Genomic DNA, 144,179 nt, shown 5'->3' on the forward strand with positions numbered 1-144,179 from the left:
ACTGGCTATGAGAGAAAGAGAGAGAAAGACAGAAAGAAAATGTGTGTTTGCACCTTTTCCTCTAGCTCCGTTCGCTTCGCCCGATCACACTTTTGCGTAATGATCTCGTCACGCATTCACCAGCTTACTCCCTAAGCTAAGTGTGCGTAAAGAAGTTTTACTTCAAAAACATTTTTGGATTATTTTAGAATTCAATCAATTTCGTGTTTGAAAAATAGCATGTACCTACTACCTAGGACTTTTTCTATCGCTGTCAGTAGGCGTACAGATAAAAAACTAAGACGAATAAGAAAATTCTTTTAAATTTATTACAGAAAAACAGATAATATAATGTTACTAAAGGACGTACACATGTAAACAAAGTGGTTACGTATCAAATGTTCGATGTACGTGCTCGTACATACGAATGTGGCTTAATCCAGCGCTTTCTTTACTCAAATTTCATATTTTATTACTATGTTAGTGTATTTTTATGATAATTAACTACATTACTTAATAGAAAAGCTCATTAGATACTATAAAATAGTAAAATAAATGGAAAGAAAAGCTACAGATACGGAATACACATTTGTAATATATGTAGGTTTAATATATATAGATGTACCCACATTTTGTATTATTAACTCTATTGTTATGTATAGGTGTACTGTCTGTATTTTTTTCACTCGAATATCAAATATACAGTCATTTTTGTTGCTCGAATCACCAAAATGCACCTGTATGTTAATGTATGTACTAACATTACTTGAGAACGGCTAAACGAAATTCGATAACATATTTTGTGTTTAATGTTGTCAGGACAAGAAAGGTATAAAAGAAAATTAAGAAAAAAAATATATAAATATATATAAATAATTACTAAAAAACTGGCTTTTCAAAAAGGTTAATTTTCAAATGCTACACCACGAGTGCTTCGCATTAATGCTCCGTATTCCGTACATGAGTGTCGGAACCAACACCCCCTCATGCACACCCAAACGAGCCTTGTTAGACATCTCCCGACTGCTCATAAAGAAGTGCAAAGCTCCAATCACCCTGTTTCCTGTAGTCACTCTTCTTTCAATATCACTCTCGAACTTTCCATATCTTGTAAACTTTGAACCCAGATACACAAACTCATTCTCCTGTTCAATTTTTTCATCTCCAATCACGATATTGCTGTCTGTCAGTGCCTCATCTCTTTCAAACACCATCACTTTCGTCTTCTTTTATCCTTATTACATTCATCTTCATTTCCTTTCTTACAAAAGCTCCACTCATATCAGTTACCATCTCCTGCAACTCTTCGGGCGAGGACGCAAGTAATACTTGATCATCAGCATAAAGAAGACATTTGACGAGTAGCTCATTCATTCTCAACCCATTTTCATTCTCTTTTAAATCTGTCAAACAATTGTCCATGAACAGATTAAACAGTCACGGTGACGCTACACATCCCTGTCTAACACCTTTTTCGATATTAAATCATTCTGTGTATGCCCCATTTATCCTCACACAAGTACTAGAATCCCTATAAAGAGATTACAATGCTCGTATGAGTACACTGCTCACACCATTCACAGACAATGCTGACCACAATTCATTTCTCATCACTGTGTCATAGGCCTTTTCTAAATCCACTAGACTTTTTTGTTTTTGGCCAAACACTTTTCGGCTATGCACCGCAAAGAAACGACCTGATCCGCACATCCCATTCCCTTTCTAAATCCCGCTTGTACATCACATACTTTATCGTCTGTTTCATTTACAACCCTCTCAATCAACACTTTTGCATACAATTTACCGATGACGCTGAGGAGACTTATACCGCGGTAATTCCTGCACTCCTGCCGTGACCCTTTTCCCTTGTACAATGGGACGATTACGGCTTTGCACCAGTTTCCCGGTACTTTCCCGTTTCGCCAGCACAATATATATATATTTATATATGTATTATTTATAAGTATGTTTATTGAAAAAAAAAGTAGCTGTACCAGTCGGCTGTTACCTATAACACAAGCATTAAGTTGCTTACTTTAGGAACAGACGACCGTGTGTGTATTGTGTAGATATTTATTATTATATTTGTATATATTTATTTATTTATATTTATTTATTTAAAATATCGATCTACATTATTTTGTTTCGATAGTTAGTCGACTTAGTTTTGAATTTACTTGTATTTATATAATATTTAAGTTAATAATATGTGTGTACGTGATATGTATTAATTTGAACTTATCAAACCGGTTCGTGGACCGAATGTGTCTCGGCTTACTTTATAACACGAGTAAGTAAATTAACGAAAATAACGACTTGGTGAATGTTTGATTTTCATTATCAGTTACTGTAATATCGAGCTTCATTTAGACAAGATTGTTATTTATGTGTATTGATATTTACATTAATTAGTTGTCGGCCGCGACTCTGTCCTCATGTACGAGTAAAATTTCAATATCCCAGGTTCTGAAGCAATACAATTACGAAAACCGCATAAAATTAAATTCAGCATTTTTTGCATGATATGCAAACAATTATACAGACGAACAAAAATTGTAAAAATAATATTTTTCACTCTATGAAGACCATACATTTTTGTCTCCTTTGTACATAAACCAGAGACAGTTTTACTAAAGGTGGCAAATTGAATGTAGGCAGCATTTATAAAAATGCTGCGAATTTATTATATTAATTTATATTCCGAAGAGAAAACGTTAAAAGTATCTACGTGTGTTATAAATTATAGAAAGTTTAAGGCATATTTAATTATAACAATTAATATTTTTCGACACCTGCTTTACTGCATATGTCACGACCACAATTAAGGCTATGCCAGAAGTAAGTAAGATTACTAAAGAATAAAGAGGTATTCTTACAATCGTACTAAAAATAGGTCCAAAGTGCAATTTATCGGAATATTTGGGATAAGAGCCCAGTTAATCAAACACTTGGGGCACTTCAATACTTCAACTTATTGAAGTGTCCCAAGGTGTCGCATTTTTTTGTATTTCACTAGGGTTGCCAACAAGAATACTCTTCGCCTGATAATTTGTTTACCGTATAATTTCATAAGTGCCAGGAGTATCATAAACATGTAGCCGATCTTATCTGTTAACACAGCGCATCCTCAGGGCCTTTGAGTACCTTATTCACCACAGAAATACAATAAATTTGGAAAATCCAGAATAATCAACATCCTAACAACAAGCTAACAAGATTGTTTAGGAATTAATGATTGACCGTACAACGTTGACAAGTTCCTAGTTCCTTAGTTTCCTAACATAATGAAAAAAATACAGCTTATTTCATCATGTGGTTCTCGCGTTATTTTGCCATCCGAATATCCAAAATGTTGACTTCGATTGAAAAAAAAAACTTTAAATAAAATTTAATTTTTAGTTTGATATGTATTATTTATACAAGTATGTGTTTTGTAGCATAATAATACATTACTATAAAAATGTAGAGACTTAAGAGTAAGCACTTCTCTCATTTTTCATTTTATAACGTAGTCTCAGTAGCACAGTAAAGCACAGCCTCCTCGAGGCGTGTAATATCAGTGATTATTTTAATACTCAAAGTAAAAACATATATATATATATATAAAGAAACAGTCTTACATAAAATAAAACAAGAAAATAAGTTTCAACATTAAAAAATTCTACTTTTTCTAAAAGTTTTACTTTTTCATACATGAGTTACACGACTCCCTGAGGAAATGACATAAAGTAGTCTGTTCCACTTAGAAGTAGATAGTAGTATAGGGCTTAGCTACATAGAGAAAGAGGTCTATGCCCAGCAGTGGGATTCTAGAAGCTGAATAAATTAAAAAAAAATGAGTTTAACCCTTTAGATTATTAGTGACATTGAATTTGCTTAAATTTGTTTTTGTATTGAATTGAACTAACACGCTCGTCAAACTTTATGTCTGTTATAGGCTTAAAATACAGTCGCCTGGTGGAGATATCTATTTATCCGTAACACCGCTAATTGTACCCGTATATAGTTATAATTCATTTGTATGTTCTAATATTGTAATATCTATCTGTACCATAAAATGTACTTAAGTACCAACTATTTAAAAAAAAATTGAGTCTTTCGTCATTATTTTTCTGAAGTAAAATTTGACCACAGCATTTTTATTTATTGGTTAATAAAAATGTTATTATTTTACGACACAAGATTTATAAAATTGTAAGAGGTTAAATTCGGAATAAACTCTGCAATGTTTGTCACGGTCGAAAAATTCCCATGCTCATACTCGACATATGTAAAAATATATGAACTTCGTTGCTTTAATTTTTATTGGTCTATGTTAAAAATATATTATTTTGTGTCTAACATTTAAACACTTTCACTAATATTAGTAATGTGATCATAACGGTCCACATCATAATTAAGTACGGTCGGTCTCAGGTAAGAGGTTACCGTAGACTATAGACATTTGCGACATCACGAGCATCACAAGTGCGTTGCTAACCTTACTCTGTAATGTAATGAAGTGAAATGAATTGTAAAGAACCATCTCTAAGAACTGGCTATTTTACTAGTTACAACAGGAACACAACTCTGCTTATGAGCATTTTTTTGCTGTCGGGCTGCGCCACATTTTGACCAAGATACTTCGTCTGTGCCCTTCTTTACAATAAATAGAATATTAAAACGTACAAAAATAACGCCCTATAATATTGTAAGCAAGAGTCTCGCTAAAAATTTGAATAACAAAAAGATGGACTTTTATATGTTAGGGCGGTAAACAAGCATACGGCCCACCACTACTTAAAAAGAGTATTATTTAGCTGTGATCTTATGTAAGGTGAAGGTACTTCCTCAGACGGGTAGCTCCAGATTTTGATCGGGATATTCTTTCTATGCTCTATCCCAATAGAATAACACAAGATATTATGACTAGCACAAGCTTAACAATAATATTAATATTTTTATTCCTCTTGGAAAAACTATTTTGGTTCTCGAACTAATTTTACGATCGATTAGAAGCTTTATTTATATAGCAACTACTGTTTTGCAAGCTTAAGCTGAAAGTATGCTTAAGTGTGAACGTAAGCTCCTTGTCTGACATATATATAACGCACTCGACCAGTACGAAATGAGCTTTTTCAGGCCAGTTACAGAGGACGGTCACTACAGTGGCAAAGCTCACATTAGGGTGGTGGTGTAAATATCACGGTTAATACGTCCAACACACGCCAGGTGGGCAGAGACTGTCTCGAGAGCAAAAGTGACCGCAGTCGCTACTCGCGCACCGACCGTTCCTCGCGTATACAACGAAGCAACGCACGATAGACGTACGCACCGTTCCCGCCGCATTTCAAATTTGCGTTCGGAAGCCGACAAATAAATTTTATTAGATCGTAATAAATGTTCACTAGCGCGTAAAACGCCGAAACTTAGCGACACTTGCGCTGACAGTGCGCGGATTGCAACGCGACCGTTGACATCTTTTCGGACACAGAACGGTTTTCGAGCGTAAATTTGAAAATGACTACATTTGGCGGGTTTGTGTGACGTGTTTTTTTTTCTAAATCTAAAGTGACACAGGTGTTCTTCTATAGTGCCAGGAACGATGGTGAATTTGAAATAAATATAACAGTGATTTTATTTTGTTTTATGCTGAAGTAAAAATACTCGAACATTAATATAGGTAAGTTAGAATGCGGTTTAGATATTTTGCATAATTTTATTTATTGTAATTGTCGACTAGTCTCTAGTCGTTACTCAATAAGACTTAAAATTGTATCTTACGCTTTCTAAATAGTCGACCATGAGTGTGGCCACAGTCACGACTAAACTGATTTATTTCTGATTTAATTTTACTCCAAGATAATATTATAACAAGCTTTTAAATTTTCGCTCCTTCTCCTAAAACAAACAGACGTGACGAAATTTTTCTTCAATACTAGGCTTCATACGGTCAAATCGGTGTCTCTCATTTCACCGGTCAAATTAAAAAACAAACTTTCGTGTTTTATTGTTTTCATTCATAGATAATAAATACCATTTTAATGAAAAACGATAAATTATAATTTCAATAAAACTGACATCGAAAGTGAAACCTTTCTTTCTAAAAAGGGAAACAAGTCTCGACATAATATATCGTACACTATATAAACTCCTTTGTAACAAATCTCCTTTCACAATATACCATGTTGCTCGCATCCGGTTCCAGCTGGCTGAAAATTGACCAAACAAAAAAAAACCAATATGGTATGAGGAAAAGTTACTAAACAAACTTGATATCGGTTTGCAACTCGATTTATACGGTGCATTTGTGCTAGCGATTTCAAAAGCGCTTTCAAACCCTTATTTTAATTACAGTTACTGTAACCTTAATTGATTTGTTATTGTGCATATTTTGATAGTTGAATTTTTTAAGACCACATTTCAATACTTCTGTTATTTACGTACGTGCGTTTATAACTTTACTAGCTGCTGCCCACGACGTCGTCTGCGTGAACGCTATACAGCACCAAAAATACCTACGATTATACCTTTTAAAATAACATTCATTTACCCGTTTCTTCTTTACATTTCATATCTACAGAAAAATCTCATAGATGGCGCTGCTTTAAAATTGTCTTGTCTACTTATATTCATTTAATTATGTTTATCGGCTTAGTTACTTATATTGCGTGATTTTTATAGTGTGAAGCTAGTAATAGCATGGTTTATTAAAATAATAACAACAACATTCAAATATGCGTCGTTACACGTTGTTACAGAATGCGTTAAGGAAATAAAGGTTCACTGCTCGTTCCCTGTAGGTAATATATAGCATGATAATATGTAGCCTATATGTTGACCCGACTTCTTAATAATATTCGTGCCAAATTTGAAGTAAATCCATGCGGTACTTTTTGAGTTTGTTCCGGACATACATACAGACAAACAGACAAAAATTCTAAAAACTATATTTTTGGCTTCGGTATCGATTGTAGATCAAACCCCAAGTATTCTTTTAAAAAAATATTCAATGTACAGTTTTGACTTTCCTACCATTTTATTATATGTATAGATAGTACTGTTTGAAGTTATAATAATTATTGCATTTTTAATGCCGGTGATCTCAAATAACAAACACTTCGATGAAATAAATCTTGACAGTTTAAAATTTACGTACAATAATTAAAATTCAACTGGCAGAATGACGACAGTATTGCTTTCAACTTTTACGTATATTATGACTGTGGCCTGCGTTAAAAAAAAACTCAAAATTATGTGGAAGAAAGAGATTATTACGATAGAAATAGTATTAACATTAAAATAAAATGGAAATACAAAGATAATTTAAAATAAACGCTTCAGCCTCTAATATCCGACTATTGGGCATAGGCCTCTTTCCCCATGTAGGAGAAGGATCAGAGCTTAATCCACCACGCTGCTCCAATGCGGGTTTGCGGATATATTCCCTACTATGAGTAACGATCGCTATCAGGTGTATATGATAACAACCGGGACCGACGGCTTAACGTGCTCTCCGAGGCACGGTGGGGAGACCCACTTAAAATAAACATTTGATATTAATCTGAAAATAACTTTTTCTATGATTTCGGTTTGCTTAACTAACTAGGTCATTTTATATGCTTAAGTAATACAAAATCACTACAGATACACAGAGCGTCTACTTCTTTGTTATAAAATTGTTTACAAAATCTAAACTACTTACATTTTTAATTTATATAAATACGAAAATAAAATTATTAAATTTTAAGACATTATTACATAAATAAGTTTTTAGAAATATATTTAAGAAGTTGTATGAAACTATTATATTATATAAGAATTCAATTTAAACATTTATGAATAATTGTTGATGTTCTTGATAGAGTTAGAGCCTGTTTCACCGCTCGTGGATAAAGTTTATGCTGCAAATAACTTACGAATAACGACGACTTTAATAGTTGAAGGAAAAATCGGACAATACTGTTTCGCCTCAGTTAAAAAACTATAACCTGTAGATTTACAATTGCAAATAGACATATGCCATCAATATAGTGGAATACAATAGTATAAACGAATTCGCTTCAGTTTGTAATCTTCTATTGCTGGGCATAGGCTTCTGTCCCCATGTAGGAGAAAGAACAGAGCTTAACCCACCACGGTGCTCCAATACGGGTTTGAATATAAAATAATTATAAGTAATAAACTTTTATCCGTTGGGTATTGTCATCTGTCTAGTAGCAATAACGGTAACTGAACTAAAGAATGATATATATTTGTATGCTTGCATACACAGTTATCCTGTATGAGAATTATAACCCAAGTACCAGTGAGGAGAAAGCAATACGGCAGTCATTAAAGGTTAAGGTTAACCGGAAAAATTAAAAACTATAAATTGCAAATGATAAACAACACATTAAAAAAAAATTTAAATATCGCTAATTATTTACAATACCTTCTAGTTTTAAATTTAGCGATAAGGATAATATAACATTATTTCATTAATTTTAATAGTTTTATTTATACAAAATATTATACATATTTACAATTCACAACTTAAGGACTAAATATTTACAAATAGTTTTGGTATAAATTATGTCCGCGTGGAATTGTGCCAAGAATGCTGGCAGCATCTTCCCGTTGAATCGCTATGCCGATTCTCTGGGCAAAAAATGCACCAGCCCTCTTGTCACAGTGGAGGCAATAAGGCAAGGTGTTATCTCATTTAAAAAATTTTTAGCACTGCTACTCCAAGGTCCAAGTGTTTCGACTGCAAACGGCACAATGGTGTAATTTGGAATTAGTGACGAATATTTGTGCCGTTTAGTCGTTTCAGCTTTTTCCGCTGCGGCTCCCGATTTTAAGGCTGTTTCCCTGACATGAGACGGAGCAAGTGTGTCAACGCAGGTTGCGTCCCACTAAAGCGCCCGTCCCCTTTCCCAGGGAACCGACGTCAATCCATCAGGTCTCTTGCCATCATTGCGACTAATTCCAGTAGGCTCGATAAGAGCAGGAACATCGATGGTGGCAAGAGCTCTTTTTATGGTATCGTTTAGGGAAGCGTGGCGGGAAAACCTACCTGAACTCTTGTTACAGGAAAGACCGTGTAGTCCGAAAGAATCGACCTCTTTTCCGCACGGACATCTGTGTTCAAAGCACAGTGAAGCTCCCAACCGGAGACCACGTGCAATTCTAAAACTTTCATTGTCTAAAAGTGTCCCAAGATTTTTTGACGGCATTGCGTGTAACCAGTGACCTGACTCTTTATTTGACACAGCTAGAAGCTGGCACGATTTTTGTCACTTGTAAGATTTTGCATCAAACTTATATGAGTATTGTGAACTATTGGTATATCCCAAAGTTTTTGTTTTGTAACGATCTTCGGGATATCGCCATTAGGACACATTATCTTCCAGTTTTCTATTGCATCTGTAGCATCTGTAATTTGGACTGAATTAGATTTTAAGATGTCAGAACATAAACCCTTGATACTATGCACAGAAGCAAGAAACGCAGGAAGAGTGACACTAGAAATTTTCCTCACGCCGATGCCACCGTCTCTAATTGGTAAAGTAGCTTGGGTCCATGAATTTTCATCAAAAGATAAATTTAGAATTTTTTCTAATGAATTTTTTAAAGTGGCGTCAAGCTTTTCGGTTATTCCAGGAAATTTCCAAATTGGGCTTGCGCGTAAAATATACATTAATTTGGGGACAAATAAACAATATTTTAATATAGTGTAGGCAATATGAGAATTTAGAGTGCCCAATTTGTCACTGTTTTCAACGAATATTTTAATTTTATTATCCAAAATTGGCTGTGTGCCTTCATCAAAAAGTGGTGCACCTAGAAGACAAAGTGCACTTCTTTGAAGTATTTTTAAATTAGGAGCAATTTTATACGTACGTTTAATAATTCCGTTGCCAAATTAATTTTGGAAAGTGATAGATCTGTGAAAAAAATTTCACATTTTGAAAAATTTAATTTGAGACCAATTTTATCAAACTTGTTTTTAATTTTGATTAAGTCTTCAACGGCATCGTCTACTTTACCTCCTATGGTTCAATCATCTAGGTACCATATGTTCAATTTCGATTTTAAATTTGAGATACATTTGTGGATACCTAGACTAAAAAGAGCTGGACCTAGTGGGTCTCCTTGCTGAACGCCGACATTAGAAAAAATTGTATTTTCGCCAAAAAGTAGTTTAGATGGTGAACTGTAACATTGCCAAACATAAGGATAAATTTCAGGAAGATGTAATGAAACTTCGTTAAGCAAGGTTGCTCTGTCTAAAGAATTAAAAGCATTCTTTACATCAACTTTCAGCAGAACTTCAGCCTCATTACTTTTTAAAAAAGTAAGAGCCGCGTGAACTGCTGCTTCACAGCCTCCTTTGCTTCCAAAGCCCAATTGTATTGGTTGAAATTTTGTTTTTAGGCTGGAGACTATGTGTCTACATGCCAATTTAGACGCCAGACGGCAAAATGTGGTCCCATTGGGAATTGGACGAATACTACCGTCTTTTTTGTTAAAGGCACATAGTCTTGCACCGTAAATATGAGACAAAAAAGATGAAGATACCTTGCCAGGTAACATGAAATTACAAAGATTGGTTATGTCATTCAAGAGAGCCCTGCCAGCGTCACCGGCTGAGACACTCACAAGATCTTTAAGATGTTGTGGTGTGATGCCGTCTATGCCGCTAGCAGAGCCACTTGTGAACGACATAATTGCAGCATAGGTGTCTTCATCTTTAACCTGTTAAACATTATTGAAAATAGGTGGACTTGGGAGCAAGGACGCCGGATTCGGTAAAGGATGCTTTTCGCGTAAGGCTTCTAGCGTTTTACTATCAAAAGGTGCGAGGGTATCACTAGAGAAAAGAATGCGAGCTGCATTCTTAAGATCTCCATCCATTGCTTTATTTTCAATAATTTTACTAGAATCAGAATATAAAGGTCGTGGGTTTTTAGGAATGATAATCGGAATGTCTAACAAGCTATTCTGTTTTAATTTAGTTGATAAAGAACCATTTTTGGTTTTATCAACATGTAAAAATTTGTAGGATAACAAAAAAAGATTTTTGCCAGGCTGAATCAGTGTCCGAAATACATTTTTTAATCACAGATGATAGTGATCTAGCTAGAGACATGCTGTGGCAACGGGTAGTGTGAATTTTTAAGCCTTTGCGGCCCCTAAATAACTTTCCGTTAGTGCATTCTGGACAAGTGAAAAGTTCCGGTTGAGATACATTGGTTGTTTTAAAACTATTTGACATAATATCGCACTAAACAATGTACACTTAAATAAACACACATAAAGTCACTATTATGGCGTTGCTGCGGTGTCGGCAGCACGGAGACCCACTGCAGGGGCACCCGGCTACCTGCCTCAGGCCGCTGTCATTGCTCGGCAACGCCACGCTCAGGAAATCTGAAAAAGAAAAAACGTTAAAGCGGAATCTTGTAATTTATATATAATTCCGATATTGTCAGAATTATTTTATGCAATTTGATGTCAATTTAATAAAGAAATATGATCGAAATAATAAAATATAAAAATAAATTTTAGAGAGAATATTTTTGAAGTTGATATCAAATTGACATATTATCTGTTTAAATAATATCTGTATTTCATTAATCAATTGACATTTTTATTTATTCATTCATTTTAGATAATTGTTTCTAATAATAAAAAGAACGGACGATTTTCGCCAATGTCGCGTTGAATAAAGAAGACACGAAGGGTTACGGTTAATCGGTGCGATCGACCGTATTCAAATTGACCATTTGAAGTAATACATTAGGCATCTGATTCTATACCATTTAATTAGACAAGTGACAAAGACAAAAAAATACTATAAATTAGGTGCGTTTTTGGGTCCATATCAAAATATACAATATTAAATAAATAGATATAGAACCTGTAGTACAATAATAAATAAGAAGATCCAAAAACCTGCAGTGTGGGAATTTAACACCCAGTTGGCTTCTAGTTGTTCTAGTAGTCCAGTTGGCTTATATTACTTTTTTATTGAAAACGCACGATTACTCATAGGAGCGACTTAATAGTAACGATTTAGATTCGTTACTTTTAGTGTTAAATTTAAATAATTTGGCGAAATTCTGTTCCACATGTTTGACTTTGTTTTCTCTGTACTATTTCATCGTTTGCCTAATACGTATATCGTAGAACCAACTGATTCATTTAATGTTTTAGGAACACAAATAGTATAGTATTTAATAGACTAACTTTTACTTGTGCCGGACTTAGCGTTTTGAAACTCCTTATATTTCGACAACGTTGTAGACCATGGTCACGGCCTAACGGGTCGTACTCGACCGTTAAAGTGTTATTTGTGGCCGTGAAAGCTTAAAACTTATATTAATATATTGTTTGTTTTCCCAATTTCGTATTTGTAATTGTCTCAAAGTAAATTTAAAGTGTTTATTTAAAAGAAATTAATAGATAAAGCGTATTATTCGGGATTACATACATAATAAAGATGTGTGAACTTAGTGACGCTGTATTTCATGCAAGATATTACTGATTTTGTAATAAAACACAGTTTATATATTATTTTCAAAAGAGTAAATGCGGAGTTTTTTGTCGATTCTTCTCTAGAGAATTTACAAAAATAATTTCTTAAAAATTTAAATTTGTAAATTGACGATTCGAAATTAGTTTTGAAGCCTATTTAAATATGGTTATATATATATATATATGTTTGCGCGAAAAATCGAGTAAAATTTTCATCGACAAGTAATACAACGTGGGTATTACAAAAAATGTCAACTTAATACGCTTTATTAGAAATCCCTCAAAAGGTACTCGTCAGGTCTCGACCAAATTAAAATGTACACGACAAATATCAGCTGTCAATCTAAAAAAGAGTCATCAAAATCGGTACTTCCAGTAAACAGTGATGAGGTAAAACGCATAAGAAAAAAAATACAGTGATTTGAAAACCTTGTTCTTTTTTGAAGATGATTAAAAAAATATATGGAAAGTTAACACGTCTAGAACCATGAAAAATGCGTAGTTTATTTATAAAGTGAATATGTATCATCATCATTACAGCCTATACAGTCCACTGCTGGACATAGGCCTCCACAAGTTTACGCCAAAAATAACGTGAAATCATGTGTTTATAACGTGAATATGTATATATAAATGATTTACTAAAAGAATTCTTGGTAGCAATATGTGTAATATTATAACAATAATAATAATGTTGTGTGACAAATACATAGAATATGTATACAAATTACATGGAGGCTTTCGAAATATTACCAAGAATATTGTTTAGTGCTAATGATATCTCGAATCAGTACAATTTGATGACACCGTAAATCATTTTACTATGAGCCACCTCTACCATGATTATATAGAAAATTCAGTTCTAAATCTATTTAAAATAATCATATCCAATCCAAAACTGCCAATATTTTAATTTATTTGTACAAAAAACACGAGTGTTCTTTAGACCACTTGACTGAAGTAGAACTTATTTAACTTCATCTATCAAAATCTTCCTTTTAAATTCCGTTCGCCTCGCCCGATCACACTTTTTGTAACGATTTCGTCACGCATTCACCAGCTTACGTCCCAGGTCAAGCATACGTAAAGAAATTCTACCTCATAATAATATTTTAGATAATTACTTAATCATGTTCATAAATATTTCGAAGAAAAAATGCATTACGATGAATGTGTAGGTCGATGCGCGTTGAAGTCTTTTGAACTTAATTTGTAAATAAATTTCATTATTAACGCAATCTTTCGGCGTTGCGATAATGATAACTAAATTAAAATAATTATAATTTAATAAATATACAAAAAATCTAACCTATTTTTAATAAACAAGTTATATTAATTTTATTAATTCGTAATTGGGGAGGCCTTTATAATTTTTTATTATTTAAAGGGCTTAATTAATTTATATCTTTAAAAATCTAAGACATGTAGCAACAAAAAACGTTAAACCAAGTTTATATAGCCCTTGTTCAATCATTACTTTCCTATTGCATACCAGTATGGGGAGGAGCGTCAAAAATTAAATTCCTTGAACTAGAACGTAGTCTAAGGGCGTTGTTAAAGGTTAAGTACGGTAAATCTTACCGTACTTAACCTCTAAAAGAGTTGTACTTTATAAATAAGGTACTGAGTGTGAGAAGGATATATATATTACAGCTGATACTAAATATGCATAAAACAGCGAGGATAGATGTTACTACTAAAACAAAAAGAAGATCAAACATTGTTAATGAAACATCTATTGCTAAAACTAAATAATTGTTTGTTAACAATACGCTAAAAAATTGGCTCATGGATACAAAAAGATAAACAATTTGTTGAAAATATATTTTTTAAATTCTTACAAACTTAAAAAATCACTAACTGAATGGGTTACAAAACTAACTTATGAAGGGACTGAGGCTTATCTTGAAGTAATTACTAAAAAATATACTAAACACAACACTCACAAACACATACACATACACACACACTCATACACACACAGAAACATACATAAATAAACTTTGATTGAATTATGATAATTTTAAGTTTTAATTTTATAAGTATGAATATGGAAGAGCGAGACATCACTTACTTAAAAGGATGTCCCAACACAGTATCATGTTAAGTAAACGTTTTGCTAAATAAATTATTTTTTATTTAAAAAAAAAAATGCTTTGAGAGGCCTATGTCCAGCAGTCGACTGTGATAAGGTGAAGTGATGATGATGATGAAAGCGTTGTCTCTGACGCACATTACCTATGCTCCATGCACATTACCTATGTGACGTATCGGACTGTCAGTATTTCGTATGACACATGAGAGATCTAATAGACTTTAGTCACTCCAGACCTTTCTTATTTTTTTAAGGACAAAATATATACAATAAAGTAGTTTAGGTGTAGACAATAAACGTATTATTTGCTGCTAAAATGGTATTAACTAGCTATTTTACATTATTTATTATATTAAGAAAATACTGTAAAAAAATATGAAGTTCATATCATCATCATCATTCTGCATTCATACTACCTTCTGTCGACAGTATTTATTGCTAGACACTAATTAGATTTATTTTAAAAATCTCGAACCTTTATATATTTTGTCAATCAGAAAATAGTGAGGTCGGGGGTCTGGGATTTTGGATGGTAATGTGCTACGAAGTCATTCGACTTTCGAATATATAGTTCATAAAATTTATTATCACGTAAAAAACTAAAATAAATATAATCTATATCTGCTCAAGTAACATCATATCGTTGTGTAACTGTAACAGCATCACTATCCGGGTTCAGTTCTGCAAAATATTTACGCATCGAAGAGCAGCTTACAAACCATACGACTGATTTGATTACGTACATACATGGATGACAAAGAACTGGCAAAGCGAACATTCAATGGAGACACAGAAAGAAAAGGTAATATATTTATAGGGAGATAGCATTGAAGACTAACAATTGTCGGCCATAATTGCTATCCAAAAATAGCATACATTCCTTAAGTTCATCGCTGATTTCGCAGAAGACACATACGCTTCAGCCCGTAATATCCCACTGCTAGGCACATGCCTCTTTCCCCATGTAGGTTCAGAGTTTATTCCAACACGCTGCTCCAATGCGGGTTGTCGAATAGTCAATCAGACAGTCAGTTCAGCCTATGGCAGTCCACTGCTGGACACAGGCCTCCCCAAGTTCACGCCAGACATCCCGGCATCCGGCAATCTTACGTAGATCGCCGGTCCAACGGGCTGGAGGACGTCCCACACTGCGTTTGCCAAGACGCGATCTACATTCCAGGACCCGTCTGCTACAACGGCCATCAGTCCTGCGGTCTGTCGTTGGCGGATAGAGGACAGATATATCATTTTTACTATAAATAAATAGTTATACACATATTTAATGAAAGTGTAAGTTTTGATTACTCATATAAGTTTTCATATTTACTCAGGAGACAGCATTTTATCACTCTTGGTTAAGCGGTAAAGAAGCGTATGCTCTTGTCTTTTATAAAAAGAGGTGAAAAAGTCAATTACCAGTAGTGCGGCATTTATAAATTTTGCAGTAACGGGCACATTTATAAATGAATGAATAAAAATTACAACACATAAATTCAAAATAAAATAAGATATAAAATTTTTGTAATATTTTTTTAAAAACGATTACAAATCACGTTGGTTAAGAAACAGCTTTACTATAGTTAAATAATAAGAATGCCATTTTGCACTGTTGATACAAAGAGAAAAAAAAAGAACTAAGTCCTTGAAACAATATTTATAAAAATTTAAGAATTCACTTATTTCTCAACTTAGTCTTGGCGCACACTGATCTCATTGTACGCCGGTTGTAAAATATTTCTATTTATTTTGGAGACAATCAATGTAGCCCAGTATTTAGACGTAAATGTGGGTCAAGTGACTACTGTATTGGCAATCATTTAGAAAGTAGATCGTATAACCTGTTTTCGATCTGGATACCTGAAATATAGATATTACTAAGCAGCATTGGTTATCATTTTAATAACAAGTACAGGAAGTTTTTTATATTTGTATCATAAAAGTTTACTAAGTAATTTTTAATCCAGTATTTGCTTTAAAATATTATTACTGTTTATTAAACAAAAGAACCTTAGGAACGTTATAATTTTCTTTTAATTGTAATCCTTGTTTTTAAAACCCACTCGAAATTTTGTTTGCCTTTATTTAACTCAAACAATAAAATAGTTTTTAAACACATTGTATTATATTATATTAAATTGATTTTAGTACGGTGAACGGGCAGAAAGTTCGATGAAATACTTATAATGCTCACACACTCGTGGGTGGTTAAGAGGTGAATTAGTCAAGAGCTCTTTTATATAAATTTTATAAATTGGATGTGATTAAACACCTTTGCATCAAAATATCAAGTTGTATTTTATTGAATGTACTCTTATAACAAATTAATACGTAAATTAAATTATATGCATTTAAGTATCAACATACATACATTGGATAATGTATAGTTTAAGGATCTATAGTAAATGTGACTGTAAGAAGACATCGGTGGGAATTTTAAAATGACATGATCGACGACAGTTTGGCACATTTACAGAAACTGCCAGTTTTGTTAGAGGTCGTTGTTTATTAAAACCACGGCCGCTCGCACGTGACCAATATTTGTTTAGGTCACACAAATGTTTGTCTAGGCGTTGGTATTATGCGTGTCCAAAACTTCGATTAACGATCCCGCTCATACTAGATACTAATGATTTTGAGGCGTTTATATCGTATTGCAGAACAAATTTAAGTTAATAATTTAAATAAAATTCTCATTTGAAATGTATTTATATTCACCGAGTGGCTATTACGTTGTTATTACGAGCGAAAGTGTCATTGATATGTAAGATGAAGTAAGGCAGCTGCTTTAGAAAGTAAGTCTTGAGCGAATTCCTGTGCACTCGCTGGTATCGTGACTCATAATCTGTGCATCTTAACGCTGAACACTACTGTGTTGCGACCGAAATATAATAAATTTAGAGATTTTATCACAATATTAAGAGTTCCATTTGTCAAAAAGATTATTTCACGATTCACGTAAAATGGAAGAAACAAGACAGAAAATTTTTGGAGCGGTTGTGATAACATTCCCAGTAAATATTTGGATAAGAAAATGGGAAGTACCTATTTCAAAATTAGCCCTTAACCTAGAACAATATTACCTATAGTACATTATTTTATACAAATCCTAATCGTGATCGTCACAAATCCAAAACTTAGCACGTGTTCCGGTTTGTCAACTGTACCAACATTTACATTTCTTTGTTCGGTATTTAAAAGTGTTTAACGATCACATGGCGAGGCAAGTGGCCGTGAACGTGAAGAAGCTATGGTAATTATTATACAATACGCGTAATATATTGAGAGTCAATAGCTTCGTGTGACTTCTGAAACATATGTTTTATAGGAAGTAATGTAAAAACATAAGATATGTTATTAATTAATAGCAAGTCGAATTATTGATAAAATCTTGTTATAATATCCTGTGAACACTTTCACTTTTTTTATTATAACGTTATGTTTTTGTTATTGATATTTATTTGGTTTTTCTTTTTATTGTAATTTCTTTTTTATAATAACTAATGATTTCGATTTAGGGTATGTAAGCTGAAAAAATTATTGTATGTTATGCATGCTAACTATTGCTATATGTATTAAGGACCCAACAATATAATGTGTTTATAGCAATGTGAAAATATGTACATATATTGTTAGAATGCTTAAATAAATAAGAAATATAAAATTATTTTTAAAGTCGCCGTAATTTGTAGAAAATGAATTTTATTTTTTGTCATATATATATATATATATATATATATATATATATATATATATATATATATATATATTCACAACACATTTTATAATAAACTTTCCATTAATTACAAAAAAAAATGACAGTTAATTCAAATTGTAAATATATAATATTTGAATCTTGTATATTTTGAAAATTGTTCATTTTGATAAGATCGGAAAAGAAATTACAACTTTTGTAAAAGTAAAAGTGAAAATATATATTTAAAAGAACATTTTCGTTGGAAGACAATAGCAAATAAAACGTGTGAAAATCATCATATCGTCATTTGTATTCGAATTTATTATAACATCTAATCGACACACATCAAAACAGTAGTAAAAACGACGTACAAAAAAAAACACAATTAAAAATTACGTGTGAATAAATTTGTTTTCCTTATTAATTTTCCATACAAATATACAACAAATAAACAATAAATACTGCGCTTGAGTAGTGTTGTATTCCTGTGGTGCGTTAGGTAGCCAAGGCTCCTTAGGTTAGAAGCTACCATAGACTACAGTAACTACTTACATCAAACGGAACGCATTTTACCGCACTAGTAGTTTTTTTAACAACTAGGTCGCCAAATAAGCGTACGGATCATCTGATGGTAAGAGATTACCGTAGCTTATAGACGCCTGCACCACCAGAAGCATTGCAAGCGCGATGCCGACCCTAATATCTAAGCTTCGGTCACCTTACTCACCAACAGGAACACAAAACTGTTTGGAAACAGTAGGATCTACTGTAAGGTAGGTTAATTAGTATAAAAATACGTCTATATGCTCATATTTCAGCACCGAAGCCATGACTATAAATTCACTAGCATAATGAAAAAGAAAATGCCGATGAAAATGTCAAGTGTAAACATATAATAATTTAGAATACTTTATTATCGTACAATCATCAAAATAAAAAGAAGATATCTGATAACCCTCTTTCTCATTGCTACTATAACTAAGATATTTTAAATATATTGATTACGCTGCTTTAAAAATGTTGAAATGAAAATGTTTAAATAGAATTATTTTGTGAGCATAAACAGTTTTTTTTTATATCGCAGTAAAATATTTAAGTGTATTTTCTAATTGATCCGTTATTTAGTAATGGCAACTCGTAGAAAGTGAACGGTGAAAAATAAAATCAGTTTTATGCAAAACAGTAAAAAAAGTAAGTTAAAAGGTATAATTTACGAAGCAGCGGAAGCGTATTACCATATGAATGATCTATTATTAGCTTGAGAAATTTTAACATGATTTACTGTCGATTAATGAGAAAAAATCGATCCATCGTCAATCACTGTAAGAAGCTTCCTTTGAAATATAGACTGTCGTGCGGCTTAATAAACAATTTTTTATTTAGTTAAGTTCTTTTTTAAACGAATTCAAAAAAGGAGAGGTTTTCAATTCGATTTTATTTATTTTATATGTTTATTAACTAAGAACTTTTGATTTAGAGGACAGATTTCGATGATTTTTTTAAAATTGAAATTGATTGATGTTTTTTTTTTTTTTAAATTTATTTGAAAGGTGTACATACACATGGTCCAATTTAAATGTAATTAATCATCATCATTACAGCCTATACAGTCCACTGCTGGACATAGGCCTCCACAAGTTTACGCCAAAAATAACGTGAACTCATGTGTTTTGCCCATAGTCACCACGCTGGGCAGGCGGGTTGGTGACCGCAGGGCTGGCTTTGTCGCACCTAAGACGCTGCTGCCCGTCTTCGGCCTGTGTATTTCAAAGCCAGCAGTCGGATGGCTACCCCGCCACCGGTCGGCTTTTTAAGTTCAAAGGTGGTAGCGGAACTGTGTTATCCCTCAGTCGCCTCTTACGACACCCACGGGAAGAGAGGGGGTGGCCATATTCTTTAGTACCGTAGCCACACAGTACAATGTAATTCATATCTAATAAATATTTTTGAGTTATCGTTAATAATGCGTATTTACTTGACAAATTTTTCGTCGATCTACGTTTTATTAATACCACATAATTTTTTATTGGGTTCGACTTCGTTAATTTTTTTAGATTTTCTCTAAATTTGATTGAGATCTGACGAGTAAGTTTTGAGTAATATTTGATAACGCGTGTTTACTTGACTATTTTTTTTGTTGTCTATCCATGTAGTTATTACTTATCGATGTAATTAAAGTTGGTTTTTTTTCGTTTGCGAGCAAACAATTATTATTAATGCTTGCATTATGATTTATACAAATAGATGCAGTTTCTAAAAAGACGAAAATTATTCTTAATTCGTTAAAGTTTTAACCCTAGAATACGTCAGTAAAAACTTTTTTTTGTAGAAAAATAACTTAACAATTACATAACTATTAAAATTTTTATTAAAGCAATTACTCTTAGTTACGAAATATCAGTCATAAAAACTATTTAAATTAAGAATCTTCATAAATTTTAATATACCTATGCTCAGATGAATCCGCATAACAATGTAATACATAGGTACTATAATTGTGTGCTTGTTAATGGAATATTTACGAACACAATGTAACAGGAAGCGATTCTATTGTCAGACAATAATCGACCGTATTGACCTCAAGATTAGAATTAGCACTATTTATTGTTGAAATGAAAATACCATTCAATGTGCAAATTTATGTTAATTTTCATATAATCGATTCACTTGCAAGGCTTCGTTACATTTTTTCTAAATACAAACTTGAATTAGAATTGCATCGGTATGTTTTTGCATTAAAAATTAATAGAAAATTTTTGTGATCGTAAGACAGGTGTTTAACGCGGCTATAAACGTTTTGGAGATGTGAGGAATCACGTCGGGGTCACCAGCTTGGAGGAGCGTGAGGAACATGGTGTGAAGTTCGTCGCCCGCCGTCACAAAGGGAGGATCCTCCGACCAGACCGTTGTTGTGTCTGGCGGGCTACTGGCCCCGACGGTTGTTGTCGGCTTCAGTCTTGTATATATACTCAATCACTTTGATAACTTTGATAGCGCGATGTAGCATACGTCAGTTTTTGCTCTAATTACGTAGTTCGTAGTCGCGTGATAGATGTCGCTACAACGTAATTCTTGTAAAAGTATTTACTTTTCTGTTGAATATTTATAATTAGTACTTTCTGTGACAATACTTAATAATAAACATAAAAAATTAATTTATTTAATCTTAAACAGTTGCAGATTTTGAAATAAAACTTCTATATACACGCTTAACTTAAGAAGTAAGCTTGTGAAAGTATGACGAGAGCGATATGAAAAATGTGATCGGGCGAGGCGAACGGAAGTTGAGATAGAGATTGAAGTTAGTGCAGAAAGAAAAAGAGAGAGTTACGTTTCGTATCGGGCAAGAGATCTCTCTCTTGTAAGCACACATATTTTTTCTCTCTTTCTCTAATTTATACATACATATGGAGCAAAAGAAGTTTTACTTCAGTCGTGTGGTCTAAATCACACTCATTTTTATTTAAATATCTACTTTCACTAAATCCTTTTTGGCTATACTATGACTGTATTAGTATAATTATCACGGACTCGTATTCATAGTCAAATGATCAAAATAATCTACATTGACTATGAATACTTAAGTAAAGATTAATGAGTATTAAGAGAAATCACCCGTAAATGGATCAAGTGTATCGAGCTCAAGGTAGCGGATGTTCGAAATAACAGGCTATCACCGTTAACAACTATAGAATACCTGATAGCATACACGATAGCACTTCCTTTTTAATTTATTTAACAACTAGAGCAAAAATGTAATTAGTTTAACGACTGAGATCTAATAGAAACTGTAATGGAGTATTCTAGATTATTTTTTAAAGTACGGCGTGAAACACACCTTGTCAACTACTTTACCGCCATATAGATAATACTTACGCTTTTGTTTTAATTTCTTTTACGAATTAGATTCGTTCAAGTTATACGCTTATTTGCACGTTTAGTTATATAAAAAATTTTGTTGCTGTATTTTTAATTATATAAAATTAAGATAAATATTATTATTATACGTGAAACGAAAACTCGTTCGTATACCAACTGTCACCGTTCTCTAGAACCAGTTTTTAAGAACTTTTGCTTTCAAGACTCAGCTGGCACTAACTGTAAGCAAAATTATATTTAAAGCAAAATCGTTAATAGGCCTCGTGGTAAATCTGGGAAGGGTTGTCTTCTATGAACAAATTTCTAAATAGCCATCCATAAGTCAACCTACGTTCTACGAGTCTGTACCTATCTTCAAGCGTTGCTTACAATCTATTTGTGGCGTACAAAAAAGTAAAAACAATAATAAATAATTTTACGTTCACCTAACACAGTGGCTTACTGTGTTTAAATCCTCATTTTTCTAGATTTAAACATTTTAAAATTGTTACATAAGAATACAGTTTGATGTTACCTCTGTGTACTCGAATTCTTGTTACGATTCGAACCGATATATTTTATTGCAATCTTTTGTATTCACAAATTAATACCCTTACAAAATATTTTCTAAATATCAAAAATTTTAAATCATAGCTTTAGATTTTTTTCTCATAAACAACTAAGTAAATTACGAATGTATAACATTGTGTATTGGTTATAAATTATATTTTGTGTAACAGAAATTGGGTCCAAGGCGGCAAATATCAGTAATAATTGGGAATCATCAATTTTATTGTCAGCGTTTTCATGTCGAAGACATTCCGGCCAAGGTGTGATGTGTCTTGTGTAGGGTTGTTATACAATTAAATAAAAATATTTTCAACGGTAAAATATTTTGTACTTCAATCCTTTTACAATAATTTATAAATCGCATTGAAATACTTTTGAGAGGTTTTTTTTTTGTAATTAGAAAATCGTAAACTAAGTTTACTTTTATCTCGGACACTATTAGGTTATGCGTGTAGATATCATCCAAATTAAACCTGTTTAAAGGCATTTAGTATGGTTAAAGACTTACTAGAACACACGGTATACTAAAGGGTTAAGAACAATTAATGTATTATTAAGTACAACTTGCAACAAAGAACTGTAAGTAATAAAGAAATGCCTTTAAGCAACTGTATTTATTACTTAAAAGACATTCATTTCATTAAAGATCGTAAACAATACCGCACACGCAGAGTAGAAAAAAAAATTAAATAGCTATTTAAGCTGCCGTTTTAGAAAACCCTATAATTGTTTTGTTTTTTAACTAAATACGAGTACATCACGTTCGTAATAAACGGTACCTAAACTACACGGGATTTTAGCCTTTAAGTGATTATAAATACGGAGTATTTTTGAGTGATTGTTTTCTAATGTATAAATAAGAAAATTGCGATCATTAACATCGCAACGAACAATCGAGCTGCACGTAATTAAGTAGTTAAAATGACATATCCTAGGATAGTACGAGTCTCAGTGTTGCGTGCCGTCTGTCACGATATGGCTTCTGAATCGATTGTGTAATATTCATGGGCAATTAATGGTTATTTTTTTTATTACAAAACTTATATATTAGACGTTTGTTATGATTGTGGTACACGCAATTGAATGCTTGAAAGATTTACACAAATAGGTAATGAGGAAAAAGTCGTATTTCGATATACTATCGTGTTTTTTTTAACTCATATCCAAGTCTATACATTAGTAGTATGCTGTGTGGCTACGGCATTAAATAATATAGCGACCCCATCTCTTCCTGTGCGTGTTGTAAGAGGCGACTAAGGGATAGCACAGTTCCACTACCACCTTGGAACTTGTAAAGCCGATCGATGGCGAGATAACCATTCAACCGTTGGCTTTGAAATACACAGATGCACATGATGCACAGATTTGATAAAGCCAGCCCTGCGGTCACCAACCCGCTTGCCCAGCGTAGTGACTATGGGCAACACACATGAGCTTACGCCATTTTTGGCACGAACTTGTGGAGGCCTATGTCCAACAGTGGACTGCAATAGGCTGAAATGATGATGATGATGATCATGACATTATTAGAATTAGGACCATCTTATGCCTTTAAATATATCAATAAACAATTTGTGACTTTTGACAAAACAGGATACTGAAAAATAACAAAAATTTAATACCTAAAAATACTTTCCTTAACATATTCATTTATAAAAGACGCCTTATGAGCTTAAGAAAGTGTTTCCGATTTGGTACAGTGTGACTGTGTGAATAATTGTACCGGTGAAAGTTTTTCCCAAATTGGCTTGTGTCTTTACGCAATATAGAGCAAGTTCAAATAAGAATATTATGTATTTTGAATATTTATTTTTTCAAGGAGGAACTATTTTGTGATGTTTAAAATAGATTGAAATATTTACCCATTTTTTTTTAAATTATACATCCAAATAAAGTTAACAATAATTTCGTCATTAAAGATTTTTAATCTATTTATAATCAAAACAGTATGAAAAGTGCTAAGCGTTATTATACTTAATTCCAAAGTCGTAATACTATAAATATATTAATAACTAAATAATAAAATTAAACCATTATAATGACACAACTTTTTTGGATTTTATCGCAGTTTATTAATTTTTTTAGATGTCCGACGTTTCGGATACTTTACAGCAACCACGGTCACGGGAGTATCATAGTCCTTTCATTATAATGAAATTAACCTTAGTTCTATAATATATTTTTATAGGACCTACTTAATAGTAATTCGTTTGTAAACAATTCATACAAATTAATAAACTATTATACCGCGTAAAAGAAACAACAATGTGTTTATTGTAATTGAATTCGTTTTGGATAGTTATTTTTATTAGAAAAAAAAGTAATTAGATATATATCTCAACGAATGTAGATCTAAGATATGTAAATATTATCTAAGATATGTATAATCTAAGATATGTAAATATTATATATAAGTATTACATGTAAATATTTCGTGTTACGCTTGCTTAGAAATTCCGCGTGGATTCTCGTTTCGTAGTATTGATTGAAATATATGATCCCTGTTTTGCTCTTATAACCTGCAATTTAAAAAAGGCCTCATCGTGTTAAAATTGTTTGTCTGAACATTTAATATTTGAAAATTTCATAATACATACGATTTTGTAACGCTCCAAATAGGGAAGGGAGGAAGGTTCATGAATACAAGTTAAAGCCTAATAGAACATAAAATATGACGATAAAATTTATCCCTTAATTTAAGAAACCATGACTGGTTCGTGTGTTTTATATCAGAAGGTATTACAGTTTTATATTATTGCTTTTTACGTACGTATACCTATACCTACATATGTCTATATGTGCCTATATTTATGAAGATATAGGTATGTATGTCTATAGTTCTATATATGTCTATCCCTTTCTAAATTATTCATTACTTAAAAAAAGAAGGCGTAGATGATAACAACCGGGACCGACGGCTTAACATGCTCTCCGAGGCACGGTGGGGAGACCCACAAGGACTGCACAAACACCCAGACCACGGCAAACACCTGTATGGCCAATACAAATGTTTGTCATGTCCGAGGATCGAACCCACAACCGCCAGCGCAACAGGCACAATCTATGACTGAGACCGTTGCGCCAACGCGGCGTTACCATGCCTCGGAGAGCACGTTAAGCCGTCGGTCCCGGTTGTTATCATTTACGCCTGATAGCGATCGTTACTCATAGTAGGGAATATATCCGCCGACCCGCATTGGAGCAGCGTGGTGGATTAAGCTCTGATCCTTCCCCAATATGGGGAAAGAGGCCTATGCCCAGTAGTGGGATATTACAGGCTGAAGCGCAAAAAAAGAAGGCAATGTAAATCTTATCTCCAAAAAAATTAATAGTACACTGAGAAAAAAGTTTTGTGTAAGACAATACGATAAATTTACTACTATCTGTTACGTTATGTTATGTTTTTTTTAATCTCAACATTCGAAACTTTATGTGCATTTACTGTTCGAGAACGTTTCGTAATAGCATTGTTTAACTTTCTTTACTTTCGGCGGAGTTTACTCACATTTTTATATTGTGTTTAATTAGGTGCCACTAAAACTTATTATTCCAGTTTTTTTAGTAACTAGGGTTAACAATATAACGAACAAGACGTGTTGTGTGTGTGGTCATTCATACGATAATCTATTCCTAAGGTAGGCTTAATAGGCAAATTAAAAGCTGATACAGATATTTTTTTACAACAAATGTAAAAAACAAATAATACGTAAGTACTAGTATACGTAATAAGTAAGTAAAAAAATATTTAACACTCAAACTTAACGTGGGAATCTAACCCAAAACCTTGGAGCAGGGTTACTACCATTTGCAGTATTATGTTTGTCTTTATTAATGTACATGTAAATATTTTTAATTTATTCAGAATCTGTAAAATAACATGTGTTGAAATACATTCCTATAAATTATAATGACGTTTTATTAAATTCCTACTATTAGTTCATATTCTATGAACTGGTATATCTCTTTGAAATTTTCAGTTGCCAATATAAAACTTTATACATATACTAGCTGACTCGGCAAACGTTGTCTTGCCGCTAAACGCTCTTTAAAAACAGTGGTTGGTGGTAGAAGGGTGAAAATTTAGAGTTGTATGTATTTTTAACGCCAAATCATAATAAAATAAAAAATAAATAATTTATCTAAAAATTAAAAAAAAAATAGGGTGGACTACCCTTAACATTTAGGGGGAGGAAAAATAGATGTTGTTCGATTCTCAGACCTACCCGATATGCACACAAAATTTCATGAGAATTGGTCAAGCCGGTTTGGAGGAGTTTAACTACAAACACCGCGGCACGAGAATTTTATATATTAGATTCACCCAATGAAGCTTGCTAACGTTATTATAAAACTTATAGTGGAAGACACAATATGACTTTTTTTGTATTCCTACTTAAAGAATTCAGAGATACACAGAGCAACATTCCTTTTCACTTAAATATACTTGTATTAAACGAAAAACTCTAAAAGGAGATATCAAGTCGAATGCGTATTAAAAATAAAATATTTTCATGTGAATAATAACTGGAATTCATATTTAAAACTGATTCTTAACTAAAAAAAAAAAAAATTAAATGTAATAAGGAACTTAATAAGAAATATTTTATTGTCAAATCGGTTAAAATAAATAAACATTGTGCTGTGTGGCTACGGCACTAAAGAATTTAGCCACCCCCTCTCTTCCCGTGAGTGTCGTAAGAGGCGACTAAGGGATAACAAGGTTCCACAACCACCTTAGAACTTAAGAAGCCGACCGATGGCGGGATAACCATCCAACTGCTGGCTTTGAAATACACAGGCCGAAGACGGGCAGCAGCGTCTTCGGTGCGACAAAGCCAGTACTGCGGTCACCAACCCGCCTGCCCAGCGTGGTGACTATGGGCAAAACACATGAGTTCACGTTATTTTTGGCGTAAACTTGTGGAGGCCTATGTCCAGCAGTGGACTGTATAGGCTGTAATGATGAAATAAACATGTGTTAATTGTTTATTTACAAATGTGTATTTAATATGCATAAAATACACATACTGTTGTCTGTTGCTCAGGTCGACAATTTAACGCGTGTATTTAAGAAAACAATTGACTGATATAATTCAAATTTTGCTATAAATTCTAAATCTATAAATAAAAAACATATTGCATCCAGACTCAGATGAATGCTATCGAACCCGCAACCTCTGCACCACAGCAGGGTCATGCAAACAGCGCCAACGGGTTAGTCAAATAAGTTGATAACAAGATTCCTATGCGATCTCCTACAAGATCTTGATCTCTGATCACTGATGTAACCTTAACACTAAAATCTTGACTTACTGAGATCAGTTACTTTAAGCCTTGATTGAAATACATACATAGTATTTTATGATAATTATATTGTTTTCATACAATGTATTATTATGAGTAAATTAGACAGGGTTATTGCGTTTCAAAGCGATGTATTTTGAATGTTATGTCTGTTAATAAAGAACCTATAAAGCTTTGAAATCAGCTTATTAAGGAAGTATATGGGTAACTGCTTTAAATATTTTTTATTCAAAGCAATTTTCTTAGTTTGTAATAGCATGCATACTGGTTTTAAATACGAATATACTATATAATTATATATTAAGAATGAACTATAAAATATAAGTTACTGGAAATTGAAACGCAGGTAAAGGCGCTCAACGTGCTCAACTATTAGTGCGTTTCTTCTAACTTTTGCAGGATAAGGAAAATAAGAAAGACTTCTAACATTCAAAATATATAAATAAGTAAATAAAAATATGGTATATAATTTCTTCAAATTGATTTATGTGTCATAGATAATAAATAGATACAATTTGTACTTGTCGTTTTATTATAAGAACAAGGCGTGATGAGTAAAATTTTACAGTTATAATACTTTAAACTACTGAATGTTTATTTATTTCATATGAGTTATAACTAAAATTGACTAGCCCGCAGGCGTATTTTGTAGTTGCTCTGATTTTTGCTCCGCGGGTTGTGAGTTCGATTCTCTCCTGAGTCTGGGTGTAATACATATATATTTATTTATATTTATCGAAAAAAAAATGTAGCTATGTCAGTCGGCTATTATGTATAAGACAAGCATTAAGTTGAGAAAAGAGGATTGTGTGCGTATGTCTGAAATGCGTCATCCCAAATGTTTGTATGCATTATAAATGCCAAAATGTCACAATGCAAGTCTAAAAAATTACCGTGTGAAGAAAATTTTATCATCAAAGAGATCAGAACGTAAAACAATAAATATCTACCCGCATCAAAGCGCAACATTAAGTATGTTTCATCAAATTTTTGCAAGTATTGGCTAAGTAATTTATTATATTGCAAATATTGAAAAAAAGTGAAGGAATAAGGACGACGTTGCGTTGTTGTGAACAATGAGAGCATTACATCAACCACGTCACCGCTCTACATGATATCGGGGCTGGTCAGTGGCCAGCGAAAGTGTTGCAAGTGTAGTCACGCGTTGAGAGCGTCGCGTGAAAAATTTATCTCTTTTTTTACCTGTTCTATCAAGAATTATCGTAATTACTGTTAATGATTTTTTTATTTAACTGCATTTATTTCAATTTAACGTATTATTATTTAATGATTAGCATTCACTACTATGTACTTATTCGTAAATTTGAATGTACACTTTTAATCTTTAAAAAAAGTTACATTTTAAATAAAAAATTTAAATAAAACCTATAGGGTAAGCAGAACTTTTGAAACATAATTAACTTGTAATATGGAATTATGAAGGAAATTCGTTGTTGTGGATCTAAAAAAATTCAAAACAAAAGCATAAATACCAGACCACAACAAATATCTGTATAGGCTATACAATTATTTGGCATAACCGGAGATCGAAGCTCGATCGGTAGCGCAACAGTTAGTTACCGTGACCACTGCACCAACGTCATATTATATTTTATATATAATCTATGGTATTTCGTCAATAATTTTAACTTTCAGTAACGCTTCAGCTTGTAATATGCCAGTAAAATATTCTCTAATTACCAAATTTTAATCACCTAGTACAAGTTTTTTCATTTAGAAATTTTTTTAAACTAAAAACAATAGCTATGTATTACTTTCCTTTTCCTTAACTGAAATACTAAGCTTAAAGCTATGTTAAATTATCTAACATTATTGGTTGTAAATATTCTCATATAATGATAAATATAAATGTTTCAAAGCTTCTGTTCTATTCTTGTAACGGACGCGCAACCTTCATCACAACTTATGTTAAGAACCTGTACACAAATTAAAATATATTACAACTTAACGAAATGACGGACGTACAATAATTTCATATTATTATTTAGGCGAAATGAAAGCGGTCGTATGTATTGATAGTGAAAGTTAAATTCAACTTATGACGAGTAAAATATTTGATTTATTTGAATTTAATGCTTGAACCGGACAGTCTTTAAAGACAATTGCTAATTAATTACATACGTCGTAAACTGAAACGTTAGTGTACTCTTCACACGGTCTGTTCTGTTGTTTGGCCTGAGTTGTGAGTAAATACTTGAATTAATAATATATAATTGAATATATATGTATCGTACGCTACGCTTCAACCTGTAGCATCCCACTGGGCAAAGGCCTCGTGCTCTCCGAGACACACGAGACCCACAAGGACTGCACAAACACCCAGACACTTGAACAAATATCTGTCATGTACGGGGATCGAACCCGCAACCGCCAAAGCAACATCCAGTGCTGCAACATATGTATGTAGCATATACTTGTATATATGTATATGTAGCATACAATTTATAAGTTTTCTGCCGAACCATCTTGAAAATAGTACGAGCATAGCCTAGTTTTTTGTTCGTAATCGTAGTGGAGATCTTTGTTAAAAACAATTTTAATATAAATAGCAATTTTGTAAAGTAATAACCATTATCGGTAATAAAAATAATATGATTTAGTAAAATTTTGTACATTGTAGATATTTTTAAAATAAATAAATAATAAATGAATATTTTATAACACACACATACACACACACACACGGTCGCTTGTTCCTAAGGTAAGTAACTTAATGCTTGTGTTATATATAACAGCCGACTGTTATACCTAAGTAATTTGTTTTTGATTGTTAATTATTTATAGAAAAAATACATATATAAATATATCCAGACTCAGGCGGGAATCGAACCCGCAACCCGCAGAACAGAAAGCAGGGTCACTAAGAACTGCGGCAACGAGCTTGTCGAAACCCTTGGAATGCATTATATATAATCGAAAACAGAGCCAAATTTAACATTTTTTTCTGTCTGTATTCTGGTTTCAGATAACTATACTAATAAATTAATTTAAGTAAAACTGGGCATCATTTCACTGTACGATACTGCAGAGGTTTCAAATAGTTAAATATATTAGAAAAATTACAGTATTCATAATTAAATTAGGCTATTAAACATCACATCAGAGTACGCAGTTAATAACTATAAATGTCAAGGCATATAGAACCGTGAAATACAACATTCATATAAGGCTATATAAAATATTTTGTTTCAGTTTAACGAGGATGCGAGGTGTATGGTGGAGCGCTTTCGCGCTCCTGCTGCTGGTAGTGGCTACAAGTGCCCTTCGTACCGCCCAGGTAAGAAAACCTTGTCTAAGGCTACCTGCATCTCTGGTTTCCCTTCAAGGTTACCTGCATTAGCGCTTAATTACTTTATAAATGGATCAATACTATTGACATTTACCGATTCGCAAAAAACAGACAGACAAAAAATTATAGACATTTAATTTGTAACAGAATTATTATATATGGTACAATATATCTAGTGCATTGAAAATATTAATCTTTGCGTGAATAGCAATGTAATATTGTTTTTACATTCCTCAAAAATGAGTTAACTTTTGTTATATTACTACAATATTCTGATAAACCGGTTAATTTTCAATAAACGTTACATACATTTTCCATTAGAAAATATAAAAAAGTGATAACTGAAATACAAAACGAATAACTACTATTTTTATTATTTCTGCGATCACTGTACCAACTTATGAAAGAGAGATTTATTGAAATTTTTGCTTTTTCATTGCAATTTTATTAATTTTTGAAGTTATATTTCTTTTGGTGCATTAAGGAAAAATTATGAGAGTATATTTTTATAATGCGCGCGCACACCGTCACGAAAAAAACTGACACCTGTAGTTAGCTAGTCAATGAAGAAGAAGTTAGCAACGAGAAGTTAGCTAGCCAATGAAGTATAACTTCTTACGTGCGTAAATAAGTACACACACAATTTTTTTTACACAAACGGTCGACCGTCGGTTTCTATGATATGCATGACTATTATAGCTAAATATTTGTTTTGATAAATATACATAGAAATTATACATATATATAAATACGAACATTTCACCTTGACTCAGTCGGGAATCGAACTTGCAATCCGCGGAGTAGAAAGCAGGGCCACAACAAACTGTGCTAACGGCTGTCTATTTTATTAAAAATCAAGACTACAAAGTTTATTAAGCTTTTTTATTCTTTAATTCAAGTGATCAGAGACAAGTGATAAGGTGGCTAAAGATCGTTTATTGACATTTTCTAGTTATTATTAAACAATAACAACAAAAACTAGTTAAAACTATAGTTAGTATAGGTAAAGCTAGTGTTAAATATCACGGAAAGATTAATGTTAAAGTTAAATGTTTATTTTGCCACATAGATACAGCAAGCAACTGGACATATGAACAAAAGACTACAAAACCACAGACGTAAATGTTAACAATACACAAAATATGTATAAAACGCAACTACTTATAAATTGACGAGTTAATTCTGTAATAAGCTTATTAAAATAAATTTAACTATTATTTAATTATACATTCAGTTGTTAGTTAGGTACTAAATAGTAAAGAAGATGTGTTGAGAGTTGGTTTAATCATTTTCATTTATGCCTAACGACATGATTGTTTTGTCAATGTCACGTATACTAACAAGTGTTGTTGAAATGTTGAGATTTTCCCCTGTACAATAGAAAATTTATTATTTCACTCTAACCTTACATAATATATACAAAGTTACGGCATATTATCATAAAACAAAGCTTATACTATATTTTCATTTACTTGATTTAAAAGCGTATCATCATCATCATCATCACTTCAGCCTATTGCAGTCCACTGCTGGACATAGGCCTTTACAAGTTCGCGCCAAAAGTGGCATGAACTGCCATGAAAAGCGTATAGCTTTGTTAAATATGTATTTGTATCGTATGCCTTTATACGTACTAAACTTATTCTCCTTTCACGTCTGGACACAGAGCTACAAAACTACTGACATCATTTGAAATAATTACACACGTACACGTTAGTATCAAGAGCTTAACTCGTTAAATCGACAAGTAGACTTCAACGGTTAAAAGTGAGCGTACGAAATTGACGAAACGCGTATTTCTATGCATGTTTCACGATAACTTGTAAATAACAAGGTATTTAATTGCTTCGATGTAGATTAAAACGATAAAAATAAAAACTAAAAACAGATTATCAATTTAACCTGTTTTTATTTGTTTCAAATTACATGATTGATTTAGAATACCTACTCAAATTTTTTTATTTAAAAAAATATAGTTTTTTAAATATATAGTTTGTGTTATCGTGTACACACTTATTTATTATACATATCTATTATTTATACGTGTACATATATACATATTTTATGTATATATTACACAGAGGTACACCTGTAAAAATCTAAAAGGGTAAGCGATGCCATTCTTATATATATTTTAAATATATGAACTGTTTTACCACATCATTTAGAAAACATATGGTATAAGGAATTTTTAGGCTTTTTAATCCGACTGTCTTATCCAGTTATTATACCCACCTGATAATGATTGATACCCATAATAGGAAATATATTTTCCAACCCGTAGTGGAGCAGCGTGGTGGATAAAGATTTGATCCTTCTCCCTAACACAGAAAGAGGCCCAGCACTGAGAGGTGACAGGTTGAATCGTAAGATTATTTTTAATCAACGATCTCTTTCACTTTGTTAATAAAAGTTACCGTATAGTTCTAATTTTAATATTTATAATTTAGCTTAAAATAATATTTTCAAGTACATAATTTTATATCAAAAGTATTAATCGTATTTTACCGTTTCAAATAATCAGTATTGGTACGAATTAATTGTGTTCACTTTCTAAGCAGTCAACGTAACGCCACGTAACTGCATCTCGGATCTCAGTCATATTAGCCACGCTTCCGGCGCTACACTAATGCGTATTGACGTTTACTACTTTATTACTTCAAAGCCATTCAAATTTTAATTACATAAATAATTTCTTCATTATTTAATACGTAACTTAAATATCTTTTGATTTACAATATCATTTCATAAGTTTTATATTTAAATATTTGACTAATTTTATTTGATAATAGTAACAGCTAGGCTACATTTCTAATAGCTGATATCAACTGCTATTTCCCTATTAAAGTCTGCGTTTACGCTAATCATTATGCTGCATTGTGTCCCTTTCAAAACAAATTTAGTTGTAGGTAATATAAATGTAACCTCATTGGTTGCTATACAGATTAAAATCTATTTTAGAAGTTTTAATAAAAACAGCAGCTAACGTCAATTCTACTTATTGGCCTTTTTTAATAAATATCTGTCATTATATAATAATCGTTGCTATTTTATGATAGTTTTGTTAAGTGATTTCTTGTATAATATACTTAGTGAAGGTTTTGTATAACTCTCATTTAAGATTTATCTGACCTTGACCTTACAGAAGACCTCAGCAAAATAATACTCCTTTCAAGGAGTGTTATGATCCTACGATTAGTAAGGTAATCAGAGCTTCTGGGGGAGGGGGGATTTGGGGGTCGGGATCGCGCTTGCAATGCTTTTGGCTTTTCAGTCATCTATAGGCTACCACTGTACGCTTGTTTGCCGACCTAGTTGTATAAAACAAAATCAAAGATGACTGCTATACTTTGTATAGCCATTTTACATGTTTAATGTTTTTGTATTATATTTCCCACTGCTAGTAAACTCTACCCGAGGAAATCTAAAAGAAAAGTTACATTTTTTTATACCTTTTTACAGTTATCTTATGAAACGTAAGCAAGAATAGTGTTCTTCAAAATTACCACATCACAAATTTTTACATCGTCTCCTTTCGTCAAAAGACATTGTATCTCTACTTTTCTTTAACTGTAATACATTTATTATATACTAGCTGCCCGGATAGACTTCGTTCTATCAAAAGTTAATAGTAATTTTTTTTAATTTTTTTAGTATCAAGACCTTTTGCAGGCCTTAAAGAACACACAAAAAAAAATTTGCCGAATTGATCGAGTCATTCTCGAGTTATGTGCTTAGCAACATTCATTTTTGTTTATATAGATAACAGATTACATCTTTTATCTCTGTTTATATTTTGAAATCTCTTTTAAGCGCAGTTAAAATTTAGTTTTAATACGGATATAATTACAATTTATTTCGTAAGTAATAGAAAGTCAAATGCTTATTTAATTTCTATAAGCAGTGTGATAGGAATGTGCAGGCATATTTTAATTTGATGCATATGTAATTAGGCAGTTTAACAAGCTTCAATTTTTATATATAGAAAGTGATTTGAAATGTATGTCAGTTAAAAATATTTAGAAGCTATTTTAATTAAATAATAAATAATTGCGTAAAAAACAATCGAGACATAAAAATAAATCTTCTATTTTTTAAAGATATTCAATTTAGCAGTTTTAAGTATTATGAAACACGAAAATATATGAATAGTTTATTTCATCCATATTCACATGTACCGGTCAAATATAACATTCGCATAGCGATTTACTATAGTTAAATCAAATTTGCGACATAACTTCTTATATCATACATACATTTTGTGTGTATGTTATAGAGCGATCGTTGACCTCTTGATCACGTCAAATAAGCACACGTGCATTAAGCGCACTTTCCATAATGGCATGCTGCATATAATTCACGGGTTTCGTGATGTCGTCCAGATGCGTTTCAATTGAAAATGCACGCAATGACAAATGATTCTATCCATATTTCACCCATTGTATAATATAATTTGATATGTATTAACAATAAACAATTGAATTATATAATAATGCGTACAGATGTTAATTATGAAATGATGTTATTTGTGAATAAAAATAGTTTATTAAAAATTATACATATTTACAATTCACAACACAATTATTGTTATTTGTTGGGTATAATAGTGATTACAATAATTATAGGTACTATCTATGATTTATATTATTTGCCATTCTTAGAAATTTGGTATAATAATCTTAAAATTATAACAATACCAGTTTTAAAATTATAAAAATTTGATAGGATGTTAGTAAAGTTTTAAACATTAAAATTTTCATTCACGTTAATTTTATTTTGTATTTGATTTAATAGTGACATTATCTGTATTGATGTATCTGCAAATTACGTACAATCGTAATATCACATCTCAGTAGCATTAGATGAGATTCGCATATTTCTTACATTTATAGCTAGTAATAATATGATGCTGATAGCATCTCACACCTTGTGGTATATGAAATACGATGATTTATACTTGAATGAGATATCGAAGATTTATATTGTGTTATTACGTATTATATTTCATAGTTTATTTCTTTTATTTATGTCAAATCTTTTGTCATAGAATATGTCATATTAAGGTAATAATTGTTTATAATAATATTTGTTTTGTTGTTATTCTATATAGAAATAAAACTGAAATAAGTTGAAGTTATTTTATACTATTTCTTAAAGTTTATGGGATTTTATAATTTGATGATGAGATTAAAGAATTTTTCAAATATATTTAAAGTATTTTGTCGATGGCACTATAGGCAACACACATGAGTTTACGCCATTTTTGGCGCGAACTTGTGGAGTCCTACGTCCAGCGGTGAACTGCGATGGGCTGAAGTGAGTTAAGTGATTATGTTGATAACAACTATCTATCATTATGTGACTTTAGTACAGTAAATAAAACAATAAAAATAATCTTTCAAAAAAAAAAAAAAAAACACATAACACAAGAAATAATTGTGTTTGCTCGCAAACGAAAAAAAAACCGACTTCAATTACATCGACGAGTAATACAACGTAGATCGACGAAAAAATACTCAAGTAATTGCGCGTTATCAAAGATTACTCAAAAAGTAGTTATCAGATCTCAATGAAATTTATATGTGACCACATGACAAACATCAGCTTTCGATTAAATTAAAAATTATTAAAATCGGTACACCCATTAAAAAGTTATTGCGGATTTTCAAGAAGTTCCCTTGATTTTTCTAGGATTCCATTATCAGATCCTGGTTTCCTTATCATGGTACTAAACTAAGGATATCTTCTTTCCAACAAAAAAAGAATTATCAAAATCGGTACACCCAGTAAAAAGTTATTGCGGATTTTCAAGAATTTCCATCAATTTCTCTAGGATTCCATCATCAGATCCTGGTTTCCTTATCATGATACTAAACTAGGGATATCTCCTTTCCAACAAAAAAAGAATTATCAAAATCGGTACATCCAGTAGAAAGTTATGCGGTATAATACAACGTAGGTCGACGAAAAAAGCGTCAAGTAAAAACGCATTATTAGATATAGCTCGAAAAGCAGTTGTTAGATCTCAAATAAATTTAAATGGGACCAATTGGCACACACCACCTTTCGATTAAAAGAAAATTTGTCGAAATCGCTCCACCCAGTCAAAAGTTCTGATGTAACATACATAAAAAAAAAAAAAAAAAATTACAGTCGAATTGAGAACCTCCTCCTTTTTTGGAAGTCGGTTAAAAACTATATTAATAGTTTGTTATCTTCTATTAATAAACCGTATCCTATTGTTGAATTGTATTGTCAAATCTCATTTCCTTTTCACCATCGACCTTCGCGAGTAACCCTGAAGCCTTATTGCCCCAGTATCTGATCTAACACGAGAACAATTCTATCTTTTATCAGTTTCGAAAAAAAAATGTAGAAAGGAAACTGAAATTAATAATATTTGATCATGTTATAAGATATTATGAGGGTTCTTTTTAATCAAGCTTAGAGCGTTATAGAAACTGGCATGTTAGTGCAGTTTACAGTTTCCCCACTATTCTGATTTGGGTGTTGCGGGACCAATTTCCACCCTGAGTCTGAGTTTAATATATGTATTTATTTATATATAAATAATAGTTATATTTTTTTATGTATATTTATAGATATGTACATATATCAGTCGGGTGTTATTTATATCACAGGTATTATTAACTTATCTATCCTGGGAGCAGCCAACAGAATTTATATGTTTATGATTTTTTTTGAATGGTGGGTAACGAATGTTTAATTTAATCTTTTTGCTGTCACTAGTTAGGTGATTACACAAATGTTTTGAAATTTAAATTAGTTTACTTACTTTGTTTACTTATATTATGTTGAAAGTTTCAATTTTGTTTTTTATACAGTTAAAGCAACGCTTAAAGTTGATAGAAATAGTTTTTGTCTGTGTTCCACAAGAAGTTTTGTTTTTAAAAGATAGTCTAAAAGGAATAATTTACTTACAACTGTTTGGTAATTTATATGGCCATTGAATTGAGGGAAAACTTACTGAACTGTTGCTGAAATCATAATTTATTATTGCGTTAGATATGTGTACTAGCTGACCACGCAAACGTTGTTTTGCCATATATGTTATTAACCTCTTAATATCCCCCTCCCTTATCACTTAGTGGTATGCAAAATAGATGTTGGCCGATGCTCAGACTTACCCGATATGCATACGAAATTTCATAAAACTCGGTCAAGCCGTATCGGAGGAGTATGTTAGCTAACATTGTGACACGAGAATTTTATATATAAGATGTACTTTAAAAATCTTAGTTATAGTTAGTACATAACGTACGACGATGACGATTCAGCCTGAACATCCCACTAGTGGGTATAGGCCTCTTCTTCGATGTAGGAGCAGGTTTGGAGATTAATCTACGAGTTATGATCGTATCAGGTATTTATGATAACAACCGGGACCGACGCTTAACGTGCTCTATAATAATAATAATAATACTTTATTTCAGACTAGATTTTAAGTCCATATTGCGTTAGTAGAACAAAATGACATTTAGAATAAAAATAAAAAAAAAAACTATATAACGGCTAATCACAGAAATTAATTTATGTTTACGCTTCTGACTTTCGAACGACTGTACCCAATTGTATAAACTTTTTCTGCTATCGTTAGAAAAGATATAAGAAAAAAAACATTTTAATGAAAAATTTTTATACCGCGGTACAATTTTCAGGGTCAGCTAATCAATCAATATTAATTTCCTTATCCATAGATTATATCACATAAACTTATTCTAGATTCCATTAACTATGTCGAGTTATATCATCGACATTTTCCACAAAATCGGTTGGCACCGAATCGATTCTGTAACAACGATCGTAACGAATCCGATTGCACAGCAGTTATTATTTGCGTTTTTACTCCGAAATACTCGCTCTATTCGGTCCGAGAGTAAGCTGGTCAATGTCAAATTTACTAGATAATTGTCAGCTTCATACTTTTTGTTTGTTCATTAAGATTTTTTTAATGATTGATGGCGAAATTTACGATTGTCAAGCTCTTGAAATGTAATAATATGTTACGTTTTATGAATTTATGGTCAGCGGTGACTGGAAGAGTATTGTAGAGAGCCGGGATATTAGCATAATATGATGCAGCAATGAACTGCGATAGGCTGAACCAAGCGAAAGTTTTCAGTAAAAAATTTCAATGAAATATGTTTTAATAAAATAAAATAAAATAAAAATATGGGATCAATAACCGCTTTTGTGATTGATGAAATTATGGATTTTAGAAATGCAGCAAAATTCGTATTCGTGACCGCTAACGACTTAGTCTAGACCAGAGACCATTCTACTAAGCGTTAGTGTAATTTTTATTTCTATTTAAACGTTTTTGTAATGTTATTTAAAGAGAATGTATAATTTCATATTCATGATTTAATCTTAAATGGAAAAATTAAATAATCCAGTAATATCTCAGGAGCTAAAACCACAGGGTGTTGCGTAAAAGATTTAATTAGAAAGTAAATTACTAATGTCTGTAAGTTTTTTACCACCTTATTTATGTTCAGTTGTTATTTTTGTTTATTTAAATACTAATTATAACTTTCTTAATTATTGTTTTCTTATCATTTAATTCACTTTTTGCTTATTTATATTAAACATACCGATATTAAGTGCAAAGAAAATACTAGTAAAATTAATGCAGGTTAAATTTGCGATCTGATAATTTTTATTTGTTTTTTTTTTTAAATAATATGTGACTAAGGACTTTATTTTAAAATAATCATTGTTTTATTAAAAACGTTAAAAATAATACTGCGCGATTATTCTTTCTTTTATATCTCAAGATTGGCTAATAGATAAGGCTGTATGGCCGTCCGCCTTTTGCTCAACGCATTGTGTACTCTTGTGCAAAAAAAATGAAAAAGGCAAATATAAAAGAAGCATTAAAAAATTTGGTTATATTAATATTTTATTATAGTTTAAGTCTTTTTAAAGCGTAAATACATTAAACTTTAAGTCTATTACAGTTTTATATCACGTTAAGATAAAGATAAAATACATTTTACCCACACATCGATTTTATCAGCCTAAGTATGATTTTCTGAACTAGACTTGCAAGGCCTTTTACTATCTTTCCGCTCCGCTTACCCAAGTTATTTCTACAAGTAATTTATATACATTTGTTTCGATAAGATAAATATGACGAAAAGCGTTAGTTTAGTTATGTGGATAAATTACAGTACACAGTAATATTAAAAAAAATGTACCAATTATAATTTGGAATCTATTTTTGTCAACACTGTAGAAAAGAGTCAGTCAGTCAGTTCAGCGTATTGCAGTCTACTGCTGGATATAGGCCTCCCCAAGTTCGTGCTAGACATCCCGGTTTTCAGAAAAGAGGGTTGATTTTAAAACGAAATCAAGTCAAAGTTTATTTTGTTCTTTTCTCTTTGTGGGGCGAATACATGTATCATTCAAGTAAAGGCAATTTCTATGATTTAGGAAAAAGTTAGCTACAATGTCAAATATAATCAAGTCAATAGATCAAGCTAGAATTTTAAATGTTGCAGTAGAAATTTTAAAATAGGTAAAACGTTCATTACTTTTTTATTATTGGTTGAAAAATGTTTTCAAAATAAAATTTCTTGTCTTCAAATGAATGCGAAATACATTAAAATATAAATAACTAATAATATACGTATATAAACTTGCAAAATTTATTGTAACATTATACATATTTAATAAATAAATTTGGAATAAATAATATTTTTTTTAATCTAAATTTTTTATTAATTAAAATATATTTTTTATTATTTAACATATTAGGCGATTAGGCTAAGAGTAGTTTATACAATTATCAAACAACAAATACATACAAGATATACATACAAACAATAACAAATAAGAAAATAACATTTAATGTTTATGACCTCAAGTGCCTTTGCTAGAAATTTTGACGCCTTTTGTAAGCCGATGACAAAGGTCATTAAACTGTTCAAAAGATGTATTGGCATCTGACTTTTAAAATGAATTATGATTTATTGTTATGGATTTATTGTTATGGATATATTGCATTGTTTAGTAAGAATATATGAAATTTAAGCAAACACTAAATAATGAATAAATCAATAAAAATTTCTAAGACTTCTATGAAAAATGTCGATATAAATGTTTTGACATCTGAACAAACGTTTATGTCCATACCAACTGTTATGTACAGGTTTACCTTTAGATATCTAGAATTTGTTCTTGGAACGTTGTATTTACAGAGTTATATTGAGGTAAGTTTTGTTATTAAAAAAAAATGAAAACAAAAAGGAAGAAAAAGATAATTCAACTAGCAAAAAAATGACAATAAATTAGATATTTCAATTCAATTTCATTATTAAAGACTACAGATTAGTTATAAATATATAAATAATAGTACTTATTAACTTGTGTTCAATGTATATGACTATTTTTGTTATTAAGATATACATTGAACATTAAATAAACATTTATAGCAAGCGTGTAATAAGACGACGACCATTTTTGCAAAACGATCATTTGTTAACATATAACATTTAAATTACTAACTTTATTACTTTAATTAATACTCAATGCCTATATCTCATTTCATTTAAATTACTATTGGTTTTTTTACAAATGTAATTAATATGTAGTATATGTACATAGCTGTAGATTTTATTATTTAATAAGTTATAAAATGTTATTTATAGAAAACTGTAAGATTTTCACATTTTAACTATTTTATAAAGTATGTCTCCTTCTATTATTATCAAGATTGTTTAGAAAACTAATTATATGATGGCTGGTGCTTTACATTGATCAATTGCCTTTGTAATTTCTTCATTCAACATGACATTTGCGCAATCATACGTGCTGTATTTATGCTGTTGACAGCAACTAATCTAATTGAATGAATTAATAAAAAAAAATCAGTATTTTTTTATTTGACAGTTTTGATATAATATATACAACGTTTTGTTTAATATCATATTAAAAAATCGACCGTTCCAGCGGCGATCGAACCTGCATCTCCGACTGACCGTGTCCGAATGAAACGAATATAAAATCATCATATCGAAAATTTTGATCTAATCTGATATTAAAAATGTTTAGAATTTCCTAATGTGTGAGTAACACAAAAATAAAAATCGTACAAATATACAACGTTACCATAATATTAAGTAAGTAACAGTAACTTTCACTGCCCTTTATTTGACGTCGGTTACGGAGCGCGTTGAAGTCTTTAATATGCAGCAAGTGCTTTCATGTAATTTTGATCTTACAACCTTAATACAAGACGTTACCGGTCTAAATGTTAATGTAACATGTGCAACCGTTGGTAATAATTCACTCACAAGCTGTGATTTATTAAGTGCATAAATTTTACATTCTAAAAGTAATTAATCAAAATTATTTATTTTTTACTACACATGTAACAATATGCAATCATAATCTGTATTGTAAATGTTTCGTATTTGCTTTTTAACTGAGATGAGGGAAAGTAAGACTTTTTAGAAGTTAAATATAATGTGAAAAATTATTATCAATACAATAATAAAAAATTTGAAACCTGTAAAGTAATAATAATCTCTCTAAATCGAGGAAATGATTTATTAACTATGTTGTCTCGATCAAATCAATAGTATTAATATATTATATAAGAGGATGTTGATACTTTCATTCATTTCTATTATGTTTACTTAATTTAATTTTCAAATCATAACATATTATTGTGAAAACAAATTATCATAAAAAAGTATTTTGTGACTAAAAAAAGAAAACAATTTGCATTTAATTATATTATGAAAATTCAAAATTTCGTTATAAACACACACTAAGCCTAATGATTAATGAGAAATTATGAGCATTACAAAGTGATTAGTATACGTTTCGCGTCGCTAATTGCATTCCAGATAATACGATAATAATTGTCTCATTAATTGAGCAGTTTTCACGATTTAAGTGTTTTCTAAAATATGTCTTCTGTAAAAAAATATTAATTGGTGGCCAGTGTATTACACTAATCAATTTCATTCATAATTTTTTAAGACATTGGCAATATCATCCTTGCTGTTTTGGATCAAATGGAAGAAGATAATCTAAATTAATTAATAAATTAGTATTATTATTTAAAATATAACAGTTTTGATTAGTTTTGAAAGTAATAATAATAAATAAACAATATCTTATTAAAAAAAGTATAAAAAGCCAAGTCTTGATCAAATTGAGTGTTTGTGCAGTTCTTGTGGATTTCCCCATCGTTCATCGAAGAGCACGTTAAGCCGTCGAACCCGATTACTATCATGTACACCTGATAGCGATCGTTATTCACAGTATAGTGTAGCGTGGAGAATTAAGCTCTAATTCTTCTCTTACAAGGGGAAAGAGGCAAAAAGGGCCCAACAGTGGGATATTACAGTCTTGATCTGCAAAGTAAAAAAAAAATTATAGCCCTTAAAGAAACTTTTGTCCTGATAATGATGTAAACTAAAATATTGACTACTTACTTAAGAACTAAGTTTTATTTACTTAATTACTTTTAATTATATCGATTAAATAATTTATATTTAAGTGCCTACTTGTGGCCTCTGTTGAAAGGATAAACAATTCTAAAATTGATCTTAAGTACTATGCGAACGTTTCTTGTTATTTCTCCATTCTTCTGTGATTTATTGACTAGTGTCGTAATATGATTAGGTGTTGATACATCATAAGGTATTTTGCACTTTTGAAGCCAGACTTTGTATATGTCAGGTTCTAAGCAGTGTAAGATGAAACATACACCAATTTTACCTCTGAAAATACAACAGCAAAAACCATATCAAGTTTCATTCAGTTATAATTGCGTGATTCACAGACAAATATAAAGACTGACAAAAAAAAATCATATTTTTGGTTTCTTTTGGCCCTAAAAAGGCCTTTTACATATTTCTTTTTTCTTCTCCAAGTATCTCCAGACATAAGCGAGCTGCTATTTATTATAGGCATAAGTGGTAAACGTGTTTTAATGTTAGTTACATTTCGCCATGGTTATTGAAATAATCTAGATCACACGAAATAAGTTGCTATGTAATATGTAACGCGAAAAAGTCTACACTTAAAAAAGTGGTGTACATTCATTTGTTCTGTTTTATATTTATTATCATGTAATTATTACAAGGCCATAAATATTATGGATATAAGTAAAAATATTTGAACTATCATATGCAGAAATCTGCATTCAAATAGTATAATTTTATATTCTTAGAAATCAGTACACGATTGTAAGCAAGTTGCGACCCCAACGTTATCTTATATATTGCTCTTGTTTATTATTCATCTAGGTTACGTAACTCCAAGGTACTGGAGACATTATTATAACTTAATAATTTCAACAATAAAAACTCGAAAGTATTGAGGAAAAAGTGCAGCAAATTGTGTTTTATTTTCAAATATTTTCAGCATAAAGTCCATAAAAATATTAAAAGCTTTATTTTCATGTTAATTACTAAAAAAACATATACGACGAGTATTATTCGTTAAAAATACATCCTAAAACAATTATAATGTACTATAGATGTAATTAATTGGACTATAATGTTTAATACTCTTGTTTTAAAATAGTTAAGAAAAAAACGTGTATTATTAAAAAAAAATTGTAAACCGATTTTATTGTTGTTTTAATATTTTTATGTTATGTACACCAGATCAGGCATGAACTTATTGAAATATTTTCGAAGATGTCGACACGTTATAATAGTTTTTACAACAATGGCGTCTAAAGTTAAATTTCAGTTCTTGCTTGGCAAGTTGTTGAAAACTCTTAAAAATAAATTTAGCTAACATTAATATAATACATATATGGCAAAAATTTAATAATTGCAATGAAAGCAGTAAGACTGTTGTAGTGATCGATCACTTAAAGTAATTTTTAAATTGAAAGGAAACAATTTGTGGTGACTTATGACACAATAATTATTTTTGCAACTTTAGGAATGTTAAAATAAGATCACATTAAAATTATAAGAACGAATTCGAGAATTTCGAGTCTCTGAAAAATGTTTGTGAAGGCCATACAAATGTTTGTTGAAATCTGGTTGTGTGTTATATGTTTCCGGATGCCAGGAATGCCGGATGTCATCAAGGGTCGATGAACGTGAACCGTTTTTATATTTAATTATTATTCATACATAAAGATTTCCCCACAGTAACTTAAAAGTATAATTTTCAACATCGACTTGAATTAAAAAGTTAAGAAAGTAATAAAACGTAGGTAGATGAAAGTCAAGTAAATACGCGATATCAAAGATCACTCAAAAAGTACTCATCGGAACTTAATCCAATTTGAATGGGACCGCATGACAAGCATCAGCTTTTTATTAAAAAAAGAATCATCAAATACGCATTATTACATAGAAATCAAAAATGACTTGTCCGATCTGGAACTTAAACTTTACTGAAATTTATCGAAGTTTAAAAAAATTACTAAGCGAACTTTATGTAGTAAAGCCTATTATAACATCAATGAATATCTTAATGATGAAAAGGCATGGGATTGAATAAAGCTCGACCAGGCTATGTCTTTGATCTCAATATGTAAATAGATATAGTTAAAATATTGTGAGCACATGTGGTGGTTTCGACACACACGATTGGCTGTCTCGTGTTTGTCCTGATCATTTCATGGCCATATTGTTACTTTTTGTCTTGTCATCATCATTATCATCATTACAGCCTATCACAGTCCACTGCTGGACATAGGCCTCCACAAGTTTACGCCAAAAATAACGTGAACTCATGTGTTTTGCCCATAGTCACCACGCTGGGCAGGCGGGTTGGTGACCGCAGGGCTTGCTTTGTCGTGCCGAAGACGCTGCTGCCCGTCTTCGGCCTGTGTATTTCAAAGCCAGCAGTTGGATGGTTATCCCGCCACCGGTCGGCTTTTTAAGTTCGAAGGTGGTAGCGGAACTGTGTTATCCCTTAGTCGCCTCTTACGACACCCACGGGAAGAGAGGGGGTGGCTAAATTCTTTAGTACCGTAGCCACACAGTACACACAGTAGTACAGTTTTGTCTTGTATGACTTTAAATTTTTAAAAGAGTATCGAGAGTTTTTTCCTCTGGCTTTTTTTTTTTTCGGTCTACACTAGGGACATTAGTTTATCTTATTTACTGTAATATTTAATAAAGCCGAAGACATAATAGGAAGGTAATGTCTACCGAGACATTACAAATTTAAAGTAACTTAATATTTTAATTATTTTGACTAAGTTAAGGTTGCACATAACACTGGGTATTATATCTAAGTTTCTTATGTACCCAATGTTAAGATATAAATTTTTATTTTATTGTTTGATTTTTTCGCTACCTTAACTTTGTTTTATTATTGTCGAGTTTTTTTTAATTTATCTGTATTATTATTTTTGTAAATGACATTATTTTGATTTTAGTTAAGTGTATATATCACCTTATTATGAAATAAATGTTTTCATTTCATTTGGATTAAATTTAAAAAAAGAATCATTTCAATCGATCCACCCAGTCAAAAGTTCTAAGGTAACCCACATAAAAAAGAACAATCGAATTGCGACCCTCCTCCTTTTTTTTGAAGTCGGTTAAAACGTTATTGCCAGATGTATCTCCTATCTATGTAACTATCTTGAATCTTATTCTTTGTCAGTTAGCAAAGCATATTAATTTTGTTGCCAATTTTTTTATTTCCATTTTCTATACTTTCCATGTACTAGGCGGTCTTAGCTTTTTAATCATTTAAACACAATATATTTTTAGAAAATAGAGAAATTTAAATGGAAACTTTCAACATTCCAAATGTAATATGTAACAAAAATAAACTCATAAAACGCGTATTGACACAGATATCGCGAATTCGGTTAAATATGAATGTATTGAAGTGCATTCACTCGATATTACCTAACTCATTAACTTATAGAGGTACTTATCAATCTTATTAATTAAAAAAAGATATATATATATATGTATAAGTTAGTAGCCCCCTTCACCACCCCCCCCCCATTAATTTTAAAGTAAGGAATTTAATTTAACATAAATCGAAAAGCTATATTCAACTTACATTAAACGATTTTAATTGTATTTTGCAACAAAGAAACACATAAAAAGTTTCGTGTAAGATATATTCCATTTTTAGGCTTTAAAACTAGTCCTTAAAATACCAAGCATCGTACTCATCTATACGTGTCGTAATTATTTTGCCGTGGCTTACCATTGAAAAAAAAATCCATAAGTTTAATAATATATATTGCTATTGGAAAAAAAATCAGTAAATTTGCATTCCTGTTAGGAATATAGACCGTTGTAAATAATCGCAAAAAAATTGACAGGCACTCAATTTCTATTATATATCAATTTCAATAAATTTGTTTAAATGACTTGTATAAAAGCAAACGCTTCAAAGCTAAAAAACGGTTAAATACTGTTTAACGAAAGTGTTAAAATTGCACTCATTATACAAATTGTCTATTGAAGTTTAGGTCGATTAATATGCAAGTCATATCATTAAGCCTTCTTACAAATTTTTGTTAGATTTTTTTTAAATACTTATCGGCCAGTAGGATTTGTTACTATTTCGGGGGTTGCACACACAAAAATAATATGTCTTGATACGATTACTGCAAATATTTGTACGCTTTATTTGGTTGTGAAAAACTAATTTATTGATTTGATGCAAATTAAAGAAAAATAAGGTACTTTATTCTTATTAATTAACTATTGTTTGTCCTGGATTAAAACATAGAATAAAATAAATTACTACATTATATAAATCTTTATTTGGCATATTTTAATTAAAAATAGCTTCTGCTTAGAAATAAATTCACTAAAATATAAAACAGAGAAATAGCAAAGTATACAGTTACGGACGAAATTCAACATTAAAAAAAAAATTACACGTATATGGGAAAAAAGAATTTCTGTCTGAATTTTCGTTTATTATTTAGTTATAGGTCAAAACCAAGTCAAGGTTTTTTTTTGACATTATTTATTTGTCTTAATATATTGTATATGTTTAGGTAAAACTGTCACCTAAACTATTTACATAAATACCATTTACTCTATTCTACGTGACATTGGCGAAATCATCTGTACTCATTTGGCACTATTGAAAGCCATTTTAAGAAGAAGAAGAAGAAGACCATTTACTCTACCCAAAGGTTGCCTGGAAGAGATTGCTCATTAGCGATAAGGCCGCCTTTTGTACTTAACTCCTGTTTTTATTTTTGTAATTTTGCTCACTGTTGGTGTACAATAAAGAGTTTTTATTATTAGTATAAAACCATCACGTCGTGATATTACGAAACAGATAAGGCTTCAGTGGTGCGGTCATGGGTCGCAGCGAGTCTAATCGTCTTTAGTAGCGCTAATTAGTACTTTTTTTACACTGACTTATGCACGCGGGTCGCCATATTGGAGATGACGTCATTAATTCGACTTTTGACCTTCGCTGGGTTTCGTTGTTTTTATCAGTTGAGTTCTTTAATAACTTTTTAGCTGTCTAGCTGCCTTGTTAAAATTAAGAATTTTATGTCATCGTTTTTTTTATACACAATTAATTGTTGTTTATTAAATAAATTTTGATAATGTATTCTATTATTTCTAGGCGTATTTAAAATAATGTAGCGGGTCCGATTAGAATAGGTGTATATTTCAGAAAATTGGTGTAATTTGGTAGCTACTTCTCTAGCTTTCTGTTGTAATTTAAGAGATTTGGTACTCAATTGTTTTTCATATTCCCTGTAATGCATTCCTGTGTCTTCTTTAGTTCTTTAGGGAGCAATATATCTGTAACCATTGTGGTTCTAGAAATATTTGAAGGCAACAGTAATCTTCGAATATCTAATGATCGTTTGCTCGTTGATTGTCTATTAAAACACATATATAATTGTATGGTACAGTATATGGTTGAGTGAGAGATGACATGCGAGGGAAGGTTATGAGGAAAACCAAACCCAATAAAAGTCGATCTAACACTAAATTTATTAAGATTATTTTGAGTGACGTCATTCGTAGCAAACAAATAAGTTTCATTAGAAGTCTGCATCGTCAAATATCAATTTCGTAATAAATCAGCTAAATTAAACAGGTTATTAATTTGCAAGACAATCATACTGTTCAATGTGCGTTAACCCGTACAATAATAATATTTATTTATTTATTTATTTATTTATTTATGCATAGAAAACTTAAAACTAACATAACAGTAACCCAATGCGTTAGTTTAGTTGATCACAAAGTCTACCTCTATCTATAGATTTTTGTAAACAAATAACATTAAATTTAACAAATAATTTATACAATCACACTTAAAAAAATTCATAAAATTCATAAAAACATACATTCAATAATAATAACACAAATTAGTACATTTATATGAATAAAAAAATTAAAATTATATTCAATATTAAATTTAATAATTAATTAAAACAAGTCAAGAAAATAAATTAAAAAAATAATAATTTTACGTCTAATTAATCAATAATCTAATTAAAAAAAAAACATAAAAACAAACATTCAATAATAATAACACAAATTAGTACATCTACACATGAAAACACGTATAAAATAATAATATTTACCCTACTCTACTACCAAACGAGTGCCTTTGATTTTAATTCGAATTTTGAAACATCATAGAAATAAAAATTCGTAAAGTGACATCAATCAGTTAGTTAGTCAGTTCAGCCTATTGAAGTACATTGCTGGACTTATGCCTCTCGAAGTTCGCGCCAGACATCCCGGTTTTCCGCAATCCTCAGCCAGCCACCGGTAATCTTTCATAGTACATTGTTGAAGACGAAGTGTAAAATGTGATCAAAGTGACGTAGTACATTTTATATACGGGTACAATTTTTATAAAAATATAAATCTATTTAAATAACGCCACAGTTAAATTTACTAAAAAATAAACCAAATACCTTGAAATATGTAAGATTAGTTTCGTTCCGTCTTTCTCGTTACAAAAGCGTCTCCTTCAACAGTTTCCACTTTTTGTACTATCCTAGTTTTGCTTTTGAATGTCTAATACGGTTGAAATAAAAGTATTGCAAATATTGAAAACTTAAACAAATAAATTTGAACAAATAAAATAAATTGCAAGTAATTTTTACACTCGTAAATATAAAATTATGCAATAATATGATAAAATACGCGTTGGCGTAACGGTCACAGCACTGGTTTGTGGCTGTTGCGCAGACGGTTGCAGGTTCGACCTCCGCACATGACAAGCATTTGTAACGGCCATACAGATGTTTGCCGTGGCCTGGGTATTTGTGCAGTTCTTATGGGTGTCTCCACCGTGCCTCGAAGAGCACGTTAAGCCGTCGGTCCCGGTTGTTATCGTGTACACCTGATAGCGATCGTTACTCATAGTAGGGAATATCTCCGCCAACCCGCATTGATGCAGCGTGGTGGATTAAGTTCTGATCCTTCTCCTACACGGGGAAAGAGGCATAATATGCCCTGAAGTGGGATATTACAGGCTGAAGCTTTATGTAAAATAATATAATACTAACTTGATGTAACTAGTTTTAGAGGAATAATGTCTTCCAGTCTTATAATTGCCAGCATGTTACATGATTAAATGTATGTTACATATTGTAAGTTAGAACTAATTAGAAGTGTCTTAATACAATAAGGTAATTAGTAGATACTATTCTAAGCTGTCTTATAATTAGGTGAACATTTTATAAATATACATATGCACATCTGTCTAACAAAAAAAAAAAAAAACTTCCGCTAACATTTTTAAATTATAATAATTATTTATACTTCATTTTATTTAAAACGATCTATTAATAATTAGGTAATCTATACTTTGTAATCTAAATACTGAGTATGTATTACACGTAATTAGTAGAGAACAAATCCCTTCATCTGTAAAAACCCCGCTTATGACAGACATTAGCGTCAACCTGTCAGACCTTGAACAGAAATGGACCGGGCCAGACAACGTTCACAATGTGACGCACTTATATCATTATTGCACTGGCTTTGCGCAAAGTGTACTAAAGCTTTAAGGATTAAGCATACGTCGGTGATCGAGCTAAGCGAGAGCTACGCGCCATAGCACCCTCACACATACACATATACACACGATATAGCTGTAGGTCTAATTTTTGTATCTCATGTAATAAAATTGATTCAATGTATAAATATAATTAAATTTAATATATGAAATACAAAAATCGTAATAAATCATTTTTAGAATTACAGACACATTTATATATACATTTTTTATTTTTCAATTGCCATTTCATTATGCTTAAATTTTGAAAAAATGCTATATTATAAATAGTTAAAACTTATGGGATATGCTGTGTTACCAGCGGGGGCAGGCGTGTAATGGCGGATAGACTTCTACAGGCTACGGTAACCGCATTTCATTAGATGTTTGCCAATTTATTGTATTTACAAAATAAAGTTTTATTTTGAGATTATCGTTTAATTTTCCAAATAACCTGAATTATAGATATTTAATAAATAGCTCTTGTAGAAACATACAAGTATCAGTAATTATTACAGTATGTACTTTGAAGCAGAAATACATTTCTCAAGTACATTTAATTACTACAAACAGGATTTAATAGAACCTTTTATCTGGGGGCACGGTAGTGCCCCCGCCAAGACGAACCAAAAAAAAAAAAAAAAACGAAAAGCACTACCTATCTTTTCTCGAAGTGCTTCGTCGTTTTTTTGGACCCTCATAACTTGGGTTTGAATTATACCAGATAAACAAAATTCTCAGGATATGATGTCAATAGTAGACTTATTAATCATATAAAGTTTCAATTGCATAGCTCTTATACTTTAGATTTTATTGATATCTAAAAAACCCCGATTTCGTCACTCACTGATGATCATCAAAATTCTTAGAGTACTTCCTAAAGTCCCAGAAAGCTGAAATTTGGTATGTAAGCTAGTATTAGTACACAAACAACAAAAAAATTCTAAAACTTGGAACTTTTACCCCCTAACCCCTTAAAATAGGGGATGGAAGTTTGTATGAGACTTCCGCAAATTTTGATGCTAGAAGTCTGAAAATTGATATAGGGATTCCTTGTTACTTCTTGTTATAAATAATAATAATAAAAAATACATAAAAAATAAAAATCGACAAATATTTTTGACATTTCATCTTAAAAATTTATTTATAGATTTAGAGTGAAAGCTTAATTACAATAGTTTTTGGCTCTTTTGGTGTGAATATTTGGTGATTTATAAAAGATAATATAGAGTCAGTGTATTTAAGGAGATAAACCAGTTGGTTTTTTCTATATTTTTATTTCTTCGTTTGACATAGTTATTAAGTTCTCTTATAGTGGTTTTTTTTTCAAGACAGCAAAGTAATTTTCTGATATATTTATTGCTGTGGATTTCGTGTTATTTAACGTTCTTCTATAATTATATGTATAAACTATTAAGTTTTCGTCCACTTTGCAGTTTTCTTACGTTTCGTATTTGTTCGGTTTTATTATACACATATTACTTTTATTGAGAGTATTGTCCGTATTCGTCGTTTGCGGTCAATTTAGTGTTATTAATGTTCTTTATCTGGGGGCACAGTAGTGCCCCCGCCTAGAAGAGCTAAAAAAAAAAACGAAAAGCACTACCTATCTTTTCTCGATGCGCTTTGTCGTTTTTTTGAACCCTCATAACTTGGGTTCGCATTATACTAGATAAACAAAATTCTCGGGATATGATGTCAATAGTAGACTTATTAATCATATAAAGTTTCAATTGCATAGCTCTTATAATTTAGATTTTATTGATATCTAAAAAAGCCCGATTTCGTCACTCACTGATGATCATCGAAATTCTTAGAGTACTTGCTGAAGTCTCAGAAATCTAAAATTTGGTATGTAAGCTAGTATTAGTACATAAACAATAAAAACCTCCTAAAACTTGAAACTTTTGCCCCCCAACCCCTTAAACTAGGGGATGGAAGTTTGTATGAGACTTCCGCAAATTTTGATGCTGAGGTCTGAAAATTGATATAGGGACTCCTTGTTGCTCCTTGTTATAAATAATAATAATAATTAATAAAAAACAAAAATCGGTTATTAGATAAATATTGACTTTAGTAGTATTAAAGCACAACAGGCAGCTATAGTCGAATATAATCGCCTAAAAGCCAAGTATCGCCTTGATTTATCGCTTATTACAAATAGTAAACCAACAAAGAAAAAAGGCAAAGATAGAGAGTGATCTATGAAAAAAGGCACCTCTGATTTGCAAGAAATACACCCCAAAACAAAGAAAGAAAAAATTAAAAAAATACCAAAATATTGTCATAAGCAACTTACAAAAAGAAGTGAAATCCCAACAAAAACATTTTCATGTAAAATGTTGCCAAGACGAGATCATATGGCTCACACTGTCAAAAAGTTATCAGATCTCATGTAGAGCCAAGCTTCTAACTCTACACGCCCTAACTCTACAAGCCCTAACTTCACAAACTCTACACTTTAGTCAAAATATGTGGCTTGGCCGTTTCGCTACCGCCACGTGGGCGTAAGGTGAAAAATTTATTCACTGTTTATTACTTTTCTGTTGTACAATAGTTCTATTAAAGAAAAAATAAAAAGAAGAATAATAATTGATATATAATACAAATAAAAATAAAAAGAGAATATATATATATTCCCGCGACGGGGCCAAAATGAAGAGGCAGGGGGCAGCATCGCCAGCAGCAGTAGTCCACCTCACCAGCAGTCGTCATCAACAACATCGGCAGCCGGTAGTAACGAAACGGCCAAGCCACATATTTTGACTAAAGTGTAGAGTTTGTGAAGTTAGGGCTTGTAGAGTTAGGGCGTGTAGAGTTAGAAGCTTGGCTCTACATGAGATCTGATAACTTTTTGACAGTGTGAGCCATATGATCTCGTCTTGGCAACATTTTACATGAAAATGTTTTTGTTGGGATTTACTTTACAATTATTGTTTCATTTAATAAATGCTTAGTATTAACTCAAAGGTCGATTACTTACGATAAGAGTTTATTATATTATTTTGAGGCTGTTATAAAGTAAATTGGATTTCATTGTCGAGAGTACCTTTGTTTCGTAACGAAGTAAATAATTTAAAGTAATTACGTAGTGCTACGTGCTTTACTCACATGACTAAAATATAATAATGCACCATTAATATTGTATTTAAATATGTGTATGTTGCTATGATTTGATTTATGTGTATTGTATAAATTTATTAAGCTATAAATTCCAGAAAAAAATGTCTTGTAAACAAATATATATATGCTACTTTTTTTATTATATTCTCTGAAGGTTATTTGAAAGAGAGATTTAGAGATAAAATCACCTGACATATAAGTTTATGCTTTTTTCATATTTTTACACCCTTTTAAAAAAAAATTATAAGCGCTTCACACTCAACCCCCCCCCCCCTAGAATTTTCTCCTATCTCGGGGGTCCGGAAACACACACAATACACAAGCACAATGCCCAGACCACGACAAACATCTATATGGCCGATACAAATGTCGATCGTGAGCGGGAACCGAACCCGCGACCGCCAGCGCAACAGCCAGTGCTATGACCGCTGCGCCAACGCGTCATCAATAATTTTTCTTATCTTAATAATAATTGGAAGCTATTTCTCGGATAGAATAATAATAATTTTGAATAACTTACTTATATACAAGTAGAAATAAATCATTATGTGCTTAACATATTTCTGTCAGTGGACTGCAGAAATGTTTTGTGTATTTTCAAACGGTTACTATTGTTATTGAAGACAATTCTGTAGACTAAAATATTTTTAATGAAATGCAAAACACATACAGTCCATTATTTGTATAATTTTTGAAGTGAAACTTCTTTATTTGAATTCGTTTGTTCTTCATGAAGAACAGTTCTTCCGTGACCATGGCGCATGCAACTGCGCCGAAATATCGGAGCCTCAAAGATAAAAAGGTACATGGTATAAATCCCGATAAAACGAATTCAAATAATGTTAAGAACCATGGAAATTTAAAACAATATATTGAAACTTCTTTAGTCGCATGAGGGTAAAAATTTTACGGATGAAACGCAATAATAATAATATTAGCGTCACGTAGATGTGCAACGTTTTTGTCGAACAACAGAGCCATCTAGCGTGTACTATAGAAACTACAAAGGTTGTTACATTAATACCAATAGCATTACATTGCCAAACTAATTAGATGGTGCTGGAATGGAAATCTAGAATAAGATTTATGTAAATATAAAACATACTTAAAAATTGGTTTGCCAAAGAAGTTTGATCTGATACACTTCACACACGCACGCACTTTTTAAATAGTTCTAGTTCTTGTTAAACATAATGTGCCTAGGCATTTTAAATTTCAGTGTTTTTATATAGCCCCCTAAAGCCCAAAAATAAAAGTTAAAAATTTATTTCGATGAAATTCGAATTCATTTGTAGAGGACTGCAAAATTTTACATTAAAAAATATATGTGAAAACGTGCGAGGCACGTTTTAAACGTTCAACATTTAAAACGAGCTTCATAGTCTATAGCCGTTAAAAGAACACTTAAATCAAATGTAAGCCATTAGCGAAATAATGGGCTTCAATTGAAAACGGAAAGGCGATTAGCACTTGATAATTCTGTTTTATTGTTGTCTAATAATGCCGTACTTAAGAATCACTTGCCAATAACGACTTTGAAACAAACTTTTGTAGGATTATTTTAAAGTCGAAATTCGACCATAATTAAAAAATTAAATTAAAGAAAATCTAAAACATTTGAAAATAAAGAACCTTTATTTTAAATTTATCAATTTGACTACAGACTGGCAATTAACAAAAAAGAAATGCGTGTGTGTGTCAAATACATGTTAGTGTGTGTAATGTTTTTTTTTTATTAATTTAACTAGCTGTGCCTGCAACTTTGTCCACGTGTAATTGAAAATAAAGTTATTTTTCAGTTTACAGAGTTATAAAATATATAAATTTCTAAAATAAAACTAGCCTAGTTATTCCTTATTACATCAGCTATCTGCCCGTGAAAGTTCCACTAAAATCGGCCCATCTGTTTTAGAGATTAGACGGAACAAAAAGACAGACAGACAGGCAGACAAAAATTGTAAAAAATGTTATTTCGGTATATGTACCGTATACATCCATAGGCATTTAGTGAAAAGCAGTTATTATTATATTACAAACAGACACTCCAATTTTTATTATTTGTGTAGATGTATACTTTATGTATAATTAAAAAAAAATAGCATTCTGCACTCCTTCTCTATATAAACTATAAGCGTACAAAATTTCATACCTCTCCGTCCGCACAATTTCCGTAAAAAGGGGTACAAAGTTTTTGCTTCACGTATTAATATATAGCTACATTATTCTTCATCAAAAAATGATTAAAACATTTAGGTTTGATATAAAATTGCTGATCAGAAAAGATTAGTTAACGAAAATTACATTAATAACTGGACGGGTGAAAGGAATATAAAAAAAATTACCGTCTCTGATACAAGATTGAGCTAAATAATAGATTACGAAACTGTTAGTCTAGTATTACTGGAGATTACCAAAGCTCTAAATAATAATTTGTTGATAAATTTATTTATTAATAATGATAATATTGTGATAGTGGAATCGAAGTGCTATGTTGATAAATAGGAATGTGTAAATGTAAGTATATGTAGTGTATGTATGATTTATTATAAGTAAATTTTATTCGTACTGTGTGGCTACGGTACTAAAGAATATAGTCACCTCCTTTCTTCCCGTGGGTGTCGTAAGAGGCGACTAAGGGATAACACAGTTCCACTACCACCTTGGAACTTATAAAGTCGACCCATGGCGGGATAACCATCCAACTGCTGGCTTTGAAATACACAGGCCGATGACAGGCAGCAGCATCTTCGGTGCGACAAAGCCAGCTCTGCGGTCACCAACCCGCCTGCCCAGCGTGGTGACTATGGGCAACACACATGAGTTCGCGCTATTTTCGGCGCGAACTTGTAGAGGCCTATGTCCAGCAGTGGACTGCAATAGGCTGAAATGATGATGATGGTGATGAACAAATTTATTTATTAATAATGATAATATTGTGATAGTGGAATCGAAATGCTATGTTGATAAATAGGAATTTGTTAATGTAAGTATGTATTGCTTTATTATAAGTAAATTTAAAAGGAATAATACCCTTTATCATTAGTATTCCTATTAGTATTCTATACAGAACGGTTGTTTCAAGAAACGCATTCATTAAACTACATAAGAAATAAGCATAACTTTAGAACTGATACATATTTCAGTTTATTTCCACTCTTGCAATAGTCGATTAGTAATACTTAGTAAAATTTGAATTGCTCTATAAATTATCGAATCTGATTAGGTACGGTTCATTAGTAACGGTAAAATAGAATCACAGATACATAAACTAATTTCATGATATCGTATATTATTAGTTACAATAACAAATGACTTAACTCATATTTAAATATTAAACGAGTAATAGTAAAACAACCTTTTTATAATCTAGAACACAATAGTTATATTTTAAAAATCCAAAGATTAATACCAAGATTAATACCTCTAGGCCTTAGTGTGACCGTTACATTAATCACGCTTCAATAATTGTTATTAATTACTTTATAGATACCAGTTTTTGTTTCAATATTCCTTATTGCGGAAATAAGAAAGATATATGATTTTCGATAAAATAACATTGATTAAAAACATTTGATCTTTGATAAAATGTGAAATGTCATTTATATTTAGCTAATATATACATATATTTTATTTATTTATTCAAAAGCCTTCGTAATACACCGAGAATACATTTTTTAACTTAAAACTATTGTCAATATAAAAGTGTTACAAAATATATCACAATTACGGGTAAACTTAACATGCAAGTTGTACCTATATACAATACTAAATTTAATACATTTAATACATTTGTTGTTGTTGTTCAAAAAAAATAAAAAAATAAGAACAAAAAACTAAATCAATTACTCTGTTTAACTTAACAAATCGACTTTGAAAAATGTAATTAATAAACCTAAATAATTATTGAATATATTAAAAATAAAAACAAATGCAATTGAAATATTATGTGCTCATATTTATCATATTTATTTTTGTAATATTATGATAAATAAATTTGTTAATCTGTAGAAAAGAACTTAAGATAAAAAACGTGTTAGACACATAGGTAAATAAAAACTTGATTACACATACTTGGAAATTGCATTTTTTTGCTCAAAAATACGTTAAAATAGTTATATGTATTAATGCGTATAAATAAATATCAAATACTAGCTTTCCACCCGCGGTGTCGCCCGCGTGGATTAAATGATTTTGGCTAGTCCACTTTTAGATGTAGCCTATTACGTCATTCAGTGATAACGTTGTAGTCACCTAATAAAAGGATTTAAAAAAAGTCTAGTCTTTTAAGATTATTGATTACAAACAAATGAAAAATCAAGTCTTTTTTTCTTTATAATATTAGTTTAGATGATGAATTATGTAAGTCTTATAAATCTAATACTATCCTTTAAAATTTTACAATCCAAAAATTTAATATTCAATGTTGCGCTAAAACCGCAATAAATATTTATAGACGCGGTTATCGAAATGGAAACACAATAATTATGAAGCCATATTGTCTTTACTTTCGTAAAAATGCCTTCGTTAAATAAGAATTCGCATAATCATCGACGCGTGACATGAGAGAGTGCTCCGATGATTGTTATTGCATAATAATTATATTAAACAGACATATTTTAAGATACGTACTTGAAATAATAATTAAAAATACACAAAAAAACTTAGAAAAAATTAATCAGACCCAATTACAAATGCTGAAAACGTGTAGTAGGAGATACGAACTAGTGGCAAATTTCACCCACCTGCTTAATGGATAAACATAACCTAATTATTTTATTTAGTATGTTAAGGATAAATCAAGAAAAAGTTGGCTGGAAAAATCGTGACTAGGTTATATTGTATTCGGCAACCGCTATTCAAACCAGACTTTTAGCAGGCAACCCTAAGTCATCATATTCGCGTCTAGTTCGGATCTTAGACTACGTTTTTCTTTTTTTTAAATCGAAAGCTAGTGAAGAACAAGAAGAACAAATATACTTTATTGTGAATATTACAAGCTAACATACATAGGTATCTTTAAAAATAAAACTTACAAAAGAATATTATGTACAAAGGCGGTATTTTTGCTAGGTAAGCGACTTCTTACAGACAACCTTGGGGTAGAGGAGATTTTAAAACAAAACAGAGTAGGTCTGTAGAGTATACATTACAGTAATGTATACTCTAAGAGTCAGTAGGGTCTAGTGCTTGTCTGTAGTTCCATTCAAATTTGATCGAGATTAGCCAAGTAATTTTTCAGTTCTTTAATAGTGCGTAATTTCTTGGCAATTTTTTGCTCTACTTACGTTGTATAACTTGTCAATTTAATTGAATTCGTTTTTTTTTTTCGCAAACACAATTAGTTCGCGAAATAAATAATATAAAGAAATATTTTTCAGTTTAATTTAAAATTATTGCTGGTATATACCGTTATCCATCTTCGAACACATGATAATTTATTTTGGTAAAACTTATAAATGAATTCTTTTAACCTGTTTTTTATTTGTTTTACGTGACATTGGCGAAATCATCTGTGGTCATTTGGCACTACTGAAAGCCATTTTAACCTGAAGAAAAAGAAGTATGATGTACACTGTAATAAGAATGAATAATGTGCACCTTTCAAATTGTTACACACATAAACTTTCTTATATTGTATCATTCAATTTGTGAACCTAATGCAACAAAAAAAAAAGAAAAGAAAATAAGTAAACTGTGTTTTTTTTTTGTTACGTCGGTTATAAAATATTATTATTTATACATAAATAAAAGTTAAAATTATTGCCTACTTACGTAACAGCTTTTTGTTCATAATAAATCACAATATCCGTTACATTTTCTTAAAGCAACATTTTTACTGTGTGATAATTATAGCCAATTAAAATAAGCATGTTACCATTGTCTTGTTTGCCTTGTTCTTTTACGGCGATACTGCTTTACAATAGTAAAAATGGTTTTAACTACGTCAGTGTAAACAAAACATTATTTTACTATTAATAATAGTTCATATTCTTTGACAGGAGAAGTTTATCGTTTCATTTTCTTTATAAAATTTTACATTTGTATATAATATTTATTTTTTTTTGGATAAAGATATATGAAGATGTTGGTAAATAAAAACTAATGTTTATATATTTTTTATTTCAGGTAATTACTATCTCAAGTAACATTTGTCTGGAGCAGTAAGTTTTTGCAGTAGTGAGGTGTTTATTAATTTATTATTTATTATTATTAATAATATGTGTGGTGTTTATTAACTTATTATTTAATATTAATGATGATGAATAATAAATTAATAAACACCTCGCACACATTATTAACAATTGTTACATTTGAACATAGTAGACACAATTGAACTAAAATTTTAAACTTTTTGTTTTTGTTTTTACATCCGTACATATATTTCGAATATGAACCTTTAAATTATAAATCAATTTCAGGTGAATATAAAATGTATGTTAATATTACTATATCATTTTTGTTAGAATTCAATTAATTTACAGTCGTACAATGTACATTAGTTATAGAAAAAGCAAGTAAATTATCAAGTCATAAGTAAAGAGTAATATAAAATAAGTACGTGTAGCCATTTATTAAGCTGTATATCGATACTTCGAGTAGTATGGATAACCTTCACACAGTACTACAAAACTTATGACCGTAAAGTCGCCAAAATTCGCAAATAATTATTCAAATAATAATTAATAGGTATTAATTAGCTGAAGTGCGAATTACCTTGCAGTATAGCATTTTGCATAAAAATCCTATTTATCGATCGCGTTCCATCGCAATGAAAACCTTGATTCTACCAAACATTTCAATAGGGAAATGTCAGTACTGCTCTAATTACTATGTACTGTCGATTTTTTATATGATAAATGCCAGTGAGACTTCAAAAATATGCGTTAGACGGCTTTTTAATGAAAGATCCGCAATTAATGTTTTAAATGTCATTAAAAATAATTTTAATTACATTGCGCGTGTAACAGATATATACAAATAAATTGACCATTAACAATCTACTATGTAATCGAATCTTTATCTAATCTCGATTTTTATATGTTGTTAATGAAAAAAATATAAAACTACTGAATCCACCGATTTAAAAAATTCTTTACATCAACAGCATGCATGTTATCACTGAGTGACATGGACTAAATTTTAACGAGAAAAAAAAAACGAAACTGTCAAATGTGATGTGTCAAATGTCAAAAGCAGTGGACGCCGCTGCGGTAGGCTAGTCTATACTAATTATATTTTATTAATAAGTGACTTTTGATGCTGTTCAAAATGTGAATCTTATTAAACAAAAAAGTTTTATTGATATAATATAGTTAATAGGACAGGAGCTCTGAAGGTATACTTGTAATTTTCCGTTACGAAAGCTTGGTTAGTCCACCTTTACGTAAAATCCTTGTTTTATTATTGCTGTATATATTTATGTTTCAACTATTTTTGCGAAACGCTTGCACGGGTAAATCCGTTATTGCTACTTTTGAGTAATATAGGTCTCTAACTAAACTAGTAATTAATCTTAATAAGGGTTATGATATGTTATATTAGACAAAATGGCGGGTACTAGCCGCTTTAGTAACTTCTCTTCAGCGACTTTGAAGCATTCTAAATCAAAAATGTTTTTTAAAATTGAAATTCTAGATTTTTATAAATTCTTAATTTTGATTAAAAAAATTGAGTGAGACTTAGACCACACGTCTGAAGTAAAACTCCTGCACAATAGGCTTGCACTGTATCTTAGATATACGAAACGTAACTGGCTATCAGAGAAAGAGAGAAAGAAAATGTGTGCTCGCACCTCTATCTCTTGCTCTGTTCGCCTCGCTCGATCACACTTTTCGTAACGCTCTTGTCACGCATTCACCAGCTTACTCCCCAAGTCAAGCGTGCGTAAAGAAGTTTTACTTCAAAAAGTTTTTCTTATTAAACTTAGTTATCGATACATACATACAAACAATTTTTTTTTCATCAAATGGTGGTGTGATACTTTTTCGCCCGGAACTAGACCAATATCGTTGTGGGTAGGTTAAATGTAACGTACACAGTACTCGTAGAATGAGGAAGCGTGTTTCTCGGCCCGGTAACGAACAAAATGTTACAATTATGGATAATTGTTTGAGGGCGAATGAGTGTCGTAAAGAGTTTACACTGACTATATATATATATATAGTCAGTGTAAATGTATATATATATATATATCTTTTGTACGTGTGTTTGTAACTAAACTGCTCTTAACCAACTCGACCGATTTGGTTACAAATTTGTAGCTGTCTGTTAGCATTTAAATTTGGTATCTGTATTCCGGGTAGGACAACGTCTGCCCGGCCCGCTAGTTATACATATATATTAAAATACGTGTATAAAAAAATGTTAATATTATCCGCATGGAGTTGCGATTTCTTATTAGAAGTTAGGTTTCGGGCTAGTGACATAGACAATTAACAGTACTACTAATTACTACTACGTGACCTTCTGTTTAATAATTCTATTTAGAAATCTTCTAGTTCACATTTTGTTTTGCTTCAACTCTGTCTCCTACTTTGTATTTTTATATGGACATCTCACACGCTACAAAAAAAATTGTACAAAAAAAATCCAATTCACTATAATATTTTTCTTTCATATGGTTGCGAAACTTACTCCGACATATTTAGTACTTTTAAATGTCCCTTACTTTTTAACCGACTTCCAAAAAAGGAGGAGGTTCTCAATTCGACTGTATTTTTTTTTTTTAATGTATGTTACATCAGAACTTTTGACCGGGTGGACCGATTTCGACAAATTTTGTTTTAATCGAAAGGTGGTGTGTGCCAATTGGTCCCATTTAAATTTATTTGAGATCTAACAACTACTTTTCGAGTTATATCTAATAGTGCGTTTTTACTTGACGCTTTTTTCGTCGACCTACGTTGTATTATACCGCATAACTTTCTACTAGATGTACCGATTTTGATAATTCTTTTTTTGTTGGAAAGAGGATATCCCTAGTTTGGTACCATGATAAGGAAACCAGGATCTGACGATGGGATCCCAGAGAAATCGAGGGAAACTCTCGAAAATCCGCAATAACTTTTTACTGGGTATACCGATTTTGATAATTTTGGTTTAATCGAAAGCTGATGTTTATCATGTGGTCACATATAAATTTTATCGAGATCTGATAACTACTTTTTGAGTAATCTTTGATAACGCGTAGTTACTTGACTATTTTTTCGTCGACCTACGTTGTATTACTCGTCGATGTAATTGAAGTAGGTTTTTTTTTCGTTTGCGAGCAAACACAATTATGTCTGCAGAAATTATAATTGAAGAAACGTTTGTATCGCAAATGATTATACGACAAGTTGTTATATTACACGTGCTATTATTTTAATGCAATAACGTTGAGTTACTAATTTTACGATCGTGTATTAAATAAGTTACAAGTTTATATAAGTGAAGTCGTGAAGTTGTTAAATTAGAATTGAATTAAAGCTATAAATTGAAAATAATTTAATCTTTATCGTTATAATTTTCAATACTTTTGTTACCTTGACACATCAAAAATCTTTAAGCGTTAAGTCTAAAATTCTTTACTATTTATACTAATATAGTATCCACCAACCCACGATAGAGCAGTGTTGTGGATTAAGCTCTGATCTTGCTCCTACATGGAGTAAGAAGCTTATGCCCAGCACTGGGATCTTACAGTCTGAATGCTATGCATGAATTATAAAGAAGAAATATTTGGTATTTTGGTATTTATTAAAGTTTGTAATGGATAAAGTCAAAAATACAGGACCGATTTTAAAAATTTTGTCATGAAGACGCAAGATGCTAGGTATCACTAAATCCCATATTCTGTATTTTAAGGAGAAAGCAGTAATGCTAAAATCGTGTAATCAACACTGGTAAACTGGTACTGGTAAAGCCGTGAGCGGGAATCTAGTAATATGTGTTCCTATTTTTTTTAAATATTCGTTTTTCTGTGTCTGTATTTAGTTTTATATATGTATATGTCTACTGTCTATTACGAAGCGGCCTATAAAACCTACCAATTTATTTTGTTTGGTCATCTTATCATAAAAGTAATACATCAATACATATACATAAAGATCATGGCCGAGGATAGCAAGCCATAATATTTATTTTTTTATGTTTATTTTGCAATAAAATTTTAAAATATTCAAATTATACAAGAAAATTAGATATATAATAATTTAGAGATTGATTGACTAAATTTTTGGGTTAATAGTTTTATAGATATCAGATGATAGTTATGGGATTATTTCGCCAATGTCACGTAACCAGACCGAGTAAATGTCATACTTTGACATATGAAATACCGTTTAACAATGTACTAGTATGTATATGTCGGGCTGAAACGTCTTATTTTTCCTGTTACTTTAAAAAGTGGTCCAAGGCGATGTATTCAATATTGTGAAACGTGAATCATGAACAACATTCTGTATTGTCAAAAGTAAACTGAAATATGTTGTTGAATTTGTTAAATTGCCTACTATATTTAAATTAATTTAGAAAACGTTATATGAGAAAATCGTATCTAATATTACATATACGTAGCACATACACTCTCAAAGAAAGCTCAGAGCTATGCTCTACGTACATGACAGTATGTAGCTGATTTTCATAATTGAATTTTAGCTGAAACATACACCAGTTAGAATACGCTGCAATTTTGAATTTTGCTTTATTTGAATCGCTGGTTTGATAGCAGATATATAATTACACTCCGAAATAGTAAGGATTATATATTACTTGGTGTTAGGTGAGTTAACAATTTGTCACATATTAAATAGAATATACTATTTATAATGATTTTATTACTCAGCTGCCTGGACAGACTTTTGTTTTGTCAAAAGTTAATAGTAAAAATTAAATATAAAAAAATGTTTGGTATTAAAACCTTCCGTGGGCCTTAAGGAACATACAAAAATATAAATTAACCGAATCAGTCGAGCCATTTTCGAGTTATGTGCTTAGCAATATTCATTTTTATTTTTATTTATATATATAATTTGAATTTTATAAATAATATTCAAAGTTTATTTAACTATGAAAATGCGTGAACATTTTATAGAGTGGTTTCAACCGTGCAGTAGTCGTGTGTAAATTTGTATTAATGTCAAATTGACCGCTTAACATTTGAAAGCCTAGTTTTATCTGATCTAGTTTATTTTCATCGGATTACATTCCCTTGACATTTGAATAATGGTCGTATTCCTTACAGGCGTTTATATTTAAATGACAGTGAGTTTTAATTCAATTGTGTTGTGATAAAAATATATCTTTGTGGTTATGATCTTTGTTTATCATCCTTTAAGATCTGTTTCTTAGTAAATAAATAAAATAAAAATATGTAAATGCTGTCTACGTCATTTATAAATAAAATGTCAACAGTAATTATTAAACTAAATTAAAAATAAGTGTGGTTTTATCTATTTCATTTATCTTGTACCGTTAAATGTTTTTAACAAAATAATATAAAAAATAGTAATAATTTTGACAAGGAATTTGTTTCTTTATTGACTGCGACGATGTTAATATATGCCACTCTGTATAAAACACTTTAGAATATCAATAGAAAGACCTATTTATTCAGGTAGATGTATAGCTTGCAATATTCTATAAAACATTGTTATACTTAATGTATCGGGGCTATAAATATTTAGTCAGTATCAAAAAATCGGATGGATTTCGATCGCAATAGACGTCTTTTTAAATAAAACTTTAATACAATCAAAGCTTTAATATTTAACCGTCCATAATAGGCAAAAAAATCCTATGTCAGCGATCTAGAAGACGTTCGCGCATTGACGGGAAGAGATCAAATCAACGATTGCTAGTGCAACTGACAATTATTGTGACCGTTGACCCATTGTCATTTATATTATAACTGTGTTTGTAATATCAATAATAGATATAAACATTTCAATTGATTTGAAAGTCACGTATACTGTATAAACGGACGTTATGTTATTTGGGTTATAGCCCTAGGAGCCAGTTTGAGAGTTATTCACAAAGTTCTCATGTTAGTTACGTTCATATGTGATTGTAATTTAATATTATACTAGATTTCAGTTACTCTAGATAAGGCAACAATGTTGTCCTAATGTAAAATTGACTAAATCAATTTAATAATTAAAAAATTATTTATTAATATTGATGGAAAGAGGGCGTGTAAATGGTTTCATTTGTTGAAATAAAAATTATATCCAATATACATGCTGGGCATAGGTCTATTTCTAGATGTAGGAGAGGGATTGGAGCTTAATCCACCACGCTCCTTCAATGCGGGTTGGCGGCTATATTTCCTACTATGAGTAACGATCACTATCAACTTGACGTACTCTCCGAGGAACGGTGGAGGGATACGGGGGATACAAGGGTTTGTCACGTGCGGGGATGAACCTGCCACCCCCAGCACAACAGCCAATGTATTGTCAATTTTAAAATATTTTGTGTCTAATAATAAATAATTTAAAAATATATCACTTAATTACAGGTTTATGAAATTCAGTAAATAGTTTGTTTCTTTAAGAATGTTTTAAGCAAAAAAAAACATTGATTTGCGACTAGTGTACGTTGAGCAGAAGCCATAAAACATTTATCTCATAACACATAAATATTTAATCTTAAATATATCATTCGGCACGTTCTAGAATAATTAACTTTAATAAACTATAAAATCAGAGCAGGGAAGTACAGATCAAGTGCTCTTTGCGCGAGGACAACAACTCTTCTTTTTGTGACGACCGTCACCACCTTCTCCGTAATGTTGATTAATAACGATCTCAATTTGAGCATGATCTAGCATTGACTTCCTTAAAACAAGGTTACATAACACGTCTCGTTCCTATGTTACATATGTTTGTTGCTAGTTGAAAAATATTCCAACTGAAGCTATTTATAATACTAGCGAGGTATTTATCGTTATTACAACTATTAATTACGCCACAAATATATTTGTTGATCGATAAGAGCATGCGCTAAAGATTTTATGTAAGTATTAATCTAATAGATATACAAATATCATATTTAAATTTGGAATTTGAATCAATCCATCATTTCTGAAGAAAAAAGGAGGATTACTGCCAACGAGTCAACCATCTATTTTGATGTTGAAATTGTATTCTTTATTATATCAAAATATAGAATGTCTACCTGGGGCTTTTCTTTTACATTCATTATTTTGAAGTATTGTAATTGCTTATAAATTGTTTAGGATTTTTACTCAAAATAAATTAGCGGTATTCTAAAATAAAGTCACAGATAATAAACATGCAAAGAATCGAGAAAATTATAAAGACCGCTTATTGTATTAAACGTTTCGTTGTTTCTAATTATTTCAGAACTTAAACTAAAATTCCTCAATTCATTTCGAACCGCAACGTCTATGTAATAAACTTAAACAACGTTCATGGACTAAATTGATCGTCGAACGTCATAATTATTATCTGCTAAATGGTTTTATTAATAATTATAACAGAACATGCCTCTTAAGCTTGGGTATTTTAAATATTATACTTAAGCTACGGGCTTCTCTATCCAACAAGCTTATGTGTTAATATTTCGAGAATTTCTTTTTCATTTTTCAAATGTGAAACAAATACGGAAACTAAAAAAAGGTTAATCTTTTATGTAGAATAGTCGCCGCGTTGGTGCAACGGTTACAGCCATGGATTGTACTTCTTGCGCTGGCGGTTGCGGGTTCGATCCCCGCATATGACAAACATTTGTATTGGCCATACATGTGTTTGCCGTGGTCTGGGTGTTTGTGTAGTCCTTGTGGGTCTCCCCGCCGTGCCTCAGAGAGCACGTTAAGCCGTCGGTCCCGGTTGTTATCATGTACACCTGACAGCGATCGTTACTCATAGTAGGGAATATATCCGCCAACCCGCATTGGAGCAGCGTGGTGGATTAAGCTCCGATCCTTCTCCTACATGGGGAAAGAGGCCTATGCACAGTAGTGGGATATTACAGGCTGAAGCGAAGCGAAGTTATTTATTAACCAACTTCAAAAAAGGAGGAGGTTACTCAAATCGACCGTATATATTCGAACGGAGATATCCCAAGGGTGGTACCGTGATAAAGAAACCAGGGTCTGATGAAGGAATTTTAGAGATATCGAGGGTTAGCCCTCGAAAATCGTGGTGACGACTAGTGCACTTGTTAATTTTTTTCGTCTACTTATGTTGTCGATGTAATTGAAGTCGTTTTTTTTTTCGTTTGCTAGCAAACACATGTGTTTCAGCAATTTTTAATTTTTTTCAATCTTCTCAAATATTTTTTGTGTAGAAATAAATAGTTCTAAATTGAAATTTATTTCGCCTTTGAAAATAGTTAACATTACAAATAAATACATTAAAGGAACAAGAAATTAGAAATTAAAAAAAAAGAATTAACAGATAAAATTTTGAATATGTTTCTTTTACAAAATACATCTAAATTTTTCCTTTTTCTATTTTATTATCCTAATTTCTATTCGGAACATTAGGTAATTTATTGAATTCAAAAAGGTCTTAAGGTCTTAAAGGTGTGCATCTTTTGCCTCAAACTGATAAAAGCTTTTCAGTAACTTATGTTTTAGATAAATTTCATCAGCAACGGTTAAAATAGCTTACTTACGCTAACTTAAGCTGTTGGATATTAAAAATGCACTTTACTTACTTCATTAATGTGAACAATTTAATGAAGGACTCTGTTGTCGCGTGGTTATTTTAATATGTGTATGCAAAGTTGCGGTCAGTATTGTGTTACATACGTCGTACAAACACAACCTTATGGATAATTTATTTTAATTAAGACAAGAGCATAAACTGTAATTAATAACTTATTATATAGTTACCTTAGCGGTTACTGGTGGAAGAAGATACGCTATTGTGGGTTGACCTCTTACTGCGATACAATGATAAATAGATAATTAATTAAGTTTGACATATTTTTATTTTTTATTATAGATATTTTTAAAGGAATTTTATGTAGTAGATTATGTGCGAAGTGTTTTTTATTTTTTATATTTATATAGTAGACTTTAAGATGGATGATAACTTACCAAACTAAATATTGCATTACACCTATTTAAGAGGTACCATTACTTGTTAAAAATAAATAAAAAAAGAAAGCTAAAAATATATTGAAAATAATAATTACATTTAAGAAACAAAAATATCCGAGCGAGTTACCAAAATAAATTTTTTTTGCTTAAAAAAATTTTGCTTAAAAAGTTTGCTTAAAAATTCTAATTTTACGATTAAATGGGTCGATTAAAAATAAACATATTTACATTAGAAAATGCTTTAAAAGGACCCCCGAATAAATTCAAAGGATTCAAAAAATCAATTCGAAGGATCTTACAAATTAAAATTTTAACTTCGTTTTATAATTTTTAGTATAAAAGTGAAGCTACTACAAATTTGGTAACACAGTTAAAACCCTCAATTAAGCTGACAAAACATAAAATGTAACGCGTACCAAATGCGCCTGTATAATTAATATACCTTTTATTGTCTTGATGTAACTCTCATATTATTTCGACCTTATGTACATTTTAAAGGTTCAACAAGTGAACTTTAAATACAAATCTGGACGGTTCACGATTGACGAAGAACGAGTTTTTTTTTGTCACTTTTAAATGGTAGTTGACCATATTCATATGTCATTACGTAATTATAAAAAGAGGTATATGGTATTTAATTAAAAAAAAAAATTGTATTTAAATGGCAATTTTGATGTTACTGGGTATATATTAAAAAATAGTATTACACTTAAATTTCTTGAATTACTTTGACTTAAAGAGGGTAGCTGATAGTGACTGAATACCAAAGTGGGAGATCGGGGCTTGTGGCTGACCCTCGGGTAGGCTTATGTCCAGCAGTGGACTGTGATTGGCTGATAATAATCATATAGATCTGTAGCTAAGGAAAAGTAAAAGAGGTAAGAAGAAGGGCTAAGAAGGTTTTTCCATGTCTTGAAATTCATCGCAAAACAATTGTTTTATTGTACTTCCACAATTATTCGCTTTAAACATTTTAAATAATTTTTTTGTCTTAGTAACATAAAAGTAATCATCGAAAAATTATTAATTATTTTTCCGCACGTTAACTATAATCTTCTTTTCAACCGACTTAATAAAAAGGAAGAGTTTCTGAATTCGACAATTTTTTAGTGTGTTACTTCATAACTATTGACTGGGTGTACAGTTTTTGACAATTATTTTTTAATCAAAATCTGGTGCTTGTCGTGTGTTCCTCTTTGAATTTGATCGAGGTCTATCAATTACTTTTTGAGTTATCTCTAATTACGCGTATTTAATTGACAATTATTAAGACTATAAATAAATAGTAAATATTAATTTAATATTTATTTATTTATTTATAAAAAATTATTAAGTCTACCTACCTGCATTGTATTACATGTCGATGTAAATTGTCAGTGAAATACAATTATCCTGTGTCTGAAATAACGGTAATACTTTAGACGATTACCAGAATACAATTTTATTGCTAAATCTGCACTATACCGTAATATATCGACCCTGAGACGGCACCCGTCCAGTCTGAAAGTCTTACTAATTGCATACAATTATTTTTAAACTAGGCGGAAATATTTAAACCGTAACAGTATGCCATTGGTAACGTTAAGCTAATTATGTATTAACGTTAGTAAATACTTTATTATTCTTTATTATTTACTATTGCATAATATTTTATTTTTGTTTTTGAGACAAAGATAAATTTATAAATTATTATTATCCTTGTAATATATTACATATTATTATGCTACTCGTATAACGTTTTTTTTTTGTAATTGTACGTCTATCTTCTCTAATTATTGTGTGTAATTGTTACTTTTTGACTGGTCTCAATACTTCTGTTTTATATCATCTTTTATGATACTGTACATTCCATAAATTGTTAAGTAAGTAAATAAACGAAAAAATGGATTAGTTGTTATAGAATGATAATGGGAAACGATGTCATAAATATAGCTTCGTATACGAATAAGTCATGATATGAAGCTTTCAAGTCTTAGATAGCTGCATGCTTCATTAGCTGGGTTAAAAAAGTGGAAGTATAAGTACTTAATATCCAATTATCACACACGTAACTTCAATAAAAGGTACCATAAGTTACATAAAACCTTTATAACAAACGAAAACCTTATTATGCAACACGTACGGCTATTTACCGGTGTGTGGATAATCATGGATTTTTGTCACATCGTTGACTGCTAATGTTCATAGTTAAGATTCTTTGTATTTTAAATAAATAAATAAAATAAATTTGGTAGGGTAAATAAACTCTTATAACCTTTGTATTTTGCGTTTTTCAAACGGTAAAGGTACACCTTAAGGAAGCGGTTGTCGGCCTAATCAATTTTCTTTAACTCAGTTACTTGATTGTGATTTTCCGTTTAGATACATATATGAGGAAGGAAAATGTTTACGAGTTACGTGCGTAATAATGGACAAGAGATTTCTTTTGTTATTGGAATATTTTTATTAATTGTAGTTACTTTTTCTGAGTTAATTTTTAATTAAATTCTTTTATAACTAACCCAATTACTTCTAAAATCTATTTTATATTTTCGTTTATCGCAAAGTTAAAGATATTTTTATAAAATGACTTAAGAAATGTCAACGCGTTTCCATGACGGTCATAGCACTTGCTTATGGCTGTTGCGCTGCGGTTACGGGTTCGATACCTAAACTTGGCGTACGTTTGTATTGGCCATACAGATGTTTGCTGTAGACTTGGCGTTTGAGTTTTGTATGTGTTTCCAAACTCTAAGACAGGGCAGCTAGTCTGAATTAAAAGCAACGCCTTTTATTACGATTTAGATAGTTACACTTAACATTGTCGGCTTTAAAAAATAACACAGTTTATAATGAATCTAATTAATCTTATACTAAAAATTTTCGTGTCTCAATGCTAGTTACCATACTCCTCTGAAACGGCTGGACCGATTTTTATGAAATTTTCTGTGCATATTGGATAGGTCTGAGAATCTGCTAACATCTACTTTTCATACCCATAAGTTTTAAGGGGGGGTTATGGGAGTTAATAACATATATGGCAAACAACGTTTGCGGGGTCAGCCAGTGAACTATAAAAATGTTTATGTAAATACGACGTACGTATAATATTTTGATTAGATTTTGCAACAATCAATAATTACGATAATATCTATTCATTTAAAAAAATTAATGTTGGTATAATTACAATTTCCAGCTAATTATATTTATATTAGAATATAACCTCGAAAATTGACAATTCGTTCGTGATGTTTTTAAAGTGCATCTTGTCTCGAAAGATAGTTCTGGAATGTTTCTCACGCATCCGTTAGTCCTCGTTCTGTTTTCTTGATGACCATCTCCTTTCTATCGTCCGAGGTCGAGTAGCTTCAGGCATTTTGTTAATTAAAGTCGTTTAGCAGTGATCGTGACCGCGCTGTCTTCTATTAGAAGCGCGATACTGATGGAAAATAGACGTTTTGATGAAAAGCGTGTAATTTGATTCAATAAACGAATGTAATGTTTGTTCAAATTATTGTTTGTTCGAAAATTTAATTGACGAAACAATGTTTCATGTTATGTGTTGTTATAAAAAATAACGTAATCTATTTTACAAAATAAATTAAAAAAAAATATATGAAAAACCACTACAACACTAAATTCTTATTTAGGGAAGATAAAAAAATGACAGTTATTAATAATTATATTTTAAATTATATTACAGATGAGGAAATCTAATCCTTAAAATAATTAATTATATTAGAAATTAATATTTAGAAATCGCAGATAAAATTCCTACACTCTCTTCCTCGGTACAGTGATAAAGGGGAGTAGAAAAACAAAAGAAATATGGCTTCAAAATGCAGCCACTGTAGCCGATTATATAAGTTATCTACTACAATCTTTGATCATAATTACGATACGCTAACATACAAAACTACACACCTATTTAAATTCAATAATCTAAACATCTTGTAATTAAAAAATTAAGAACAAAATATAAAAGATAAGATCAATTAAAATAGATTCTGAAATGAGTATTTCGAGATGTAAAAAACGTAACGAATAGATCACGACCGTTATTAAAAACACATTCGCTTAGATAAATGGAATACGATTATTATTTTTAATAATTCATATACCGTTTGCTTCATGTTTCTGCTGCTTATATTTTCTTTTATTGATTGTACGGACGTTATATAATACTCGCAATTTTATTCAACACTTGATTGTATTGAAATTTTAACTTAAGATTGAAAATTAATGACTACAGTTTTTTCTTAAAAATTTAAGAAGTTTGTAGTCTCGACCTATTCCTTAAATCTCCTTCGTGTATTTTCAATAATAGATGATATTGGCAAAATTATCTGTGCCACATATCTTTGCACGGTTTAAAGCTGTCAAACGAAAATTAATAAATGTATTCATATTATTACCTGTTTTTTGTTTCTATTTTTAATATATTGCTAAATAAATGCAAAAGCATGTTAAAAATAACACAGAACGTTACTTTACTACTATTAAACTTAATTCATATTTTCCTGTACAAATATCTAAGTAGTAATTTAGATTCGGATTAGAGAATGTTACGCTAATCTTAATGTTCCATACGAAATTACTTATAAATATATTATATACTCGTGACTCGTAAGTTCATATATTTTTAATTACATTTTCAATTATGTTTTTACCCGTTTTCAATTATACCCCATATGTTTTTACCCCATATTCAACTCAACCGAGTGAGTAATTTACATCAGTTTAAAAGAGTCTTCCTGTATTAAACAAAATTAAATATTAAACCTCCTTAAACTTTTACTTTTAAAATATTTATTAGATTTCCTAATATTAATGACTACGCGTACTTTTTACTCTTTCAGGATTTCATTTTAATAATGAATTGTCAATATTTTTCCTCATTCCATTTTCTAATTATTTATCTGTGCGTGTAGTATTTTATATATAGGCTGGATGAGGATTGCGGAAAACAGGAATATCGGGCGCAAATTTGGGGAGTGCACTGCAGTAGGCTGAACTTACTGACTGACTGAATTGAATTGACTTATATATGGCCGAAGTGAGGGAGTGATATAAGGAGGAAAGGTTTAAGTTTTTTTTATTTAATTATAATAGATAAACTACAAAACGAACTGGCCAATTAAAAAAAACTCTTTCAACGTTAGAATTCTACGTTATTATTGATAAAGGCTATAGATTCAAGATAGAAAACGCAAGAGCAAAGTGTAGGTGAAGTCGCAAGCAGAAAGCTAGTGCATATTGATATGACTGATTATATATAACAGTAATAATATTTCCTATATTAATATGATACTAATTCTATTACGATGCTATTTAATATGTTTTACGTACTCACGTAATAACTTAAAGCGATTATGACTAACAAGTGAATGTACATAAAGGTCATAATTGTTTGTGTGGCATGCAGTTACTTTCAAAATATTTTTAGGTTCTTGCACTGGTCTTCAGACGATCCTATCACCCGATAATATTAGAAGGGATTGCGTAATGATTATCTTAATCGGGCCAGTTCAGGTCGTCGTTTCCTTAAGAGATTTGAAAGGTTCATTCAACGTTGTATTATCGACGTAAAAGTAGGATTGCTTTGAGTGTAGCCTCATTAGTTATTTGGCTTAGTAGCTAAATTGTTTATGCAATCTTTTGAAATATATATAACCTTATCTACGTGGATTTTGATATTCGGAGATAATTCGAGATCTACTCTTAACAAATAGCTATAATAGATATCATTATGTGTTTTTTAATGCCAATAGCTACGATTAAAAAAAAAAATATAAGCTTGTTTATTTTACAATAGCCAATACTTGATTGTTAATGAATATTATAGTATGTTGAAATGTTGCCTTTGATTTGATATATTTATTTACGACGTCTGAAATTACACGAATAGTATTATTATTTAGTGTTAACTTTTAAAGTGAATTTGAATATAAAAAATATCAATTAAAGTTGAAGGTGAGCTAAGTCTTAAAAATTAATATATAACACACTGAATCAAATAATTTTAAAAGCAGTTCTCAATCATTGCAGATTGACGGTAATATTTAGATGCTAAAAGTAATTAATGTTTTATGATATAATTTTAAACGGTTATTTATAATAATTTATTTTCGATTAACTAAAAAATATTCTTTATGTAATAATAGAAATTATGTCAGTAGAGTATAGGAAGCACCTTGAATAATTTATACGAAGTCTTGATTTTTTAGAATACCATTTTTACATTTACAAGTTTGAAGTTATTAATTTTTTTCTAGCATTTTATTTGCTGTTTTATTACTCATTTATTCATGATATTAAAACACTACTGGTTCGTTCCGCTATTTATGAAACACTTATCAAATACATACTTGTGAATGTTAATTTGCGGAAAGGAATAAGTGACTCTACATATTGCGGAAATTTAAATGAACATCAAATACACGTGAAATAAAAATAGTTTAAAGAATAAAAGTATGCCTTCATTTATATTTATCTTTCAGATATTTGAATTAAGATATTCCATGAAAAAAAGTTTTCATCTTGAGATATTAGTAATTACAGATGCAATAATTGTGTGTGCAGGCAAACGAAAAAAAACCGACTTCAATTATATCGACAAGTAATACAACGTAGGTAGACGAAAAAATAGTCAAGTAAATACAAATTATCAAAGATTACTCCAAAGTTGTAATCAGATCTCAATGAAATTTAAATGTGACCACGTGATAAACATTCGATAGGCTTTCGATTAAATTAAAAATCATCAAAATCGGTACATTCAGTAAAAAGTTATGCGGATTTTCGAGAGTTTCCCTCGATTTCTCTGGGATCCTATCATCAGATCCTGGTGTCCTTATCATGGTACCATACCACGGATATCTCCCTTCCAACAAAAAATATATTTTAAAATGGGTTCATAAACGACGAAGTTATCCCCGAACATACATTAAAAAAAATATACACGGTCGAATTGAGTAACCTCCTCCTTTTTTGAAGTCGGTTAAAAAACTAAAGTCATCGTCACTTAAAAGTTAGTCAAGCATAAACCGTCTTCTTATATGCAAATTTATTGATCATTTCAAAATGCAAAGCTGTTTATTTTCATTTATGTACAAGTATTTATCTTTTTTGAATATATTTTGAATATATAGTTATTTGTAATGTGTAATAACATAATTATATAAACAGTCTTTTAGATAGCGTGCGTATTGACGTAAAAATATGTTTAGTATAATCTTTTTTTATCCGTTGCCAATTGTGATAAACTATATCAAAGCATGTCTATTATGAAATAACACGATTTTCGCAAAAGATTTAAAAATAAAATAAAATGGAGAACAAAATAAAAAGGCCCGTAGATATATAGCAAATAATTGGCGTTTTACATCACAAAGACTAAAATATATGATTATATTCTATATTTTCAAACAGATAAACACGAGGAAAAGCGTTATAATTATAAAACTAATTACATCTTTAACCCCGTCAGGTAATAGATGACTTTAACTTTTAGAAGCTATTAAGAAATAATGCCTTTATATAGCTATTGCACAAGGAGAACGGATCAAGAAAAATATATATTAGTGCAGTGAACTAACTCTTTTTATATCATTACCATCATTACAGCCTATACAGTCCACTGCTGGACATAGGCCTCCACAAGTTTACGCCAAAAATGACGTGAACTCATGTGTGTTGCCCATAGTCACCACGCTGGGCAAGCGGGTTGGTGACCGCAGGGCTGGCTTTGTCGCACCGAAGACGCTGCTGGCCGTCTTCGGCCTGTGTATTTCAAAGCCAGCAGTCGGATGGCTATCCCGCCACCGGTCGGCTTTTTAAGTTCCAAGGTGGTAGCGGAACCGTGTTATCCCTCAGTCGCCTCTTACGACACCCACGAGAAGAGAGGGGGTGGCTATATTCTTAAGTACCGTAGCCACACAGTACAGTATTTTTATATAGAACAACATAATAAAAATTATAGGTCGGCAAACTCAACCTAAGCTTATGCAGCCTGCAACACCAGAAGCATCGTTGCCGGCTTTACCTACAATCCTCCCAGGAGCGAACCTTACTCACCAGGAAAACAATACTTCTTTAAAAGCGGTTATTTAGTTGTAATCATCTGTATGGTCGAGGTACTTCATCAGCTGCTCCAGATTTTGAGCAAGATATTTCTTCCTGTGTCCTACCCCAGTTAAGCTGAACCACCGAATATAGTATTGCATTTTTTTTCGTGACCTCATTCTTTTTTTAAATTTTCTTGTATTCAAACCTTCTATTGAATAACGAACTCAAAAAGAATTGTCTAATTTGTACTGAGTTCAGTGATTCTTTTTCATTTCTATTGGTACATAGGTTTCGTTACATTAAATCTATAAATACGCTTTGAAATGTAATGTCAAACATTTCCATAGTCTGAGGTCAAATTGAAAATACAATTTTATTGAAATATGTAATGATGATAATTTTATACTAATAACCAAATACTAATATGTACTTAATTTCAAAGTTAATGTCTCATCTCGGTATATTTTTTGAATGTTTTTATGGTTTGAAGGCTATAATTACCCTAAAGCCTATTTTGATTCTGCCGTGGGTGGTTATGAGTAAGCTGTTTATATATATTCAAAAGCAAGAAGTTATATTAATTTTGGGGTCAGATCTTCTATGTTGCTGCAGATATGGTACATCGTGGGGGAACATGTTTCAAATAGGAAGGTTGAAGGTCGTTGGGTTGAAATGTTAAGTTATCAAAAAGGCAAATTAAAATATTTCAAAGTTTTAATTCTCCTAGTCTTTGAACATATATATATACTGATATGTGTGTGTGTGTGTGTGTGTGTTTTTGTGTATTTTTATTTATTCTCTAATGAAGTAATGAAGATGAAGTTAACTGAGGACAATAGAATAGTTACGAAAACTATATGTGTGTCTATTTCTTTCGAAGCTTTTATAATTCGATGGAAATAATTCTGGCACTTGTTTTTTTTAAATATATTTACTTATTTAACATGCGCTAAATTTATTTTTAGTTAAAACTTTAATCCATTTGTAGATATAATATATAAAGTTCAAACATGTAAATATATTATGATTAGCCGTTGATGCAGTTTGTTGTGCTTTATGTTCCGCAGGTTACGGGTTTAATTCCTGTCCAACTCTGGGTGTAAAATGTATATTCATATATGTATTATTTCAATGCACATTCATCAAAAAAAGCTTAGCTATAACAGTCGGCTGTTACCTGTAACACAAGCATTAAGTTGCTTACCGTAACACACGACCGCTATGTTATAAGATATATTTAGATATTTATGTAATAATTAAACCATTAAATATAGTATAGAAAAACCGAAGATAAACAAACATATATATAACTTTAAATATTTGTAGCCTTAAATGTCTATAAAAGAATGTGTTAATAAAGTTGACCATTAATAACATAATTATGACTGATGAAAATAAACGTCAAAACATTAATTAAGGCTGTATGCTCATCTAAGATGTTCGTTAGGTCACCTTTTGTATATAAGTGAACGTAGTTATTACATAAGAATTATGTATTGAGCTAGTAATATCATTGATATGTCCTAACGTCGACGCTAGACCGGCCACGATGATCTGGATTATTTTTGATTATGTAAATTATAAAATGTGCTCAATAGGCTTCCAGTATTACATATCTGTTACGTACGACGTTATATCTGTTATACTATTTGTGATATTTAAGCTTTTTTTTTTTAAATCAACTGTTTATTAGGTATTTTTAGCTGCATCTTTATCATTAAGTTCGTTAAATCTATCTATGTATATCTATGTATTTAAAAGAAAATTATCGCTTATAAATATAGACGCATAAATTGTTTTCTTCATTATAGGGTAGGAAAATGAGAAAAGAATGACATATTTATGTTCAAACAATTGAAAATTGATTGAAAAATTCATTTTCTGTTGCATAGTCTATTTCCCGAGGACGGCTGGATATATGTATAACATTTAAGTACCTTTTTTAACCGACTTCAAAAAAGGAAGAGGTTACTCAATTTGAACGTGTATATGTATATATATATTTAATGTATGTTTGGGAGTAACTTCGTCGTTTATGAACCGATTGTGATAATTCTTTTTTTGCGGAAAAGGAGATATCCCTGGTGTGGTACCATGATAAGGAAACCAGAATCTGATGATGGGATCCTAGATAAATTTTTAATTTAATCGAAAGCCGATGTTTATCATGTGGTTACATTTAAATTTCATCGAGATCTGATTACAACTTTTGGAGTAATCTTTGATAATGTGTATTTACTTGACTAATTTTTCGTCTACCTACGTTGTATTACTTGTCGATATAATTGAAGTCGGTTTTTTTTCGTTTGCCTGCAAACACAATTATCTCAGGTTAAAGTGGGTGAAACCACAGGGCACATTATGTATATAAATAATTTAGTATTGATGTTTCTATCACCGTAATTGTACGATAAAGATAAGTGTGATCATAATCACTAAAAATAAATAACGAATTTATTAAGAATTGATCAAATAGTTTAGCAGCTATAGTTTCAGCAGCGTCTTTGGTGCGACAAAGCCAGTACTGCGGTCACCAACCCGCCTGCCCAGCGTGGTGACTATGGGCAAAACACATGAGTTCACGTTATTTTTGACGTAAACTTGTGGAGGCCTATGTCCAGCAGTGGACTGTATAGGCTGTAATGATGATCAAATAGTTTAAATTGATTAAACTGTTAAGCAACATCTTTATGTAAAATTTTGTTGAATATTTTGTTTTTATATTCTTCGTAAATGTAAAGTGGATAAATTAGAATAATTTATAGTATTAGTCTTAAGTATTCGCTATAAAGAGAGCCGTTAAATTTATTACAATTTAATTTGATGCGCCCGCGCATGTATTAACCTACATGAACTATAAAAAGACCTGCTTTATTGAGTGTGGCACGGTTGCAACATGATTTAGATACGCTAGAATGGTTATAGATTAGAATACTAATTTAGAACAGTGTCGAATTAATCTGAAAGCCTTACATACTTTGACTAATTGGTCTTATAGGTTATTTCAAATAACTATTTGGTGTTCAAGATATTTGATACTAGCTGATCCGTGCCCACATCGTTGGGCGTTTGTGATGCAATAGTGAAGTTTAAATCTCGCTCGCATATTTCCCCGACTTGATTTACATATACTATTATTTATTACTGAATTTTTCGTTTAATAACAATAAAATATAGCCTCAGTACTGAACAGTGTAGCTTTCTGCTAGTGAAAGAATTTCCATGACCGAATCAGTATTTCCGAAGATTATCTCCTACGAACAAACAAAGTTGGAAACTTTACCTCTTTATAATACTAGTATAGATAGTATAGATGAAAAGTTCTATTCTCATTTTAATTTGCCTCGAAATGGATTTACTGCAGTATAATGTAAGTAGTAGGAAAAATGCTGGGTATAAATCTATTTCGATATCTGTCTATTTTGATAGACGAGGCACTTTGAAGAATACCAGCTGTCAAATCTGGGTTGGTGGATGGATTTCTTTTTCTCCAAATTTGTCTACATAATAATAACAATGTTGTCCTTCACCACTAAAAAGAAATTAATTTAAAACATATTAACCATTAAAAACTATCTTTTAGTAAGCTTGGATAATATAATTCTTTAGTCGAAATTACGTATCACGAAATGGCATTACGAAATTCAAGTTGATGCCGTGCATCTGTATCTCTACTTAGATTCTCAATAGAACATTTAGTGTTATTCTCTATTCAAGTCTGGAACAATAACTTAGCGGAATTGCGTATTGATGATACCGAAAGAATACTAAACCACAATACTATTACTCCACATGTATTGTAAAATTAACAAAGGACGCTCTGACCCAGTTTCGTTTGGCAAGTTTCGAAGCAAATAGATAGAAAAAAATGTTCTAGACAGGTGTCAGGCAGACTACGTGTCTCGAATTTTTACTTGTTACTAGACAAGTTGGTTTTTATTTAGAAGACTAGCTGACCCGGCGAACTTCGTATCGCCTAACAGTGACTTTTAAGTATTATCACAAATCTTTTGTATGGGAGTATAGAAAAGTGTTGTTTTTAGACTTTTTCCGGAAATTTAAATTTTTTTTTTTAAATTTTTCTCTCCGTAAGAACCATCTTCGTACTTCAAGGAATATTTAAAAAAAAAGAATTAGCGAAATCGGTCCAACCGTTCTCGAGTTTTGCGCTTAGCAACACATTCAGCGACTCATTTTTATATTATAGATTGCGTCATTACTTATCGTTTGAAGTTAATATTTTACTGAAAAATAGAACTTGATTGCACATCCACACATGTACCTAATACACACAATTTTTGGTTTTTGCCACGCTGCCGCTGTTGATAAGCGGTTGGTGGATATGCGTCTGAATTTTTCCTGAATCGTGCAACTTTCGTCATTATATTTTCAACCGCATTCGAAAAAGGAGGAGTTTCTCAGTTCGACTGTATTTTTTTAAGGTGATTACGATTTTGATGATTTTTTAAATTGAAAGCTGTTACTAGTAATGTGGGGTAAACTATTTAAATTTTATCAAAATCTAACGAATATTTTTTGAGTTTTTTTTTTATGTCACTAGGTCGGCAAACAAGCGTACGGCTTGCCTGATGGTAAGCGATTACCGTAGCTTATAGACACCTGCAACACCAGAAGAATCGCAAGCGCGTTGCCAACCCAATCCCCAATCCCCCCAGGAGCTCTGGTCACCTTACTCACCAACAGGAACACAATACTGCTTGAAAACAGTATTATGTGAGATCGAGGTACTACCCCAGTCGGGCTGCGCCATATTTTGAGCAGGAAATTTCTGCTGTACCCTACCTCAGTTATTATTAGGTATCTCTAATAATGCGTATTTACATGACTATTTTCTCATCTATCTGCGTCATATTACTTGTCGACGTAATTGAAGTTGGTTTTTATCGTTTGCGAGCAAACACAATCATCACAATAACGAACGATTATTGCGAAAATCATGAGTTATAAATAACATTGTAGCCTAAAACATGCTGGATCTATCATTATTTCAGCCTATTGCAGTTCACTGCTGGATAGGCCTTCACAAGATCGCGCCAAAAATAGCGTGAACTCCCACGTGAACCCCCCGCCTGCCCAGCGTGTTGCCCATAGTCACCACGCTGGGCAGGCGGGTTGGTGACCGCAGGGCTGGCCTTTTCGATACTATCCAACATTTGTTGGGATATAAAAGCGGCACAGATTTTTACCTAATACAGTGTTAGTTGCAAATTATGTCAATCTTCCGATCTGGCTGTCGTTCAATGATTTTGTTTGCAACCAATCGTATTGTCTCAAGGAAAGTGTGATGCGGAATTTTAAGTACGTCTTCTTGTTGTTTTAAAACATTTAGAAATTGGTTTTAAACGTCTCTCTCTTCACTTTATACGATACTTATGACGTTTACACAGCGACTAAAATAATTACGATTATTCTAAATATTAAAGACATTTTTAAAGCACTTTTATTGTTTCTAAAACAACTTAAATAATTATTCTTTTAAATTTATTCATTAAAGATGTTAAATAATAGTTATTCTCTATGATACCTATCTTAAGTAGGTATACGTTTAATTTTTTTTAACTTAAGCTTCTTTTTTTAGTAGGTAAACAGTTGCTTACACTGATTCATAAATATTTAACATTTAGGAATAATATATCGTAAACAAAGCAACAACCACTTCTGTGCTAGTAAAACAATAAAGTAAATTAAAATTCTATAAAAAAAATGCATATAATTATTTTACATTGAAAATAAAAAACAATTTCAGCAATTATTAAAAAAAAAACTAATTCTATCAAAAATGATGATTTGCTCACGAACTCATTTGTTTCATAAAATATTTGTTAAAACAGAGCATCTTCGTTAGTATTTATCTCAATTCCGGATGAGAACAGTCAAATAAGATATTATCATCCAAAAGCGTGACAAATAAAGAGTTGTAGAGATGTAATCTGCGTATTCTTCAGATTTCTCCGGAGTGCTAAATACGAATTGTCACGGTCTGACTGACACGTTCTCTGTGGTATGGCTTATTTTCTCATTTAAGTAACTAAAAAGTACTAGGATAGATAAATAACGTGCCGGGGACATCAAATTAACTCGGCAAACTCTTATCACAACCTACCCTAAATCGCGTTAATTGTTTATATTTTAGTTAATTTTAATATTCTTACATAATAATACTAGAATTTTTTCTGGTGAACACCTTCATGACTTACGTCGGTCGAAATAAATAGTTACCCCGTCTCCTAATCCAAAAGAAAAATAGCATTTGTGTTCTATGGGCGCTCGTTTTGTATCTCTTCTTTTGTTTCCTCTACCTGCTATAGTCATATAATATTATGCGCTTACGCTTTAGCCTGTAATATCCCACTGCTTGGCATAGGCCTCTTTTTCCATGTAGGAGAAGGGTCAGAGCTTAATCCATCACGCTGCTCCAAAAGAGGGTTGATTATAATATTATAGTATATTGTTGGCAACAACATAAAAAATAAATTCATTATATTTTATTATGGCAATACCGCGAGCTGTCTAGTTCCTTTTTTGATTTTTGTATTATTTTTTCCTAATAAATGAAACCCAGTGAAATAGTGCGTTAAAATCTCTTTTATTTTATATTCTTCTCTTCTTCTTGCCTATCTATAATATTATTATAACTTGCTTGTTGTATAAATATTTTAAATGGCAATACATTATTTTAATGGTCGTTTGCTATTAACATTAAGGTGACGTATCTAAAGCAAGGAGTTGATAGTAATTTTACAATCCATTCTCTGATGAGTGCATGCCGTTAATGTGGCAATACTCATCAAGCATCCTTGGATCCTCAGATGAAATCAAACCTTTCACTATAAATCTTATTTTTCATTCCAATTGGATATTTTTGTTAAAAACCTCACTTGTATTATTAAAAATATTGCAAAATAACAAGGTAATATCAAAATAAAAATGTTTATTTATATTTCATTATAAAAATTAAAAAAAATACAATAGGAAAAAATATCATGTGTTGCCTTCCTATATAATAAAAAAAAAAAACTTTATTGCCCCCCATATTATTAAGCAAAAATAGTGGCAATACCGATCAGAACACATTCTTTTACTATTATTACTGAGAGTACCGTTTGCGAAAGTGTTTGAAACTAAATATTTAATCTGTGTAAAATTACATAAACGAACATATTAAGATAAGTTCGCTTTGATTAATATTTCATGCTTTTAAAGACGTAACATTCATTAGAGAGATAATATCAACATTTTTTATAACTTCATTCCACGGCTACAGATGGAATGGGGTTGTATTTTGAATAGTATTCATGTATATTTGTTACTATAAATATAACTACTACCTTTTTGTACTTGTACTTGTTTGATAGTCATATGGTGTCATTATGTTTTTCGAATTAAAACAGGTCATTATCTCATTTAATATATTTTAAGAAATTAGTACCTAAAAATATATATTACAAAGGGAACGTTTGAGGTAATTTTAAATACCTCTTTTATTTAAATATGCAGTTGTGTATCACACTGAGCACAACGTACACTTTCGTTCAAATAGCCTTCAGTGGTTCATGTGCAAAGCTTGGATTTAAGTCATGGGAATTTTTTACAGAAATTGAGGTTTAATATTATAATTTTATATTCAATAATATTCAAATTATTAAAATATTTTTTTTGTAATTTATTCCTCATTTCCAGGGCATCATTATATAGTTTTTTTTTTATTCGACACTTTAACGAATGGAATGGAAAAGAAATGTAGATTTAGTGATGCTGTATTTCATCGAAGATCTACCAATTTTGTATTAGAAACAGTTTTTTTTAAGAGTTAGAGCGAGGTTTCTTGCTTATTTTTATCTGCGGAAGCTACAATCAAAATCGGTGGTAGCTTAACTTTTACGATTTTTTTTTTAATTTGTATCATGAATCGTCATCGTCAGGTGCTTTTGAAGCCTATTTGAATAAAGTTATTTTGATTTCATAGCGTACACACATCGTCTATTCTTAAGGAAGATAACTTAATGCTGTGTAATGGGCATTTAATTTTTTAGCTCTCCGTTTTGTTCTTAACTTTTTGACTAGCATGTTGGCGCAGTTTGTAGTGACCCTGCTTTCTGCTCCGAGGATTGTCGGTTTGATTCCCACGCCGAGTCTGGGTGAAATATAAATATAAATATTTATTTATATATGTACTATTTATAAGTATGTTTATCGAAAAAAAGATATATATGTAGCTATATACCAGTCGGCTGTTACCTATAACACAAGCATTAAGTTGCTTACCTTAGGAATAGACGACCGTGTGTGTATTGTGTAGATATTTATTTATTTAACATCAAAAACCGGTTAAATTAAAATAAACTGTGATAATTCAAATCGCTTGGAATTTGTTACTCGAACCGATCCAAGTGTTACATTTAAGTTGAAAGCCAACAGGTTTAGTATGAAAGTGATATAAAACTGGCTAACTTTCGCTGACACAAGAATCCTTATAAAAAGCAACAAAAAATGACCATTATTACACGTCAATTACGTTTTTTATGACGTATGAAAATTAAGGCAAGTTTGTTAGGTTACAGTAAATGAATGATGAGATAACAGTCGAGGGTCTGGTTATGTTTTAAAAATAAAAAAATAAATAAACGTCTCACACTCAACGGCCCTACTAGAATTTTCTTTTGGTTCGAATACACACACAATACACAATCATAAATGCGCAAACCACGAAAAATACTTATATGGTTTATATAATGTTTGCCATGTACGGGGAACTATCCTGCGACCGTCAGCGTAATTAGCCAGCGTTGTGACCACTGCGCCAACGCCTCGTTTTTGTGTTATGTCCACACCCTCAATTCAGGATTCTCATTTTACTAGGAACCGATGAGTATGATGAGTTAATTCTCATTATTATCATGTACCTAATGATGTTTCTATTTCGATAATGTTCTACTTAAATCTTTTTTTATATCACTAATATTCTATTTATTATCTGTGTATCTTACTTCTTTTCGAGGTACTTACTGTGTGTGTGGGTAACATTTTAATATACATATGATCGTACTTTGATCCGAAAATTAATACAAAAGTATATTTGTAGCGTTTTTTACAACTACTGTCTTGTTTACATAGAAAATGTTGGTAAATTGTTACTATAGAGGACAGTAAAATGTGTTTTTTTTTCTTTGCAAAATTCACAAAAACAAACAGTCTACGTGATTCGACACAATTCACTGTTGGTTAGTTATGACGGAAGTCAATAACTCGTTCGATAACTTGTTTATTCATAGCGTAGTTGTGTCTTTATTAAATCAATTATTTATTTACGAAAAATTTAATAATTATTGTGTATTTTTGGGATTTCCCCCCTGGGAGATTGTTGCTTATTTTGCATTTTGTTTTTGTTATACATAAATGTCAAATGTTTTAGCCTTAAAGAGAATATCATATTTTTTTTGTTTATTGCTGTTTCTTTATTTGACTGTGTAAGAAAATTGATTTGTACTTGAAAAATGGCGTTTGCTTTGTTTGTGTTCTATAAATAAATTAATTATTAAGTAAAAAAGCGCGTGCGTACAAAGTACATAAGTCAGAAGTAAAACTGCTTTGTCAAACTAATTTTTAAGTCTCGTTTATATTTATACAAATCTAAAGCTTTAGATTTAAATGTTGCCGTTTCATAACACATTGCCGTTTCATTCGTAAACATTTTACCCTCATGCGCCTTAAGGAGTTTCACTTCAATATAACTGTTAAAAATCTCTTAATTTGCACAATAACAATGACTAATTAAATCCGAGCTGGAATGACAAGGTGATAATTTTTTTAATTGGTGACTGATGCGAGTTAATAAGGAAACTTAAACATTATTATCTGACTTCAAAAAAGGATGTTATATATTCATATCGTAACAGTGAACATATGCAATATAACTTTTTAATGATTGCTATGATAAATTGAAATTTCAAAACAAACGGCTTTAATTCATAATATTGCATGTAATCTATATCTATACATATAATAAAACTGTAGGGGTTGAATTTCTGTACGATGAAAAAAAAAATGCTAAAAACGGATGTATAAAGTGAAATAGAACTAATTTAGATTTTTTTCAAATTTTTCGTTTCTCTGTTTGTCGGTCTGTTTGTACGGACTAATCTCCGAAATGACTTGACCGATTTAAACAAAATTTTGTATGTTAGTAGCTTATATCTTTGGTCAAAATATAGGATAGGTATTTTTTATCCCGAAAAATTAAAGAGTTCCTATGGGATAGTCAAATTGAAGGAATAATAAATACCACGCGAATGAAGTCACGGGCATCAGCTAGTAATTTAATAAGGCAATGGATTTTGTCAGCTTTTTAAAAATCTGTTCTAGAGTTTATTAATCACTGGGTTACATAGTAGTGTTTATCAGGAAGAGTTGTAGGCCAATAATATGCTAAGACGAATAGAAGATGAGTCGTAAACATAAATGAGTAAGAAACTGCGTTGGTCTCTAAGAGGACAGTGAAGTGCGAGTTTTCAAGCTCTTTGTTCAAGTTAAAAACAAAATTACACAATCATTCGTTAAAGCCGCTTCACCGAACCGAACCGAACCGAAAACACATTAGTGAAAGGTTCTGTCGCTCTGTCGCGAGTGTGGCTAATTGGGGGGGCTATTGTTTCGTAGGAACATTATTTTGCTTTCGTTATTACCGAATTTGGCTGTTTGTTGATGTTCTATTCATTACTTGTATAATGACAAGTACCTCATTTTAATTATTTATGTAACGGTTTGTGACAATATAACGTTGAATTAAACGTATTTATTAATTAGTTTTTAGTAAGTTCGTGTACTGATAAGTACGTACTTTTGTTACTATAAAGCGTTATTGAAAATGTATATTGATAGATTCATATTTTAGATTCATAGTTAAAAGCTTTATTGCAGTTAATACACTTATAGTTAATAACAAGAATAAGATAATAAAAATGATAGTATGTGATCAAACTAAGACTAGGAACGTCAATGAATTCGAACTCGAAATTTTAATTTCAAAAGTAGGGTTTGTAAAAACAGTAAATAAATAATTTTATTATTATACATTTATTAATTAAATTTTTATTGACGTGAAAAAATATTAACATTTTAATATTTAATTATTAGATATTTTAATATTTTATTAAAGATTAGGGATTTGGTCGGCAACGCGCTTGCGATGCTTCTGGTGTTGCAGGCGTCTATAGGCTTCGGTAATCTCTTACCATTAGGTGAGCCGTACGCTTGTTTACCGACCTAGTGATACAAAAAAAAAAAAAAAAATGTTTTAAATATTTCTATATTTTTTTCTATATTATATGGTCTGGTTCATTTTTTTTGTATGATGACGTTAAATTTTTTAAAAGAGTACCGAGAGTTCTTTCCTTGAGCTTATTTTCTCTTTTCGCCAACCCTACATTAGGTTAAGCTATTTATTGTATTGTGAGATACTAGAGCTTAGTTTATATAATTTCTAGAGGTTAACTACTTGTGATTAATTAACTTACGGTAACTGGATAATATCGGGTACAGTACTTAAGCTTGCAACGTACCTAATGTTAAAAGTTTGCTATTTCTGTGTTGTGATTTTGCTACCACGATTTTGATTTATTTAAATGTAATTTTTTTTGACATTCGTTAAGTGTGTGTAATTAATTAACTTATGGCGAAACAAATATTTTCATTAAATTTCATTTCATAGAAATTTTTCAATAAAATATTTTTATTTTTAACAATACTTTTTGAAATCCTTTTTATGCTAACTCTATCTAACCGATTTATAAGCAACGGCTATGTCGTCAAAAGATGGCGCAAAGTCATTTCTATTCTTAATTTAATCGCATAGTAAGTGCTTAGGTAGTGACAGTAGTACTTATGTGACAAGGGGAGGTAGTGAAAACAAAGGTAGTGGTCATATAGGTATAATCAAAGTAGTATAAAACATTTAGGGCTTATTTCACCAGTTGTAGGTAACGTTTGGACGGATGACGATACAAATAGACTTTGACAGGGGGAGGTAGAATAGTAGGGTTGTTTCTCCTCAATTAATAAACTAAAACTTTAAGATTAATATATGCGAATAAAATATCTCATAAATAGAGTAGAATTCGACGAAAAAAAAAGAATTACGAATCAAAAACTTTTAATGTCGGTTACTCTCGTCCGTCAAATAGCGTTATCCACAATTTGTAAAACGGTCTCTTATAGTGTTATTAACACAGATTCTTGATAGCTATCTCAGAAGTCTAAACAGACTTACAAATTGTCTAATAAGTTACATAATGAAATATGAAATATTAAATAATAGCACATAGTTACACAACGGTGTGATCGTCAGCTCAGGCAATAGGTAACACTAGTTCTTGATTGATTTCTCAATACGTTAAATGTAGCGTGTGTCCAAAGTGCTCGAATTCAGTCACGAATTAGAGCTGCGATGTAATCTCTATACGTGTCAGTCGGTATCCACTTTTACACTTTGTTACCTTCGGATTGGTGTTCACGAATTTGTTATATATGAAGATAGAACATTTAAGATTTAATTGCGATGAAAGACGTCTGAGTTGAGGAGTCAAGTTCAATGATGATTGTATAATATGTTTGGTTGAAAACAAAAAAAATCGATTTACGTTCCTAAGTAATATAATAATTAGGGAAAATATAAAAGTACTCGTCATATCTCGTTCAATTTTAACTGAGAAACATCTTCATATATAACATCTCCGAGGCACCGGGGAGTGACCCACAAGGATTAAGAACAAGACCGGAAATAAAAATTTCTATAAACACAAATATCCATTCCGAATGGGAATCGAATTCGCGATCGTCGGTGCCTTGGCGCCGCCGAAACGACCATTCACCATTAAACCAGAGCGGTCGTCAAATATATATATCATTATTTTTATCAAATTAAAATAAAATTTTATGTGATACACACCTTGTGTATATTATATAATTTCTTGAGTTTACTTTTTAATTTTTTTTAAATAAAACTAAATAAAATATACATCTACATATCTATATATCTATATCTCTTAATGGTAATTAAATATAGCACTAAAAATGTTTCATTATCGTTTATTACAATTCAATGTGACATAATCTATAATTTTAGTTGTCTAACCTTGGATGCATTGAGTAGCTTTAGATTATTTTTAGATTTAATGACTTGTTAATCATTAAGTAATGCTATGAAACATTTAGTAAGTACTATTTTATCTCTGGCATTTGTATTAAAACTATTAAAAAACATATGATATGATTAAAGCACTTGAAAATAGTAAGTCTGTGTTTAAATTTATTGTGAGAGTCTAACTGTCAGTAAAAGTTCGTATATAGTTGGAAGGATCCGTAAAGTAAAATTCCTTAATTTCTCCAAGTCTTTTGGATCTTAAGCATTCTGGAAAAAAACAGTCAATGGGACTTATATATTTTTTCCGGTATAGTGCACGAAGTCTCATTTACCTAAAAAAAAATATTCTCTATATTAACAAGCTTGTTTCACTTTCCAAATAAATTTGAACGCATTAAAATTATTATCAATTCATAAATTTTACATAAGCTTGATTTCACGTCTCGTCGTCGTAATTATTCGAAATTACACAAAGCCTTAAAATATTATTACGTTTTCTGTGTTGATAAAACATAAAAAGTAAGCATAAAACAGTTCCTCAAATCGAATACACTTTCGAATTCAAACGGAACAAACATTTCAATACGGAAATGTCTTGTACATCGATAGTTACGTATATTTGCTTAAAAAAAAAAAAAAAAACTAAATACAACATCCTTTTCATAGCACCTTAAAATATTTAACAAATGTATAAAATAATCAGTGATCTTTTGAATCGTTATTATACAAAATAAAATGTTATTGTTGGTCCTAAATAAAAGTAATTATTAAGTAACTATCGCTTGTGTGTAGCTACCACCAATGTCCAGTACCAAGCAACTCTTGAAATTTCTCAATGGTCGTCAACATTACAGCAGGCCGGCATGGTGTGATGGCAGAATTAGTAATATAGAGGTTTAACATAGCATGTTTTACTTCATTTTTTTATTATTATGAATTATAATGTATAAAAATAATAAAGAAAAATAATTCTTGTACCGTCTTTATTTAGTACAGTAATACGTAATAAATAGTAGGACGACGGTTTGGCGCAGCGGTCATAGCACTGGCTGTTACGCTAATGGTCGCGAGTTCGATTCCCGCTCACGACAGACATTTGTATCGACCATATAGATGTTAGTGTGGTCTGGGCGTTGTGTTTGGGTATTGTGTGTTTCCGGACCCCCCGACACAGGAGAAAATCCTGCTGGGGGATCCGTTGAGTGTGAAGCGTTAGCGTATATTATTAAGTAATAAAACATTTCTTTAACAAAAATTCGTAACCCACACAATGACGATGATGTCTTAAGCCCAGTTTTTTTCTGATTAAGGAATCGGGTTTTAGTTGTAATTACGGACGTTGTAAGGAGACGTTGTTTTACAGTCTACGCTCGGGCATTTTACCGTGATGTAGTTACATTTAATGATGTGAGCAAGTTCTTGATCGACCGTAACATTGGCTGAAAATTTATCGACGAACATAAAACACTTGGTCAAATTTCAGTATTAAATTTCGCAATAAGTGATCAATCACTTGAATAATATGTAATTTGAGTCGGCAAGGACCTAATTGACTCAGCCTTTCGATATATTTACCAGTTACCTGAAGTTATATTTTTTATTAACATGTTACTCATACGATGATGAAAAATACTTCATAAATTTAGAATATGCTTTTAAAATAAATTGAATTATTGCCTTAGCAAAGCGCCAGTAATGCATTATTACTAAACTTTTTATATTTCAATTTATGCAGTTTTTTTTGCCTTTTTACATATTAAATGAAGTACAATTTTTATTATCAATATTAATGTAACTTTTTCTATATAAATTGTAATGTATGTCGAAACTTTATATTTTCTTATTAGTATGAGCAAACTGACCAATTTGGTTGTTTAAATTAATTTTCATTTATATAGAGAAATATATATAAAATACATGTATATGACATACGTATGTCCGGTTCAATTTCGTCCACTCAACGAAACAAATGTTGCCTTTGTTCTTGACTAAGGTTAATACCGTTGTCAGGGGTGAAAGGCGAGCAAGGACATGTGAGTTCTGTGACAATTATAAATAATTATTAAATTAATTTAACAAATATCAAGTGATAATTACTGGGGAATGTTCGAGAAAATTATTAGAGAAATAATTATTTGTTAAATATCTTACATTAGATCTTTAAGTCTTAATTTGATGATTAAAAGGGTAGATATTTTTTTTAAATGAAGTTGTTTTTTATAGCCTTTTGATCATATTTTGTATTTTAATTATTAAAAATTTTTTGAAAAAATTATATAAAGTCTATTATGTCAGTCTTGTTAATATTATTTCATTGTCTTCACATATTTGTTTTTAAAATTTGTCATTCTTTGCTTTTAAATTTTGTCGAAAAATAATGTCGAATTCGCAGACCCTTCAATTTCCACGAATGTTTGTGTTCAAGTTAGCAAGCATTGTTGCAGGTTAAGCCGGTGGCAAACAATTAGGCTGATATCCTTCAATACGCTTACTAATTTGTACCATAGAAAAAAATGTAGTTCTCTAATTCTCCTTCCTCTTTTTCTTTCTCCCTTTTACTCTTTTCACTCTTCTTGTATTGGATATGATAAAAATATAGAAAAGTTGAATTCCAAAGCCTTTTATGCATTATATTTAAAACTGCCACACAAATCTAAAATACTTAATAAAAACATTTCTAGGTTTAGTTAAAATGAACTACAATAGCCCTCGGCCTCTTCTAAAAATATTAAAGGCTTATGGAAGTCCATGTTAAATTTTAATACATCGATTATTATCAACTTATATTTGTATGTTGCGCTATAAAACGCTTTTAGCTGGCGGACAGTCTTAGTGTTTTAATGCAGTTCAACCCACATTTAAACACATTTTACACAGCTGCCAGGTTGATATAATTGTTAATGGTTGCCATATAACTTTAAAGTTGCACAGTAGATATATTGGCTATTCGAATATTGCCTCGTTTAGGTATATATCCTAATATACATGTTGTAAAAATATGACACGTAAAAGTTGAGTCTGGGCGTTTGTCGTTGTTTGTTGAATGTGTTTGTGGATGACACAGGATTAACAGGATGTATAACTAGTGGTCGTTGAGTGTGAGGAATTCCTTTTATTAAGTTCAGATTAATAAACATTTTTTAATCATTAAATAGTCTTGAAATAACATATATTTTTTGCAATGGAAATTCATTAAAATATGATAATAGACATTTTAGCCAAGAATAATACATCGTAAAATCCTTAAAAAAATGCGGTATTTTATATGTAGTTAAGTTCTAACCGCAGTTAGCTCGAGGCTCATTATCTGAGATTGCATTATAATTTGACCTACACTGTCGCAAATTATTGTTCAAACGAGATATTGTGACGACATATTTTTTGTTAATTAATCTAACGCTATAAATATACTAATGTGTCGTGACTGACACGTCAAAAATATTTGTGTGTACTGAACAATTACTCGTATAATGATAATGCATTTTTTTATATATAACTAGGTCGGCAAATTAGCGTATGGCACCTGATGGTAAGTGTATCGTAGTATATATATATTATAAATGTCTGCAACACCAGAAACATCGCTAGCGCGTTGCCAACCCTATCCCCGATTCCCCCCAGGAGCTCCGCTCACCTTACTTACCAACAGGGCCATAATACTGGTTGACAGTATTATTTAGCTATGATCTTCTGTAAGGTCCCAGTCGGTTTGATCCATAATTTGAGCAGTAAATTTCTTGCTCTACCTCAGTTAAGATAAATAAGTGGGAATTTTATAAGTTTTTTGATTGAGTTTAGAAAAATAAGCCAGGGCCCTGATATAACCAGGATGGTATTGTTCTCAGAAATATTGATAGCCATCTAAAATGGTGGATGTGGTTTCGCATTTTGTTAAAACACGATTTAACATTTTTACATGTTAGCTATCACTTTGAATTTTTGTCTTGATGATTACATTCATGATTTTTCAAAAAGCGTTATATTCCAGGCATCCTTAGGGCAGATTTTTTTGTGATAATGTCGAAACGAATCGTAACGGTACTTCACACATGTACACTTTTGAAAAATTGCGGTGGAAATTTTAATCATTCACATATAAACATAATCAGCAAACATATATATATAATATATTTTAGTCTATGAAACAGTTTTATTATATTTATGTAATAGATATACTTAGTGTGATTTGATAAATGAGTCTACATTCTGATGCAGGTGAGGGGTCACATAACGTTACAATTAATTGTGGCCTCGACATGAATTATGGCCTACGAATACTATCACGAATATATTATTAACAATTAATTCTCATATTTAAAAAAATGAGAAGACTTAATTATTTTTGTAGCTCTGACATAGACTTAAAGTTCCCTGACCCACCAAGGATAGATTACTGACAAAAAGTAACAATATGAAACTTGAAACCGTTTACCTTTGATCTTTTATGATTTTAAAAAGTATTTCATATAAATAAATATTCTTAAAGTTCACAGAACTTATTTATCAAGTTCTTGTTGAAGCAAGTTTAATTGACGTGAGTGGTTGCTGTACTAGATTGTTTATTTGTTGCTTAACACGGCAATTATTATTCTGAATTAATCATATTTTAATGCTGAGGTCTATTTATATTTCATACTACGTCAGAGTTTTCATATCATGATTCATGTTTACCATTACTTGCGTCCTTTTTTGTTTTTGACTTTATGAATAATTTTTATAAATATAATGTAATTTATTTTATCAGTAAATTACAAGTTAATAATTTCTTACTTAATATTTCCAACAAAGTATATGATTTGATATAATACTGATTAAAAACAGAGAATAGGATAATAGAGAGAGTCTTATTTGAATTCTTGTACGAAAATCAGCTATCAACATTCGATAAAATCATTATTATAACTATCCACATTATCATTTTCAACAGTTTTAATATCTACTTAACAAAAGTGGAGTAGTGTGGAGCGATTAGGTCTCAACCCTTTACCAATATGGATAGTAGACCTTGGCCCAGGAGTAGAACGTATGCGAGGCCACCCCACCATTATGCCGGGGCCCGGAGGCTTTGTCCGGGCCTACCGCTGAGGCGAGGTGGCGAATGCTAGCGCGACCCCATCTCGCCCCACCCAGGCGGATGACTGCTTACACGTGGTGGTTTTTAGTCAGTAGGAGTCTGACATAACCTTATGGCGCCCCCGCGCGGAGGATATCCATGATGGATTTTCCCCACGTAAAAAAAATGAGTAGAACGTATACAAGCTTTATATAATTAAATGAAAATGTTTTTGCGTTAACTTAAAAGTCAAAAATGAATTATTGAATATTTAATTTACAGAAGCTGAAACGAATATATGATTTCAATTGTAGAGTCACGTTCCAATTACACGACGAATGGCTACGTTTATTGTTAATTGATCTTTGTATGCCTTTCAGATATTTATTACATGATGTTTGTAATTCGCGAACTGATTTATTTATTGATATATGTTATTATTGAGCTATAAAACTAAATGTTAGTGATCACGCTAGCTTGCTTATATTTGTTTATATTAGAGTATATAATACAGATATTAAAAGTATTTGTTTCAAAATTGAATATATTTTGTCGCTGTTAGGTAGTAAAACATGAGTTCACGTTATTTTTGGCGTAACACATGAGTTCACGTTATTTTTGGCGTAAACTTGTGGAGGCCTATGTCCAGCAGTGGACTGTATAGGCTGTAATGATGTAATGATGAGGTAGTAAAACTTTATTTAAGTTATAAAAAGTAAGTTTAACTGTATTATTACATGAAATTTGGTAATAATAATAAATATTGATACATTATCATTTTTGATGAGTTATGAATTACCAAATGTAAGACTTGATTCGTGAGTACATAGTGCTGGTTATTATATCTACTGGCTTTAAAACAGAAGACAGTAATACAAATATTAATTACTATTTATTTTAAGACGTTGAGAGGATACTAACTCTAGTGGACAAGCAACGGTTCTAAATCATTTTTAATTGTTAGACACCAAGATTTATTACTAAAATGCCTATTATACTGCATTTTTTAAGTTATTATTAACGGCATCTACTATTTTTTTTTCTATTCAAAAATAATCAATCGAGCCCTATAAAGGAGTTTTGATATGGATTTTCACATCGGAAGATCCGCAATTTGTATTTGTGTGATACAATTATATAATCTTAACCTTTTGTCCATTTTAATATGACTCCATCGGTTAAAAAATGATTTTTAGATTTGTATTATTACCGCTTCAGCCTGTAATATCCCACTGCTCATTAGGATCAGAGCTTAATCCACCTAATGGTGGATTGAGTATGAGTAAAATTTCTATAATTTTGAGTATAGATAATTAATTTTATTGTTTTTTATAATCTGTTAAATGGCTTCGACTCTTTTTCAAAATTTTCACCGATTGTAATCTCAGCCAGCAAATTTGTAATAAAGTCCTAAATGACTTATTATAAATACTTTAATTCAAATGAAAAGTTTAAATAAGTTTATTTATATCTGAGCAATATATTTGCAGAATTCAAAAGATTTACGAGGGCATATCGTGTTTACATAAAAAAGTCTTATCTGTTTCCATTAAAACTAAAATTGACAAAAGTATAGCGTATTCTCGTATAACGTTAAGAGTTACAAATCATTTAACACACACGATCCAGGTGGTTGTATTTAAATCTAGGACATTATCTTATCTACGTTAACACTTAATATAACTGTCACAACTTTCGACCTTTGATTTGAAACGGGATAACGCACCATTCACTTTTTGCTAACCTTTAAATAACAAATCTGAAAAAACGGATTAATTGTGTGTTAGTAAATCCTGGTCCCATTTTCGCTTTTTGTAATCTTATAATAAATTTAGTTCTATTTTGATAGCAAAAAATTAGTATGAGTAAAATTTAATCTTTAATCAAACGCTTAGAACCGAATATAAAATCATCATATCAAAAATTTCGACATCGTTCCATAGCTTAATTGGCTAGAACGCCGACACGGTCAGTCGGATATACAGGTTCGATCCCCGCTGGAACGGTCGATTTTTGATATGATATTAAAAAATCTTTAGTCAAAGTTAATGTTTAATCGAATAAAAGTAATATAAATTCAAATTATTAAAAAAAATACCAATATTTTTTTTTATAATAAAAATAAAAATAAATAATTTTAAATTTTATTTACAGAAAAAAGCATTTTATTTGTCGATATAATTAAATTTACAAGAAATAATATTATTTATTTTTTCTTATTCTAAGATAAATGTATTTTTTAATTTTTTACTGTGAAACTAAAGGATATCTGTATGTAATATTTATTTTTCAAACTTGACATTTTGTCTCGACAGTTTTTGAAAAGGGTTCCGAAATGTCACGAGGTAGATCTTTTTATAATATCTTAAAAGGGCGTCTTGTTTTTATTATTATGCATGGTTCAAAAGCATTTCCTTTTTTTATATATTCAGTTTTGTTTTCGTGTTTGCTCACTATCACTGAAGAAAGTTATGAACACCAAAAAATTACTTGAAACCATTGTAGAGTCTATTATTTGCCATTATAATAGGAATACAATTACGGAGACTTGGACGACGTTCAACTCGTTCGAGAGATTGTTTGCTTGTTTACAATAATAGGAAACTATAAAACTACAACCAAAACTAATTACCGGTATTTTATATTAATTGTATGTATTTTAGGTCAAATGTTTCGTATTTAATCGTCCGTTTTCTGGTCCAAAGTATTACTTGCTCTGTTGAAACTATTGATACGGTACAATAGTTTCTACACAACACGTCATGTGTGAAATGTTTACACACGAACAACATTAGTTACTTGTTAGACACTTTAATTTAGTTTATCATACAAATAGCATATGAACCGAACTATATAAAACTATAATTAATATAATTATAAATTATTAAGTTTTTTTTTTAATATTTATATTTTGTTCACCTTGTTAGATTAGTATTTTATTCACTACAACTTAGTCGCACTTTTAAATACATAAATAAAGTTTAACTGTCAAATATATTTTTTATTTGAGATTATTTATCATATATTATCGATACCATTACTAAAAACTATGTAATTGTAATTTCAGGTAGATGGTACACCGCGTTTCAGCAGGCGACATCAGAATCCCGATGGCGGTCCTACAAGTACAAGTAAATCAGAAGATGTATCGCCCACGTCTAGATCTAGAGTATCAAGAAGACGAGAAGAGATTCAACCAAGAAACAATTCAAGAACGAGCAGAAGCAGAAGCCGTCCAACTGAAACACCTGTCTCTGTAACAGAAAAAACTCAATTCCAATCTGAACATACTGGGCGATTTGATTCCAGAAGAAGTCGAACACGCAGCAGACCTGTCGTAAATGAAGAAAGTTTCGATACAACTATTAATAATAGAAAGAATCAAGCAACAGGTAGATCGCGACAGAGCAGTAGATTCGTATCTTCATCACCAACACCGATTCCTTTACTTATTACCTCGCCGACTGTAGAAAATATACGCAAAGATTTTACGGATGTTGCACTTAACGATATAACAAAAACAATATCAAAAGACACAAGTGAACCAAACACACAAATAAGACGGAGAAGTTCAACTAGCCGAACAATTGAAACTATAACTACTCCTAGAGGTCGTGGACGTGTCAATAGACGTACGAATATTCGGGCACTGGATTTAGATGTTGCAGGAACAGCGAATGCGTTATCGACTGCTCCTAAAGAGCCGACTACTGTAAGGACTGGTGATTTAAGAAACTCAAGAAAATTAAGATACAAAACAAGACAATCTGAAATAGACACAAATTTAACCGGCGAAGGAATTACAACTTCAAACGAACTAAAATCTAGTCAAATGAGAGAAAATATTACTAGTCAATCAGATTTGAAAACGTTTACTCGGTTCACAACAGAAAAAAGTATCAGGCTGACTACTGAAACGGTTTCTTTAAAAACGAGTACTCAAAAAAACACAAAAGTTATCAAGCGTCCAGTCGGCAGAAGTAAGCCAAAGTCTTCTGTGACTGCAGAAAAATCAAAAGTATCAGATGAGATTAAAGACGATGATAACTATCCTGAAACTTTTAAAGCTTTGATCCAAGCTAAAAATGCATCGGTGAGTAGAAAAGTCTCGGTAAAGTATGGTTAATTAATTAATAATAAAATATCACTCATATTAATATCACATGTATATCATATTCAAGTTACAAATAAACAAGCACTTAAAACAGAATGTCTGTTTGTTTCATATTACTAACATTGTTCCACATACTAACAATGTATCAATCATCATGATTTAAATGTCAGATCATCATCTAAACGCCAGTACAACTCTCAAGAACTCGATATTTATACGAAAAGAATTAAAAAATAACAAAAAAAAATTTCAGACACAAGCCAGCTCTCCATCCAGCGAGAGTTTGTCAGTGAAAGCATCCCAAAAAGTTTTTAAAACTTACAACACATCTTCACAATCCATAAGCACGGCTCCTGACACAGAAAATAATTCAAGGGTAACAAAATTAAACTAGTCATTACATTTGATATAATTATTAATTTTACTCGATTAGTATTAACTTAACATTGTTTAATTGATACAAAATTAAAAATACTGTTACCAAAACTTCACTACATTTATCACAGTAAAATAAAATTTCACAAGATTATACTTACATACTATTTAAATTTTGATAAATTCATATATGAGTTTTATGATTAATGTCGTGCTAAATATTTTTATATTATAATATACACCTAACTTTCAGCTACGCAGTAAATTAAACAAGGACGCTAATAACAACGATACGGGTACTGAAGAAGAAAAAATATCAATAGAAACTACACAAAAACCTGAACAGACAAAGCCTAAATCTGCCGAATATCGTTTACGTGGATCATATAATATACCGAGAAGTAAAAAATCAAACTCATTTACATCTCCTTCAACTTTTAGTCCAAACACTGAGAGGACATATAAATTTCAAAGGAAAGTGAAATCAACAACAACGGAAACACCAAAAAATGAAACTTCCATTGATAGTAAACGTAATGAACTTAATTTATCGTTTAAAAAACCTGTAATACGTTCATCTTTGTACTTAAGAAGAAATACTTCAAAAAATTTCAACACGAGTTCGGAACCTTCCGTAAAAGATTTACTTAAAAATAAGGAAGTAAAGTCTGTTTTTAGGTCAAAACAATTGCTACCAAGGACTTCTTATTATTCGAGACTAAGAAATAATGGATTGACAACAACAACAACAACGATGGGGACTGAATCAAGTATAAATGAAATAACAGAACAAATTGCAATAGCAGCTAAAAAAGTAGAAAATACAGCGGAATTGCCTATAATTTTTACCGGTGGCACTTCTAAAGAACCAGACAATTCAAATATACAAGGCAGCAGTAATTTTATTATTACTGTGAACAGTAAAGAATCGTCAGAAAATGGCACTGAAAATGAGGTAATAAGCAAACCTGAAGAAAGTGAGATTAAACCATTTATTAGCAGCATTGCAACGACTCAAAAGTATCATGCTACTTACAAAGAAAAAAATAATGACATTTCTATAACAGATAAGGAAAAAATAACTATAACACCACCCATACGAAATATTCGAACTCGAAAATATAGTCGAAGATCATCGAAACCAAAAGAAGACACTGCTGTTGTGACACCTAAATCTAAAGAGAGGAGTTTAAGAAAATACAGTGACACTTTTTCTAAAACAACGGAGACTTCATCAAATGGCGTAAGTATAGCATATTAATATTTATATTATATGAAAACGTTTTGTAGCATGATTATACTCGTACAAACAATAATGGATTTGGTTTATGCAACATTTTCCAGATAATAGTTGGTCCTGACAAACAAAAAAACAAATTCAGTTCAAAATATCGAGCATCATACCTCGATAAACCGTTTTATAAACCCACAGTACCCACAATAACACCACCTTCTACAGTAAGTAACACAACAAATTATTCAAATACTAACAAACAACAAAATATCCAATTTTTACTCGAGTATGCTTCACACAGAAGTAAGTTTTAATTGGCATTACAAATACATTTAATATAAATATAAAAGTTGGTCATATATTGAAGTAGAAGTGTCATTTATATTTATTTTAATTTAAATTTAATGAGATATTACAGAGCAAAACATATATTAAAAACAAAGCCCCTTTATGAAATTGGTCATTCAAATCAAAGTCATTAAAAATCATCAAGTATTGCACATTTCATTTTAGCTTAATATGAGTTTTCCAATCAAAATCATTTTATGTGTTGACAATACAATTATGTGTTTTATACTATTTTATTTGTTTTAAAAACTTTATAATTAATTAAATCTGTACGTGATTATTTTTGGAAAACTTACAATGGAATACCATTACACGTAAGCGACGATAATGCTTCCAGTATTATCATAAGGAATGTTTTCATTGCTAAAGGCTTGGCTGAAATTCTTCGTGACTGACCATCTTTTGTCAAAGTCCGTAGAGGAGCCAGTGTGGTTCGACGAAGAAGACTTTTCTGATGTTACAACAGAACAGATGTCAAGACAAAACACATCGTCGTCGACATGCATGCATGAAACTGCCATTGAGCCGGTTAATGACATCATTTAGACTAATTTGCATAATTTCATAATCAATTGGTGGCATTTCATAAACTTACACTATTATAATTAAATATATGGAACTTTAAGTTATAAGAAATTTAGTTTTAGGTAGTATTTTAAATTGCATTTAAGCTTTATTAAAAGATAATACATCAAATAAAGATTACATATATAATTATATAATAAACTTTAAAGGATAGGGATCTGATTGCAATCTTAAAAATTTACTGTGCAATTGCTTACATAAAACGAAATAGCACCGTATTTTTTGCAACTTTAATAATAAAAAAATAGTGTTGTATTTATTTTTAAATAAAAATTAAATCGGTTTAATATTAAATATTGTTTCAATACTCACAATGCGTTTCACTTAGTACATTTATTTTCATAACACATAATTTTCTTCAATAACACCCAAAAGTAATAAAGAGGCTTTGGTGTCTACGCACAACTTTCTCAATTTTTTTTTCTGTTTTTTATTTTATTTCTGGTACTGTCTCACTTTGTATCTACATTGCTGTGATTTCACATTGATACTCATAACTTTTTCCTATATTTATGGGTGAGATGACTTCTTATTTCAGGTAGAGGGAGAAGAAATACAAATAGGGCCAGACGTGAACGCAATATCTTTTACTAAGTCACGAAGTCCACTAACCTCCGCTGATTTAAGACTTTCCGAAAACCTTGCGAAGTCATTACAAATCATGAATGTTGAAGCGTCACATCATTCACCCTCAGTTACTGTATCAATTTTTGATGCTTTAGCTGAAATACTTACGTCTACACCTAGACCTCATATTTCCTCAACAACAGAAGTAATGCCAAAACAAAATCCTAATAACGATGTTAAACAAACCTTTGTTGGAGTGAGTAGCAATGTTAATATAAATAGTGTCAAGGGTTTCACGAGTCAAGACACCTTTGTGTCAGTGGATAACGTAAACACTATTGCTAAATCTGTACAGACCACTGAACAACCTTCACCAAATGTATCTAACCGTACGGTAGTTGGGGAAATGACGACACAATCACACAATTATGAGATCAAGGAAACTCCTCCTTTAAATACACCTCCGATTTCCCCTACTCCTACCCTTCCTCCTTCTACACCTGTATCCGCAAGAAAACCTTTTGCTATAAAAGTATTATATGCAGATACTGAACCTACAACAGACAAAACGACTGCGGCAATGACTACATATCAGCCATCGACTGAAAGCTCTACAATGGTATATAATACACTATCAGACTTTGTTTTTTCTAATAAAAAAATAGTCTCTCCTGATTTAACGAGCATGCTTTCAAATAATATAAAAAATATTATTCAAAATATGGATGAGGATAGTAGAGCAAAACTTTCAGTAGATATGGTAAAATTAATAAAATCCCTTATTCCTAAATTAAGTAGGCCTTTAAAATTGCAAGATGACATTGACTTTGTTCCCAATACAACTCCTTACAGTTTGGAAGATATTAAAGATACTGAAAACATTGTTATAAATAACAAAAATACCATAAGCGATTCCGACTTAAATATCTTCCAAAATGCTGGGGATAATAACAATGTAAATAGTACAGAAAAAAGTATCGATTCATTAATGACAACAACAGAAATTACTACTGCTGTAAATATGACCTCTTCACCTGAAAACCAAAATGCACCTACTGTGTCTGGAACTCTAACTACATCTTCATCAGTAACAATCGACATGCCAATGTTTACATCAACTGAAAATAACTCCATAAAAACGACTAATTCACAAGTTGAGTTTTTAGCTTCCACCGAAGCAAATAATGAACTCGCTGTTAGTACTCCAGGCACAGTTTTAAATTCTATAAATAGCAATATAAATTTGATTTCACGTGTAAATATTGAATCTGCTAACAAACCTGCCACAGTTCCTTTCCTTACCGACATTGAGTTGAGTGACTTCGCAGAAAATAACTCCGAATTATCGCGTACTAATTTGTTACAATCAAGCCCTGCTCTAACAATGGCTTCTTTGCAAGAAAAAGAAGTCGAAGATATAGATAACATAGATGATCCAAGTCAATTATCAAGGCTTCAGTTATGGATTCTTTCAAAAAAAGCAAGAGTCTTAAAAATGATTGAAGAAATAATTCGTAACCATAACGAGGAAATAGCAAATGCTCCTTTGGCTGAACAGATAAACGACAATAATGCTAATAATAATTCTCTTTCTGACCGATTGACTGAGATAACTAACACAATGACTTTAACAAGCACTAGCCCTAGCGATTTAAGTAGGGAAAGTGTCTCGTTGACAACGCAGAGAACTAATATTGAAACAACTATACCTTCTTCAAATCCTTCCTTGTCTTCCTCCCAAAATAATGTGAATACAATTACGACTGAAAGTCTTTTTACAAATTCACAAACGAAAATGTCTAGTATTTCACTGACAACTACACCTATGTCACATGACACTGCTTCAACAATTTCACAAGAATTTGAAGTAACAGCTTCCCAAACTGCTAGTGACATAGCTGACGCTTTCTCTAGTACTACACCTGTAGCTGTTACTGAACCAACTATGACTGAAGGTTTGATAAAAAGCCTCGAAATTTTGGAGACAACAACGGCAAATATAGACAAAGATTTTAAAGGCAATATTGCAACAATTACTACAACTTCAAACATTGAGCCAGAAACAATCACTGATTTAATGACTGAAAGTAATGTAGAAACAACGACAGCATCAGGTACTGAATCAACAACTAAAGTTACATTATTAAATGAGACTAAAGCAAATGATCTAAATACAATTAGCAATGAAATCAACGTCGCTACTACACCATCCATTCCAAAAAAAGATTATGTCATTTTTGGAATACTTCCTAACAATACCGTGGTACGTAAAGACCCTAACGATGATCCATTGGAAACATTAACTGAAGCGAGTCCATACATCATTTACGGCGTACTGCCAAATAACACAGTAATACGAAAATTTCCTAATGGAACTAGAGTACCACGAATCATGCAAAAAATTGACATACTACCAATTAGTCCATGGAGCTTAAGAAATCCATATAGCCCCATCCATAACATTCCGGCCATTGTCAGACCGCAGTCTAACCCTATCCGAGTATCCACTAATATTGTGACATCCAACGATACCTCAAATAACGGATCAGAAAACCAATTAACTACCGACACTGTAAATAACCTACAAATTACGGTATTCATTTTATGTTGTTTAGCTTGAATGCTACGCTTCAAGCTTCTCTTTCAACGTGCAGTCTGCATTGCACAAGGCACAAAAAAACTGGTGTTGGGACTATAGTAAGCTACGCATGTATCTCGCACATTAATCCCACCCTAAAATAATATTGCAAGGCTTAACTTTCCATTTCGTAATTACAGATTTCATCGGCACTTAATATAACAGATAGCAGTTCATTGAATATAACTACCTCCATAAATAAGCCGCCTGCTGAAAAAAGCACTGCCTCGCATGTTTTAAGTTTACGCACAACTACAACGTTACCTTCTATCGATGAGATTCTGCTTAATAGCATATCTTCGGCCACTAAAGAGGAGATGGTCATATCCTCAATGACAAGTTCTACTCGTGAACCAAGAATATTAACACTGGATATCGATCCGGAGGTATAATCATTACATAAATACTGACAATACATTTTCATACTAGTAGTCCAAAGCTTAATAAAATTGACTATTAATAATTAGGTAGTGCATTATATTGACAAATATTGCCCTAATTAATCAGCCATAATTATTGCACGCGGTAAAATAAATATATAAATTGATATTTAACCGAGGTAAGTGGTGAAGGTTCTTCATATTTCTAAAATATTATTTTCCTCCTTTTTATTCATTTGAGGAATAAGGTAGGATTACATCTTCAATAATTTGTTTTAATCTTATTACAGACAAAACAAATTCGCACTGAAAGACCAGATGATGGAAACGGAAACACTGTATTTAAATTCATACCCATTGATGAAGTAACTGTATCATCACAAGAATCAAACGTTTTGAAACTAGTATCTACTAAAATGGCAAAGTTAACAAACAATGAAATTGTGCAATCTACTACATCTCAATATAATACACATACAACACGAGTTCAAAATAACATAAATGTTAATGGTCAAACGACGACTACTCAGACTGTACCAATAACGGCAACTGAGACGACAATGATGCCTCCGGAGCTATCCGTAATGATAAACAATGTACCTACAGAGATTACAACTCTTAGTCCTGAAAGTTCTCTACCGACTGCAACTATTGAAACTGTCACAAGTTCAAGTCCTATAACAAACCCTCCATTGGTTTCATCTGCTGTGGAACAACAAAGTACAACAACATCTGATCAAACGACAACAACACGTTCAACAATGACTGAAGTTTCAACAACTGGCACAACCCCTGTTAATGAAATATTTTTGTTAACAACGATAATTCCTACTACTCTTCAAACAACAAGCTTAAATCCACCGACAGTAACGGCAACAACGACACGTCCTACGACAAGTATTTTGGAAACTGCAGCGTCTAATCAGAGAGATGCTGATCTTCTTCAATCTTTGTTACAACAAATTGGACGCAATCCTAAAAAATTAAATAACTTTAGTAGTAACAATCAAGTACCAGTAAATATTCAACAGAATGATAGCGCTAAGATTCTACAAGCTATTCTTTCGGGAGGTGCATATAACTTTGGTAACATTAAAAATGCCAATGAAAATAAACTATTGACGACGACGACAACAATGCGATCAATCGAAGACGACATTCGTCAATTTGAAGAAGATACTAAATTACTTAAAGCCCTTTTACTAGCCACAGGACGTAACCCAGCGGACCTTAATTTACCGAATCTAGACAACATAAAACAAATTGTGGCATCAACGAATCTTATTCCGACAACGACACAAGTAATAACCACTACAACTCAAACAACTACTCAGCCAACTACTACGACTACTCCTACAACCACTACGACTACTCCTACAACCACTACGACTACTAGTACTACAACTACAAACGTTCCAACACCTACTACAACTACTTTGAATACTATAACAACCGATAGAACATCAACGTTGTCCTTTAGCGAGGACCTAAGAAAATTACAAGAAGATACAAGACTTTTACAAGCGTTATTGCAAGCTACTGGTAATCAAAACGTTGCCAGCTTACCAATAATATCTGGAATAACATCAAATGTTAGAGTTGCGTCAAATCCTTTAACTACATCAATACAATCAAATCCTTCAACTCCTATTAATATTCGTCCTGTATTTACAACTCAAACGTCACCAGTATTCAATAGCATTACGCCTAGAACTGTCACTGATTCTACGTTACAGCCGCAACAACAAACAACGGAAGAAATAAGAATATCAACTACGTTTCAACCTTTCACCGAAAGATCTACCACAACCAAACGAAGTGTCAATGACGCTTTTACTACAACTCAACGTACCCAAACTTCAAGATTCCGAATTACAACTGAGATCCCGAGTACGTCAACTTTTTCAGATGAAGAAGATATTCTTTTTCTGCAAAACTTGGTAAGCATTAAATTCTGGTTATTTATATGAATTAATTTGTATGAGTTAGTTTTCTACCGAAACAGTACATAAAATGTTCAGATTAATGCCAAAGTATTTTAATTCTCTGTTAACTTCATAATACTGTTATAAACTTAGAATTAAGTATATTATTTTATTATTATTTATTTTATACTTTATTGTACACCACAAATATATTACAAACAAAGCATAAAGATAGTTACAGACAGTGAAGTATAACGGGCGGACTTATGGCTAATTAGCCATTTCTTCCAGACATCCCATTTAACAACACACACATTAACAACCATTATATTTACCAAAATCATTCGTACATAATTCAGAATAGGTCCTTATAAATGTGATAACTTTTTTTTAAAATTCTATTTTAGAAATCAGTTTTGAGTACAACAAATGGTGGTGAAGATCCTGAAACAGCACTTGCAAATCGAGTAATAGCTCTTGCAGTAGAAAGGAGTTTAAATGAAATACAATCTGGAAAAACGGGTGATGCCTCAACGACAATTAGACCCACAACTTCTACAACTGCTTCAACAACGACAGCCACTTCAACACATCCAACTACAAGAGATACCACATTAAAGACACCGTCAATAGAAGAAGATATTAAGCAGTTCGAACAAGACACAAAGTTATTACAGGCATTGCTGAAAGCAACTGGTCAAGATCCATCTAAATTTAATATACCAACATTGCCTAGTACTAATGTGAGTAATGATGATTAAATGTTCCTTAAAGTATTAAAAAAACTTTATCAAAAGCTGTATAAATAAATAAAATTGGAGTGTCTGTTTGTAATATTAAAATAACCGCTTTATACTAAATGCATATGGATGTATACACGGTACATATACAAAAATACATTTTTTACAATTTTTTTCTGTCTGTCTGTTTGTCTGATTGTTCCAGCTAATCTCTGAAATGGCTGGACCGACTTTGACAGGATTTCCACTGTCAGATAGCTGATGTAGTAAGGAGTAACAGGCTACTTTTATTTTAGAAATTTATTTGTTTTATAACTCTGCGAACTGAACAAGAACTTTTTTGTTAAATTCTATGCGGATGAAGTCCCGGGCACAGCTAGGTTGTAATATTTTTAAAATCTGTTTATGATGTCAATTTACAGACACCCGGTGCCTTTACAATTGAGTCTACGACAGCCAAGCCTTACGGAGCTAAAATAGCAGTAAAAGATGAGTTAAAAAATGAAAACGACGATGCACAGTTATTACAAACTTTAATAAAATTACAAGACGCACAAGAAACAACTACGCAAAGAAGTAAATTAGCGATTACAGGTTTCGTTGATTTGTCCTTTTTTTAGTTCTGTAAAAAATCTTAGAAACGGTGATTATAATTTTTGTTTTTATGTATCTTTACAGGGCAATCGCCCGACGAAGCACTGAAAAAACTATTGAACCAAGCTCAACCTACTGGAATGGTTTCTGAAGCGACTAAATCTTCAATTTCATTAAGCACTGAATATGGAAACAGCAATGACGCTTTATTGGCTGCATTATTAAAGGAACAAGGCTTTGGACCAACAACGGCAAGTTCATTGGATGAACAACTTCGACTGGCTGTTAGTTTTAATTTTCTCACATTTGTCTAGCTGCATTATGAATATGAAATATTCCAAATTCTTAATTCTTTTATAGTAATATAACCCTCATTTTCATTTCATTTTATTGCCATTAATACAATAGCCTCTGTGCTTTTTAAAACTTCTTACAAACTCAGTAACTATTTATCACTTATAACGTTTTTCCAAACTTCACCTCTACTTAATTTTAGATTACTTAATAATAACTTATATGTACTAAATCTTAGTCCAACTGTAACGTCGTAGGCTTTACTCAACCAAGTGGTAGTGACACCGAAGGCTAGGAGAACAACAACGCCGCCACCACCGCCGCCTGCGCCACGAAGACCAATATTAGATGGTCTTGCGTGGCTCTGGCAACAGTGGCGAGAAACTGCGCCAGGTCCAGATGTAGCCAGACCAAACAGAAGGCCTGCCTCATCAGCTGGGCCATCTATAACGCCGTCTGCAGCAACAAGCTCAAGAGTCAACTGGTTTGGATCCGGGCCTTTCGTTGGTAACGCCGACGAAAGGCCAGCAGCAAATAGAGTGGGTTTCACATCTCTTTTATTAAAGTTGTGTGATTGGGGATGAGGTGGAGGATCCTATGGCCTTAGTTTAAATGAAAGGGATGAGATAATTTCACCTTAATTTTAGTTAGCTATTTATAATTTAATCTACGGCAATTTTTTATTTGTAATTTTGTACAGATTATAATTGTAAATATGTAAAAATGTATGTATATATACGAGACGTGTGCGTAAATCCAACTCTGGCTAAATTCCCAAGTTCCATCTTTGTAAATTATTTAGTTACAACCTAACTTTTTTCCATAATAACAAATGCCGGAGACGCATGTGCATCTCGTAATTCATTAGTAGTATGGCTATTTTAAAACTATTTACTAAGACTATTTTAGTATTTATTGAACAAAAAAAAAATGCTTCATTTGCTATACAAACATTTGTCTTGCAAAACCTCTATCGAGAGCAATACCATATTTAATGCGCTTCTTCAATAGATCGCTGATTTATAAAACAACAATTTTCATATTTGTGTATTGTAAATATTGTTGTATTTAGATATATAAAACAATCGATCGAAATAAATCGTGATGTACCGCTTAGATGTCTTTTTGTTACTAACAATTAACATATCATGAGTTATAGACTACACTACATAAAGTTCATTGCAGCGTACACGGTACTTTTATTTTTGAAGAGTTAGTGCACATTTTTATTTTAAATCACCACAGGAACCTTATTAAAAAAGGATAAATTTTTCCTGTTTTATTCAACATACCTAAGTTTGATAATTTTAAATAAAAAAGACACTTCATTTTCACTAGAATACGCACTAGCATAATATTTTTAATCATAGTGTTACTAAATATGTATATTGTGTGCTGTTTTGTAAATTCCGTGAGTGTTTGTGTATATATTAATGTTGGTGAGTAAATACATGTTTTGCATATAACTAACAACCATTTTTATTGTGAATTATTTGCCCGCATTCAAAGCTTTTGTTTGATTTGCTTTATGAAACTTTCAGAATTTCACCTTCTTCACTTTGTAAATAAAATTTTGGTTAAATATTGTTACTAATCATTTTAATTAAATATTGTACAGTTAATAATTTTGGTTATTAACAAGAACTAATTTGTATCGTAGTTGTGTCTTACTATTTCACCTTCAAATATCCTTGTACAAAATTTTATCTTCTGCATGCACCCTCATTTCCATCTCCAGCCTTATCTCGGTTGCTTTTAAAACCCTCATACAATTTGTATGTGTGTACTTCTATTTCAAATATAACCATAACGATTACTTATATATATTTAATTTTATATAATTTTCTGGAAATGTTTTCATTTAAATTCAAATATTTATTGTTCATTACATTCACCCCTATTTTTCGATGCTAGAAAATATACATATAACTATGGCTTTTTCACGCTGTTCTTGTCGTGTTTTAGCGTGTACTTTTTTATCTGATTTGAATTATCGTCAGATACCCCTGGAGCCCCCAAGCGTTGTGACGACAGATCAAGGTCCCGGTAGAGGGCAGCTGGTTTCAGCGGCCATCAACGTGACTCGAGCATTCTCGCAGTTCTTGGGGGCTGCAATACAGGTATAAGTTTTATTTCCAAATCAATAACAAAAACATTTTTTTTTCTAAATTTAAATTATTTCTAAATAAACAACGAATCTTAAAAAGAAGGTTTATATGTCTGATCTTATGCGATTTAAGTTGATGAATAGTATACATCTTGATATTTCAGGATTTAAGGAAGGATCATTATCTAGTAAGTTAAATTGGCAAATAATTTTGGCTTTTTTAAAAACAGATAACATCATCAGTTACTAAATTGAACTAATCAATATCTATGTTTATAATCTTAAAGATATTTTAAAACTTTTCATCTCAATCAAATAATTTTAATTCCAGTATTATATAAAAATAAATTATAGGCTCATTTATGACTTCATGATTATTATTTCTGTAAATATTACTTGTGTAATATTTTTTTCTAAATAAAACCCATTCAATTAAGGTATGTTATGATATTAAAAAATGTTTATAATAATTTTGTTTAAAAACTAGCTGACTCGGCAAACTTGGTACTACCATATTTTCTATTTTTAAACGATCGATAGTTTTTAAACTTTCTCCAAACACAACAAAAAAGGGAACGGTTTAATCACTTTGGAATTTATGCGCGTACATACATTTCATCAGTTCATTTTTATTTATATAGATGGTATTTATTTTCCAGGGAGCAGCCCAAACAGTTCAAAGTGTCATACGAGCAGGTCAGAGGGCTGCGTCGGACGTTTACACGAACGGCTCGGGGTAAAACTGCCATGGACTCGAAACTTTTCCGAAAGTGTCATAGTACGCACTATGTGTTGCGAGCGCTCAAATGTACATAGTTACTTTTAGTTAAGAGCCTCTCGTTAAGTTGTAGACAACGAAATTGTTACTGTTGACAAACCAAATTAGTTAGTTAATAATCGTTTGTTAATGAAACTGCCAAATTTTGTGGTAGATTATTTTAATATAATGTTGATGTATCATAGAGAAGTGGCTGTTTTAGTTGTGTACTATAAAAAAATGAATAATGTTGTTTAAGAGTTGTATTAAATGTTTCTTGCATTATATGACCTGGTTAATTATTATTAATTCTTCAATTTGGGTAAAAATATTTATGATTTTATTTGTTGTAGGAACTTTCTATAATCGAATTCTTTTCCGATGTTTTATAAATTCGAAACATTTATGGAAAATTTATTGATGTTCGTACTTTAGGTCTAATCGTCTTCCTTTCCTTTCAATCTGATCGAACGAATTATTACTAAAATCTCTAAAAAAATAATAATAATCTATAAATATTAATATTTAACTTTATTGTAACTTAAAAGAAAATTAGATTATTTTGCTTAATTTTTGCGTTACATTGTAGCTTAGGACAAAGGTGTATTTATATTATCATACCTAAATATTTTAATATAATGTACAGCGTTAGTATTAGTTTTAGTTAATTAATTTTATGTCTCGAATCATGTGCCATTTACGCACGTGCTTGGATAAATCGTCAATTCCTCTTGCTTTTATTTATTTTAGTGTCTATTTAGCAATAATTATAAATTTAGTGTTGCCGTTTTGTTTTTAGTTTTTTAATGTTGCACCAAAACTTGCTTAGTTTTTTAATTTACCTGCTTATATTTCGTTTTTTTTTTTTTTTTTTTAATCTAATTAATATTACCCATAGCACTCGTATTAAATAAAATATTTCTAATTTTAAATTATATATCAAATGTAAATGTAAATGTGTGTAATGTAATGTGAAATATATTAATTTTTTATAATTATTATTCTTCTAAAAACTAAAAATATCAAATAAAAATTATTTATGTACATATATTGTATTTGAAACAGTTTTCAAAATATATTTATTTATTTCGTAAAATATTAATGAATAAAGTAACTTATTATACAAACTCAAAGCTTTACCGCTTGTCACTGCCGTAGCGATAACTTTAGATGTGTAAGGATCGGGTAAATTTTAATAGTTTTTCAATGTAATTTTTTTTTAACTTATTTAAGATTCGAAATACTGAAAATCTTCGAAATTATACGTATTATGTATATAAATATAGTTTTAATATAAAAAATAAATTAACTTATGATACAATTACTTTGTTTTAATACCAGCTAATTCTACAGGCGTTTTCCTTCTTACGATTGTCATTGTTGTTTGACGTTTTAATTTTTCTGTACAATTTTCATAAATTTTCATTCTACAAGAACCGTCTACAAGGTATCAGTAAACTTTGTAAATATTCCTCCAATGTCCTTCCCGATTTTAATTAACATATTTAGCGATTAAAAATGATATCAAAGAGATTTCTAGAAATTTATTGTACTTTGGATTGTTACTGTTGAATTAAGACATTTACATATAATTTTTTTTTCAAGTACGTAACATAGTTACATCGATAAACACCTACCTCCTTCTGAAAAAGAGGAAACTGATTAACACTTACCAACATTTGCTTAGTATTTTAGGCAGGCGTTTTATGATAATAATACCTACGATGGGTTGTGGGATCGATCCCCGCCCTAAATCTTACCATCGTTACTTCAGTCTATTGCAGTCTACTGCTGAACATAGGCCTCCCCAAGTTCGCGACAAACATCCCGGTTTTCCGTAATCCTCAATCAGCCACCGGCGGCAACCTTACGTTGATCCCACACTGCATTTGCCAACACTCGATCTTTAGAGCCACCCTAAGTCTAATATATTTTTTATTAAAATTCTATTTAGACATCTATTTATCGAAAAAAATAATAATATTGTGGCTTTATATATCAGTTGGCTGGTGCCTGGTACCTATAACGAAACTACGAAGCTATTTTCAAATGTTATTCGTACATATACAGCGGATGACAGTGAGTGAGTGTGAGTGCTTTTACAAAGAAACACAAATCAAATCTCCTCTTTACAATCTTAAGTATAGAAGCATTGATAAACATTTTGACAGGACCAGTCTTGCTATAAGCAAAGAAAGAAAACGAAGAAAACTTTACTTCTAAATGCAATAATCCAAAAAAAAACTTGGATCGAATACAGAACATTCATGCAATAACTCGTTTTTAATTTAATTTTTTTGTTCGACGACCTTGACTAAGCGACTACGACTATCAAGATAAACAATATTTTTTGTCTCGTATTCGTATTTTTATTCAGTACGAATTATCGTTTATTTAAAATTCCAGTTTTCTTATTGATAACGAATCGATTATGATTAATGTTCTTTTTTTAAATCGAATCCTAATATTTGTCATGTGATCTCATTTATATCATATCATATCACAATCATATCATCGAGATATAATAGGTGCTTTTTGAGTACTCCTTGATGACTATATTATAGTATATTTACTTGACTATTTTTTAGTCTTTGTATTACTTGTCAGTGTAATTGAAGTCTTTTTTTTTTCGTTTGCGAGCAAACACAATTATTATATCTATCTTCACTTATGTAGATATTGTGTGAAGTGATCAATACACAAATTGTATTATTTGTAATATTAAACTGGAATATTTGTAATATTAATCTGGAATATTTGTAATATTAATTGTAAAAATGTATTTAACATTTTTTATTCGTATGACGGTAAAAATAGCGTATGAACATTATTAACCAGTCATTTCCTTTAATAATAATAAAATTAATCGTATTGACATTTTCGACATGCTGGTAGTTGTATGACTGTGGTTATTTTACTTCATATACACGCATTATTCTGTAATTACTTTTTATTAATGACCATAGTAATAGTAATAATACAAAATAATTCGTTTTATATAAATATCAATAACTGGTCTTTTCTTTCTTTCATTATTATATCACTGTAAATGTTTAAAATTTATTATCTGTTACGAATTAGAACTTTGCTTCAACGCGTTGCCTTTTCGGCAATTGTTGGAACGGCGGCCATTCTCCGATTAGCAAATTTTTCGTGTCCGGGCTTGTTTAAGCCGTAATATCATCATATTCAATCATGCACTTTTTTATATATTTTAGATAGCATCCGTACCTAGCTGTAAAAAAAATATTGGCTTCTGTTTTAAGTAATTAAGACTAAATTAATTTAACTTATGTTCAAAAAACCTCTGTTCTCTAATTACCGTGACGTGTCCGCACACCAACTTAATCTTAAAACTTGCTTGTAATTTTTATAGCGTATAGATTTACTTTGATCCATTCAACGTTTTAAACGATATTAAGCAGCGTGTATCGCATAACAAAATATCAACTCAATAGAACCAGTCTACAAATAATTATTATGAAGTAATCGTATGTCCAATGGAAACTTCTAATTACCGTAACATCTGCTGTTCTCGAGTATATATCCCTAAATAAAAGTATTTGGCACATCACTACCGTACGCATCGCGTCTCCCCAGTGGGTGCCGAGGTCCATCAGCAGTTGTATGACTCTTATGTTAGTGTACCACCAATGAAGCACGTGAGTATATAATTACCGTAGCCTTGGTTAAAAACTTTTCTAATTACCGTTGTTCTTATTTTAATACTAGATTTTTAAGATAGACCCAAGTTGATCATGTAAATGGAGACAGTACTTTGGCCTCCGTACGTTGTAATAAGCTAGAATTTGTATACTGCGTCGGTTTTAAACATTTTTGTGAAAATGTATCGTTTTCTAATTACCGTATACCAATTACCATATGTTTATAATTACCGTTGTATGAAAAAGTAATACTTGTTTACCGCGGTTTTCGTAGATTATTATTATCATTGTCCGTAAATATGTCTATATTATATGCTGACCATTCATCAAATTATTTAATTTATAGGATAGGAAAACCCAAAAAGACCAAAGAGGAAGTCAAAGAAAATAGAAGGCTTGCCGCGCAACAACGCCGAGAACGAATTAAAAATGCCCCTTTTTGTATTAGCAATCAAAAAAAAAAAAAGAGAAAGAAGGGTACAATAAAAAAAAATAAAAAAATACTGCCTATCTGCGAAATGTCACCAAAAGCCGGAAGAAAACTCAAAAAAGAAGTAGAGAAAATTTCAGAACTTACTATAAAAGACAAAAGGAAAAGGGAAAATTGAAAACAATCGAGGAAGAAGGGACCTTAGATATAGAGGTGCTTGATAACAATATAAGAGATCCTCTTGAAACTCTGTCACACCACATCTCAATGATTTATCATATTCGCTGCGCTAAAAAGTACCCTAAAAGAGTACAAAATTGTCCCGAAAATCCCAAATCAAAAAAAGAAGATAACTAACAAGACGAAATTTTTCGGCAGTCGACTTTTTTTGAAAAAGAATTAGTTCCCTTAACACCCAATTTAACACCCATTTTTCCTCACACCAAATTTTAAACCTTCTTTAACCACATCAACGCCGCGTCCAACTAGTGCTCTGTCATCATCTTTTACTGAAAGTATGTTATTTTATTATTAATCAATAATGAACATTTCACCGAAAATAAACGAACGAGCGTCTTCCTTGTGTTCAACACCAACTTCACCATCTTCAAAGATAACTGTCGAGAAACCGATACGTAAAAAATCTCACTCTTATTGTTATTTAGAAGGCATGTATAGAAAACAAATAAAGAAATGTCATATTTGAGACAAAACAATAGAGCTAAGAAGAGCAAAAGAAAAGTACAGGAAGCAAGCATTAAGACTGAAATATAAAACACGCTACATCCAAAACCAAAACAAAGTCATGATAAAGAAATAGAACCAAAGTATTTACATAATAATAATATAGGGACTACTGTAGAGAAAACCAAACAAGACGTCCAAATTTTTGTAGAGCAAGATGAGATCAGTCGCATTTGTCCTGGCAAGAGAAAATATATTTCAAGAAAAATGTGGCGTGAACTCATGTGTCTTGTCTTGTCTTGCCCATAGTCACCACGCTGGGCAGGCGGGTTAGAGACCGAAGGGCTGGTTATGTTGCACCTAAGACGCTGCTGCCCGTCTTCGGCCTGTGTATTTCAAAACCAGTAGTTGGATGATTATCCCGCCATCGGTCGGCACTTTTAAGTTCCAGGGTGGTAGTGGAACTGTGTAATCCCTTAGTCGCCTCTTACGATACTCACGGGAAGAGAGGGAGTGGCTATATTCTTACCGCCGTAACCACACAGCATATTTTCTAATTACCGTTACATTAAATATAAAAATTTTCTAATTACCATACCCATAAAATTTTTAAGTCTCATTATTTAGAAAACCACAATTAACTGTTACATGCCAAATTAATTATTGAATTCGTATTTTTGATTTGTTTCATATTTTAATGTGTTTAAGTCAAATCAGTGAAAAATAAAAAACGTCACGGTAATTAGGCAAAGAACGCCGAATTGGAGAATGACCGACGGACCTCTCACTGTCGGTTTGATTTAGGGCCATGGTTGACATTGAGGAAAAATGGAACGTAGTTTCCTCTTTCTGCAGATCCGTAATACTGCGGAAGGAAGCAGCGAACGATAGCGAGAATAAAATCCAAACTCACTCCCAATTGGTCGCGGAAGACGCGATCTGCGACGCAAGACCAACCGCCATAACACAGGGCCAGCGAACGAAGGATCGGTCGATCTATCGTTCGCATTGCACGGTCCCGAGGAGGGAGGCGACCTTAGTGTTCTAGGCTCACGACTCTCAGGAGTCGCTAATCGCGACGGAACCTTAGGCGGGAACGCGAAAATGTCCCCATACCCAGGTATGTCGAAGGAATACCCCACAGGCTTAAGTCATTTCGAGTCCGACGTAGCCCATGGCTCATGCCCGGGCCATGGTGTATCCATAACGGATTTCTCCTGAGTCAACAAAAAAAAGTTATAACAAAAATAATATCAAAATTATGAAAAGATGTGGAAATTGAAATATAAGGATAATATAGGAATCACGTCTGTAAAATACATTAGTTTCAGCAGAAGGAAAAATAAAAACTATAAGTATACTCAAAAGAATATATTCTAGATCTTTTTCAATTCCATACATTTCCTATTCATTTTAGCCCGAAATTACGACTTATAAATTTTTCTTATGCTCGGACTCAATCCAGGCGTAAAAGTTGTCCCACTAGTTCTCGAAATTTAAATCGAAAAATAACTTGGAATTAACTTTTTTTCGTTCAAAAATTTATTTCGTGTGTTTTATGTGCAATTATTTCATTTTAATTTACGCAGAAACATGTATATTAAGTATATTATTTTTTAAACTTTTTCTCTTTTTTCGGAATTTCACTCATTTCAGCCTATCACTGTCCACTGCTGGATTCCTTCACAACTTCGTGCCAAAAATGGCGAGAACTCATGTATTTACAAGAATGTATAAACATAGTTTTTATTTAATCGAGATTATTTTAGTAAAATTAGTCTCCAAGAGCGAAAAGAGAAAGAAAATATGTATTGACGTTAAGTAAATCCATTTATATTTTAATAAAGTTATTTATATTTATGTTTAAAAATATAACAATTTATTTGTGCAGTAATCTTTCCTGTTCACGCTTCGATCTTGACATTTCTTATAGTTTAGATTGTATCTTATACATGTGAACAGATCGTTTTATTTCGGAGAAGATGGTTGAACCTATATTCTTAAGGCCATATAGCGTTCAATTATTTAAATCGGCCTAAACCCTTAATGTAGATTTTTTTTTATTATTTTTTTATTTTTTTAAATGCTTTTACATTCATTGCAATGGAAATGTTTGTGTAAAAGAATATGGAATTCGAAAGCCTTAGCCAACTTTGGAAATAAAATAAGATAAACGTAATTAAAGCATAATTTTAGATTTAGTTTACTTTAGTTACTGTTATCGTGTGGTAGGATAAAGTGTACTTAGAGTAATTTTCTATATATCAAGTAAATAAATAAATAAAATAAATCAACCATTCACATAATTTTGTCTATAAGCTTTAAAGCATCACGCTGTGTCTAAAAGGTGCACTGTTGTATCTACAAAAGTCAAGTAAGTAAGTGTGTATAATATTTTGTAAGCAAACTTCGATATAGCGACTCCAATGATTTTTGCAGAGGGACGCAAACAGTATCTAAAGCTACGACTCTATGCCTTTCTGTATAATATATTATTGTGTACCTTGTTAGGATCTAAGTATCCGTTATGATTACAATCTCAACAAAGAGTTATGAATCAATTGACTTCACGTAAATCAATCAACTTCTATTAGTAATAGAATTCGTTTAATATTATGATTTTGTTTAGTAAAAGGATATGTACTAAGGTATTTCTTATTCACTTACTTTAGGAAATGGTTAGTTCAACTTACGTTTGCTTAGTCATGTTGAGTTACTAATATCATTATTTTTTAAGCTTTGATTTAAACGAGAGTTAAAGCGAATATCATTTTGAAATATTTTGACGACATTGCAGATGCCATGGTTGTAAATTCGTGAAATGATCGTGAATGGTTTATCACTTCTATTATTTACATGTTGGTTTATTTAAGTACATAAATCTTTTATTTCACATAACCTTGTCTGACAAATAGTGAATACAAAACGCGTCCTTTATCTTACGAATTTTCGATCAGGATCACGTGTCTTGACGCGAGTTTAACATTTTTTTACCCATTACAAATATATATATAATTTGGTACAGTCGTTTGGAAACTATAAGGGTACATACAGAAGACAAGGTTCGATATTTAATAAGACAATCCAGTACGCAATAATGCATTCCTAAGTTATTATTATTGTAAATTATATACGACCTATTCACTTTTGATAATTTAAAAGAAAAACGAATGTACTTTGACTAATTTTAATTTAATTGAACAGTAGTTTTAACATTGGATCAGCAGAAAGATTTGGTTCGTAATTCTATAGGTATATTAATACATAAATCAAAAAATTTCTACCCCCTTTTCACGAATATTGCGCGGACGGAGGAGTATGAAATTTTTCACAGTTATAGTTTATTTAGAGAGTGCAGAATGCTAATATTTTATTAAAATAATGCGGAAAAAATACATTATATAAATAAAAAAAAAAAATTACTCACACTACCATATATTTGACACACACGCGTCAATAAATTTAAGAATAGATTATAGACAATAGATTAATATTCTTTGTCTTTACTGAAATTTATATACGAGTACATACTCTTTTAATTATTATTATAGAAGTATAGTCTTTGACAACATAATCTTTAAAATGTTCAAACTTATAATTTAAATTAATTACGGGTGAATTTCGACCACCGGACGACCACTAGTCCAAATTATTTAGCATCATATTTTAAAAGCAATAATGTCGATTTTTCTATAAACATATTCAAAGTGTCTTACCATTGGTCGGTAGATTATCAACTCTATCAGAAAATAATAAAAATCATTTTTGAAGTGTAATATACTTCAACTTTTTATATGCTTCTCGTATAAAAGTATTTTATTGTTTTTAGAGTATATTAATAAATTTTATTATTGTATGCATTATGGTAATGTATCGTACAGATCATTTAGTCTTTGATTTTTATGTATTTAATTTGCATATTAGTGCATTATTTTCAGTGGGTTATTTATATAAAAAAAAAAAAAATACAGACTGCTTTATTTTTATCTATATTTATTTATATCTATAGGTATATATAACATATGCAGACTTTTTAATACATATTACGTAATAATAAATGCAAATTGCTAATTATACTCATCAATCAGATATTTAGATATGTGTTCTTGATACAATTTTTTGATCCGTAATGAGATACAATACCAATTCTGAATTTTAATTATACTTTTAAGAACACATTTAAATTAGATTTTTTACACTTAGGTATATTTTAATTATGTAAATGAATTAGTTAAGACTAAATAAAACACGATGGAAAGGTCAACATAAAAAATAATGCGAAATAAATGGTAGCTTAAAAACAAACCAAAACACATCACAAATGTTTGCTTTGTTATGCAAATACTTGTAAATGTCACTCAGAAGTTGCATTAAAGCGTTATTCTTACAATTTTTTTTTACCACAACGAAGCTCCTTATTTAACTGACTTCAAAAAAGGAGGAGGTTACTCAATTCGACTGTATATATATTTTTTTATGTACGTTCGGGGATAATTTTAGTGTTTATGAACCGATTTTGATAAAAAAAAATTTGAAAAGGAGATATCCCAAGTGTGGTACCATGATAAGGAAATCAGGATCTGATGATGAGATCCCAAAGGAACGATTGTTTGTTAATTTTTTTTGTCTATTTACGTTGTAATTGTCGATGTAATTGAAGTCGGCTTTTTTCGTTTGCTAGCAAACACAATTATTGATCCAAAAAGTGCTTTTCAGTATCGTATCTCAATAAGCTTGTTCATTTATCTATTCATAAACAAGAAAAGATGTAAGTAAAGAAAGGAAAGAAAAGAAGAAGGTAAAAAATATATGGAAAAGTGTGAGAAGAATTTTATTGAGCATATGAAGGATGATACTGGTGCTCCTTTATATCATCATTTTATTAAACATTTGTAGTGGATAAATGATCCTGTATGTAGGCTGTAATTATTTATTTATTTTTGTTGTTAGAATTTATTCTCTTTGTACAAAAATAAATGATATATACAAAATGATATTGATTATTTGTTGTAGTATTTGTATCATGGCGTTAAAATTAAGTGTCGATTATGATTTTTTTTGGGCTTATTGAAGAAAAAGTAGTTAAATCTTTACGTTCGGACAATTTTGCTAGACATATTGGCAATTAGAGTCCTGTTTCATTATTACTTCAGCCTATCGCAGTCCACTGCTGGACATAGGCCTCTACAAGTTCGCACCAAAAATGGCGTGAACTAATGTGCTCATAGTCACCACGCTGGACAGGCGGGTTGGTGACCGCAGCGCTTGCTTTGACGCACCGAAGACGCTGCTGCCCGTCTCCGGTCTGTGTATTTCAAAGCTATGTATTTTATAAGCCTGTGTATTTTATAGCCAGGATACAAAGAAAAAGTCACACATTGTAATTAGATCAGAATTTGAATACATCCAAATACCGAAATTTTCAGACGAAAATTTCAAGAAGTAACGATGTGGTTTTTCCGTATTGTAAGCGTTATCTAGTTTAGCTGACAAGGATCGAGTCACGGATGCATATAAAATTTGGGTTTCTCTAGATGTGTTGTACTTTTGGTACTCGATTTGTATATTTTTTTTTGCGTCAATAGGAAGTTGAATAAAAGAATATTGTAATGTAATTAACTGTCAAGTAAGCATAATTAATAAATATTTCTTTTGATCTATAAATACGCTACTTTGATATTCTCGAACTATATTAGTAAATTCTTATTCACTTACAGCTGTCTTTTTATCGAATTTTTGTCAATATTGAAACCGGAAACAGAGAGGCCGCCACATATAATCTTCTACATACATACCAAAAGATGGCATTGGAGAGCTTTTTCCCGACTTTCATTCAAGTTTCGGAAACATTAAGCGGGGAATCCGCTAGGCGAAGGTAGTGTCTAAGAAACAAAAATCGGTCAGCCTTTCGAGTAAAGTTCGTGGTAGTGGTTAAGTCAATGTTATCTCACGTGCCGATCGATCACAATTAAAACTCGCAAACGATACGCGTATAATACACGTTGACATTTCTTAGAATAAATTTGATAAAATATGAACACCAAATGTTCCGTGTGCGTACTAACCACCCACCGCTTCGTCGTAACATTAAAATACAGTAATGTTAAGGGCGTTGCATATAAAATTATATTATATTACACATGTCCAAGGAAGTTGATACATTCTTTGTTTAAAGTCAAATTAAATGAAAAAATTAAAAGAAAATAAATATATATTCAAAAGACACATGTGTGTACGGAACTGTGTTCCTAATTTAAGATATTTAATTCTTGATTTTTAAGTGACATCCGACTTATATACTGTATGGTAAATATTTATATATTAAAAAAAATGTACATTCATAATTAAATACCTATACTAGTAGGTAGATACTTTTTCAATAAAATTTGTGACAACAACATACGTGACAGCTCCAACGTATCAATCGCGTATGACGCTGTCGACGTCGTCGCCAAATTACGATAAAATTACGTGCCTTAGGGGCCTATTTCATCAGTTGTAGATAACGCTATTGACGGGTAATGATACACAAAGCGGGAGGTAGAATAAACCAGTAAGACCTGATTCTCCTAAAATAATAAACTACAACATTTAGTAATGACAATTCTACCTTAATCAATCCTAGTCTAAAATCAACTTAATTAAGTGTCCTTATGCGTATTGGAATATATTATCGTATGTATTATATTATGTATCGTATATGTGGTGGAATTCTCTCCCCACTACTATTCTCACTATTCATTAATTCTATTACTTCTATACTTTCCTGTCAGTACCACCTTTACGCTGATGACTTGCAGCTTTATGCACAAACTAGCATCGACCGTCTTGATGATACCATTGCTAAGCTTAATGATGATCTTTCGCGTATCTCGGTCTGGACCAAAAATTTTGGAATTAATGTCAATCCCTCTAAATGTCAGGCTATGATTGTTGGGAGTTCTCGTCAACTATCAAAAATTCAACAACCTACATCACCTCTCTTTTTCAATAACGTGGTTATCCCGTTTTCCTCTAAGGTTAAGGACTTGGGTGTGACTTTGGATTGCTCTCTCAGTTGGGCAGATCAGTTTCGTGAGATATCTCGCAGGTTTTATGCATTCTTTCATTCTATCTTGCGCTTTAAAAATTTTCTTCCCGCGAAGGCCAAGATTGATTTAGTAAACTGTTTTCTAATATGTACGATTTTTATTTTTGTGTTACCCTCACATTAGGAATTCTAAACATTTTGAATATCATATCAAAAATTGACCGCTCCAGCGGGATTCGAACCCGCGTCTCCGACTGACCGTGTCGGCGCTCTAGCCAATTAAGCTATGGAACGATGTACCCGCCAGAGCGAAATTTTTGATATGATGATTTTTATTTTCGGTTTAAGCGAACCGTGGCGCCGTCTATAGTGAGTTCTTTACAGAGACCCGTAACTATTCAAAGTTTCATATTACAATGAAAATCTTTGACAGGAGACGACACCATGCTATTTTTAATATGTACGATTTTTATTTATTTTTGTGTTACCCTCACATTAGACCTCACATTACATTCCTAATGTGAGGGTAACACAAAAATAAAAATCGTACATATTAAAAATAGCATGGTGTCGTCTCCTGTCAAAGATTTTCATTGTAATATGAAACTTTGAATAGTTACGGGTCTCTGTAAAGAACTCACTATAGACGGCGCCACGGTTCGCTTAAACCGAAAATAAAAATCATCATATCAAAAATTTCGCTCTGGCGGGTACATCGTTCCATAGCTTAATTGGCTAGAGCGCCGACACGGTCAGTCGGAGACGCGGGTTCGAATCCCGCTGGAGCGGTCAATTTTTGATATGATATTCAAAATGTTTAAACTGTTTTCTTTTACCTATTGTTACGAACACACAAAGAAACTAGCGCCATCTAGCGGTAACCATCGAAACCACACAAAGACAGCGATAACATGAAATTCTCTACTCAATACTAGATGGCGTTAGAGGTACTATTGTGGAACTATATAGAAGTATAGTCTCGAAAACCGTGTACATGCGCGAACTTTCCAGAATGGTCTGGGCCTCGTCTCGGCCGATATAAATAGCCGTAGCGAGGCGAACGAGTTCAGTTCAGTTTGAGCGATCTTCGAGGCGACTTCAAGAGTGAAAACTAGTGATCAAGAGTGGTACCAGTGAAACCTACGACATTGGCTACGACTGAGGACATAGTGAGTGCTTAGTGTTTGAACTTAGTGCTTAGTGTTTGAACCTAGTGCTTTGTGTTAAACCTAGTGCTAGTGAATAAAGTCTTGAAAAGAGTCAGCAGGTCTTTCTCTCCAAATCCTTCGAACCCTAACACGTAACACTATTATTGATTACGGCGATGCTTGCTACCCTGACTGAAGCGAGGAGCTCCTGATCAAGCTGCAAAGATTGCAAAATACTTGCATTCGCTTCATTTATGGGCTGCGCAAATACGACCATATTTCGTCCTACCGGTCTCAACTGCAATGGCTGCCGATTAAAGAAAGGCGAAAATTGAGAATTCTCTGTACCCTCTATTCTGTAATTTCCAACCCTTTTGCTCCTTCTTATTTAAAATCTAAATTTAATTTTCTCTCTAACACTTATTCTAGGGATCTTCGTTCTTCTCTTAACCTTACTCTATGCATACCTTCTCATAAATCTGGTTTTGTGTCTAATTCTTTTACAGTTAATGCCATCAGACTGTGGAATGAGTTACCGGTCAACATCAGGAACTCTCCTTCTCAACTCTCTTTTAAAACCCAGGTTATAAAATGGTACCTAAAAAAACTCTGTCAATAGCCCCTCCTTATTTATCTTTTTACTGTCCTCATCTTAGGCTTACACTAAATATAACTTCATGTCATGACATTTCTTCGTGTGTTTACTTTTGTTTGAACGTATTTTTTTTTCTCTTTTTTTATATATTTTGTTTGTAGTATGTATATATTTATATATATAAGTATATTTATGTATTTATATGCGTATGTTTATTTTGCTTGTATTGTTTTATAGTTCTACCTCAACACTTACTTTTACTATTTTTTACGCCTTAAGGTTGACTGGTAGATAAGGCTGGCCTTAAGTCCGCCTTTTGCGCAACGTGTTATCTTGATGTGTTGTTATGTTGTTTTTTTTTTGGAGTTGTGTAATAAAGTTTAAATAAATAAATAAATAAATAAATAAATAAATAAATGTGTATGCGTGTATGTATAAGTATCATATTATTTGTATCTACGTGTGAATACATTATTATGTATGTGTGCATTTATATATTGTATAATTATATATTTATTATATATTATATTTTTATTCTCAATATGTTTAGATGGTATACGCTAATTTTGCGACTGCTTTATAAGTTTCCTGTGGCAGGACTACTGGAAGAGTTTCCATCATGGTATAAGTAGTGCCTTTGTACCAGCATTGTTTATAAGAGCTATTTCCTTTTGCTATCTTAGTGTGCATAAATTGTTAAATAAATAAATAAATTTAGATTAATATATGCGAATACAAATATATCATAAATGGAGTAGAATTCGATGGCAGAAAAGAACAATGCATCAAAAACTTTTTATTGTTGCATACTATCATCTGTCAAATAGCGTTATCAAAAACTGGTGAAACAGGCCCTTACTCTCTTACATAATTATAGCATCGGTACACAAAAAACATGCCTCTTCAAGCTTTGAGTAGCATGTTAGTGAATGTCACGACATGACATAATCTGGCAGCACACAGTTTTTATGCATATGTCGCACATAGTCATTATTATTTGTACCTACACATTTATTATTAGTATTGTGTAGTAGTGAAAAAACCCATTGATTTAGTTCGTACAAAGTCGTGATTATGAAAGTTAGAAATAAGAATCGGACAGGTCCAATAAAGCTATTACATTCTTATTTCTTAATATGTGATGAATAAAATGTTAGTTCTCAAACAAATAAACAAACACATAAACCAACAAACAAACAACACAAACAAACACATAAATCAACAAACAACAAAAAACAACAAACAAAGCTAGCCCTTTGGTCACCAACCCGCCTGCCCAGCGTGGTGACTATGGGCAACACTCGTGAGTTCACGCCATTTTTGCGCGAACTTGTGGATGCCTATATCCAGCAGTGGGCTGCGATAGGCTGAAGTGATTATAATTGACTCAAACAAACAAAAAACAGCTTTTAATACACATAAATCACCAGTTTTTAAATATAAAAATAATGATCAAAATTAAAACACCCAGTTAAACGTTATCTGGTTAATCTACCACATATAAAAAACAATCGAATTGAGAACCTCTATTTATTTAACTTAGTTAAAATGATAACATATATAGGTCGAACTCATTATTCTGTTTCGACGCAGCTGCATTTGCCCTTTAAAATTAAAATCATTCGCATTCGCATACATTATTACCAAGGTGATTAAAAAAATATCGCTAATAGCACTCTGATAAGATTTTACACCACCTACGTGTTATTTATAATAATAATTTACAGTAATCATTGACGTATATCCAGATATAAATTTAGTTCTTTTTTCAAAGATTATTTTTGTACATAATCGTAATATAATGTTACTTAAAAAACAGGCAGCGAGTTTGATGATTAGTGATTGGTACAAGTTATTAGCATTTACAGCGTTTTAAGGATTAAGAAAGTTTCAATCAGTACGAAAGTTTTGATGAGGTAGGTACGCCATGGCAGGAAATATTGCAAGTCTGATGCAGTCCTCCCGTGACCATTGGTTGCTGTAAAGTATTCGACAAGTCAGGCATTTAAAAAAGTTTATTAACCGCGATAAAATAAAAATAAGTTGTGTCATTATAAAGTCTGAAGCAGACCGACTGGGAAAGTGGTATGGATCTTTCGGAAGAATATGTCTACCAATAATTTAGAAGATCTACATACTAAGAATATAAAAATTAACAAAAAATTCAAATACATTATTAACCTTATCAACTGTGAAGCAAGGAAATGTAATTAAATTTTAGCTTTACAAATAAAAAAATTTATATAATTTTTTTGAATATCTTTTTTCAAGATTCTTTTATTTCATAAAAAGACAAATGAGAGGTTTGCATTTACTGTACGGATTTTTTTTTAATTTGTATTATGTTGTTAGCAGATTAACCGTATAAGACCATTAGAAAAAAAAACTTAACAACACAGTAAGAAAACATGTGATAAAAAAAGGTGGTAAAAATATACGAATGGAGCGAATGAATTAAGCCGTCTGTATCGAATTAAAACCAAGCCGTTTTAATGTACATAGATCACTACTGGTGGAGTTTGTATTCAATTTTATTACTTTTCACAGTTTGTTTCAAACAATTTTTATATTTTACGTCTTTAGTGTATTTTCTATTTCGATTTACATTTATTGTTTTCATAAAAATTCTATTGTGTCGAGTTTTTATTTGTATTAATATGCATTTCGGTAAAATATTTATTTGATGATTGTCTGTCACAAGTTACTTTGGAAAGAATCTGACCTAGAATGAAGATGAATTGAGCAATTATTAATTAAAAGCCTCTTTTTAAGCAAATTTGTTATATCCTATTATAATATCATAATAAACAAAGTTAATGTATAATATTATGTTTTTTGGCTGAAAACTAAACATTTTCGGATGCAACGTTTCTTAATTTATTTACAAATTACTTCAATAAAAAAAAAGTAAGTCACCGCTTGCATCGTGCTAGATCTGAGCAAGATTAAGTTTGCGTTATTCCTGGTTGTACTAAGTTATACAATCACACTCGAATATTTTTGCACAACTAGAATATGAATTAGACAAACTAAAACAAAATGCGATCAGTTTCAATTCTTCAATCAATCTGTAACATTCCACTGCTGGGCTTAGGCCTCTTTCTCCATGCAGGGGAAGGATCGGAGCTCAATCCACCATGTGCCCCACTGCGAATTGGCGGATCATAATTAATTTCTTAAAGATGGAAAATACTGTTCGACTTGATAGCGATTACTCGTAAGTTTACCCTTGTTTGATGACCATATGTAGAACGGAAATACGCTAAGATGAATCATGAATCATTTGTTCTCCACTTCAATCACACTCATTGGTAACAAATGAACTTTGACCACTTTCGAAACGTTATAAATACTTTTTCATAAGGTTACGTAAGTCATTTATTGATACTGTTTTTTGACGCCTGTTGTCTCCACGATTTTGTAACAAAAACTTAACTTTTTTGCCGTTTTTTGCTATAATTTTCTATGAATTATTTCGAGTGTTAAAAATGTTTTATTGATTCTGAATGGTTTTAAAATTAAACCTTTCCGGTTATTCATTCTACTTGGAAGCATGATTTGTTGATTTTTCACAGCGGTTTTTATCTGTGCAAAACTTTTTTTATTCTCTAAACTTTTGGTATAGGGACCGACCAGATTACATCGTATAGTAAAAGGGTTCCGCATAATGTATTTCCGCTTTTTTGTCATTATGATTTCGTCTATAAAATCAGCAGAACACACACTAACTTAACTAAATACTTTTTTAAAGTATTCAAAACTTAATATAAAATTTTATACAGTGAAAATTACTTTTAAAGATAAATAAATACCCATATTTATATTGTTAAGTTTTATTTCATATAGATTTATAATCGAGTAAAATAATTTATAATAGCAAAATGAACTGTCATAATTTATTGGTATGCGAAAAGTTATGGTGAAAAGAACCCTAATAACTCGTTTATTCATCGGGTTTTTTCGAGTAATTTCTGACGGTATTTTTACTCACTGATGTTACAAATAGTAATTAACAAAGCAGATAACCGTTATGGTATAGTGGTGCAAGAAATTTCCTTAACACAGACAGTTCGAATCGAGACCTATATGTAACAAGCAAGATAATCCTCATGTCATTGTAGATATTTTTATTTTCAAAAACCTTTGTTACTAGTTAAGGCTTATAAGCCTGCGGTACATTTATCTTACTTAAAAATCACGTAAATAATCAAAGCGATTGCTATCATAGACAACTGTTCGCGATCGTTGCTTACGATAGAGAAATTGTCTTCCAACTCGCTGAGGAAGAGCATGGCCAACTATGCTCCAACCTCTCCCATAGAGATAAGGGGTTTTCCACAGCAGTGGGATGTTTATGTACAGTCTGTTTCAGTTCAGTCAGCAAAAAGTGCTCAGATATCTTACGATAGATTCGTTAAATTTCTTTAACCTTAATTAAACGACCTCGTGGTACTACCAAGGCCTTATTAAGCTATATAGAAGAGATGCATTTACGACATTAATTAGACAGTAGCTGATACTGTTTAATGTATTATTTCCTTGACAGATTGGCTGTAATTACTTTTGCTATACTTACAGTACACTGGTAAAAAATCTCTTACATACATATAATAAAGAGGCTTAATTTTATAATTTGATCATGTAAATCATATATAATACATGTAAGATTAAAGCTTTACACAGAAAATAATTTAAAAGACTTTGTTCTTCACAATAATCGCTATAATGGCTTCTGGGATATTACCAGTAATAATGGACGCTACTTAAACTGCGCAGGTCATATAACCACTATCGTAAAATTGTGATGGAAGATTTCTAATAAAATTATCAAAAATTAAAATTGAATAATTGATTGGAAAGAGAATGAGATAGAATATTCTTGATTAAATTGTAAATGTCCATTGGACACTGTAGTTGAAGGAACTTAAAAACACATAATTATGTAAGATATTTTAACTTCTAAATACTATTAATATACATATTATAAAGGATTAATAAGAATTAAAAAGAATTTAGTAGCTAAAGTGTATTATTCACTTCAAGATAATATTACTGATAAAGATTAACTGCGGAGTTTCTTGCTGATTCTTCTTGCTACAGAATCTACATTCCGAATCGAATAAATAATATAATTTTAATTTGCAAAATGTCGATTCAAAAGTGTTTTTCAAGCCTACTTGAAAAAAGTTTTTTTTTAATTTGATTTTTGATTATTTCTTAGTAACGATCCTTTTTAACCGACTTCCAAAAAAGGGGGAGGTTCTCAATTCGACTGTATTTTTTTTAATGTATGTTACTTCAGAACTTTTGACTGGGTGGACAGATTTCGACATTTTTTTTAATCGAAAGGTGGTGTGTGTCATTTGGTTCCATTTAAATTGATTTGAGATCTAACAACTACTTTTCGAGTTATATCTAATAATGCGTTTTTACTTAACGCTTTTTTCGTCGATCTACGTTGTATTACTCGTCGATATAATTGAAGTTGGTTGGTTTTTTTTCGTTTGCGAGCAAACACAATTGTTTTCCAATAGGCTAGTAAAAATAGCCATTTATTTTGATTGATATTTTTATGAGGTTTAGGATCACTTACTGAGTATAAGTGTTAAGTGTTAGTAACTTACGTATACTGAGCAAAGTTGGATCAGAAATTTAGTGTGAGGTTAAATTCGATTTTTACTGATCTATAAGATTAAGGAGAATATGAAAAGAAAAGTTGCTGTGTGGTTATGGCAGTAAAGAATATACCCCCTCTCTTACCGTGCGTGTCGTAAGAAGCGACTAAGGGATAACACAGTTCCACTACCACCTTAGAACTTTTATAAGGCCGCCCGATGGCGGGATAACCATCCTAATGCTGCCTTTTAAATACACAGGGCGAAGATGGGCAGCAGTCATCAACCCGCCTGCTCAGCGTGGTGACTATGGGCAACACACATGAGTTCACAGGAGGCCTCAGTCCAGCAGAGGACTGCGGGAGGCTGAAGTGAAAAGAATGATTTCATTTATCTACTTATTCTTGTACGTTTTACTTATATAAATATGCGTAAATTTATTTCCTTACCTTTAAATATTTTGTTATAATACTGACCTTGTGGTAAAAATAAGGTTTTATTAAGAGAAAGAAATCATTGCGAAGTCGGTTTTACCGACAATCGTAACCGCTTGTTGTGTTGCTTAACAGTGCAATAACTGGGTTGAGACGGTAATTGTTTATGAATTAATGATTCATGAATAGAGATTTTATTGCCAAAATTAATGCACAAAGCAGTGTTGCTTAAAGATTTTGGTTTTCTTGTTTTTTTTTTGTTTTGCAATATGATATTTGACATTTTTTTCTATTTTAGAAGTAGTACGTATTTATGGTTAATAAATACCTCACTTGTTACTAAACATATGGCAGGTAACAATACGTAACAAGTGATACGCATACGCATTTTAGTTACTATTCAAAATATTAGGTAATTAAAAATATTGTTACATCTAGACTTAGGATGCTAATAGAACACAAAACTATAAGGAATTAATACATCATAGTAGATTAAGCACAAAATGAACTTAGGAGATATGTACTTTTGTTGTAGATTAATGACACTTGACTAATACATGGCTTAGTAAAATCAAAATATGATTTTTTTTAAATCAAATATCAAAAAAAAAAAAACACAAATATTAAAACGTAAAAGAAACGTTTAGAAGTATTTGTTATTAATGATATAATTTTAATATTATTTCTATTCTTTCTTATACATAATTAAATCTAATTGTTTAAGTACTGAAGTAGGAAGCTTAGTCAATATTTAAGACGATTTCGTAACATTTTATAACAAACATAACATGACTGAGAATTAACATTGCCTTAAGGTTGAGCCGTGACGCACTTCACATTAAATGTGTCATAAAGAGAAAGGCCTAACTCATTTAGTGAGTTTAGTATATTATAATGAGGTCAAGGTACCTGCGTCTTTGTACTGCGAATTTGTTTTCTTCGACAAAATAAAGTTTACGAAAACCTACAAATTTCAGTTTAATTATGTAGCTGTTGTCAATATTAATGACAAAAAATGTAAAAAATGTGTATGCCTGCTTAAAATTCTTACCATTATAATTAAAAATATAAATGTTCTATTGAATGAATCAAAAAAAATAAACACAAAAAATAGAAGTCTATACAAAAAAATTAAACTCCAAAATGAAGACATAAATTGATGCTTATTGTTCGTATCGGAACATTAAAAGCTAGTATACTATTACACGTAAATCTTGATACAGATAAAAGAGCTTAACAGCCCTTCATCGTTTCTTAACGAGGAAACTACAACATAAAGAGTTAAAAAATATTTAAAAAAAAAAAAAAACGAGTGTGTCTGACCACACGACTGAAGTAAAACTTCTGCACAATACGCCAGCACTGTATCTTAGATATCCGATACGTAACTGGCTATTAGAGAAAGAGAAAAAAAATGTGTTCGCATCTCTCTCTTGCTCCGTTCGCCTCGTCCGGTCACACTTTTCGTAACGCTCTCGTCACGTATTCACCAGTTTACTCCCCAAGTCAAGCGCGCGAAGAAGAAGAAGAAGAAGAAGTTTTATTTCAAAAACTTTTTATAAATAGTCATGTGTATAAGAAATTACGTTTTATCAATTCAATCGTCAAATTATCATTTGTATATTTTTGTCGCTATGGTTGTGAAGGTGAGTACGGTCCGTCGGATAGGAAATGGCTACCGTAGCTCATGAGCGTCTGCAACATGACTTCGGGAGCATCACAAGCTCGTTGCCTACCCATAAAAACCTTCCCTATTATCACTTCTTTTGGTAAACCATGATTCTGCAGTCTAGAAAAAACCTTGAATTCATTGCAATCTCAGATAGTTCGTAGAAAGAAATTCGAATTCGAGGTGTGATGATGAACACCGTGCCGATAGTGAACGGTGTGGTGATGGATTATTGCCAAAAGTCAAACAATTTCTCAGAATATAATCCATTATACAAGACATAAATTATTTAATCGCTTATATAATTCTATAATAAAAATGTTTAGATAAATAAAAATGTATATTTCTGAATCCTAAATAGTAGAGAAGTTTTTTTCGGAGTCGTTGGGATATTCACCTCCGGGGTATCCACACATATATAAACTTTTTATATCAGAATAATGATCAAATCTCATTTTTAACCGACTTCCAAAAAAGGAGGAGGTTCTCAATTCGACTGTATTTTTTTTTTTTTTTTTTTTTTTTTTTATGTATGTTACATCAGAACTTTTGACTGGGTGGAGCGATTTCGACAAATTTTCTTTTAATCGAAAGGTGGTGTGTGCCAATTGGTCCCATTTAAATTTATTTGAGATCTAACAACTACTTTTCGAGTTATATCTAATAATGCGTTTTTACTTGACGCTTATTTCGTCGACCTACGTTGTATTATAACGTATAACTTTCTACTGGATGTACCGATTTTGATAATTCTTTTTTTGTTGGAAACGAGATATCCTTAATTTAGTACCATGATAAGGAAACCAGGATCTGATGATGGAATCCTAGAGAAATCGAAGGAAACTCTTGAAAATCCGCAATAACTTTTTACTGGGTGTACCGATTTTCATAATTCTTTTTTTGTTGGAAAGGAGATATCCCTAGTTTAGTACCATGATAAGGAAACACGGATCTGATGATGGGATCCCAGAGAAATCGAGAGAAATTCTTGAAAATCCGCAATAACTTTTTACGGGGTGTACCGATATTGATAATTTTTATTTAATCGAAAGCTGATGTTTGTCATGTGGTCACATATAAATTTCACTGAGATCTGACAACTACTTTTTGAGTAATCTTTGATAACGCGCAGTTACTTGAGTATTTTTTTGTCGATGTACGTTGTATTACTCGTCGATGTAATTGAAGTCGGTTTTTTTTCGTTTGCGAGCAAACACAATTATATGTTTTAATATTTGTAAAAAAAAATAGTTTTTGATATATATCAAGAAATTTATATTTTAAATTGTTCTTTATAGTTTATATTTGCAACCAATTCATTTTATTATAAATTTTGCTACGAATGCATTGTTTTTGATTTTATTATTCATTAATAATTACGACGCGTTGGCGTAACGGTCACAGCACTGGTTTGTGGCTGTTGCGCTGGCGGTTGCGGGTTCGATCCCCGCACACGACAAACTTTGTACTGAACATACAGACGTTTGCCGTGGTCTGAATGTTTGTGCCGTCCTTGTGCCATGCCATACCATTTCTGGCCCGAGTTTGTGAAGGCCTATGTCCAGCAGTGGACCACGATAGGTTGAAGTGAAAGACATTAAAAAAAAATTTATTATGACTATAAGTAAAATTTTATATAAAATAAATTTCAAACACAATTTTACTCATCAAATACTCTAGATATAAAAGTGAAAATTTATTCAACGGCTCGCGAATGAGACAAAAAGAAATATAGGAAAACGAGTCGGTTTTTACACCGCCTAGTTATACAGATAGGCGGCATTTCATCGGAAAATGAAGAAAAAATCGACGCTCGGCCACTTGGAGCGTTTCGAAGTAGAACAATGTAGGTCGGCTCGGTCGGGTGGGTTCGTACATCATCGCCACCTCTCGTGAATGCTAGGCGACCGGCGCACGCGCATACAACGCCGATACCGCCACGGCAGCAGTCGCGTATCGGGAATTATCCCATCCAATAAATAAAAAGGGATGAAATTTCTATCGTAAATAGAGCGCTTGGAAATGGACTGAACGTTTTATAAATAAATAAAATAATTATTGTTGACTATATTCTTGAAGTGAAAGAACTGTTCGATTTGAAAATGTTGTGGGAGAACCGTCTTAACGAGGATACGGAGATGGTGAGTTTTCTATTATTTTTCTTTCACAATTTTATAACCATACGTTAAAAAAATAAAATAAAATAATTTTATTACGTTAACTTTATATGTGTGAGTGTCCGCTCATGTGCGAGTAAACTTTCTAGTTTTCGCTCGCCCGCTCGTATTTGCATAAAACGTGAACGGTTTTTCATAATACAAACACATGGGTAGTTTAAAGAGCTTTTCGTTTGTAAATATTCATTGTGCATCTCCGTCGCTGTGACAATGTTAGTAATCGCTTTATTACATGTAAATAAATGTGAATTTTGATACCGGCGTGCTGTTCACCACGACCGTACGCCGACGTGACAGCACGGGACCAGTCTCCGAGACTCGGAGAGATCGAAATCTCATACAAATATCGTATTAGCACGTAATTTTTAACCGACGTCATAAAAAGGAGGAGTTCTGAGATCGACTGTATGTTTCTTCAGCGTGATACCATAACTTTTTCAGACTGTACCAAGTACATTATACCTATACAAAACATCAGATTTTTATTGAATAAAGAATCATCAAAATCGGTAATTTGATTGAGATCTGACAAGTATTTTTGAGTTATTATTAAATATATATACTTCTTTTTTATAAATGGACTCCCATAAGATAAAAATACATATTAAATAGATTATGTTTCGACTACCTACGTGGTACTACTAATATAGTTTGAGAAACATACACTTCTGGAAAATCAAAAGCAGCTTGTTTGTTCTCTTTTAACATTTTTTTATTTAAATTTGAATTGTTTTGTGATTAAAAATATAAATTAAATAATGTAACACGCAGTGATGATGTAAATGAAAATTTATCGTAGAAGTGAATTATTGAGACAAACAAAAAGATAACTTATCAAATAATATGATTGATGAAAGAGATAGCACGGTCGATTTTCATTATGTGCGAAAGAAAGGCAAATATGTTGAACGATGTATTGGTATTTATTGGATAGATTCCATGAAAATGTGATAGGAATAATAGCTGCGAAGGTTTAATTTGTATCGATGATTTAAATTTAGAATCTTTATTTAAATTTGGACTGCATTTTTTTTCTATTAACGGGTAATTTTGAAGCAAATTTTTTTCCAAATTTTAATTAAAATGAAGTTACTTTCGCATTTCACCGTATTATTGTGAATATTATTAGTTTACTCATTATAGATTCCACATCGCTAATTAGTAAACTGGTACGAATATTAGAAAAATTTCAAATCTTACATTAAATTATTTTTATATTTTTTATATGTAGGTGTTATGCAATAAAACAATAATAATTATAATTTAATCTATATTCTTAAGTAATTGGGTACAATCTAAAATTTTACGGAATTCAATAGGTAAATTATAAACTACGTTCAAAGCTATTTTTAAAAGTTGACAAACACATATGCAAATATATAATTTTGCTAATACTAATAATACATTAAAATTACAGCCAATCTCTTGATATTTAAAACATAAGCAAAGTAGATCTAAATTAAAATTTGATTAAAATATCTGTATGATAAATATTTATATTAGAATTTTATATTGGTGTGTATATTATAAAGGACGAATTAATATATGTATTTTAATACTTAAATTATGTTAAGTAGGTGTGACATTTTGTCTTTATAAATATAAGAGAAACTATAGTGATTGGTATACTGATAAGTTACGATGAAGTTTAATAATTATTAAATGAGGTAGGTATTCATTAACTGAGGTAGGGCACAGCAGGAATTTTCGGCTCAAATATGGAGCAGCCCGACTGAGGTAGTACCTCAACTTTACAGAAGATCGCAGCTAAATAACACTGTTTTCAAGCAGTATTGTGTTCCTGTTGGCGAGTAAGGTGACCAGAGCTCCTGATCTAATTGGGGATGGAATCGGCAATGTTCTGGCGATGCTTCTGGTGTTGCAGTCGTCTATAAGCTACGGTAATCGCTCACCGGCAGGTGAGCTGTACGCTTGTTTGCCGATCTAGTTACATAAAAAAAATTGACAAATCATTATTTTTTGCTCCGATAGTAACCATTCCTTGCGGTTTTTCTCTTATTGGGTTTTATAGCTTATATATAATGTATAATGCATTTGACGTTAAGATTTCTTTTTGTATAATTAAATAACGTTTTATTTAATAAATTACTAATAAATTAATAAAAGCTATGTTTTAATAGGCTTATCTAATAAATTAGATAAAAAAAAAATCAGATTTTCTATGTAGTAAGCCGTTTTTAATAAGTAACAAAAGTATTAACATACTCCTTAGGCTATTGCAGTGTATTGTTCGATATAGGCCTCTCCAAATTCCTAAATATAACAGCAGTCTTCATGTGAGCGCAAAACTCGGGGGACGACTGGGCCAATCCAAGATTTTTTTTTGTATTATTTTTCCAAATTTTTTTTTGAAGGTTCGCTCCCTTACATTCAATTACTGAGTTAGGTGTATGTTTTAGTATTTAGATATGTTTTATTATTTATATATGTTTTGAAAACACAAAATCTATACTGATATTATAAAATTGAAGTTTTCTTTTTGTTTAAATCCACTAATCTCAGGAAGTACTTATTTGAATTGAAAAATTATTTTTGCGTTCTATAATTTTTATAGTATGAAACAAAGTCGCTTCCCGTCTGTCTATCTCTATGTATGCTTAGATCTTTAAAACTGCGCAACGGATTTTGTTGTGGGGTTTTTTAATAGATATAAGTCTATTTACCGCGGAGGACTACATAATATTTTAGTAAGTTTCTGAACTAAAACTTCTTGACGCACGCTTGACTTGGGAAGTAAGCTGCTGAATGCGTGACGAAACGTTACGGAAAGTGTGATCGGGCGAGGGGAACGGGAGTTGAAAGGGGGATATGAGTTAGTGAAGATAGAAAGAGAGAGATTTACGTTTCGTATATTACTGTAAGGTAGGTTGTGTTGTGTGGCTACGGCACTAAAGAATTTAGCCACCCCCTCTCTTCCCGTGGGTGTCGTAAGAGGCGACTAAGGGTTATCCCTTCCATCCCCCTCCATCCTATCCCCCCAAGGTTCCATCACCACTTTGGAACTTAAGAAGCCGACCGATGGCGGGATAACCATCCAACTGCTGGCTTTGAAATACACAGGCCGAAGACGGGCAGCAGCGTCTTCGGTGCGACAAAGCCAGTACTGCGGTCACCAACCCGCCTGCCCAGCGTGGTGACTATGGGCAAAACACATGAGTTCACGTTATTTTTGGCGTAAACTTGTGGAGGCCTATGTCCAGCAGAGGACTGTATAGGCTGTAATGATGATATTACTGTAAGGGCAAATAAAGAAGTTTTACTTCAGTCGTGAGGTCTAAAGCACACTCGTTTTATTCTAAATCAGCGCGAGTGTAACCGCGGAGTAGCTAGTAATTATAATACATTGCCAGATATTTCTATTAGCAGCGTAATACTGCCTATCACTAGCTTATGTGTGAGATAAACTTTATCAGTGTCTGTCAAAACAGTACCTAAATATTTATATTCCTACGACGAACAATGGTAGGTAGGGTTTAGTTGGTCGCACTGTTTGTTTTTTTTTCTTTTAATATATATATATATAACTATGTTTGAAAATTGCTTTATTTTTTTCTGTGTTCATCTATTTTTTATCACATATGAGAGAAAGAGATGGGACAATCCAGTGTTCAATAATTTAGGGTTGCTAGATCTGTTTTCACAGATCTAGCAACCCTAAATTTCGATTGTGAAAAAAACATCAGTAAATTATTACTAATAATACAAAAGTATGTTTTTTTTAATATGTACGAGTGCATGTTGTAATTATTTTAGTATTACTATTTTCAGACTATACGATAAATAAATCAAGAGATTTAATTTTAATGAGTTGAACATAAAAAAAATAAAACTAAAAAATAATCTATTCCTTTTAATGAGACAATAATAACATAGTTTTTTGTTTTTGTAATTTCATATAAAACATAACTAATTCTAGTTTAATTTTGCCAATAAATCTCCAACGTATAACGACCTCGTTGTGTTTTTATTATTTGTGGAGATTATTCTGTTTCTCTTAATTAAAGTAAGACACATTAATAAACGTTTACAAGTAGCCACAGCTCGTGAAAGCGTTAACGCGTGCAACCGTTCAAACACGTCTTCATTTCAACGAGCTTACTCTGTTCATATTTTATTTAAAGAGTATTACCTTGTTATGGACAGCATATAGAGTACTCTTCTTCTTTAAAATATACGTTCCCTTTTTTAGTCGGAGTAAATTGTTAATAATCTGTATCTTTTCCAAAGGTTTTTCAAATTTAGAATCGGTTCTTAATCAGTAATTATATATCTTATAAAGTATTAATTATTTTTAACTCGAAGATACATAGGATTTGTTAATACAATATTCCAAACTAAAATTCTAATAATATCACAGTGTATAATATTACAGATCAAATGCTTGTTATTGTTTAATTGCAAACGCTATTTTAAATCATTAATTTTTCTGCAAAATAAAAAATGCAACAGAATAGCTTTAGTGGCAAAGCGGTGAATTTTTTCTTGTGGCTTAACCAGCCAGAACTTATAGACAACGATTCGACGCCAATTATCGGCTTTGATGTATAATGGCTTATTTAAGACATGTAAGCCTGCAATAGTCAGTGGCCTCCTAAATAAAAAAAGTAGTAGTAATTTCAATTACCTGACAAAGGACCGACATCCACAATAGAGCAAAGCGTCTCACTTGTTGAACTGTGACTTAATTACATATGTATACTTATGATATTAGGCATCTTATATGAAAATTAAATAATTTGTCCATATTTAAAAAATGTCGCTATAATGATAAACAAGCTGATTGACTATTTTTTTATTTAGAAAACATCATCGATTGGAACTGCTTTTGCTTAAAATGTGAATTACCCAGGAGATCTGCCTTCCATTATTATTTAAATATAAATTATATCATGAAACAATACAAAGTATTAATTGTTCTTACAGGTGAAGGTTCTAAAATGTCATTAGCATTAAGGTATATAGATGGCGTTAGTTGACAGAAAATACGAAAACATTAATTACGCGCCAAACTTCGGTAGATCACGATTCTAGTAAAAAGGTTAATCCAATAATTCAGGTCTTGATCCGACTAATTTTACCGGGTCATCGAGTATTATTTATGAGAATATTTCGCCATACCTGCGTCAGACGTTGAAATATCACATAGCTTTGTACCTTAGGATGTGCTTTGAAAGGGCAAAATCTAAATAAACTATAATATATATGTCACGAGCTGGTAATAAATTAATCTACTATGTACAACATCTGGGAATTTTTAATAATAAGGAGCTATTTTACTAATGATTTAAATCTTCTTTATTTGTAACAGAGATTAGTTATTATGGAAGTTGTTAGTTTGTAATGTGTCGTTCGTCTAAACTGTTCAAAAGCCGTAAACTAAGGTATTGCAATGTTATTTTTCCTGTAGTATGATTACTTGGCTAAGGCGTTTTTAAAAATGTCAATTCTCTATTAATCTATATTCTAACGAAAATCATTTTATTTGTTCACCAAAGAGAGACTTAATATTATAATTTTTGTTTTGTAATTAGAAAAAAATATATTAATACCCTCACTTTAGTGGGGTCAAACTGATTCTTAAGTTATGTTTTCCAAGTTAATTTGAAGTCCCGCTTTCAAGTAATGTGTCAGGGATCATATTTCATTTGCGTCTGGAAGGTAAAAACCATATTAGGATAAGTTGCTTATTACTGGTTTTATACAGAATGTTGATGGAAGATATAATAAAAGAATAGCACTATATATGACAAGTTTTATTTTTAATTAGTATCGCATCATATAAGAAATAATGTCAAATAAACACCCAGTCTAAAGTCCAACTCTTTAGTAAATATTTATATGTTCTTAGTGAATTTAATAATAATTCCTGTGATACATCAGACAAACAAGTTTTTTTTTTAATTTATGTCCACGCGTTTGACAAGCTAGACAATGCAACGTCTGGTCAGGTCTAGATCAGTTAGTAGATATATTACAACGTGATATATAACAGTCCAGACTAGTACTCTGGTTGACTGATCTTAATTTTAAAACGATATTGTTGAGATTACGAAAACGTTTAGCCAAATAATAAAATTAATTAAATAATTGATATAATATAACAACAACACCAAGGTTAATGGTATAGAAGAAGAACAAAGCAACGATTAAAAATAATTTCTGTCGTATAATGTGTCAGTTGTATCAACTGTCAAAAAAAATGTCGTTGTATAAAACAAAATATGTCAAACAAGTTGTTTAATACTCGGTAATCGCTTGTTACCTCAGGGTCTCTACCGACATAACACGCAATTAAATAATTACTTCCGACATTTGTTTTAATCGTACACACTATCGATTAATACTATCTTATGTCAGTACGTACTTTATAAAATTAATTAATTGAAAATAAGTAGTCTTAGTAAATTATATGGTTTTTTAATTGTTACGCTTATAATAAGCAACAAAAGGGTCACGCAATCTTAAATCAATGTTATAGTACTAATTATATAGTATGATAGTAAATATATGTATTATTTATGTAATGATTTAAAAGTTCCTATATTCAAAATTGGATTCGTTTTGACAACCAAGTTTAAAAATTAAAGTATGGAAAGATGGCGCTCTATCATTTGTAGCGATCTCGTCCAGCCAGTTAAAGGAAGGTGTATATTGGGAGAACTGTTGCCAAATGTGCGCTGATAAATAAATAAAAAAATATTTTACATATACAACTAAGCAAAAAAATAATTAAAAATAGATTTATTTCAATTTAATTTAGTTAATAATAATATTTTGCTTTTTATATTTTTTTCCACATCCATTATCTTATATATAAATATAATAAATATAGAAATATAAAAATACGATTAGGTGCTTAGTAACTATTTTTAATTGTATTTAATTATTTTTCTTAAGTTAGCAGCATTTTCAAATTATAAAACACTTTGTGATATATTTGACTGGGTTGTCTGGAATCAATGGCTAATTAGCCATAAGTCCGCCCATTGTACTTCAATGTCTGCAACTATATTAATGCTTGTTTGTAATACACGAGTATTTGTGGTGTACAATAAAACATCAAATAAATAAAACAATAAAAATATTTTAGATTTTCATACTTCCAATAATACCAATTAGTTGAAAAAAATGTTTTTTATTTTTTGTAATATTTGCGTTATAATTTATTCCAACCAATATTAATACCGTGACAAAAGAGGTAATTTATCGAAAATTAAAAATTAATTAAATATAAATAGACCTTGATATCTTGTAAAGTTCATGCGCTTGTGACACATAATTGAACTTAAAAGTCAACGTACAACATAACGAATTAAATCGCCAATTATTTTAATGTATACAAAAAGCTTGCACAAAAAAGTAACTACACACTTTGGACAAACACGAAATTGTCTATGACATAATTGTTTACTGGAGTGTATATATTTTTTTATCTTGAACCAATAAACGAGGGTTGTCACGACTAGTATTTTTTTATTAATGGTCTTAGGTGTGTAACTGATCAGCACATTTAACTCAAGAACTCGGAAGCGAGAACTGAAGGCCGTGTATTTGGTTGTTTATTTTAAACTAGTTTTTTTTTATCAAGTATTTTGTACGACTATCGACTTTATTACATGAGTTTTAAAGATGAATTCGATTTGCTATAAGTATAACATATTTTTATGCACGTTTTCGCAGATGTCTAGGTGATAAAATTTTATAGATTAATTTTTATTGTTGTTTAATGCCTTGTCGGTGTAAATTAATAGGTATTACTTTGTCACGTGTCAATAATTGGTTATATACGAGACAATCTTTGCTGTTTTATTGTGAATTGTAAGCCTTAACGCTTGGCGACGACGCGTTGGCGTAGTGGTCAAACTACTTGCTGTTGCGTTGGTGGCATACATTGGATCGGGCATACAGATTTTTCTTATGGTTTGAGCATTTGTGCTTGTGTTTTGTGTATGTTGCCGAACTCCCAACACAGAATAAATGTCTATTGGGGGCCGTTAAATGTGAGGCTTTTATTTAAAGCTAGCGTGTTATGTCCGATGTCCTCCTCGTGACAGAAATTTTGTATTTGCAATGCAATGCAATTGCATAATATTTCTTTGTACCTTGGTCTGAATGTATGACACCGTGGAGCTCCCTACAATGTCGAGGGTAGCATATAAAACCGCTTTTGGTCGGTTCCGTTCACAAATGATTGGTTTAGTTTATGTACGTCAAATCGGATTTTTTGCCATTAATTCACTTATAATCGACTGCTATAATATGTATTTATTAATAACTAAAATGTTTCTTCGTAAATACTAATCTACACGTTTACTGAAAATTTTAATTTTAA

General features: G+C 31.3%; 1 protein-coding gene across 1 annotated transcript; it reads left to right on the forward strand.

Annotated features, from left to right (window-relative positions):
* Nucleotides 1-11,270: 11,270 nt before the first annotated feature.
* LOC123670439 (mucin-5AC-like) lies at nt 11,271-112,666 on the forward strand. The gene is made up of 17 exons (XM_045603935.1): nt 11,271-11,389; nt 31,215-31,299; nt 98,789-99,814; nt 100,089-100,211; nt 100,449-101,453; nt 101,555-101,668; nt 102,162-102,320; nt 102,922-105,537; nt 105,723-105,968; nt 106,253-107,222; nt 107,307-107,902; nt 108,295-108,630; nt 109,050-109,221; nt 109,306-109,505; nt 109,773-110,054; nt 111,516-111,635; nt 112,282-112,666. The coding sequence occupies exons 1-17, from the start codon at nt 11,271-11,273 to the stop codon at nt 112,360-112,362; spliced, it is 8,250 nt and encodes a 2,749-aa protein (XP_045459891.1). The 3' UTR covers nt 112,363-112,666.
* The last annotated feature ends 31,513 nt before the right edge of the window (nt 112,667-144,179 follow it).

This window comes from Melitaea cinxia, chromosome 4 (genome assembly GCF_905220565.1).
Source record: "Melitaea cinxia chromosome 4, ilMelCinx1.1, whole genome shotgun sequence".
Classification (NCBI taxonomy): Eukaryota; Metazoa; Arthropoda; class Insecta; order Lepidoptera; family Nymphalidae; genus Melitaea; species Melitaea cinxia.

What these genes read in the sequence shown, in the direction of transcription:
- LOC123670439 (XM_045603935.1), top strand. Translation starts at nt 11,271, where the DNA reads ATGGCGTTGCTGCGGTGTCGGCAGCACGGAGACCCACTGCAGGGGCAC. An exon ending in TTCTTTTTCTGCAAAACTTG is followed by an intron (nt 107,903 to 108,294) that starts GTAAGCATTAAA and finishes ATTCTATTTTAG; the next exon opens with AAATCAGTTTTGAGTACAAC. An exon ending in ATGAACAACTTCGACTGGCT is followed by an intron (nt 109,506 to 109,772) that starts GTTAGTTTTAAT and finishes GTAACGTCGTAG; the next exon opens with GCTTTACTCAACCAAGTGGT.